Raw genomic sequence first — 127,735 nt, forward strand, 5'->3', positions numbered from 1 at the left:
GAGCCAGCTCAGGGTCTTCCTGGGGAATCATCCTTATGCAACTTCTCAGAGTTCAAACTGGCCCAACGGAAGCTTTAAAAGACCTGAAATATAGCAACTTGTTTTACTTTTTCTTTTTCTCTGTTGTTTTGTTTGCTCTTGGTTATTTTATTTCCCATCTTCCTTCCTCTCCAATCCCCCTCTTTCCTTCAGATACCTTTTTTGGTTGGTTTGTGTGTGGGGGGTTTAATGCCTGCTAAAATTGCTGGAAATTGCTCCCTCTGCAGGGAGACTTAAGCTTTTCTCTTTCTTAAACTGGGTCTTCAGACCTCCCTACCTAAGGACCACAGGGCTCCCCTTGTTGGGACAGCAGAAAGGGAGAGACTCCATAACTCCAAGAGCAAACTCTCCACATAGCAAAAGAAACACCTCTCTAGGTGCTTGGCTTACATGGGAGGTGTGAGGATGCAGGTTACAAACTCCTCAGAGGACTGAGTTTCCCCCAGAAAATGTATTATCGGCCTTTGCAGACCAGGAAGGATGCCCGTTGGCCTGATTGGAAAAGGCTGTCACCAACTACCACTGTGACACGAAGGGCAGGCATTGTAGCCTGGAGGGGCCCAGTTTTCACCCTCGGATGTCAGCTCTCCTCACCATAAATGGCTGACAGTCCTAAGACATGGGGCAGTTTTCACTAACTGTGGGGGGAGTTTGTTACTTTCAGGAGCTACATTCTCAGGAAACAAAGTTGCTGTTTTAATAGAGAGAATGCTCCCCACCAGCTGCTCATTTGCATAATTAATTCACCCAGCAAGTCTTCTTTGAGAATCACCTCTACCTTCCATCTCTCCACCTTCTCTTCCTAGCCCCCCTCCCCCTCTTCCTCCTAATCTCTCCCAGGCACCAGCAATGGGGCCTGCGTTCCCCAGGCACCAGGAAAGGTGGCAGCCACAGAGCTGGACCTTGAGACACTGGATGTTCCTGGCTCTGGGGCATATTTTCACACCTCCTGCCTGGTTATTTTTGTGGCCTCATGGGCAGCAGTGGGAGGAAGGGAGGAGAGAGAGGAAAAGGCCTCACCCTCAGATACAGGTTTGACACAAACAGAATTGCAGGGTGTTAAGTTTTGAACTTCCCAGTCGTCCCCCCAAACCCATCCCCTGAGAATCCGCAGCCCAAGTGGGAGGGGTGGGGCCCTCCAGCATTCTTCTGCAGCCGTAATTGCCTTGGTCTACGCAGCATCCTGGGATGTGTCTTTCAATACACGAACTAACCCCCTCCTGATGTATGTCTGGATTTCCGTGGACTCCGTCTTCCAATAATACTGTGGCTCTGTACTTTATTCATCATTCTGTAGGGGAAGCTGCACTCCAGTTTTCTGTTTGACTTGATTTCATTCATCCTGTCTTTTTGCAAAATAGATGGTTGACTGCATCCGATAATGTATGGTTTAATTTGGAGCACTATGGGTTTGAATTACCATTTCCATAATGTGCTGTGCATTAATGTGTTACATCATTTATAAAGAGGAATGTGCTGGGTTTCAAACTTTCTCCTGAAAGCCAAAGTCACCTCACGGAAACAAAGGCAAATCACACGGACCCATCTCCTTCCCTAGCTGCCCAGGAAACTCTTGCCTCCTCCCCAGCCCAGGTGAAACCTGCAAGCCCCCCTAAAACTCCCCATGAGGCTTTTGTGTTCACACAATGCAGGTGGGTGTCAAGGTTTGGGGGGAACGTGCCCATGGCTGCCCGGGAGCCATCAATGGCAGCACAAAGCTCCCCCTCATTCCTGCATGGCAACACCCCCCCTTTGCGGAGACCTCCAGTGGATGGCTCCCCCTCGACCCTAATCCCAGCACTCCCTCCCCGATGGCTGTAATAACACCAGCTGTCTGTTACTCAAACTCTGAGGAGGAAAAAGCACTGATTATCCAAATACAGTCATTAAAGGGGAAATGTGTTTTTAGGACTGTCAGAGTGATTAATGAGGGCTAGCCGTCTTTGCAAATGCACTTGTTTAGTCTAACTGGCAGCCTCTACTTTCCTATTGATTTATTGCAGCCGTTGCCGGGCCTCGGTGTGTGCAGTCAGGGCACTTCACAACTGTGCCCTGTTTAAACAGGAAAAGCACGCACCGTTTTGTCCAGGAGGGAGGGAACAGCCTAAAGTCTCTCCCCTCAGTTCAGTCTCCAGGGCCCCAGACCAACAAAGAAGACATTAAAAACCTGCAGCCCAGAGAGCGAGAAGGAAACTGCCTCCCCTTGGTCGTCCCCAGTTCCAAGGTCAGCGGAGGTGCACCCTGGCACCTGGACAAAGCCCGCCCTATTGTCACACTCAGCATGCCCGCATCCTCTCCTCCGGTCCCCCCAAACCAGCTGTCAGCCACCAGGTCCAAGGACAGGAAAGGCACCCAGCAGAGAGGGAGGCCAGGGAGGGGGCCAATGGGCTCAGCCAAGCTAAAAACAGAACCGAAGCAACCCCGCGGTCCGGGGGCGGGAACAAGGTCAGGAGTTTGTGGGAAATTGATGGAGCCGCGTGGTTGATTTCAACATTTAAAAAGGGGCGGGGGGGGGGGGGCGATACAAGAGCGATATCGACTTCGTTCCACTTGTACAGTTTCTGTTTTGACAAATGATGTACCTAATGACCAAGATAGAGAAATGGCAGCTTGAAAATAGAGACCCAGTATTGGGGAATTAAGACTTCCAGGAGGTCGATCACCAAAGCAAACAGAGTTTACAGGATTCCTGGTCCGTGCCCAGCGCAATGCGGGGTGTCGGGAGACACAGGAGAAAACTCAGACCACGTTCCTGCCCAATTTGGTTGGACGAGACAAGATATACCCATGAGATCGGGAACAAGACAGTATTCTATATCACTGCCTTCATGCCAGTCTAATAAGTGCTGAATTGCACGGTGCAGACAGTGGAGAACAGGACAGAATATAATAAGGGGCTAGCTGTGCAGATTGACAGTCAGGCTACAGAAGCTGGAGGGAGAGCTCACTGGGGCTGACACTGGGGACCTTCCCATGGGAGCTCCATTCTGTTGGGAGGCTCCCCAATTCCTCGTAGGCCCATCCTCTTCTGAAGGCTGGAAGATGGGTGAGGCCTTCATTCCATAGTGGTGAGAGGGCTGAGCCAGAGCCCAGCGATTTCCACTCTCAAGCAGATCAAGGAATAGGCCTGCCTAACCAGCTTGCACTTTCCATGGAGAATTCCAGACCTGGAAATGGTTTGTGCTTCTTCCTAGATGAAGTACCTTTACAAGTTTTCCCAGGGGTGGTGGCATATCACCAGCTTTATTAACACTTCCCAAGACAGGAAAGGCTGTCAGTGGATTTGGATCACAGAAGAGCTAGGAAAGCATTCTCTTAAGAGAAGAGAAATTGAACCTGCTGACTGAGAGGAAATGAAGTGACGGTATTGTTCAAAATGGAGACCAAGAGTGTGAGTGTATTTTGGTAGCTTGAGGACTGTCCTGAAAAGTCCAGAAAGTGTAGTCATCATACATATAGTAGAAAGAGCATTGAAACAGGAGTCAGAAAACCTGGATTTTGCTCTCTTTCTGAAACTTAATTTCTGTGCGACCTTGAATAAGTCACTTTATCTCTCTGAGTCTCTTTTTTTCCCATTTCTGAAATGAAGTTGTGGCACCTTGTAATTTTTAAGCCCCTTTTTTTTCACGTGAAGCATTTTATTTTTTTTTAACTGAAGTATAGTTGATTTACAATATTAGTTTCTGGTATACAACATAGCAATTCAATATTTTATAGATTATACTCCATTTAAAGTTATTAAAAATATTGGCTATATTTCCCCGTATTGTACAATATATCCTTGTACCTTATCTATTTTATACATAGCAGTTTGTATTCCTTAATCCTCTACCCCTATCTTGCCCCCCTTCCCTCTCCCCACTGGTAATCACTAGTTTGTTCTCTATGTCTGTGAGTCTGTTTCTGTTTTGTTATATACATTCATTTGTTTTATTTTTTTAGACTCCACATGTAAGTGACAACACAGAGTATTTGTCTTTCTCTGACTTATTTCACTAAGCGTAATACCATCCAGGTCCATCCGCATTGTTGCAAGTGACAGAATTTTGTTCTTTTTATGGCTGAGTAGTATTGTATTTTATATGTGTGTGTATATATATATATATATATATATATATATATATACCACATCTTCTTTATCCATTTGTCTGTTGATGGACACTTAGGTTGTTTCCATATCTTGACTGCTGTAAATAATGCTGCTACAAACATTGGGATGCATGTATCTTTTTGAATCAGTGTTTTCATCTTCTTTGACTATATGCCCAAGAGTGGAATTGCTGGGTCATATGGTAGTTCTATTTTTAGTTTTATGACCAGCCTCCATACTGTGTTCCATAGTGGCTGCACCAATTTAATTCCCACTAGAAGTGTACAGGTGTTCCCTTTTCTTCACATCTAAGCCCTTTCTAACTGGAATATTCTATGAGTTTATAAAATGTTTAAAGGGTGAAGCATGGTGGTCAGAGTTGGGCAGGTTGCTGTGACACTGGTTCCCAGTCTAATGCAATACTGAAGTTCCCATCAGGACAGTAGAAGTGGAAGACCCAGAAAAAGAAACCTCGTGACTTTACCTCAGTGATGGAGGGTAGATGGAAGGTCCACAAGAAGAATGTTGTAATGTGGACTTTCCGTCCAGGGAACTGGGCCCAAAAGAATGAAGCATTAAAATATTTTTTCAGGGCTTCCCTGGTGGCGCAGTGGTTGAGGGTCCGCCTGCCGATGCGGGGGACGTGGGTTCGTGCCCCGGTCCGGGAAGGTCCCACATGCCGCGGAGCGGCTGGGCCCGTGAGCCATGGCCGCTGAGGCTGCATGTCCGGAGCCTGTGCTCCGCAACGGGAGAGGCCACAGCAGTGAGAGGCCCGCATACCGCAAAAATATATATATATTTTTTTCATTTGATGAAATGCTGAGAATAGGGTGATGCCGGTATTTCAGCGACTGCTTGGTAATTAAGTGGGTCAGACATTATTATTTTAAATAATATGAGGTTAAACCAAGGTCTACAAAAATTCCATTTTTCACAGCCTCCATCCAATTGCTTTTGGAAAATGGAACTGGCGAGGGAAGAAATGAAAGGCAGATAAAAATCAAACCACAGTGGGGGGACCTTTGCTCTGAGTGGGCAGTGGCGATCTCCATAGCTCTTTGGAACATAAAATAAAATGATCCTCCTGGAGTTTAAATCAGAGCCAGATTTTAGAATGGAAACAGTCATTTGGAAAATGTCACTGCACGTTCCCCACATCCTATTTGTTTTCCTGGGTATGTGGATGTGTGAATTCTTGTGGAGGGGTGGGGGGCTGGGCGGGGGGGGGAGTTATATACAGGTTTGTCCATAAAAGGAACTGCATGACTACGCCGCCATGCTTATCCTTCTTACTTACAGCTTACAACTTCAAATACAGGCAGCACCAAACAAGTATACAGTAAGCCAGGCATCCCCTAGAGCATCTCTAGGAGAATCATTTTGTGTGCGCCACGGCACAGTTAAATATAATAATATGTGCTGGGCATTTAATATTTACAGCAAACCTCCAGTTCACGCTGATGAGAAAACTGGAACTTGGAGAGGTTAGGGAAATTGCTCACGATTTCACAGTTAAAGAGCTGTGGAACCAGGATTCCAACACAGTCCTGACTATAAAATTCTTTGCACTGAGTCAGTAGCTTCCGACTTTGTATCCAGGTGGGTTTAGATGCTGCAAATGGATAGAATCAGGGGAACTGTCCCATCAGAATGTCTTGGCCAGTGTGCCTACATGTGTTGGGACCTTGCTGGACACCATGCAGTTGAAGGTACCTAGGTCCTTCCTTCCAAGAGCTGAGATGCCACTGAGTACAGTGGGTTTGACTCATTTGTTAAACATTACAGAATGTCCCCTGCATACCAGGTACAATTGTCTCCTCTGGGCACTAAAAAGGTGAGAGTGACCCTGGCCCTTGCCTCAAGGAGCTTCAGTCTACTGGGAGATAGATGTATAAGCTAATTAAGATATGATGGACTAAGGGCTTACTAATGCTGTTGCAATAGTCAGTATAGGCTAGATTATGCTACAGTAACAAATTAACCCTGAAATCTCAGAAGCTTAACACAACAAAATCTTGTTTTTCACTTACACTACATCTCCATCGTGGGCTGACAGGGATCTCTGTATCAATCCGGATTTGACCAGAGAAGCAGAACCAATAATATAGTAAGGCGTTTATTGTAAGGTGTTGGCTTACACAATCGTGGTGGCTAGCTAAGCAAGTTGGAAGTCCGTAAGGAGACAGGCAAGAAGAGAAGACCACAGCAGGCTGAAACTCTACTGGCATGAGCCCTTTGGAGTCTCTGAGCTCAGGGAAGCCTCTTTGAAAGGGCTCACCTGATTAGGTCAGGCCCACCCTGGATCATCTCCCTTTTGAGCCACTTAAAGCCAACTGATTAAGGACTTCAATCACATCCACAAAGTTCCTTCCCAGAAGCAGAGTTTGATTAAATACCCTGGACTCTCGTTCAGTCTAACCAAGGTGACACCTCAGAAAGCATCACGGTGTTGCACATAACTAATCAGGACTCCTGACATCCTCAGTGGTCACAGCAGGGGGAGAGCTGGAGGTCTTGCATGAACACAGCTCAGGCCAAAAGTGATACATGTCACCTATGCTCATAATCCTCTGGCTGGAACTGGTCACACGGCCCCTCCTAAGTGCAAGATGTTGACCCTCCCTTGTGCACACAAGGAGAGGGGAGCTGGAGGGTGGTCCCCCACAGGCATTGTCTGGGTGCTCTGACGGCTTCCATCTTGCCCTCCCCATGCTCAGGGCGAAACTGAGTTTGTAGCAAGATGAAGGCATGTGGTGACTACCAAGGGCCACACGGTAGGTCGGAGAGAAGCCAGGACAGAACCCAGCTCTCCTTCACTCCAGCCCACCTCCATCCTGCTTCCTCGGACCTTCCCAAACAGAAGCCCTTCCAAACCCACAGAGCCCTGTTCACCTGGAGGAAGTTTACATTTGAAATCGTAGGAAACAGGCACAGGGATGGAACCCTTTAGCCAGACACAGCTGACCTCACTCCTGTTGGGACAGACATCCCAGGGCTCTGAGACCCTGAAGTTCAAAGAGGTTCGTGACCTTCCGCATAGCTTGTAGTCCTGAGGCAGCATATTAACACCTCCTCCTTATAGGAAGGGTAGGGACCTTCTATGTATTGGACTCTAGCAAAGCTTCCATCTGTGAAACTTACAAAAAGCTAAGGATTGATTCAACGATAATGATCAATGGTCACCAACAAACAGGTACCATCAACAGGATGTCCGCTTACGTTCAAAGGAAAAGGTCTGGGCAACAGGACCAGACGTGGCCTTCTTCCTTCTCTAACATTTACTGAGTGCTTGCTGTATGCTAGACACTGCGCTAAGTACTTCCATACAAGGTTTTATTTAATCCTGGCATCCATTCCCTGCAGTAAGTCTACTCTTGAACACATTTTGCCCAATGTCACAAAGTCAGTAAGCATTAGAGGCAAGATCCCTACCAAATCTATCCGATTCCAAAAACCTATATTCCTGCCACCAGAGCCATCCGGCCAAGGGAGCATGAGGGAGCTCCACGGCCACCCATGACACCTGGCCTGGGCTGCATTAGCTGGGAAGGGGGCCCCAGGTGGGTGGGGGCAGGATAGGCAGAGCCTTGCTGACCTCTGACCCTCTCCTCTAAAGACCACGGGTCAGAAAGGGACATTAAATCCCCTGATCCCAGACTCACTTCCTGAAGTCACGACTGAGCCTTGTAGAATCTCCTGTGGAGATATTTCTGGAGAACCTAAGAAGTTCTCTAAATGCTATCAGAGGACAGAAGATGCATAAGACATGAGCCCGCACATCCAACTGTTTGCAATCTAGTAGGAGAACCAGGACAAACACATATCAATAACATGAAATAACGTATGACATTAACAAATGAACGGGAGCTGCAAAGAGTGCCAGGCGTTTGGAGCAGCCCAGGAGCTGGGAGGACTCACTTGTTCACTCAGCCCCCGGAAGAAGAAGGAGGGGCCTTCCAGGCCAGTGGGGCGGCCTGAGCAAAGCCAAAGCTGGAGTTTGCAAGGTGTATTGAGGACGTCGTCCAGCCCACGCCAACCAGCTGCCATCTGCTGGGAACGGGAAGGCACTTACAAACGTAATTTAAGGGAGTCTTTGCTTGGGGCCACTAGCATAAGTGTGGTCACCCAGCAGCCTACTCCAAGGGGCGATGGCCTCAGTACAGACACAGTCCAGTGAAGCGGCTGCAGCAGAAGGAAAGGAAGGCTCTTTGCAAACTTCAGCTCGGACTCAGAACTGAGACATGCCTCCCACTTGCTGGCCCGGGTCACCTTTTTGACAGCCACCCACCCCAGGCCCTCCTGCTCCAGGCCCACCTTCCTGGATCCACTTACAGCCTCGGGGCCCAGAGCACACAGAGGGGCTGGGGAGCCTCTTGACGATGACCCTGACCGGTGGGGTCACCCGCGCCATCCCCAAGCTGAGCCTCACCTGTCTCCCCTGACCCCGCACCCTTCTCTGGGGGCACTGGAGGAGAAACTGTTCTTGGAAGCATCCTCCTTGGCACCCCTTGGCCCCAACCATCACCCCCCCACCCCATCCCTCCCCGATGCCATTCCTCCCCCACCACACACACACACACACGCGCACACACACACACACACACACGTGCGCGTGCGCCCTGCCCCCTTCCCCTCTCGTCCTCCCCACCCCTCCCCCTCCATTTGTGTCAATGAACAGCCCCTTTTATCTATTCTGTAGGTACAAATGGAGCTGTCAAATCTGATGAGGCGCTTGATATGACAGGCTTTAGGAGTCAGGACCCCTGGAACAGAGTACGCCTTGTCCGTCATGGCCCGCCCGCCACTTTCCATAATGCCCAGACTGATGAGATTCTGAGTAGGGCCCAGCACATTTTCAACTCTATTTTGGGTGAAAACCTTTCTTGAAAGATCTTGAAAGGAGCTGGCAGTCCAGCCGCCCAGATGATTAATGAGGGTTGGCTCCACTGGATGGATTTCTCCGGGTGCCAACAGCCGTCCTCCCGACAGGCCAGAGCCTGTGGCCGTCGACTTCCCCCAGCACTGCTCCCTTCCAGCAACACCCCCCGAAAAGCCTTTCCCCGAACCCTCAGACATCCCCCCCACCACGCCTCACCTCCGCCCACACCCACCTCCGGCCCCGCATCTCTCCGGCCCATGCTGAAGCAGCCCGGCAGATGGAAAAAAGTTAGAGCTCGCAGCTCGGTGAGGCCTGGCTGGGCGCGCAGGGCCCGCTGGGGAGCTTTGCAGGCCTGTGGGGCGCGGAGGGGGCACCGAGAGGGGGTGAAGAGGCAGTGACCCAAGTTCTCCTTGAGCGCCGTGTCACACGCCCCCATGGTCAAGCGTGGGCCTGTCTACTTTTTTCCCATGGATCTCAGGAGCTCTGGGGACAGAAGCCATGGGGCATCTTACACCCCAGAGAGTCGAGCATCAAAGGCCTTATTTTTCTCTCATTTCAGTGTTGCACGGAGGGGACATTTGGAACAAGACAATTCTTTATTGGGCAGGACTCTCCCACGCAGGGCAGAAGGTTTAGCATCCTTGGTCTCAAGGCACTACTTGCTGGTAGCTCCTCCCCAGTCGTGGAGACGACCCCAAAATATCCTCTACAATCGCAGCGCCCCTGGGGGTGGTATCAGCCCTGGTACCTGGTGGTTGAGGACCACCATTGAGGTCAAGAGCCTCCCCTCCATCCATCGTGCCTCGAGGGCCTCGTCCGCTCCACTGTCTCCTCCAGCTCTCACATCCTCAAGCCCACTCAGAGAGGAGACCCCTTGAAAGTCAGGAAAGAGGAGGTGGGGTGTGCTCTCACTCCCCATAACACTAGTGCTCCCCCTTTGCCGCTCACCTCAGGCCAGCCCCGCTCTAAACTCTATTTTCTTCCCTCTTCTTCTGCTCTCCTGTCTCCCCAGCAGACTCTGGCTCCTCCACGCGTCAGGGAAGAGAAGGGTCCCCGAAACTTCTGTGGGATTTCCAAGCGCAGAATCCTTCAGGAACAGGCTGGTGGTGGGCAGCTGGGATTGGGAATGGGCTGTTTGGTTCTTTCTGGAACATCCATTTATTTCTTTTTCAAACAGGCTCCTAGGTCTGGGGACTCCATCAGAGGAGAAGCTGGTCCCTGGAACCAGGGCTGTCACTCAGGATCTCTTGTGGGGCAGGCTAAGCACCTTCCACAGGGCCAGACCATGAGGGAGGGCGCCCAAGAATGCCACGCCATGCCTACTCTCCTCACTCCCTCCCTTTTTTTTTTTTTTTGCCGTACGCGGGCCTCTCACTGTTGTGGCCTCTCCCGTTGTGGAGCACAGGCTCCGGATGCGCAGGCGCAGCGGCCATGGCTCACGGGCCCAGCCGCTCCACGGCATGTGGGATCTTCCCGGACCGGGGCACGAACCCGTGTCCCCTGCATCGGCAGGCGGACTCTCAACTACTGCGCCACCAGGGAAGCCCACTCCCCATTTTTTTAATTGAAATATAGTTGCTTTACAATGTTGTGCTAGCTTCAGGTGTACAGCAAAGTGATTCAGAATATACAGATTCTTTTTCAGATTCTTTTTCATTACAGGTTATTACAAGATATTGAATATAGTTCCCTGTGCTATACAGTAGGTCCTAGTAGTTTATCTATTTTATATATAGTAGTTTGTATCTGTTAATCCCAAACTTCCAATTTACCCTTTCCCTCCTTCCCCTTTGGTAACCATAAGTTTGTTTTCCAGGTCTGTGAGTCTGTTTCTGTTTTGTAAATAAGTTGACTTGTATTATTTTTTTTTAGATTCCTCAGATATTTGTCTTTCTCTGTCTGACTTACTTCACTCAGTACGATCATCTCTAAGTCCTCCCATGTCGCTGCAAATGGCATCATTTCATTCTTTTTCATGGCTACTCACTCCCCATTTTCTGCTTTCCCTTTCCTTCTGAAAAAGAGAGAGAAGTCCCATAGTCTACCTATCCCCAGGCCACCGGGTAAATGCCCAACCAGCTCTGAGATCATCCAGCCACCAGATGGACACAGCTCACGCATTCCACAACATCTCCTGAGCAGCTACTGCACACCAGGCATGGGGCTAGACTCCAGGCATACGATCGTGGGCAAAAAGACACTCAGCGCCTGCCTTCATAAAGCTTGCAGACTAATACGGAGGGAAAAACTAAACAAACCAATATATAATTAAAAACTGCGGTAGCAGCAATGACAGAAATTGTTTCACAGCGCGTACACGGCGGGGAACAAGGAACCATCGTTTAGAACTAAGGTCAGGGAGAATCTCTGGTTACGTGACCTTTGCAGCCAAGCCTGAAGGATGAGTGGGATCAAGCAGGTGAGGGGGGGACTGTGTCTCAGGCTGGGAAATCCACACCCGAACGGCGGCCGGATTCTCCCGTCATGAAGGAACTTTCCCTTGGAGCTGTGCCTCCAGAGAAGGACAAAAATTCAGCCTGAGCCCTGGAAGGACCCGGAGCGGGACGAGCTGGGAGGAGAAGGGATGCCACTGAGGGTGCGGAGAGAGAGCATCACCATCCAGGGACCGCCAGCCACAGAAGCAAGGCAGGGCTACAAACCAGCACGAGCCAGAGGGAGATGAAGGAAGATCCGGTGCTGCCGGGACCTGTCCAGGGAGTCACAGGGACACCCTGGGACAGAGCTTGGAGGTTCTTCCAGCTCCCGGAGCTGTGGCGAGGACAGCTGCTGATGGAGACAAAAATTAAACTGGTGATCACTCAAATCAACCTATAATTCCAGGGTTCTTGCCGGGAGTGTGAAGCTTGAGGGCAACCTCAGCCTTCTCTCTTCCTGAAAGATACATTTTTAATGAAATACGCAAGGGTGTGTTTCTAACTCTTGGAAACTCATAGGCCTTATGTACCCAAGGTCAAACCTGTAACCCCACGTTCAAGTCCATCACTAAGTGGTCCACAGAGACCAGTCCGTCAAGTTCTTCCTTCTCACTCCTCACAAGTTCACTGGTCTTTTTACCATGACCACTTGTGGTTTTCCCTCTCTCTGAATCCCTTGAGCCCCTTATTTTATCTTCTGTCTAGTCCTTCTCTATGTGAGGACCCCTTGTTGCCCTTCACCCGCCCATAAATTCCTTAAAGGCGAGAAGGATCTTTTATTCATCTTCGTGTCCCCTGCGTGCCTGGGACAGCGCCAGGTACGTGGTGGACAGTCAGTGGAAGTTTGCTGAATTCTACTTAATTGGAAAACAGCGAAAGGGCTAAAATATGTCAATGTCTTTGAACTGAAGTCCTTAGTTGGGTGAGAGAAAAGACCCGGGGGTGAAACTCAGAGGAGGGACAAAAGACAGAGCCACCAGGGAAGAGAGAAAGAAGGCATGCCCTCCAGCGATGCCCAGTGACCAGCTGTTCCAGAAGCCTTTCCTTCTCATCAGTGCAGAGCAGGAGGGGTGGTCCCGGGGGTGAGGCGGTCACCCTGGGGACTCTGGCTGGAGTGGCAAACTCTTGAGGTAGGCAGAGGAGATGCACTTGGGGACGGAGCTGTCAGTGGCCTGTGTCCTCTACCAACTCACAGGAGTGGCTGAAATCCCCCCACTCAACTCATTCCTTGGAGTTAAAGGACAAAGTCCTGTAAAAACATTATAAAATGTGCGCGTGAAAGGGATGGAGGGAGAAGTCAACCCTCTGGAGACAGACAGCAGTGCTCACCTGTTCGGGGACAGCCTCCACCCGGGTAGGCAGAGGGCAGGGTCTGCAGGGCATGAGACATCAGAGGGGTGAAGGAGTCAGGTCAGGAAAGCTTCTGGAAATGACTGTTCTCCCACATGCTCGTGCCCCTTGGAAGAGCTGGCAGCTGGGCAGCACACGTACCAAGGGTGCAGAGGAAGAGGACTCCCCTTCAGAGAGCAAGCCTGGGGCAACACAGCTTCTCTCTCTGACCCTCGTCCCACCCACTCAAAGCCACCACCACGAGGGAGGGACCTGGGCCTGTGTCCATCGCTGCAGCCCCAGTGTCCAGTCCAACGGGCCCTCAGGAGATAGTTCTGGAATAAATGAATGAATTAATACGGCTATAGAGAGGTGCTGAGATTGGACCCCAAGGAGAAATAGTCCTTCCTCTCTGTTCGGCAAAGGGACCCAGAAGACCAGTGGAAGTTCAGACCCACATTCCTGGAAGCGATCCCTGAAATTAGTCAAGTCCCCCAGCTAGCAGACACAGGTCCACACCTGAGGACGCACTTGACAAACTTACCCCACCAGCTTCTGAAACAGAACCGAGCTCCCTGCTGTCTTGCAGAATTTCTTCAGGGAGAAAAAGAATTTTCCTGGCCATTGGGCCAGAATAGAAAAACAAGGCTACATAAAACAGCCCTAGGAGGGAAAGGGTAGGCCAAAAAAAATACGCTCCTCTTTCCCCTATTTTTTTAGACCTGGGCTTCTTTCTGCAGCACAGGGGAGGAGGGACTCAGCCTGAGGACCCCCGCCCCCTCACCAGGACAGAGGCCCTCACAGGCAGGGAGTCGAAGAAAAGTTTTCCGAGACTGATTACCGAGAGGGTAACTGGGCACACGGAGCACATGTGAACAGGCTCCTCGTTTCCAATTCAGGACTGTCAGATGGTGATTAATGACCAACAGCCACAGAGCGGCCGTGATTGCCAAGTGCCGTATTGTTAATGCTGACATTTAATGATGCCGGACACGACTCCAGCACAATTCCACACCACCATCCTCAAATAGCACTCGACGGACTTAATTGGTTAAGTGTTTGTGTGTGTGTGTGTGTGTGTGTGTGTGTGTGCGAAAGAGAGAGGGAGGTATAAAGGGCAGAAGAAAGAGGTGAGATGTCTATGTGTGAATTCGCCCTACGCACACGTCTATATTTTAACATGTGTCACCGTGTTGTCCCACGAGTTGGGGAGAGAGTCCATGTAACCGTATCTGCAGACCCGCAATATCAACCCCAACGGAAAGGTCTCGGACACAGCGATACCCTCCAGCCCGCCCTCCGCACTGGCCACACCATCTGACCCCTGCTGTGGTCACCACCACCACCGCTGTCTCTCAGGGGCAGCTGGGAAACCGGCATGTTTGTGAAGTTAAAGCACATGAGAGTGCATTGAAAGAAGAAGTTGTCTAGAAGTGGGCCAGGATCCAGGGCTCCTGAGAAGCCACTTTTTCACTGAACTCAGATCAATGGTCCCTTGGCCGCCTGACTGGGCCAGCCGTCCGCTGCCAAGAGAGAACTCTGCCCCCCATTGCGGAACTCAACCCTCTCTTAGGAGAGGAACAGAATCCAGCCTATTGTTCTAGAAACAGAGTCCCGGGCAACAGGGACAGAAAGACGGTGCCCAGCAAGGACTCTCGGGGCCCACTGAGCAAGGTGTCAGAGGGCACAGGAGAGGAGATCAATTCAAGGAATCCGTATCCACGGAATCCCGGCCTTACCGGGACAGAGGGAGGGAGGGGAAACCCAGGTAGCTGGCAATCAAGTTGGGGAAACAACAAGTAGATAGAGAAGGACAGCCTGGACAGCAATGCTGAGGCCAGGTGAGCAGCACTGATACTCAGTGCCACCGTCATTCAGAGCAGAGGTGGGTTCAGAGGAGGGGCTGGAAATGTCTAGAAAAGGCAGGGAATAGGCAAAGCGGTCTGAAAGATGGCAGCCCTCAGGTGGAAAGAGCTGGGAAGGCCGTTCTCCAGGTGAGGGTTTCGAAAAGTTGAATTCCCCTTTAAAGCCTCGTTCCTCCAAGTGTGGGCATAAGACCAGAAGCATCGCCATGGGCTGCGAGCCTGTTAGAAATGCAGAATCTCAGGCCCCAGCCCAGACCTGTGGCTCTAAGTCCTCATTTGAACTAGATCCCTAGGGCTCTGCTGCACCGTCAAGTTTGAGAAGCACTGCTCTAAATGCCCTGCCCAGGAAACCACAGGCAGAAGCAGGCTTGACCCAAGGGCCTGGTGTCTGCACGTCCCCTGACATTTGCCCACAGGGCTGCTCACCACAAAGGAGACACGGGCTCCCCACATAGTCCCCGTCTCACTCCCTGGGGCCCTGTGAACCACGGCCTGAACGCTGCAGAGAATCATCAGTGTGGGGGCTGTTGCTTTCTTCCATGTGGAGCACGGACCCAGCTGGACGGCCGGCCCGACTCGGTTTTGCTTTGCTACAACGGGAAGGCCCCGGCCAGGTGGCTTTGCAGGGTTCACTTCCGGCTGATCCCCCCTGGGGACTAAAGGGAGTGGGTCACAGGAGCAGGGGACTCTCCTGTGAGTGTCCCGGGTCTGGGGTCTTTGCTCCAGCCCAGGGGTTGGGACAGAAATGCCCCATGCTGAGGAATTCCGTTCATCACTGAGGCCACCTGGCCGGCCTTCACTCCGTCAGGCATTCCTAACCTCCCCGACCGCCCTGCTCCAGCCACCCTAGCAGTGGGAGGGTCAGCCTCAGAAAATAATAATCAAAAGCTAATGTTTTTTTTTCTTGTGACTATGGGCCTAGGGGTCCCCCTGCTGTGACCCCACCTTCCAAACCCCTTAGATGAACAAGCACATCTGCCCTGCCTTGGTCCCTCCTCTTTTTTTTTTTTTTTTTTTTTTGCTATATGCGCCTCTCACTGCTGTGGCCCCTCCCGTTGCGGAGCACAGGCTCCGGATGCGCAGGCGCAGCGGCCATGGCTCACGGGCCCAGCCGCTCCGCGGCATGTGGGATCTTCCCGGACCGGGGCACGAACCCGCGTCCCCTGCATCGGCAGGCGGACTCTCAACCACTGCTCCACCAGGGAAGCCCGGTCCCTCCTCTTTGAAACGACAGACGGGTATATGGACTTTTTCCCCTAGATGCCCTGTTCTTTCTCCTCCTGCCAAATCAGGCTTCCCCCAGCCTCACTAAATGCTCCTGTGACCTTGATCCTGGAGGCTGACCCCACTCTGAACTTGTAGGAAAGAACTGGGAGCCCAGAGACCTAGTTCTAGCTCCCCTGCTCCCTGAGTGGCCCGGGGTGAAGCACTTCAGATACCTGTGCCTCGATTTCCTGCTCACAGAGGGAGGGGACTGGATACAATGGATAATCTCAAGGGTTCTTTTCAGTGTAACACTGATTTTATTTCAGAGGATTATCGTGGGAACAAGCATCACCCATGTTACACTACATTGAGGAGTTTACAATGATACACACGCATTTGGCAATAAGGAATCTCCCTTCCTGGAATGGCCCACCAGCCTGTGTCTTTGTAAATGTCCCGTTGTCTTCATGGTTCGTGGTTTCCTGGACAGATTGGGAGAAACATGAGGGCAAAGTTGACGGTTTTTATTTCTTTTGTACCCTTTCTCGGTGACTAACCCTCAGAGAAGCCACTCAACGACGTTGCTGACTAGGTGACAGCCTGATTACCCTCCTAGCTGCGTGTTCATTTAAATGGACCTGTAAGAAACTGAACAAAAACTGGTCACCTTTGCTTCTCAGCGGGGGAAGGTAAAGAACCTCTTTTAAATATGCATGTCTCACTTCTCTTAAGGGGAAAAAAATAGTTTGCCCCCTTAAAATTAGCTGGATTTGGAAATTCAAATGGAATTTTTAATACTGCCTTGCAAACGAGCACATACCAGCATGCCCAAAGCTTAACTCCATTCCCCAAGTACTGACTGAGCGTACGGTGTGCTGAGAGCCAAGCCTCTGCTCAGGAGAAGGGGGAATACAGAAGAAATACTATAAAGTAACAGAATTTTTTAACAGACATAGGACTTAGACATCAAAATAAATCCTATCGCAAAATACTATAAAGTAACAGAATTTTTTAACAGACTTAGGACTTAGACATCAAAATAAACCCTGACCCACTCAAAATGGTTAATTTGGAATGACATACATTTATTCTATTCTCTTACCTTACTCGAAACTCTTTGGAACTCTTTAAAAACCATCGTCAAAGCCCGTCACATACTTTATTGGCAATGACGAAGCTGTGTGTTGATTAGGGGACAGAAATGTCTCTTGAAGCCGAGCTGGATGGTCAGGCTTATTCAGTCAGGTCAAGAATCTAAATAATGGGCATCTTATAATGATGCTGTTAATCGCACATAGGAATAATGTGCCCCCTTCCCATGTGAACGCTTTGAATGTCCTCTTTCACTGACTTGCATGAGCTCAGCTGTGTCTGTAAAACCTGATCTCATGATGGACTTCCTGGCTTCTACCCCCAACCCCCATCGGCTGTTCTCAATCCAGCAGCCCAAGAGGTCTTTTAAAACCATCACTCAGATCATGTCACTCATCTGCTTGAAACTCTGCAAGGGCTCCTGTCTTACTAAGAGTAGAGGCCAAAGTCCATAGGGTGGCTCTGAGACCCGACGTGGTCCAGCTCCCTGCTCCCTCTCTGGCCTCCTCTTGCACCGCTGTCTCCTCTGTCACTGGGCTCCATCCACATGGCCTCCTTGCCGCTCCTCAAAATGCCAGGCATGCTGCAACGTAGCAGCTTTGTTCTAGAAATCTTTTCTCTGTCTAAAGATCTTTTCTCCCAGAGATCCACTTGGGCAAATGCCTCATTTCCTTCAAGTCTTTTTTCAGTGCTCACCTTCTCAATGAGACCTCATTTCGCCTTGTATTTAATACCTCTATTAATAATGCCTTGGGGATTTCCCTGGTGGCACAGTGGTTAAGAATCCGCCTGCCAATTCAGGGGACACAGTTTCGAGCCCTGGTCCAGGGAGCTCCCACATGCCGCGGAGCAACTAAGCCAGTGCGCCACAACTACTGAGCCTGCTCTCTAGAGCCCACGAGCCACAACTACTGAGCCCGCGTGCCTAGAGACCGTGCTCCGCAACAAGAGAAGCCACCGCAGTGAGAAGCCCGTGCACCTCAATGAAGAGTAGCCCCCGCTCACCTCAGCTAGAGAAAGCCCGCACGCAGCATTGAAGACCCAGGGCCACCAAAAATAAATAAATAAATAAAATTATTTTAAAAAAATAATAATAATGCCTTGTATTTAATATCTTCCATTCAATAACTCTATATGCACACACAGACACACATGCACACTCACCTACACACACTCACTCCTGATACCCCTTACCCCGTTCTCCTTTTTCTTTTATCTGTGGTACTTTTACTAGACTATATAATTTATCGATATATTATTTATAGTGTTTTTTGTTGTCTGTATCCCCTGGCTAGAATCCAGGCTCAGAAGGGCTAGTGTCTTTGTCTGTTTGATTGAATCCCAAAAGCCTAGAACTGACACAGAGCTGGCACTCGGTAAATAGATGTTGAATTGAACTGAATTGAATTGAATTGAATGATAGGTCCCAACTTATATAAAGTATAGTCCCTGTGTCCAGTTGTTTACAAATCTGATGGTGAGACCTGGAGACACACACATGAAAGTGACCGACAGTACAAAACCACTGACGACGGTGTGGAATCCATAGTGAAGCTGTAGGAAGTGTGGCAGGGATGTGTGCAAGGCTGAAGGAGGGGGAAGGGCTGAGCTTTCTATCTAGCCAAGCAAATCTTCTTCTTGTCCCCAGCACATACCCCAATCATTTCAGCCTCTACTCATATGCTCATGTCATCCCTCTGCCTGAAGTCCTCTATCCTCCCTGCCCCCTTCCCCAAACCCCACCACCTATCAACACTCAGCCCAGCCCCCTCCTCCACACAACTTTCCGCAATTGCTCCAGCCCTCCCTGACTTCTCTCTCTTCTGAGCTCCGATAGCACCTACATCAGGTATCAGACCATTTAGTCTTTAAATAGAAACACTATGTTCTAAAAATGTCCCCAGTTCAGGACCACATCTTCTGCTTCTTCCCTCTTTTTAATAAGACTGTACTGTGCAGTAGAAGCAATTGACATGAGTGGCACAGTTGGTCCGTCAACAGGCAGACAGAACAGAGGGGGGCATTCCAGGCAGAGAAAACTCAAAAGCAAAGATACCGTGGTGGGAATTGACGTGATGGGTGTAAAGATATTACACCCATAGTTCTCAGCCCACCCGAGATTTGAATCACCTGAAGGTATCACCATGTGGGGACCCCTACCCGAGACCAATCTTATTGATAAGAGTATCAGGGAATGTGGCTTAAGCATCACTATTTTTTAAAAGCTCCCCAAGTGTTTCTAATGTGTAGGTAGAGGTAAGAACAACCATAGTATTAGAAAAAAACAGAAGGAAGTAAAAGAAAAAGGAATGTAAAGAAAATTACAAAACAGACCTAAAAAGCTGTCCTTTTCCATTTTGTTCCTACGAGTCGGTCATGGGAATTCATCTTGGTCAGAGGAGTCTGGATGGATCAGCTGGAGACAGACGCTCCTATTCTCTGCCATGGGGAGAACAGACAGCACCAGCTAACGCGGGCCAGGCTACGGTCAATCTGCACCCGCGGGATTCAGAAAAGTTCGGGGAAACTAGAGGATCCGTTTAGACCACTCGAAATTTTATGTTACAATTTCTCCCCGTGCTAGGTTTTAGCATTCGGTTGACTCTCTCTTATGCCTGCCCATCCAAAGAGCCAAAAGAAGTATGCAAATTACAGTCAGGCTACCATTTCCGAAATTCCTGGCTAATTCTAAGCGCCGCTCTTCTCTCCACATCCTCTGAAATGGAGCAGAAGTTAAGTTGCACCTTCTCGCTCTAAAAGGTCACATGGCTCAAGTGCATTGAAGAGCAGGCCAGTAACTTGAAGAGCCAGCGAGATCTCGCCTGGACTGGTGCGTCACCTTTCTCCGCTGGTCCCTCCTTGCCTCTGCGGACCAGGAGACCCAGCTGCACTTCCCGCGAGCTGCCTTCAGGGGGCGCCAGTGCAGACCGGCCCGCCCTCCCACTCTACCCACTGCCTGCGCCTCCCACACGCAAACTACCACTGTCACCCAAAGTCGCCTGTCGCCAAATGTTACGGTTAGGGATGAGGCTGACAGTACATGTGCCTGTGGGAAAGGATACGGGGCTTACATTCGGAGCAGGGAGTAAAGGATTGAGATGAAAGCTTTTCCCGAGCTGAGATCTGCTTAGGAGAGATGTGGGGGCGGGAGGGGGGGCTCCGGTAGGGGATGGGAAGAGTAGGAGAGGAACAGAAAGGGAAATATGTTGGCACTTGGTAGCTGAAGGAGGGAGAGATGGGGTGCAGAGTGAGGGGGAGGGTGTATAAAGACGAGGCTGGGGCGCTGACAAGTCTCCCCAACCCCACGCTCGCGCTGGCCAAGTCCCAGCCTGGATCCCAGGGGGCCGACCTCGGGGGCGCCTCCTGGCACCTTCTCGCCCCCTGGTCCCTGTGCTGGAATCTGCTCTGGCCAACCTGTGGCCTGTCCACGCTGAACGCGGCCTCTTGAAAAGTGAAGGGGGAAGAGACTAGCCCCCAGCAGCGAACCCCATATATACCGAGAGGTAACTCGAAACCCCAGAGCTGGGCCAGGGGAGGAGGGGGAGGGGGGGGAGAGGTTTTTCCACTTCCATTCGCAACTGTCAGGCGGGTGATTAATGACCAACAGGTTTGGAATCGCCTTTATTGCCAGATCAGTATTGTTGCCCGTGACAGCTAATGAGGTTGGACAGGCTTCTCCTCGCTGAGCCTTATGGGGCCGGCTCCCTCCCCTGCAGAGCTCACAAGCCCTGCCAGCTTTTGTGCGCTGGAATGTTCCAGCCCCACCAGCCCCACTTCATTCTTCCAATACCACCTCCCCCCAAGGCCCTGAAGCACCATCTCACCCAGAACCTGCCCCATCCACAAAGGAAGCTGGTACCAGGGGTTTCCCATCCCCAGCCTGCTCAGAGAGACCCATCTGTTACACCCACTCCCCTAAGAGCCCTCTCCCCACCCCTGCAGGAGCTGGAGCTGTGGCATTGGGGGCACTGGTGGAAAAAAAGGAAGGGAAAGGAACAAAAGCAAACCTTAGGGAGTTTAGGCTGAAGACAAGGGGAAGAGGCTTCTGATGCCTGCTCTAGATAATCTGAACAGCGACCTTCACAAGCCATTCCCCCAACAGCTGTAAAACCCGAGAAGTGTGTTTGTTCCACACTCACCACTTGAGTCCAGCAAATATGTTGAGGGGGTGAGGGTGGAGGAGTGAGGGAATTTAGGAAGGGAGGTTTAATAACAGTTACTAATGATTTTTAACCAACCACCTTAAGCCTAGTTACACAAAGCCAGATTTCAGTGCAAAAACCAACTTGGTCCAAGGTCTCTGGGTCAGGAAATACCGGCTTTGTTTTCTGCTCTCTTCCAAATAATCTTTACCTTCGTGCGGGTTCGTATCTTGATACGGTTTAGCACGTGTTTGCCTGGGGTTTAATATTTGAAGGAGTCGGACCAATGTAATAAGCAAACAGCTTAAAAGGCCCAGAAAGACCCCCCTCAGCTTAAAAATCTATTATTTTTCGATGTGATGTAAATGTATTTTGCTTCTGCTCAGAGCAATTTTCCAGTTTACTCTTATTAAACCAGGAGATGGCTTAGCAGAGTTCTTGATTTATGAAACGCATACTAGATTCATTAAAACCTTAAAAGATTTAATACATTTTATCAGGACATTAAATCTGGGCAGGCTTTTTAAATCAAGTACCTGCCATATTTCATCCCCCACACCCTGCACACTTACTCAAGAACACTAAAATGTGAACTGACAAACATTATGGGTGTTTCAGGCCTGATTTCTAAGCGGCATTAAAGTTCTCCCCTCCAGGATTTACAGCCCGGCCTCTCCCCATGTCTGATCTTCTCAAGAACAAGTCATTGGAGGTCATTTCAGGAGGATGAGCTGAGATCTACATTCCAAACATATACACAAATGTTTCTGCCTCTCCTGTCCCACAGCCAGGGGTTTTTATCCACAAAGCTTCTCCAGGACCCACCAGCAATAACCTCCCCCCCATCTTCCATCTTCCTCCAGAACCCCTCCTGGGCTCTGCTTTCATTCATCCACACTCACAGCATCTATCCCATTCTCTACTCCCCTGGTTCTCTCAGCCTGAACAGCACATCCTGGATACAACATCCATCACACTTTGGGTTGCCTGGAGAGCTTGCTGTCTCGTTCTCAATCCCCCCCCCCTTTTTTAAGTCTTGCTATACAACAGTGGTTCTCAGCTGGGGACAACTTTGTCACCACACACACACACACACACACACACACACACACCCCAGGGGACATTTGGCAACGTCTGGAGATATATTTAGTTCTGACAACTGGCAGGGGAGGGGAAAGGATTGCCACTGGCGTCAAGGGATAAAGGCCAGAGACGCTGCTAAACATCCTGCAAAATGCACAGGACCGCCCGCAACAGCAGAGCAACAAACGAACAAAAACAAAGAATTATCCAGCCTAAAACGTCCTAGTGGAAAGGTTAAGAAACCCAGCTGTGGAACCTTAACAGGTGTAAGTGGTCTCCCCCTTCTTCTGTGCTTTCATCACTTAGGATTGTGACGTACAGCTAGTAGATGGTCAATAAAATGTTTGTTGAATTGAACTAAATTTCTCTCCTGATACACTGACATTTTCCAAATTCACAAATAGAGGGAGGAAGTACGTTGCGTTGACCATCATAGGGATCTGCCCATGACCTTGAGGAAGTGACTTAACCCTCTAACCTGCATGCCCTCATCTGTAAAATGGGGTGATTGTGAAACTATCCTCATGGATATTACGAGGATCAAATGAGCTAATGTAACTTATTATGTTATTCAACAAACACTTAGAGAGTGCTGATTATGTGCTAGGAATAATTTAGCACCCCTGGGGTGGGCGACACAAAGGTAAATAAAATGAAACCCCTGCCCTCCAGGAGCATACATTCTTAGGAGAAGTACTGACATACAACCAGCCTATTTCAGTATGTTAGAGTGAGTGCCACACAGGAAGAAGGCTCAGGATACTATGGAGACAGAGAGGAGAAGCACTTAGGAGGGTCTTGAAGGATGAGTAAGAGTTGGTCTATTAAAACCCAAAAAGCAGAATGAAAGCTGGAGGGGTGGGTTTCCCTAGTGGCGCAATGGTTGAGGGTCCGCCTGCCAATGCAGGGGACACGGGTTCGTGCCCTGGTCCGGGAAAATCCCACATGCTGCGGAGCGGCTGGGCCCGTAAGCCATGGCCGCTGAGCCTGCATGTCCGGAGGCTGTGTTCCACAACGGGAGAGGCCACAGCAGTGAGAGGCCCGAGTATCACAACAACAAAAAAAAAAGCTGGAGGGGTAGGTAGGGGATCACATCATTAAGAGATTTGAATCTTTTTTCTCTAGGAAACCTATGATTGGGTTTTTAAGAACACATGGGGCACTGATTTAAGCTAAAAGGTGGAGTAAGAAGGTCACGAACATTAGATTCTTACAACAATCCAAGTGAGAAGTGATGAAGCCGGAACGAGGGCAATGCACAGAGAAGAGGGCACAGGGTCAAGGAGTAACCAGAACTTCATAGCTAAATGGATGGGGCAGATCAAGATAGAGGCAGAGCGTCTGGCTTGGTTGGTTGAGTGCATGGTGATACCTTTAATGAAGGAGCATGTTGGAGGGAAACCTCGAGTTCAGGCTGAGATACAATTGGTTTCCCTCCATCCGACATCTAATGAGATGGCGTGCTAGTGTGTAACTCACGGCTATCAATATGCATTTGGGGGAGTCATCAACAACCCCATAATTAGAAGACTGAGAACACAAGAGACCCTCCAGAAGGAGAAGGGAAGAGCAGGGGTTCAAGGAGAGAGTTCTGGGGAATCAGTGAGGATGCACTCACGATGGAGACTACAGAAGGAACATTCTGACATGGAGGAGGAAAACCAGGCGGGTATGGCAGAAAGGAGTCTATCAATGATATAGAGAGATGTATGGATAGATACACACAGACAAAATGCCATACAATCTTTTTTATAATTCCTAATATTGTTATGGATTCAAGTGAAGGGGCATCCCAGGCAAACCAAACCAAGCCACACCTCACACCACCAGGCCCCCTGGCATAGCTTCTCAGGGTAGCTGGCTGCTTCCTCATCACTCCCCAAATGCAGTGTGGACCTTGACCAAGCCCCCTCTCTGAAGACTTCCTCCCCTTTGCCCTCTGTTTTTGCATGAGTGAAATAAAAGGGTTGGATTAAAATCACAGCCAACAGTGTATATGTCCATCAACAGCTGAGCAGGTGAAACAAATTGTTGTACAGCTGTACAACGGAATATTACACAGCAATGAAAAGGAATGAACTCTATTCAACAACATAGATGACTTGCCAAATAATCATTCTGGGTAAAAAAATAAAAGTCAGACAACCCCCTCCCCCCAAAAGAGTAAATACTGCATGATTCCATTTATATAAAATTCTACAAATGCAAAGTAAGCTAGAATGACAAGCAGACAAGTTGTTGCTTGGGAATTAGGGAGTGGGGGTCACAGAGAGGACTTGGAGGGAAAGATTACACAGGGGCATGAGGAAGTTTGGGGGCACGATGCATGTGTTCGTTATCTCGACTGTGGTCATGGTTTCACAGATATATATGGATGGCAAAACTTATCAACTTGTGCACTTTATGTGCTTTTTATTGTATGTCAATTATTCCTCAACAAAGCTGTACAAACATATAATCACAAAATGATCTCTAGGGACTTCCAACTGATTTCCAACTCAATTTTGTTTTCATGATCCCTCTTTGATCCCTTTACAGAACTCTCTTCAAGAAACATCATTAGCCCCAAGTAAATATCCTTGTGTTGTTACAAGGCACCAGTCCTAGGTTTGCCAGCTGGAAAAATTCTGAGTAACCCTCAATAATTAAGGATACAGTTCTTCACTTCTCTTCCCCCCCAAGCTCACCAAAATCTTACTGGGATCAAATGTCCTAAAAGATGACCTCTATTCTCTGTGTAGGGCATTAAGTAAAGAAGAAAAATCAAAATCAAACAAAAACTTTTTCCACCATCTTCCACTCTTGTGATACAAATGAACTGAAGCCAAAGATTTTAAGAGTTGCCTGACTCCTTTGGGGCTAACATGGTTGTTGATGAAAAGGGCTCTAAATGTGAAAGAAGGGGTCTCTTTCAGCATTGGAGTGACACCCTCACCAACAATTAGTTTGTTGGAGGACTAAACAGCAATCCAGAGATTGGGAGATGCGGATGGCTGTGGCGGGAATATTTTTTTTAAATACTGTTTCAACTTCCAACTGCAAAATGAACCAGCCCAATTTAAAGTTTCACAACTTCTGACCACTGATCTACATTCCTGAAAGGTTACATATGAAATAAATGTGGTAAGTGTGTGTGTGTATGTGTTTTAAGTTGCATCATCATTCTCTAATTCATTTACTATAATGAAGAAAGAGACTTGGGGTCATTTGAATTCTGCCTTAGCAACTTACAAGCTTTGTGATCTTGGACAATCCCTTAACTTCTGTAAGCTTCAATTTCCTCCCTAAAATGGAGCTGAACTCAAAGAGCTGAGCTGAAAATTCTACAAAATGAGAAAGGCACAGGGCCTGGTACATGGAAAACATTCAGTAACGCTTTATGAAATCTGTATTGTAAATATCTATGGGGGTGTCGTTTTGGAGTCTCACATCTCTTCCTCTGATAAGCCTTCATCTGGTTACGACTCAAAACCATGCAACTTACAGCTCATCGTTCTCTCACCTTCCGTCACATTAATAACTGGAATCCACAAAAGGGCAAGAACACATTAATGGAATTCCCTATTTAAAACAGCAACAGCTAAAGCTTATTGAACACTTAAAATGTGCCAAAGATTGGGCTTCCCTGGTGGCGCAGTGGTTGAGAGTCCACCTGCCAATGCAGGGGATGCGAGTTCGTGCCCTGGTCCTGGAGGATCCCACATGCCGCGGAGCGGCTGGGCCCGTGGGCCATGGCCACTGAGCCTGCGCGTCTGGAGCCTGTGCTCCGCAACAGGAGAGGCCACAACGGTGAGAGGCCTGCGTACCGCAAAATAAAAAAAAATGTGCCAAACATTGTTGTACATCATTTTCTTGGTTTGTCATTTAATCCTCACAACAGTCCTATAAAGTTCATACCACGATCCCCATTTTACAGAAGAAGAAACTGAGGCACAGATAAAGTCTTTTTCCCAAGGTCACACAGCTAATTAGAGGCTGGGGGGCCCAGGTGATGGCCCAGGATTTAAATCCATGCAATCTGACCATGGGGTATCTGCACTTAACCACTACTCTCTACTGCAAGCTTTTTATAAATTTATTTATTTTATTTGTTTTATTTTTGGCTGTGTTGGGTCTTCGTTGCTGCGCGCGGGCTTTCTCTAGTTACGGTGAGCGAGGGCTACTCTTCGTTGCGGTGCACGGGCTTCTCATTGCCGTGGCTTCTCTTGCTGCAGAGCACGGGCTCTATGTGCACAGGCTTCAGTAGTTGTGGCGCACGGGCTTAGCTGCTCCGCGGCATGTGGGATCTTCCCAGACCAGGGCTCGAACCCGTGTCCCCTGAATTGGCAGGTGGATTCCTAACCACTTCGCCACCAGGGAAGCCCTGCAAGTTTTTTTTAAAATGGATTTTTTTTTTTTTTTTTTTTTCGGTACGCGGGCCTCTCACTGTTGTGGCCTCTCGCGCTGTGGAGCACAGGCTCTGGATGCGCAGGCTCAGTGGCCATGGCTCACAGGCCCAGCCGCTCCGCGGCATGTGGGATCCTCCCGGACCGGGGCACGAACCCGCGTCCCCTGCATCGGCAGGCGGACTCTCAACCACTGCGCCACCAGGGAAGCCCTAAAATGGATTTTTAAACACATTTGTTTGACTTTTGTTAAACAAATCATCACAGACTTACCTCCGGGGTAATTTTGGATATTGAGTCATGACAATCACGGGTCTCTTAAGGAAAGAGTTTTCAGAAATGTTAGATTATCATTTAGTTATGGCTCTAGGCAGGGCCATAACTAAACAACAGACACCTGGTAAAAAGCCTCCTGAGAACGAAATCCCACCACTTCCGTTCATAGTTTATTTCAAAGTTTAATAGTCAGGAAATTCTTAAATGACAACTAATTTAATTCCTTTATCTGCACGCTAAGCCCCATTCCTTGGGCTGATAAACCCCAATATTTCCATTTCTCTTATTCATTCACTCTATTGAGTAAACATTTACTAAGTGTGAACTATTAAAGAAACCTTTATTAAGTGTGTCGGGCCCAGTTCTATCACTGAACATGCGGAGAAAAAGCTCTCAGGTTCTGATAGGATCAATCAGGAAATGGGTCAAGTTTGTGCGCACAATGCGTGTGTTGGGGGAGGGGGAGATTTGCAGTGACAGGGTGGGGAGAGGAGAAACCCTCTTTTATGGAGGTGGGCACAGAGCTCCCCGGCAGCGCCCACTTGTGGGCTTAACATATAATGAACTATCTCAACACAAACTCACCCAGAGCAAACCCCCAGGAGATGGGGAGGGGGTTGGAAATGGGCCAGTTCCATGCCTGGAAAACCTACACTTTCCTTTTCCAGTGTCCTCAGTCTGTCCAGCACCACCAGCTTGCCATCTTCCCCGTGTAAACGCTTTCCAAGTACCGAAGGCTGTAATTAAGTGGACTCTCTTCTGCGAACACAGTAACTTCAGTGGCTGAATTAGAAATGCCCTAGTGTGATGCTGCGGACCAGTGAAGGCTGCGGACTGGGAGACACAAGGTCTGGATGCTGGTTCTCGGCCACCGTGCTGCGGTCTGTTTTTACTGGGCACTTAAGGGCCCGGGATGCTGAGGAAGACGCAGTCCCCACCCTCAGGGAACTTACAGTCTAGCGGGGAGACACTGACAAGCACGAGCCCCTGTGCGGAGTGGCATCAGTTACGAGGCAGTTAAACTCCTGACGTTAAGGAAGAGCAAAGCAGGCTTTCATCCACTGCTACCCTCGCACCTCACTGAACCTAGATTTCGTTCACTAAAATTGAGATAATTCCTTCTTAATCTACTTTACGGTGCTGTAGGGACCTCAAAGGCCAAAGCTCGTAGAAAAGCATAAAGGGCAATTCAAAGTAGAAACTGTTGATTAGTTACGTAATGGTGCTAATCTGCACATTTAAAGGATGTTTCATTCAGCGGTGCTACAGGAAAGCGGAACAGAGGGCTAGAAGGCTTGCAAGTCGCTGGTACCTGCCCCGAAAAAAAGCAAAACAAAACAAAACAACAGGCTTGACCTAACGTGGAGGGGAATCCGGAGCAAACTCCAAAGTCAAATCCTCGGACAGTGACACGTCAGTCTGAGCACCCGCCGCCACTCGCCTCGTCCCCGGGGTCACTCTCCAGGCGCCCGCACCACCCCCATCCCGGAAATCCCAGACCGCGGTCCTGACCGCCCGGACCGCGTCGCGGGCGCCTCCTGGCGGCCACCCGCGGCCACCCCCCCCCACCCCCCCCCCCCGCTCGGGGCGCGGGAGAGGCACTGGCGAACTAGGGAGAGAAGGGGCGTGGTCTTCTCGCGTGAACTAATGGCGTCATCGAAGCGACGGGCCCGGAAGGAAGTAGCGTGCGGAGAGGTGTGGCGGTTTCTGCGGTTGCACAGGGGTTCGGACGAGTACGGAGCGCCTGGAGGGACAGCCTGGTACGCGGCCCCCGCCCCTTAGCGCGCGCGTTTGGGCCTCGGTGAGGCTCCCGGCAGGAGCTGATCGACGGTTCCCCCCGGCCCCCAGCACAGCATCCTTTCTCCCTCGGGAGCGGGAAAGCAACCCCTTTCTGTCCCGTCCCTTCCCCGCGAGCCTCTAGGCGGGACGGAGCGGAGGCTCTTGGAGCCTCCAGCCCCGAACCAGGGCTCCTGGGACTCGCGACCCTCTCTCAGAAGAGGGCAGGGAAGGAGCGCGAGGTGGGGCGGGGGTGACTTCGGGGAGGAAAGGGTTTTTGCACATAGGACGCAGCTGCAGATCGGTAGCTGGAGGCCGCACGGTGAAATAAGCGCCTCGCAGACGTCTGCGCCCAAGTTAAGTTAGACCCGGAAGACAGAAATCCACGCGCTGGACGCGTGGGCCCAGGCGCGCCCGATTGGGAACCTCGCTGACAGTTACCGTAGTTTTTCCAGATCATTCAGTGTTCAGGAAATGAGTCTCTGGATGCCAACTCCTTCGCGTCCTGGTGCCCGAATACAGTTGAACCCAGGAGCCCCAGAGTCTACCCAGCCTGGGGAACCCCCTTTCCCCTCTAACCATGGGCTTGGGGAACCTGTCAGTTGCAAAGTGCTAGTCAAGCATATGGGAGGGAGTGTGGCTTCAGTGCTGCTTAGATACCTATATTGTTTAGGGCCAAAGGAATAACGGGGAAGGTGGATGAAAGGCCAGAGAATCCCGCCATGGAACTCGGCTCGCATGCTGTCTGTGTCGCTCCAGCCTCTGAAAGGAGTAAATAATGGTTTCCTTTGAAGTGGCAGGCAATTAAGGACTGGGAGGCTCTGACCAGAATTACACAGCCACAACTGCCTGTCATCTGACATCCTCTGTAATTTGGGCCAACGTACTGCAGCTGCCTCGCTTCCCTTTTACTAATATGAGTGGCTCCGGTGACAGGCCGTTCGTGTTCACAGGAAGGGAAGGCTGTGTCCTGAACGCTGCCCAATTGGCACTGGTTCTCCCTTGGGCCACGGCTGTATCTGGAGCCAGTTAAGGAATGGTGGCGCCAAGTGAGAGCAAGGAGGAAGAGAGTTGTAGATCTAGCCTTGTGTTCATACTACTACAGGCTGGACGTGAGCCACTTTCTGGAGCTCGGCTTGGGGAGGTGCTCTCGCTGTCAGAGCTTTTCTCCCGCAAGTCAGAGCGCACACGTCTTGCTGTATCTTTTCCCCCAGGGTGAACGCTCACTGATGGCTCAGTTGGGAGCAGTTTTGGCTGTGGCTGCCAGTTTCTTGTGTGCATCTCTCTTCTCAGCTGTGCACAAGATAGAAGAGGGACATATTGGGGTGTATTACAGGTAAGGCAGTGACACGGCGTAGCTTGCAACTTCCTGTTCAACGACTGGCTTTCCTAGTCAATGTTTAACAGATTCTGCTGACCAACTGTGTTTACATTTTGTTGAATAGGGGAGTCTTTTAGATTGAGCTTTCGTGTCAGTGACCGTGGGGAGGGGAATACACACACGTAAATACATATATAAATGTAAATATAAAACCTAGTAGTCTGATGCCATGGATGATAATCGATAAACGTGTAGAGAGATTTAGAGAGAAAACCTAAAGGCAATCATGCTCCTTGAAGATCATCTCTGAAACACTGTTTTCTCCTACTTGCCTCTGGGCGTCTCGGTGCCACAAGCTTGCCTCTGACGAGTACCGGTTCTTGATGGCAACCTGAGGAGATGTCATGTGGACCTACTCTTTAAAATTAACATTTCAGGAGGAATGGAAGAGCCTGCAGGTTGACTTGTATCCATCAAGGCAAGCTCTAGGATAGTGGTTCTTACAATAACCCATTATGTCACTTTATTTTTATTGCTCTTTTTTAAAAAAATGTATCTGTGACTTAATATAAAGCAAAAAAGCATTTAATATAAATCTTGGGTTGCTTTCCTTTGAGTCACCTCCATAACCAAGTTATGTGCTGTAAGTCTTTATGAGCCCCTTCTTATATGTACCCCGTAATGCTTTTTCTCTGGATGCCAGTAGCGAGTTCTAGAAGTCTGACTGGGTTCCCCTCTCCCTTTAATTATTTCTTCCCACCATCTGTTTCTATGTCCCCCAAAATGGCTTTTAATTTTATTACCATTTACATATAACTTGATTAGAAAAGTAACTGTACTGCCAAAAAAATATTTAGATGGTTTATCAAGTGTACTTAAAATTATCCTTTTGGTTCTTTGTGTCACTGGACTCCAACACTAGTACCATTAATTGGTCACTATATTCCCGGATTTAACTGCCCTTGTGGATCGCCACAAGCCCGACAGATACAACAAAACAGCTCTCCTCTCTTATCTCAAGTATAGCCAAGGATTCTGCTGTCTTTATTCCACTTTGTCTGTGTGCCCGTTTTTCTCACTGCAAAAGCGTGAATAGCGGTTGTAGGTTTTAGCATCAGGCTTCCTAGAATATTAGGGTCAAGCTGAGAGGAAGACAGGGATCTGTGGGCATGGCTCTGGCACATGTCACTCTATATTAAATGTTTATGGGGCTGCAGAGAAAGTGGGCCCAAACAGTATTGATGTAACAGACACCCCTTTGCTAAACCAAGCCTGCCTCTCTCTCCCTCCTCTGCAGAGGCGGTGCCCTGCTGACTTCCACCAGCGGCCCTGGCTTCCATCTCATGCTCCCATTCATCACATCCTATAAGTCTGTGCAGGTATACTCGGCTTGTGGGGCAGGGTTGGACGACTGCAGACTTGGGTGGTGATTAGTGCGTGATTTGGAATGACTTAGCCATTGGATGAGTGGATGAGTATAATGCCTTTTCAAGGAATCACTTAAGAATAAGTCCTATATATAATATAAAGTATGAGGCTCCATGAGCCACTTACTTCTGGAGTTTTACTTGATTGTTGAAATAGCTGAACGGGGTCATTGCCTTGGCCTGTCATTCCCAGCTGGGAACTATGGCTTCACTTCAAGACAAAACCAGAGAAGAATCTCTTCTGAATACGCAGAAGGAAAAATAGGATGTTTGTGCATCTGTGTGTTTTAAACCACAGGCTACCAAGATAGATGGAAATAAAACATGGTAATTTTGCTGGTTCTTTTTTGAATTTCAGAGATGTGAATATAATTGGGGGGGGGGTGAACTTGGAGAAGGGAAACGACATCTAAAATAGGTGTAGGATTAGTTATGACAGACCCAAAGCCAGGCTAAGTTAGTCTAGTCATCTTTGAAGTATGTCCAGCTAAGAGGAATAAGGAGATTCAGAGAATGACTTTTAAACTAACCCAGGGAAATATCCTGGGATGCCTCATCAGCATCTGCCCTGTAGGTTTCTTCTGCCATTTACTGTGCTTGATGGTTTTCAAAGTGCATTCCGTGCACAGTATCTCATTTGAGTCTCACAGTAATCCTGAGAATGGGCCGAGCAGGTTTTAGAGGCTATGAGGTTAAATAAAGAATCTGCTGTTTCAAGACTAGTAAATGGAAGAAACGGAAGTAAGCACGGGTCTTAGGACTCCTAACCAGGGTCTTTTTCACTAAACCATCATTGCTCAGCTTGTGCATGTGGTGGTTCATTTACAGGGAAGCGGGGTGGGTACCTTTGCTAGGTTTAGTCTCGCACTCTGTAAGTGAGGAGCATTCATGGGGGTATTCACATTTCACAGAGGCCAAGTGTAACCCAAATAAGTATTCAAGGCAAAGGCTGTTTGGGTTTCCCAAAAGAACTCACTTTGTTTGTCACTGCTCACCTTACAGCATCTTATGTCTCCCCTAATTCCAGACCACACTCCAGACAGATGAGGTGAAGAACGTACCTTGTGGGACAAGGTAAGGTGCCCAGAATAAAGCTGTGAAGCCCAAATAAGAGGCAAGGCCATCTGGCTGGCTACAGTAAGAGACAGTGAAAAGGGACGTACCACTCGGTGGTTTCACCAAGTTCTCTGCCCCCAAGCTCCCTATGTTCTGAGTTGAGTAGGTGGTGGAGTGCAGTAGAGAAAATCACAGAAGGGAGACAAGTTTGGAAGGGCCTCGAATGCCATGATAAAGGCTTTTAGCACACAAATAACTTGCTAGAGGAAGATAACTTCAGCAGAACTAGCTATGGAGAATGTTGGAAAGGTGGTAGGGGGAGAACTCAGGGGCCGGAAATTCAAAGAGAAAACCAATATGGTGGTCCGGTTGAAAAGTCAGGAAGGTCTGAACAGGGACAGAGTAACAAAGTAAACCACACTATAAGGAAACACTCGGACAAACACAGAATCAGAACATCCCACAGAATGACTGGCCCTATTTCATCACAAAGTCATTGTATTTGGAGGGGCCTTGGGTCAAAAAGGAGACGTAAAGATATAAGCAAATGTAATGGTGAACCTTGCTTAGAACTTGGTTCCAAAATAACAGCTATTAAAGACGTTACAGAAACTGCGTTAGTCATTTTGGGCTGCCGTAACAGAATGCCGCAGACTGGGTGGCTTAAACAACAGCCACTTATTTTCTCACGGTTCTAGAAGCTCAAAGTCCAAGGTCAAGGTGGCAGCAAGGTTGGTTCCTGGCCTGCAAGTGGCTGCTTTGCTGTGTCCTCACGTGGCCTTTCCTCTATGCACGTGTGGAGAGAGAGAAAGATCTCTGGTGTCTTTTTCTTCTTTCCTTTACCAGTCCAGTCAGATCAGGGCCCCACCATTATAACCTCATTTAACCTTAATTACCCGTGTAAAGGCCCTGCTTCCAAATACAGTCGCATTGGGGATTAGAGTTTCAGCATATGGATTTTGGAGAGCACACAATTCAGTCCATGACAGGAACTTCTGGGGAAATCTGGAGAAAGACTGGGTATTAGATGGTAAGGAATTATTGCTAATTTCCTTAGGTTTGGGAATGGTATTGTGACTCTGTAGGAGACTGTCATTATTCTTAGGAGATTGATGCTTGACAGGTGTTAAGGGCTAAGGTATCCTGGCCGCAGCTTGCTTTGAAATGTTCAGCAAAAAAAAAAAAAAGTAGATCAATCGATAGGTAAAATGTTAACAATTGTTAAATTTAGGTGTTGATATATGAGTGTTAGTTGTACTATTCTTTCAGCTTTTCTGTATGTTTGAAATTGTTTTCTAATGAATGTCGGGGCGGGGAGGGCTGAACTAAAGTGATGGTGAAAACAAAGTGAGAAACAGTGACCATAAAACCCCACATTTTTAAGTTCTGAGAACTCCGTTACCTTCTTTAGTCTCTTCCTTTCGATTGATTGCTTTAATCAAAAGGCACTGCAGATTAAAAGGAGATGAACTACTCTTGTCTTACCGCCAAAGTTTCGTTTTTTTCTTCGCGGAGGTATTTTTAGGAGGTGTGATTTCTCACGAGATTGCGTTCTCGCTAGCAGCTCGGAAGGACTCCTGCCTGGAGAGCCTCCTGCCTCTGACCTCTCACCGCCCCCCCACCCCACCCCACCCCCGTAAACTCTCCTCTTTTCCTGTCAAGTCACACACCTCCCGCCACCCCCTAGGAGAGGCACCATAATCCAGAGCTTAGCCTTGACTGCTGTGTCCGTCCCTCTTCCGACAGCGGTGGCGTGATGATCTACTTCGACAGAATCGAGGTGGTGAACTTCCTGGTCCCACACGCAGGTGTGTGCTTGCCGTGCCCCTCCCCCAGCCCAGCCCCTCCCCTGCAGCCCACTCCCCCCGCCCCACCACCGGCCCCACGCCTGCCCTGTGTTTGCAGCAGCGCCCCGGGAAGGGACAGCCGCTGTGTCCGGGGATGTGGTGAGTCCCGCCTGTCCTCATCCTGAATCTCTCCTTCCTCCCAGTGTATGATATAGTGAAGAACTACACTGCCGACTACGACAAGGCGCTCATCTTCAACAAGATCCACCACGAGCTGAACCAGTTCTGCAGTGTCCACACGCTTCAGGAGGTCTACATCGAGCTCTTCGGTAAGAAAGCCTCTTGGGATGATCACCTGCTCAAGCAGCCCTGCTTCCCCGCTGCCTACTTCTGAGCTGCCCACAGGGCGGGATGGGTACCAAAGGCCCGGAAGTGTTGAAGATCCAGTGCCCGGGAAGCGGGCGGTCACACAGGGCACTCCTGGGAAATGCGGATGCCGGTGGAAGAAGCTCGTGAGAGTGGTTGAGCGTTGGGCACAGGAGTAATAGTGGATGCGAGGACTCGCTCCTGCGCTGAATCAGAGGCCTGGGATGGAAGTGTGTTCCCACTGTCCCTAAGCATCGTTTTGTAATGAAGAGGGGTCAGTTCTAGTAGAACCTTAGAGATTACCCAGCATCCTCCTTTCAAGATAAGGGTACTAAGGCCCAAAGGGAGAAAGTGCCAGAGCTGGCTAGTAGCAGAGCTGAAGCTCAGACCTCCCTCCCCTGGCTTCTGGCTTCATCCATGCCACCCTGGATGAAGGGCACCAGGACCAAGTGATGAGAACAGCAAGGGTCACGTTTAATTCTAGAAGTGGGACAAGGACCATAGCTACTTACAGTTCCTAGAACCTCTGTGAGTTTTGGTTGTTGTTTTTACCCTATACCTGTAGAGAGGAATAGGGAAACGCTTAGAACAGAAAGGACCCACGTGGGACTTCCCTGGTGGCGCAGTGGTTAAGAATCCGCCTGCCAATGCAGGGGACACGGGTTTGAGCCCTGGGCCGGGAAAATCCCATATGCCGCGGAGCACCTAAGCCCGTGCTCCACAACTACTGAGCCTGCGCTCTAGAGCCCGCGAGCCACAACTCCTGAGCCCACGTGCCACAGCTACTGGGCGCACACATCGCAACTACTGAAGCCCGCGCGCCCAGAGCCCGTCCTCTGCAACAAGAGAAGCCACTGCAATGAGAAGCCCGCGCACCACGACAAAGAGTAGCCCCCGGGCTTCCCTGGTGGTGCAGTGGTTGAGAGTCCACCTGCTAATGCAGGGGACACGGGTTTGTGCCCCGGTCCGGGAAGATCCCACATGCCGCGGAGTGGCTGGGCCCGTGAGCCATGGCTGCTGAGCCTGCGCGTCCGGAGCCTGTGCTCCGCAACGAGAGAGACCACAACAGTGAGAGGCCCGTGTATTGCAAAAAAAAAAAAAAAAAAAAAACGAGTAGCCCCCGCTCACCGCAACTAGAGAAAGCCCGCGCGCAGCAACGAAGACCCAACACAGCCAAAAATAAAATAAATAAATGTATTAAAAAATAAAAGCAAATGAACTTTGCAGTCAGTGGCAACAGCTATTCTTGACATCAGGACTGGACAGTGATTTTTCCCAGGAATCTTCATTAAAAGGACCCTGAGTGAGAACATTCTGTAGAGTAGACAGAGGCGGAATCGTTGGCGACACCAGTCGTCTTAATTAAGCAAACAGCCTTTTGCACTGTGTTTCAGATTTGGGAAATCATCAGAAGCACTTTTGACTTTTCTGCAGAAGAAAATGAATCTAAATTCACTTTATAGGCTTTGGATTCTCTTGTGGAGTTTGGATTCAGTGTGCTGTTAAGAACAGTTCAGTAAATCTGCTGTTGATTTTTTTTTAACCTCAAACTGATATAATTTCATAAAATATCTTAGTTTTCTCTCTAGCCATTGTTTTAGAACTTGTGCCATTAAATGAACGTTCCAAAGCATTTGAAACAACAAAAGACAGAAGAGCTCTAATTTCCATGTAGAGGGAATTAAAATGTGAAATTATTCTGCATTAGAGAACTCCTCACTATCTTGCAGATGAACTTGGCGTCCTAGTAAAGTAAAACTTCTTGTACAGAGGAGCTAGGGAAGTGTGTTTGCTTTGAAATATCTTTTAACATCATTCTTGCCAGCAAGCACTGTTTTGTTTAGAATCCATTTGCATCTGCAAAGGAGAAACTCAAGTCTCTAATCCTGTTCCTTGAAGTTGGAAAGTTTTTCTCTGGTCCCCTCCTCTCAGGACGCATAGCCCAGACTTTCAGCTTGACTGCAGTTTTTATCACTGCTTGCTCTGATGCATCCTCTTTGCCTGTTTTATTAAAATGTTATCCAGTACTTGTTAAGCAGTTTGTCTGAAGACCCTCTTTGTGTTCACGTAATAACATAACTTAATCTGCATCTGTCAGCATAACCATCACCTATAAACAACTTAGTACTGGTGTTACTTTGGTAGTAAACCACCATGCAAAACATTTCTTCCAGATTTTCCTAGAGAATTACTAGCCCTGGGTCACAATTTTCTGCCTTGACTCAGACAGAATTTAATCTGATAAACAACTGTGTTATTAACTTATGGAGGGTATAGGGCATCTCCCTTAAAGTTTGGTCGGTCTCCTGTTTAAAATAGAAAATGTGCAATGTAATGTTTATCTCTAGCCGTCAAATTGTTAGACCCATGTCAGGTGGGAGGTGCTGCCCTTATGGGCATTTCTCTCTCAGTGCTGAGAGGCTGCTGGGAACGTATCTGATATGTAGAAGTATTAAAACCCCTTGCTTAGCGATATGACAGTTGAAGAAAGTACTGTTCTCAACCCTAACAACCAAAGCATAATAATTAAACAAGTTCTTTATTTTGGGTCCTGACTAGCTTGAGCACATCACTGAACCTCTGTGGGCTTCAGTTTGAGCATCTATAACAGGAAAGGAGTTAGACTTACTGTTCCTCAAAGGCTCCTGGATCACGAATGGCCACTTAAAGCAGATGGCAGCTGACAGTAGGGAGATGGTTCCGTGAAGATGTCCCAGCCTGGTTTCGTGGGTCCTTTTCTCAGTGCTCTTCCAGGATCTTACTGAGGATCTCATGGGCGGGGGGCAGGGCAGGGAAGGCCCAGGTCAGAGCAGGCAGCCTGGGCGCCGCTGTTCTAGGGCCACAGCTAGAGGGACAGTCGGTTACAGCTCTTCCAACCCTTGTCCGTGAAGTGACTCACGTGTCATGTTTCAGACAGAGAATCAGGACCAAAGCAAACAACACATCAGACCAGTTGGGCTCGTTTCCAGAGCTGTAAATTGTCATTCTTCTCCTTGTGTTATTTGATGGAGTTCCTAATGGAATTAGTCTTCCTTGGGGCTTTCCTTGACATCAGAGTCTGTTTTTCTTTTAGAAACCTCTAAAATTACTAGATTTAATGTGCTTGGCTTTTTCAAAATACCTAACTTGGCCATTCCACCTTCCTTCTTCGTGAAAGCCAGGCGGCCACCTTCTGTTGCTGCTGTTTCTAGGGAAAGGCTGCTGCCTGACTCAAAAACTGTGCTCGAGTTGTTTGTCCTTTTAAAGCTTAGCTCCCTTCTGGGCGAGGCTGATGTCTTCTTGAGGCCCCAGGGAAAGGACACGCTCACGGCTGGCTCACATAGAGGACCGAGTGGGCCTCCCGCTGTGAGAGCCTTGCAGGGCGTCTTTAGACATCCGGGCCCTGATGAGCACTCTGCCTTGGGAAGACCTTTTGCCTGTCGGGTGCATTCGTGAGCCGGTGTCTTGCCTTGCACTCTACCACCGTACTTCCCTCCTCCCCGCCTGAAAAGTGTAACAGCTCCCTTTTCTATCTGTCTTGATTCCAGATCAGATTGATGAAAATCTCAAACTGGCTCTGCAACAGGACCTGACCTCCATGGCCCCCGGGCTCGTCATCCAAGTAAGCACCGCCCTGGTGGGAGCCCTGCCATCGCCCCCCGACCCCCAAGGAAGGTGCATCCCCTCTTCCAGAGGCTGTCCTGTCTGTGCAGGAAGATCAAGGACCGGTGGGAGCTGGTCCCTCAGCCCCTCACCTCCCCATCAGGTGCTGTTTTTATCCCTCTCCAGGCTGTGCGGGTGACAAAGCCCAACATACCTGAAGCCATCCGCAGGAACTACGAGCTGATGTGAGTGTGCCCGGTGCCCCAGCTGTAACCACCGCTCTCCCCTGCCTCCCGTTCATCCCATCCCGGGGTTGATCGACGCCGGGCCAGGCATCCCCTCTTGAGTATTTGTTACAGCGCACCACCCTGGAAGATGGGGCAGGCATGTCAGGACGCTCACCTGGGCTCCGCAATGACAGAGCAGGGATGCTCTTCAGAGGGCCGGGGCGGGGGCGGGGGGAGGCGTGTGGCATTTCACGGCTCGTTCCAAAGAAGACGGGGAGCGGCGATTGCGTGGGCAGGCAGGTGCCTTTTACTGAAGTCAGTTATGCTTTATTTCCTACCAATGAGTTTTGGAGGAGAAGGCAAGCCATGTTACTGCCTGCAGCAGAGCCGCTTTCACCTGGGACGTTACAGAGCCTGCCAGGAGAGAGGAAGGAATGACAGCTTGCGTCCCCCGGGGCGGGGGCGGCTTGTCTTCTCCAGGGCGCAGTGAATCTCCGCAGAAGCTGGTCCCCAGCGGCCTCACAGCTGTGCATTTTTCTCCCCTTCAGGGAAAGCGAGAAGACGAAGCTTCTGATTGCAGCCCAGAAGCAGAAGGTGGTGGAGAAGGAAGCCGAGACAGAGCGGAAGAAGGCCCTCATTGGTCTGACTGTGCTTGTGGGGTCCCCTTTCAGAGCAGACAGGCTGGGGAGGGTGGAGAGATTCAGGAACCCTGGGGCTCGGTCCTCCGAAGCCCTGCCACACGCGGGGTCGGCCTGCATCCCCCGGAGACAGCTGAAATTGTCAGATCACAGCCAGGGATCCTGAGTTCTGAGTTTCCACACATCTCTTAAATGAAAGGAGCCCTGCCAGTTCATTCCTCATTCACAATAATAATAACACCGATTGGGCCCTTACTACGAGCCGTGGGCTTTTCTAAATGCTCGCGGGTGAATCATCTCGCTCCTCACACACCCACCCCTGCCGGGTGAGGAAGGCAGCATCCTTAACCTCCTCTCACTGAGCTGAAGCACACGGAGGCTAGATTGCTGCCCACAGTCACATGGCAGAGAAGTGATGGAAACGGGGTTCAAATCCAGGGACTCTGCCCCTGAACCCGGCTTCTTTACCACTGCACCAGACGACCAGCCACAGCCCTGGCCACTTCCTAAAGTGCAGTGGCAGGAGGAAACCTGTACCTCAACCCTTAAAACATTCCTTTGGGAGAAATATCCTGTGACTTGGGAGAGGGAGCCTGCCATGGCTGCCTCTGGGCCAGTGGCCCTTCACCCGAGCCCACCCGCTGCCCTGCATCAGGGCCTCAGATCAGGTGAAAGGTGCAATGCCGTCAAACTCTGGACGTGTCGGGGCTCTAAGCCTTTCTCAACTTCATTAATACAGAGGCAGAGAAAGTGGCTCAGGTGGCAGAAATCACCTATGGGCAGAAGGTGATGGAGAAGGAGACGGAGAAGAGAATTTCGGAAATCGAAGGTGAGCGAGAGATTCCCGCCTGCCTTTTCCTCAAACCCCGCTCTGTGGCCGGGTCGGGGGGGGGGGGTCATTTCCTCTGCTCTGTAATCTCTGTGCTCAGATGTTATGGTTTCTTTGGAACATCCCTTGTTCTCTATGCTCTGACTTGAGTTTTGGGGAGATTCGGTCCAGGCTGGCATTAATTTTCCACTTCAGAGAGTTTCAGTCATTCATCAGATTTTAGTTGGGTGCCACCAGGACTCTTCTGCCAGGCTTAAGAAGAAGGGAGGTCACGTGGTCCCTGCTGTCTTGGGCTCACAGTCTGGCATTGGAAGTAAACCAAGAAGCTAGGTCCAGACAGCAGCTTTCTCCCCCCTGCCTTACCCGCCCCCCTCCTCAGAAGCCCGTGAACACCATCGTTTTGGCCTCTCAGGGTCCCTGTGGATGTTAAGCTGGGTGTGAAGAAGACACCTTTCAATACCGACACCACGAGCTGGAGAGAGGTGTTGTCTTTGCCAGCTTCTCTGAATCTCACTCACCTTCAGTCCCCTGCCCCTCAGCTCTCACCTCATTCCCACCACCCACCTTCTCCTCCGTGTGGTGCCTTTATATCAAGCAAATTCTAGGCCAAAAACAAGACCTCAGGGCCCAGCTTCAGGCTGCACAGTGCTGTGTCCAGTAGTACCCACGATGGGGCCTCTCGGGCTTTGCAGGTGCCCGTGGAGGAGCCAGTTAGGCCTTTACGGATCAGCGGCTCCTCACTGGGGAGCTCTTAGCCGAACAGCACATTTTTATTATAAACGCAGGTCACCAGGCGCTAAGGCCAGTCGAGTTGGCCGCATGCACCCCAGCCAGCCTGCAGGCTTCCACCACCCAGGGCCTTGCTGAGGCTGTGCAGTAAGAACCCACCCCCAGTCCCCGCTTGCTTCCCAGGCTTTTGCTACAGCTGTTGGTCGTGCAAGGCTGGCCTCATTCCCAAGGCCAGGGAGTAAATATCAAAAATTTTGCATCAGCTTGACCGAAAGCTGGTCTGAGCAGATTAAGGAAGCAGATTGCAAAGTAGAAGTTTAAATGTGTCTTAGTCCAAACAGGTGTTAGTCTAGACCATGGCATGTCATGCCCTTCAAGTTGTGCCAGCTTAAGCGCTGCTAATTGGAGCCTTTCTGAAATGATTGATGGAAATGAAAAGGGAGCTGAAGTTGGAGAGGGGCTGAGCTGTTTTGTTTATGGTAGTCGGTTTCAGGGCAGATCCACCTCGGGCCGTATCCAGAGCCTTCTTCGGGCTTCCCTTGGTCTTGCTGTGTACTAGGAGGGAAGAGCGCCGGGGTGGAGAGCTCGGAGACAGGAGGTTGAGGCGGGTCCCGTCCCTCTCCTCACAGGCCACAGAAGGAGTAAGCGGCTAGAAAGAGGATGTGTCTCCACGATGCTGTCAGAAAAGACACTGTCGGGCACAGCGGCAGACTTACTCAGAGTTAGCTAGGCCCCACCACCGGGAGATGCTGTCAGAGCACTCCTTCATCTTGGTCGATTTTCACAACCACTTGTGAAACAGGAGAAAAATGCCTTTTTCCCAGTTTCATAAATGAGGAAATCAGAGCACAGAGAAGCCAGAGCAGTGTGCCCAGGGTCACGGAGGCAGTCGGGGAAAGTGGCGGGGACTAGCCTTCTGATAGCCTCTGCCCTTCACTTCACTGCGTTCTTCTCTTAAGATGCTGCGTTTCTGGCCCGGGAGAAGGCCAAGGCGGACGCCGAGTGCTACACTGCCATGAAAATAGCCGAAGCAAATAAGGTAAAGGCCCAGCGCCGCCTGGCCGCCAGAGGGCGTGTGCCCGGCTTGAGAGTAGCCGGGTGGTTGTAAGAACATGGCGCCTGCCCCAGCCCCTCGTGGTCGCGAGCGAGGACTCCTGGGCCGTGTGGGCCAGCGCCTTCCCTTTCCCTTAGCTGGACCCTGAGAGAAGTTTGATTTTGCTGGTAAACAGAGAAACTCCTGAAACTCTCGCAGTTCTCATCTTGAGGACCTGAGATTACTCTCTCCCAGAGAAGGGGTTTCGCGGTTACTAACGTAACATTGAGACCAGGAAGAGGCGCAGGGGGCGTGGTTCTCACGGAGACCCTCTCCTCGCGAAAGTAAAGGGATGCCGCCCAGACTTCCCCTAATCTGGCCCCATCAGAGTCTTCCTTCCTCATTTTTCTTCCAGCTGAAGCTGACCCCTGAGTATTTGCAGCTGATGAAGTACAAGGCCATCGCTTCCAACAGCAAGATTTACTTTGGCAAAGACATCCCTGACATGTTCGTGGACTCTGCGGGCAGCCTGGGCAAGCACTTGGAGGCGCTAGCTGACAAGCCGAGCTTTGGCTTAGAAGAGGAGCCCTCGGAGGCAGACGCGGAGGAGAACTGAATGTTTCTGTCCCCAGCCGCACATGACCCTCAAAGAGATCTTTATTTTTTAATGATGAACCAGCCCTCCCTTCCACACTACCTTCTTTGACTCTCTTCCACGTACTGTGGTGAAAAAAGAAGAAACGGACTTAAACCTATTCCCCTTCCTGGGAAGCGGGGGTAGGGACTGATGAATTGGGGTTTTCTTCAGGTAAGTAGGTTACGTGGCTTCTGTTAAGATTTGGAAACCATGGGCTAGCCCTTTGAGCTCCAGGCACTGATTTTCGCCCTTTGAAGCTGACTTAATTAGGGATGCTATTAATAAGGAGTGGGAGGAATGCAGGGTGTCGCCTCCGATCGGACTGCCCTTATTTGGGGAAAGGCAGTCCAGTGTTCTCTACCTGCCTCCAAGGTGGGAGATGCCCGTGGGTGAGGCCCAGCTACCGAGCAAATACGTGCTTGTAAGTTTGCCAGCAGAGCTGTGGAGAAACGGCTGCGGTGGATGTTGGCTTTCCCGGCGCTCCTGGCCGTGAGCCCGTGGGTTACTGCCGAGGCCCGCTCTCTGGAGCCCTGGTAAGGAAGAGCTGGTGCTATAGGTTTTGCAGGCTTTTCTACACACCACCCTCCTTGCCCCAGGGCTGAAAGCGTGGTGGCTTCCGACTACATTTCCAGGGTCAGGGTTTGGCCGCCACCACACAATTCTTTTTAAAACTTTTCACCTATTCTGTGATTTGGTTTTTTTCTCCTCTTAACCTGTTCGTTGGTTCCACTCAGCATCAAGAAGACAGGAATGAAGAACTCAGGTGTCTTCAGAGCTGCTGAAGTGGGCCCGTGCTATCTGTTAGCCGCTGTGGTACCTGCTTGGCAAACTGCGCGTTCCTTGAGGTCAAGTGTCTTTTCATTGCTGTGGGGATCCTACGGTTGAAGGCCTCCTCTGGGGGAGGAAGAAGGGCTCGTCCCAAAGATTCCCCAATCTCAGTGCCTGTGACTTGTGCTGGGGTCTGTCTGATGCAGTGATAAGGGGGAGCCCGTTCGCTAAGCGGCCGGTGTCTTTAAATCCAGGGCTCCAGGGGTCACACCGAGTGTTAAATCTCCAGAGACAGCTGTGTGGGTACGAGTTCATGCCCTAGTCCCTGGGTCAGGACTGCATCAGAATCCACTCAAATGTTTTTTCATTACTAATTGGGAGATTTGGGTGGGGGGAACACAAACATGAAAAAAAGGTTTTCTTGTGTCCAGAAGTTGGAGTTGGGGGCAGGAGTGTGTACCAGGTGGCTAAGTGGAGGGCAGCTGTCTGGAGTGAACTTGCAAGCCTGTTGCTATCGTCCACGACAAGCCCTGGCTGAGGATTTGTTATTAGCTGCCCCCCTCCAAGAATAACTCCCACTGTACCCTTCTTTTCTCGGTGAAACTACAAATGATACTTTCTGGCACAGATTTCCATCTCATTTTTGATCCCACACCCAGACTTCTGATTAATCGAATGGCCCCAAAAGTCGGGCTACCTTGCTTCTAAGTAGCACCAGGCTCTTCGGGAGTTGGGGGAGCGTTCAGCCGGCCTAGGAATACACAAAGGGTTAATCCCTCTTAATTTAAATGTTGCCCTTCTCTGTTCTAATTTGTGGGACTTAGAATTCTCAAACCACCATTCCTGGTCACACTTTGTGCAGGCAGCCAAATGTTCCTGGGAGTGATGGATTTTAATGTGCTCAGAAGGCCTTGCAGAAGGCAGTTAGTCTAAGACCAACATAAGGTATCCATCATTAAGATACACTCACCCTCCTCCCACTTCAGTGCCATTAATCACTTGTTAGGAGTACCATGTCACATCCAGCATCCCTGATTTACATATTTGTCGGCTCCTCTGCTCTGAGACCGGCTGCCTAAGCCTCAGAAAACACTACTTCTCTCCAGTGGAATACGCAGCAAGGACATCTCAGCCTCTCTGAATAGCAAGCTTGCTCAGATTCTTAACCGGAACTTCTCTCTAATACTAGCATCCTGTGATGGCTTGTCCCTTGCACTAGATCACAAAGGAGCCTCGGTGAAGTCCTGCTACACCTGCCCCCCTTCAATGTCAATGTCACTTCTTCTTTAAGCAAAAAATATAACTGTTGTAGTACCCATTCGTTTAACTCCAATGTTGTCTGTACCTGCCTGAATAGGAAAATCATGGAAATGGGCTGTTTTCTTAGCTTGGGACAACTAACCAGTCTGTCTGTGTGACTTCGTTTCTGTAACACTTACTAGAAAACCTGATCTGAAAACATTTGAATTCTAAACATGTAAACTGTGACCGCCTGCAATTCTGTAGGCAGTAAAGTCATGGCTGCTATTGATAAATGGAACCTCTATCAAAATAAGGAACTGTTTATAAAAGTCAGTTTTTGTAGGACTTTCCAAGGAAAAATCACCTTGGTTGAATGTTTCTCACTCATTAAACTTTGCAGAAGTGATCCATATTCAGTACTGTTTTTAATCACTTTTTTTAATATCAGGACAGCATATTTGAAAGGAAGCCACAGTTTGTTAATTTTTATATGACTAAAATAAATTCGGAGGGATCTGCGATCATATTAAGTTGAGAGAGGGAAAAAAATCACTGAAAGAATTTTAGCAATATAGTCATCCCTCGGCATCTGCAGGGGACTGGTTCCAGGACACTCCCCCCGACCCCGTACCAAAATCCGTGGATGCTCAAGTCCCTTATATAAAATGGCCTAGTGTAGCTGCCCCTGTATCCGCGGGTTCCACATCCACAGATACAAAGGGCCGACTATATTGATCTGAAAAAAGTAGATGTTTTATAAATGATCTGTTGCAGTTTCTATGAGTCTCTATCTTTCAACACAGATAACGTCACCATTTATAAACAGTGAAAGTAAGAGCTTCGTATTTACTGACTACCTATTTAAGTCTGACTGAGGATAAGTTGTATCCTGACTAGGGGTCACTCTGCCTCTATGGACTTAACCACTGCTTCTTTAGTTCTATTCAGTAGGGTTCTAGCCACTATTTCTGGTGTTTCCTTTTAAAAGAGGTAATAGCCAATCATTTTGTGTTTGTATTTCCATTCCTATTTCTGCTTTTGTGCAAGCTGGTGATTGAATAGTCAAAACTAATTCTACTTGCAAAGAGCCCCGAGGACTGAATGGCCCCCTTTGAAACTGAGAAATGATTGTTGTTATATTAATCACTCTACAAATGATATGCTGGATTAATTGCCTTGGGCTGATAGATGGAAGAACTGTTTTAGACAACTCTAAAGGTGTGATTTGATGTCTTAGTTTTATTTTCAGTCTTGCTAAATAAAATGAGTCTTTGTATTTTTTTTATTACAGTGAAATTTAGCAATAGCTAATATTAGATTAGGTGATATAAAGAGATAAAACATTTCTGCCTAGTGAGTTAAGTCGAGCCCCAAAAATATATTCAGATGAATATCTCTTCCCATTATCAATGTAGAAATAATAAACAGCTTATTTGTGAAAATGGCATAATTCTTGGTAGGTGCTACGGAGATTTATCGTAAAATACTCCAAACACTGCTGCAATTCTGCTCCAAAAGAGCAGAGGTACTTTCAACTGACCCAAAATATATTTTGATATCAATTCGGTAAGAAAGTCGCAGTCTCTGTCTGGGAAATATGCCCAGCCTAGAGTTGCCGAATAAAATACAGGATGCCCAGTTAAATGTGATTTTCATATAAATAACGAGTAATTTTTAGTATAAGTATGTCCCAAATATTGCATGAGACATACTAAAAAAGTATTCGTTGTTTATATGAAATTCACATTTAACTGAGCATCCTGAACAGTTGACCCTTGAACAACACGGGTCCGCTCTTACACGGATTTTTTTCAATAAACGCACACTACAGGACTATTCAATCTGCGGTTGGTTGCCTTCGCAGGTGCAGAACCACAGATACGAGGGCCTGCTATAAAGTTATAGGCAGATTTTCGTTGATGCCAGCCGGGGTCAGTGCCTCTAACACCTGCATTGTTCAAGGATCAACTGTATTTTTATTTGCTAAATCTGGCAACCCTAGCCCATGCTTTCTCAGGTTTTTCAGTGGTGCTCCCAAACTTTCTCTGTTGGTTGGAGAGCCCAACACAAATACTATGGATTTACAATTGAATAGGTAAATTAAGAATGTAGTTTCTAGAGTTAGACTGCCAAGATTCAAATCCCTTCTCTACCACTTCTTAGATGTATGGTCTTGAATAAATTCTTTAACCTGTCTGAGCCTCAGTTTCTTCATCTATAAAATGGGTTGAGTGGATGAAATGAAAACGCATTGTGAAATGAAACGCATGTGAAGGGGTTAGCACGGTGCATAAGTGTTCAAAAATAACTTATTTTCAGTCATCTGGAAAAACAGGCTAGAAAACACAGGTAACTAAGTGGGAAATCAAACAGATGTGATAACGTGGAATAAGATTACAGGTAGGATAGCACGTAGAGGAAGAAAGGAACAACACTGCAATTCAGCAAACGCAGTATTGAGAATTCGTACTTCCAGCAATGCAGTAGACAGGTAGAAAATTAGCCAGTTTGGCCCTGTTGAAATTAATTGCCCACTTCTGGGCTCCAATTAAAATTAAAAAAGACTTGTAGAGGCTAGAAAGAAAAAATGTTAAAACCAAAAGAAAAAAAGTAGTTAAAAGCTAAATCTCATGGGTTGACCCCAGAAAAGGCAGAAGGGGAGTTCAGCAACTTCATTTTTATAAAACTTGCATGATTGTACAACACAGGGAATATATCCAATATTTTAAAATAGCCATAAATGGAGCATAACCTTTAAAAACTGTGAATCACTATATTGTGCACCTGTAACGTATAATATTGTCCATCAACTATACTTCAATTTTTTTAAAAAGTTGCGGGTTTTTCCTGGTGGTCCAGTGCTTAAGACTCCACACTTCCACTGCAGCGGGCACGGGTTTGATCCCTGGACAGGGAACCAAGATCCTGCTCGCCTCATGGCACAGCCAAAAAAAAAAAAGGTTGCATCATGGTCAGCTAGATAGTCTAGCTCCTCAGAGACCAATGAAGAGGAAATGGGCTCGCAGAATAGAGCATTTTGAAAGATTTTACTTTAAGACTGGCTAAAATTTGAAATAGGGAGAAGTGGTTATCTGCAAATAGAAAATAAATCCAGGGATTATCACAGATAACATTTTCTTCTCTGATGGTCTTGGGGAGATTCTGTGCTGTTTGGGATGGTTTAAATGTCATCCTCTCTATATGAAGTATCAAATGATCTCTAAAGGTCCTCACCAGGTCTAGGGTTCTAGAATCTATATTGACATTTCAAAAGCCAAATGTGACAGTATGTTTGCTGAGGGATTGCTGACATGGCTTCTCTACCTGAATTCATTTAAACTGGAACATGGGCATTATTTTTCCATTTCTCTTCAGAGCCAAGTAACCAGGCAACAGTAATTTTTTATTATTTTATCTTTTTTTTTTTTTAATCCCCCTGAAAGAATCACAGTAAACTCAAAAGGAAACTTTTATTTTTGGCCACACCGCGCAGCATGTGGGATCTTAATCCCGACAGGGATGAAACCCACGCCCTTGGCAGTGAAAGTGCAGAGTCCTAACCACTGGACGGCCAGGGGATTCCCTAAAGGAAATAATTTTTAAATCCATAAATGTTTTTCTCATAATTCAGGGCCTTAGACTACAGAGGTGTATATTTTAAAAGTTTGATGGCATTTATGGTAAGTATACTAGATATTTATAAAATTGTTTGTGAAACCGGTTCCTCTGGGTATTTGGCTTTCTAATCTCTTTTCTTCTTTGTCCTTGCAAACTGTTGGAGCAATTGAAAGACAATTACTAGGGATGAGGTGATTTCAGACTTGCATTTTTCAAGGATTAAGTAGTATGGAAGGATGAAAGGTTAAATTAGATGGTTGATGTCCCAGGAAGAGGAAGAAACTAAAAATGAAAATAAGGAGGAAAAAGTGGAATAAAATTCATTCAAAAGTACAGCTAAGACGCTAAAAAAAAAAATTGGAAAATGGGAAATCATAATGAGACTGGGGTCCCCATGATCTTTTTGCCTTTATTTCCGTTTTTATAAGGTCATAGAATGTTAGAGATGAAAAGTATCTTAGAAGTGAATCCACAATAAATCCTGTCCTACTCATCTTGGTCTCCCCTGGTTCCTTTACAGAGAAAACGTCTCAATAAATGTTGACTAATGGAGGGACTAGTGTTCACTGAACACTTGCTTTGGGGAGCACTCTGCTTAGTGTGTGTCACATGCTACCTTGATTGATCCTTACTGCAAGTCTGAAGGAGATGTTGACGGACTCCATTTTATAAATGAAAAACTGAGAAGTTCAGTTACTTGTCCAAGATCACAGTTTAGTGATGAAACCAAGATTCAACTTGTGTCAGTCCTATGCGCACCACCACCCAATCTTGCCACCACTATCCTTATTAACTTGAAAGCTTAAATCACTCTTCTGATACTTTTTGGGGAGCCACACTCACACCATTGGGGTGGGGAGGTTGACCTTGTAATTCAAAGAAATGACCTGACTTATTAAATGAAGTTACTTCTACTTATTGTCATAGTGAGCTATCACCTGGATTATACATCCCTTAGTTCTGTTAAGTATTTATGGTCTTTAAAATGTTTTCTATATAGCATATCCGTTTAAGTATGTCATGCTCACCCAATCCTTCCGCTATACAGCCCTTCACCATGATCCCTTTGTTCCTTCCACCACTGACTGCCGGCTAGCACCTTCCAACCTTGCACCTCTACCACAAGCATCTATTAGTATATTCACACCATGAAGGGCTAGTCTAGTCATTTTTTAATCTTTATCACTTTGGCAGGAGTAGAAATTATCAAGTCCAGAGACATTTTACTTGAACACAATTACTGCAACCCTAGTTTACAGATAACCCAGTTTTGTGTTCGTGGTAGATGGAAACTTCCCCAAAAGAAGTCCTTCATGACAAAGACCCTAGGTTCTGCTCAAAGTGATTTTCCCAGGGCAGACATGTGAAATTCTGTCTCAGTTCCCAGGGTCTGGGAAGACGGTGAGAGAAGAAAGTACGAACGTTGCCCTTTCCAGAAGGCTCGAAGCCCAGTCACCTCAAGACAACATGGAGAGCAAACTTTAGCCCTTTCTCCAACGTCATAGCATCTCATTCCTGAAGCTGAATTAATGCTTGAGAGTCTTTCAACAGCACAGCAGTACAGCCAAGAATGTTCTCTGCAACAAAATCCATCTCTACTTGCCTCAGCACCTACCATTTCACCATCCGACTATTAAACTTAGTATTTTACTGCGCTAATCTTTTTTTTACATTTATTTATTTGTTTATTTATTTATGGCTGTCTTGGGTCTTCGTTTCAGCGCGAGGGCTTTCTCTAGTTGCGGCAAGCAGGGGCCACTCTTCATCGCGGTGCGCGGGCCTCCCTAATTGCCGAGCACAGGCTCCAGACGCACAGGCTCAGTAGTTGTGGTTCACGGGCCTAATTGCTCCGCGGCATGTGGGATCTTCCCAGACCAGGGCTCGAACCCGTGTCCCCTGCATTGGCAGGCAGATTCCCAACCACTGCGCCACTAGGGAAGCTCCTACTGCGCCCCTCATCCTGTTTGTGATCTTCATATGGCCCAGAGCTACACACATAGGAGACTCAAGAACTGGGCTGGATGTGTGCGGAGCCCAGGCTGGACTGTCTAAAGCTCTCCTCCCAGAAGGCGGCACCTGCCACCGGGGGGACTGCGGCGTGGACAGTCTGAGTTGAGGCTTGTCGTCCAAACTACACACCGGGTTTTGTAAATTAAGTATCAATACAATAAGAATTCAAAGATCTCATTAAGTTTTTCTATTGGTTACATATTGAAACCTTACTCTGGATATATTGGGCTATATAAAATGTATTTTTTTAATGTGCCTATTAGAAAACTTTAAATTACATATGTGTCTTACACTGGGCAGTACTGGGCTAAAGGATGACCAGAGGAAAATAACCGTACATTTGAATCCTGCCATGTTCTTTGCAGTTTTCTTTTATATCTCTTAACGGTTCCTCCCGAGAATCATCTGAGATAAAAGGCATGTCTCCCGCCCCAGCAGCTTCTCCTGCTGATCCGCTAGCAAAGGACACCGGGAAGAGGACCTCGGGCATAGGCCACGTTTTCTGCGTCCCTTCGGTTCCGCGGGGGCGGCAGAGACGGCGGACGCAGAAGGCCCGCCCCTCGTTTTTCCCCGCGGCCCGGGAACGACGCCAGCAGCAGCTCCGCACCCAGGAGCCCCGCCAGGCTTCCTCGGCGACCTTCCCAAGATGGCGCCGCCGAGGGGCCGGGGCCGGGGCCGGGGCCGCCAGCCGCACCGTCCCCGTCCCGCCCCGTGCTGACGATTGGCTGAGACGACTCGGTGGTGAGCGGTGATTGGGCACAAGAAGACGTGAGCTGGGCGGGACCGGAAGGGGTCTCAGCCTGAGGAGCGGGGGTCGGGCTGGACGTTAGGCCCTGGGGGATGTGGAGAGCTGGCGGCATGTCCGCAGAGCTGGGGGTCGGCTTCGCCCTGAGGGCGGTGAACGAGCGCGTGCAGCAGGCGGTGACGCGGCGGCCGCGGGTGAGGAAGGGGACCGCGCGGTGACGGTGGGCGGCCGCTTTGAGGCGGGGTGGGGGGGAAACACCTGCGTGTGAATGGGTCGTCACAGTGACGCAGAGGGGTCTCCCGGAGGGGCGGGACCTGCCCGCCGCCTTGGCATTGGCGCGGGTTGCAGAGCCCCCAAAAGGCTAGCGAAGGGGTTCCTCAGCTTACGTCAGGTTTTCTGGAGGTTGGCTTGGTCGGAGCAGAAGGTGTCGGTATCCCGGGAAAATGACCAGTCTCCAGGCAGCGCGATCATTCTCCATCCCGCTTCGTGTTAGGGGTCAGCAGCCTTGGCGGATGGGAGAGGGGCCAGGCCTGTGCCCAGAGGCCGCAGGAGAAGACGACCACTACCAGAGCAGCCAAAGGAGGCCAGGTCTGCCGGAGATCACGTGTGTGGCAGTGTCTCAGCTAGTAGATATGCTCAGTAAATGTCAGTCCCCCCACCCCCCTCGCTGGCGCAGGACAGGGTGGATTGGTCCGACTTGGGAGGGAGGCACCAGAGCTGCACTTGCGCGTTTGGGGCAGGAGGAAATTGACCTCCAATCCGAAGCAGTTTACGGGGAGATTTTTTTTTTTTTCCTTATATATATTTCCTCTCCTGTTGGAAGTTCACTAAACCAAAGGTCAGTATTTTCCCCCCTCAGTGCAAGTTTAAGCTGAATTGTGTGGAGTAAGACCGGCTTGAATAGAGAGGTCAAAGTTTTCCCTGATCAAGCATTTATGGTGTTAGAGCTGAGAATGCTGGCCTGGAGACAGAAGACCCGTATTAGTGTAGCCTTTACTTGGCTGTTACTTAGACGTTACCTTGAACAAGTCACTTAACTGCTCGGGCTGTCAGTTTCCTCATATGTACAGGCAATGGAAAGCTCTAAGCTCCCTTCCAGCATTAATTTTCTTGTGATTCTCCAAGAAAAAGCTAGAGATTCCCCTAATAAATAATCACGCTAGGGGGTGCTCCCAGTATAACTCTCAGGCAGATGGGCTGCCTATTCCACTTTTTTCTCTAGAAACTGTCAATTCATCCGCATAATCCTAGGAGTTATGACATGGTCTCCAAAGGTTGGCAGTGCAGCCCTCAGAAGGAAGGGAAAACTCTTTGCTAATCATTGTAACTTTTCAGGCCCTTTGAGAACTCTGTGATTCTGTAAAAATTCCAGAGGGTGATGGGGTACCTGAAAACTGAGCCATATGGGGATAGGTGAATCTCTTCCCTGTGTGGATTTGGTTATAGCGGAGTCCAGGGAAGCCGCTTTTTAGGTAATGGCCATGACAGGGGGGTCAGCTAGGTCTAATCCTGAGTCCAGAGCCTTCTGTGTCCTTGGCTCAGTTCTGCCGCTGGTTCCTGATTAGATTGTACAATAAGTTACAGAGTTGCCCTAAGCAGGCTGCTTTTGAGAGTGCCTGTGGGCAATACTGATAATTACACCAGGACCCAGATGAGTTTCCAAGACTGTTGACCTCGGGGTTTCAGAAGCCAGAAGTGGCCTCCCTTCTAGTCAGAGAGCAATGCCTTCTCTTGGCAAAGTGATTCTTAAACCTCCAACCTTGGCATGCAAGAGACTCATCCGGAGAGCTTGATTTAAAGGAGATTCGCAGACTCCAGACTGAGGTTCAGATCCAGTGGGTCTGGAGCAGGACCCAGGTGATGCTGATACTGTCGGTCAAAGACCAGGCTCTACGGAAATCCTGCTCTTAGTTACCTGCCCAGCTCTCCTGAGAGAGAAAGGTCTTCTGCTAGATGGTAAGGTAGCTAGCGTATTTAGAGTTAGATGCCACGCATACAAAAGACATTTGATCAACATCATTTGACACTGATCTCCCTGCAGTATTGGAAAAATGGATCTTCCAGAATGCCAAGTTAAAGATCTCTGCCAGTCTCTTCTACAGGATGTCCTACAGGGCTTATTGGGATAATATTCCCAACCTTTGATTCATCTGGGTCTTTTCCTCTTGGCAGGAACTCCCAGCCATCCAGCCCCGGCTAGTAGCGGTCAGCAAAACCAAACCTGCAGACATGGTGATCGAGGCCTACAGTCACGGGCAGCGCACTTTCGGGGAGAACTATGTAAGAACCCTTTTCCACACTGCCCTCGGAAGAGTCACGTATGCCAGGCTTCTGACTTGCTCTGTTTTTACCCTCTAGGTTCAGGAACTGCTTGAAAAAGCATCAAATCCTAAAGTAAGTGGAATCTGAATTCTTTAGTTTGTATCTCAGTCTTGGCTGTTCAGTTGAAAATTAGACCCACGTCGGTGGTTGAGTTTTAGAGCTGGAGGTCGGGCTGGCGGTAGAAATGTCTGTGTTCACCTTGAGCCCTAAACATTTCTCATCTAGATTTTCTTTCTTTCTTAAGATCATAGTTTTCTCCTTTGTGACTTTTTGAAAATGGTGATTTTTAGGAGCTTGCTGTAATCTTGGATCCTTTTGAGATTTGAAAGCTTTAATCAGTTCATTCTTAATGGGCAATATCTGAAAGAAGGAGAGAGTGGATGGGAACAAGGAAGAGAAATAGAACAGAAGCCTTCAGGTTTTCTCTAAGTATCCTTAGGAGCCTGACGGAAGATGACAGTAGTGGTTTATTGCATAGAGGGGAAAGGTCAGAAGGCAGCGTGCAAGGTATGTGGGCGGGCAAGGCCTCCGCACAGTCTAAGTCAAACACGGTCACCTCTTTCTCTTCAGATTCTGTCTTCGTGTCCTGAGATCAAATGGCACTTCATTGGCCATCTACAGAAACAAAATGTCAACAAGTTGATGGGTAAGATAAAACTCTAAATAGGAAGACACAATTTTTTCATCATTGTATCACTTACGGTACCTTCTGTGGAAGAGAGAAGATTTTAGAGTATTCCTGATTCACCATTTGTGCTTTGGAGTTTCTTTTGGGAAAGAAATCTTAGTTCTTTTTTCAATTTTTTTTTTCAATTGAAGTATAGCTGATTTACAATGTTGTGCCCATCTCTGCTGTGCAGCAAAGTGACTCAGTTATACACATATATGCATTCTCTTTTTATATTCTTTTCCATTATGGTTTATTACAGGATGTTGAATATAGTTCCCTGTGCTCTACAGTAGGACCTTGTTGCTTATCCATTCTATATATAATAGTTTGCATCTACTAATCCCAGCCTCCCAGTCTGTCCCTCTCCCTCCCCCACCCCCCTTGGCAACCACAAGTCTGTTCTCTGTGTCTGTGAGTCTGTTTCTGTTTTATAGATAGGTTCATTTGTGCCATATTTTAGATTCCACACATAAGTGATATCATATGGTATTTGTCTTTCTGACTTACTTCACTCAGTATAATCATCTCTAGTTGCATCTGTGTTGCTGCAGATGGCATTAGGAAATCTTCGTTCTTAATATAAGGGAAAACGTGTAAGAAAAGAATGAACTCACAATTGACTGGGTAATATATACTTGGAAACCTACCCTACCTCACATTAGGTATTTTTTGGTGGTCTTTGAAATAAATTATAAGGAATTAAAGCCCATAAAATTTTTCAGCTGGCAAAGGAGACACTTTTGTCCTTTTCCCTTTAAATGAAAGGCTACAGTAAATAAAGTGCAATAATGTACAATACTACAAGTAAAGTATATAATAATAAAATACAATATACAGTAACATACAGTAAATAAAGTAAAATTAAGAATTAACTATAGAAAGACTTAACTGTGTGAAAATGACAGGTGGAAATCTTCCTGAATAACTGAATACTTACTTCTCTCAAGGTGTCAAAATTAAAGTAACCTGTACTTATTTTTTAAAACAGCCTTATTGAAGTATAATTGACATACAATAAATTGCACATATTTAATTTGATAAGTTTTGACATATGTTTGCACTTATGAAACCATCACAAGAATCATGGTCTTAAACATATTCAGAATGGCCATCATCAAAAATTATACAAATAATAAATGCTGGAGAGGGTGTGGAGAAAAGGGAACCCTCCTACACTGTTGATGGGAATGTAAATTGATATAGCTACTACGGAGAACAGGATGGAGGTTCCTTAAACTAAAAATAGAACTGACATATGATCCAGCAATCCCACTCCTGCACATATATGCAGAAAAGATGAAAACTCTAATTCGAAAAGATACAAGCACCCCAGTATTCATAGCAGCACTGTTTACAATAGCCAGAACATGGAAGCATCCTGAGTGTCCATCAACAGATGAATGGATAAAGAAGATGTGGTACATATACACAATGGAATATTACTCAGCCATAAAAATGAATGAAATTCTGCCATTTGCAGCAGCATAGATGGACCTAGAGATTATCATACTAAGTGAAGTAAGGCTGAGAAAGACAAATATATGCTATCACTTATATGTGGAATCTAAAAAAAAAAGGTACAAAATGAACTTATTTACAAAACAGCATCAGACTCACAGGAAACAAACTTATGGTTACCAAAGGGGAAAGGGGTGGGGGGAGGGATAAATCAGGAGTGTGGGATTAACAGATACACACCACTATGTATAAAATAGATAAACAACAAGGTCCTACTGCGTAGCACAGGGAACTATATTCAGTGTCTTGTAATAACTTTTATGGGAAAAAAATCAGAATATATGTAGCTGAATCACTTTGCTCTATACCTGAAACTAACACAATATTGTAAATCAACTATACTTCAATTTAAAAAAAAGAATGCAGATAAGGTTATTAGTATATTACCTGGAGGATTTCAGTGTTTAATAAACGTAAGCTGCTGATGTTGCTTCTGTCTTGTTGTTTTTTATCTGAGGCAAGACTAAATGCATCTTTGGGAAAGAAGTTGGTTTTGATGACAGCTAAGTATCTCCCTTAGCTGTCAGTGGTCATTCTGATGTCCTTGTTGAATAAGAGCATCCCCATCCCAGGAAGTTTAAAGACATGGAGATATCAGGCCCAGGGAGCACTTTAGCTTTCACTGTTTAACCTTTCCTTATTGTCATCTTGGCCTGTTTCTCTCAGTTTGAACTGAGATTTAATCAGATCAAGCCTGCCATTCAGAATCTCTACAATTATCAGCTTCTTTTTTTTTTTCACTGTTTATTGTTTTTTTTAATTTTTATTTTTTTTATTGAAGTATAGTTTATTTTCTTTTTTTTAATATTTATTTATTTTTGGCTGCATCAGGTCTTAGTTGCAGTGTGTGGGCTTCTCTCTAGTTGTGGCATGCAGGCTCTCTAGTTGTGGCACGTGGGCTCTGTAGTTGTGACGTGCAGGCTCCAGAGCACGTGGGCTCTGTAGTTGCAGCACACGAGCTCTCTGGTTGTGGCGCACGGGCTCAATAGTTGCGGCGTGTGGGCTTAGTTGCCCCACGGCATGTGGTATCTTAGTTCCCTAACCAGGGATCGAACTCACGTCCCCTGCATTGGAAGGTGGATTCTTAACCACTGGACCACGAGGGAAGTCCCTAAGTATAGTTGATTTTCAATGTTGTGTTAGTTTCAGATGTAAAGCAAAGTGATTAAGATAGATAGATAGATAGATAAATTCTTTTTCAGATTCTTTTCCCATATAGGTTTTTGCAAAATGTTGAGTATAGTTCCCTGTGCTATACAGTAGGTCCTTGTTGGTTATCTGTTTTATACATAGTAGTGTGTATATGTTACTCCCAAACTCCTAATTTATAAACTATTAGCTTCTTGAAGCTTATGGATGGATACATGTGCCGCCTGATTGTAGCACGTCATCACCTCCCTTTCCTTATTCGTGTTTTCCGATTAGACAGCAATGGGCTGACATTCAAACTTAATATCTAGTAAACTGTCGCGTAAGTCTTAGCAGAACTGAGACTTAACTGTCCTTTTCCTGGGAAATTATTTTCCTGTCTACCAAGAAAAGCTTTGTGGTGTGTTGCTTGCTGCGGTCAGGTGAGTGAAGAATGACCTGGCCTCTTTCTCGTTACAGCTGTCCCCAATCTCTTCATGCTGGAAACAGTGGATTCTGTGAAGCTGGCAGACAAAGTGAACAGTGCGTGGCAGAAAAAAGGTTCTCCCGAAAGGTTAAAGGTTATGGTCCAGATTAACACCAGCGGAGAGGAGAGTAAGTGACCAGACCTGGACTGCAGACTTTTCTCCCCTTAGGATGGTTGTACCTCAGGAAGAATGGCAGGCCTAAGCATCTGATACCTAAGGTTACAGAAAGAAGTCACAGGCCTTTAAGGAAACTGTAGGGTCTTGGCACAGTGACATCCAAACCTGTCCACGTGTAATTCTTTAATACATCATGGTTTGTTATTTCCTAATTTTTGAGGAGGTGGGCAAGGGGAATCGAGAAGGGCATTGTGACTTTGATCCTGAAAATTCTCAGAAGTCACCATCCCTCCTGAAAGAGATTGCAGTTTTACATGTATAATACTTCTCAGGACCTAACAAAACTATTTAATGTTACATTAGGAGAAAATCGAAGAAATATCACTGAGTACCAATCAGTGAATATGTTTATGGGGCTTGGGTTAACAATGTAAAATAGTAAACAGAACCTGGGCTCTGAAATCAGACAGACCTGGAGTCTGAGCTCCACCACTTGCAGCGTTGTAACCTTGAGTAACGTACCTAACCTCTCCGCACTTCACTGCCTTATCTGGCAGTGCAAGCAGGGCAGTACTCCCAAGGGTGTTGTGAGGCTTGAACGTGGAAATGGAGGTAAAGCTGTTGCTATAGAGCCCTGAGCGTCTTACCTGTTAGCTCTTCATTAAGAATAAGTGTTTACAGACCAGTCATTTGCCTGCAAAGCTTAGGCTGAAGGAACAAGCATGGGGCTACCTGGAGTCAGGCTACCTGGATCCACATCCCAGTTCCACATTTCCTGGTTGTGTGACCTTGGGAAAGGTACTTGGTTTCCCGGTGCCTCAGTCTCCCCCTCTTTAGAACGGAGAAAGTAAGAGTACTTACTTCATCCAGTTACTGCATTAAATGAAAATCTCTAAGGACTTGGCACATGTGCCTGGCACAGAAGTGTTCAGTAAATTTTAACAATTATCGTTATATGTACATGTACCTAGATTCTACAATACATTATCAATATAGGTAAATCTGAAATTGACTCCAGGTCAAGTCTGTTACGTCATTTCCTGATCAGTGGCTGTCCTTTGCCCCAAGTAAAGACTGGTGGATGTTAGCATGTCCATTTGTTAAATTAGAGAAGGACAGTGTCCATCCTCATAGCTGTGTAACAAATAATCATTTGCTGCAGACTCCTCCTATGCTTGTTAATTAGCGAGTTCAGTTAAATTTTGCAAGTTATAGTCAAAACTATGTAATATATACTTCATTTTTTATTTTTTTACAATTCTAATAAATTAATAAAACAGTAGAAATACCAGATTTGGAAAAATAATTCTCGGGTTAATCTGGCATTTTGGCGATGTGAATCTTCTTGGTGTCTCAAGAAAAGCAGTGTTCTTTCTTTTCCTTCTACTGTAGCTGTTCTCAGATGCTGAGATAGAATAAAGAGAATCCAGTTTAGAGCTCTTCCCTTGAGAAACTCAGAACCAGGTCAGAAGGGGAGTAACACACACGGAGACCTCAATGTAAAGTCACTCTTTTGGTCTTGAGGACAAGTTCTTCCAAGAAGTCCTCTTGTCTGAGAGCCACCTCCTCCGTCATAAGGAAGGGGTGAGAAGGGGGCTCTCCTCTGGCTTCCTGGAACATCTTGGTATGTTCTATGTGTCTTCTGTTTCTTTTTGTGAAGGCAAACACGGCCTGCCCCCTGCAGAGATGGTGGCCATGGTGGAACACATAAGCACCAAGTGCCCCAGCCTGGAGTTCGTGGGGCTGATGACCATCGGGAGCTTAGGGCACGATCTTAGTCGAGGACCGAACCCAGACTTCCAGGTACTCGGGGCCCGGGGTGGGGCGCTGCTCACGTGCCAATCAAGCATCCGGTGAGGTGCTGGAGCAGGGCTGGCTGCTGCCGTCAACTCCACAGACATCCCGGGCGTTGCCTGTCATGTTATATGATTACCCTCTTCTGGAACTCTCCTCATACGGGACACAGAACAGGTCCCCAAACCTCCAGAGACCCTTCTCGGCTCAGTGTGAACCTGCCTGACACGGTCTTTAGAGAAAATGAGCTCTGACTTCCTCCCCAACGACTGACAGCTTTCTTGAAAAGGAGGAGAATTTGCTAAAAAAAAAAAACCTTTCAGTAACTTCTGGCAATTTTTTTAAAACATTTTTTTCTATCTTTTTAAAAAATTTTATTTTATTTATTTATTTTTGGCTGCATGGGGCCTTCATTGCTGCGTGCGGGCTTTCCCTAGTTGTGGTGAGCGGGGGCTACTCTTCGTTGCGGTGCGCGGGCTGCTCATTGCCGTGGCTTCTCTTGTTGCGGAGCATGGGCTCTAGGCGCACGGGCTTCAGTAGTTGTGGTGCGCCGGCTTAGTTGCTCCGCAGCACATGGGATCCTCCCGGACCAGGGATCGAACCCGTGTCCCCTGCATTGGCAGGCGGTTGCTTAACCTATGCGCCACCAGGGAAGTCCACTTCCAGCAATTTTAACAGGCCTTGAAACCATGAGGAATAAAGAATCTCTGTCAGAGATGTTGAGATTCAGCCGCTTTCAGGCATCCTCGGAGAAGGCAGGGATAAATGGATGTCACACTCGTCTCTCTGTCAGGTGTTACTGTCCCTCCGGGAGGAGCTGTGCAGGAAGCTGAGCATTCCTGCCGACCAGGTGGAGCTGAGCATGGGCATGTCCATGGACTTCCAGCATGCGGTGAGTGTCCTCCCCGGCGCCCTCAGTGCCTCAAGTTCGGGTCCAAAGGCCCCCAGCAACAATGTGTTTTTGCTACAGAAAAACCTCGTTGTAGCGTTAGGTGCCCAGGAGTGCTGGCTCTCACCTATACTAGCATCCCCAGCCGCTTCTTTTTTGAAATGAAGTGTATAGGAATTATAGCCCCACACATAATTTTTTAAATTAATTCCCTAAGTGGAATCTAAAGGAAAATAAGAAGAAATTAAACTACAGCTTCTTAAAAAGGCGTTTCACTGTGTTCATGCTTGGGCGTGGCTACATGACAGTAAGTCATGACGAAGTAGTCTGATGCCTCGTCGTGCGTGTAGATTCACCACGATGGCAGCAGCTCTAAGTATGTTCTGACAGGTGTGCTGTATTAACAGCTCACATACGTGATCTTCTGGGGCAGTGAATAACTTGATAAGTGTTCCAAAAATCACACTATAAACTTCCCTCCAGGTATACAGTAGGAGCTCGTGTGGAAAATAGAATAACTAAAGCAATGCAAAAATACTTTGTGTTTATAAGTAAAATGGAATTAGATCCTGTGCTCAGGAGGATCTAAGCCGTGCCACGTAGCTTGCAACATCTTAGGCCCCTGAGCAGGGATCGAACCCGGCCCCCTGCAGTGGAAGCACGGAGTCCTAACCGCTGGACCACCAGGGAAGTCCCCTTACTTATTTCTTAAACATCCTCTCCTGGTGAGCCACTGCCCCATAGTCCTCTGCAGCTGCGTCATCGTTGTCCTTCCGAGAAGCCCCTCAGATGAGGCGCAGCTTCAGCGTCTGCTGCGTTTCATTACGTTAAACTCAGCCCTCGGTACTCCTTTCCCACAGATTGAAGTGGGATCTACGAATGTCCGAATAGGAAGCACCATTTTTGGAGAGCGAGATTACTCCAAGAAAGCTGCCCCCGACAAGGCTGCAGCAGAGCTGAAGGCCCCGGCGGCGGAGGTGGCCCGGGCACACTGAGCAGCGGCCCAGCCCAAGGGCCGGGTCCAGGAAGACTGACTACACACTACTCTGGGCTTTCGCTTCCACGTGCCCCACGTCACAGCACGACCACACCCTCCTCGGGACCTGGAAAGAGCACGCCGACCATTATGTGCGTCGATGGAAACCATCTGACTTAGTGTCTGACGCAGGAAGCTCACTTCAAGCAGTGACTTTGGATTGGATTTGAGGAATCCAGACTTTTCTGCAGAACAGGTACCTGGGCACTAGTCAGGAGTTGAGTTCAGGCTTGAACATTGCCCAGGAGCACCAACCAACCCATGAATGCCTTTCCCAGGTTCAAACTTGCTGACTGTCGATGCCTATAATCACCGAAGTCAGAGGGATTCTCACTTGTCGTCCACTTCAATAGAAAGTTCCCTGTTACCAACTCCGTACAGACCCCACTGAGTAGCCATCTCTGCTGCTCTGGAGCAGCGTGGTTTCTGCCCCCAGTCTCCACCCCAGCCAGTAAGCGTCGGTCTCCACTCTGGAATGGCAGTACAGGTAACTTCAGGACCTGCCTTGAGTTAGTCCTCCAGACCCACATTGTGGCTGATGAGAGCTGTGTCCTCAGCCACCGTGTGGTGCTGACCCTGAAAATTACAGGGCAACTAACATAAGCGGTCCTTGGGCCTTTCTAACGTCCTCCTCCAGAGACAGGACTTTGAGCTTTTGCCCTGGGCCCTACGGTGATGACCATCAAATGATACGATTTTTCCGCCACCATAGTCCCCGTTATGATGATTTCTTATCTCATAGCTCCCCAGATATGAAAGATTCCCTCAAAGCCAGTTCAGGCTCACAGTTTCAACAAAGCCTGGCTTTGAGGTTCCTGTTCCTGGGAGCACTTTTTAGGCATATTTACAGCCTCCCCTCCCAACCATGTTTATAAGGCAGAATTTTGCAAGTCTTGACGTTAATGGACTAGCTAGCTCTTCAAAACCCAGAAAGCACAATTCTCGGATAGTCACAACAGACAACTGTAGTCTGGGTCGTTGTTTGTTTTCTAGGTGGGTTTTTCTTACTTATTCAAGCCCCAGTCTCTAATTCTATGAAACAACTTCCATTAAGCTCCTGCCGAAATGAAATTTTGTAAAACTTAAACCATTATGATTCCTGTACTGTTTCAATCAAAGCTATAGTGTGATATTTCAGTCTATTAAATAAAAATGTGAGTTTGAATTATGCCATCTATGCCAATTACAAAGCGATTAAAAGATTTATTTTCTCCATCTGGTGTAGTGAGTGAGTATAACAGGAGGGGGGCCTTGGACCCGATAGGAAGCCACTGTGCCCGTCACTGGCATCGTACAGCTTTGGAGAAGGGCTTCCTGTGGGTCACAGATACAGCCAAAGCCAGACTGCGGATGAAAGAGGGATTCTGAACTTCTAAGAGCAAGAAAGTGAAATGTTGGCATTTCAGGAACTGCAAGAATAAAGAGGTTGCCTCTTGCTGTAAGAAAATCTTAAAACTGCCTCTAGGTGGCGACATTGGCTAACCTGAGGGGCGAGCTTTGGCGCGCCACTGTCCCCAGACTACTCTAGAAGAGGCTGTCATCCGAAGTCTCACCCCTTATTTTTTTTTTCAAATTTGCCTGGGAGTGGGTACAGGGTAGGGGGCCCGGGAGCCCAAGAGTGCGCCCCGCCCACTGCTCACAGCATCCGCCACCTCCTCCAGGCTGCCCTCCCGGTTCTCCAGTCAGACGCTGCCCCCTGTCACCCCTTCTTTTAAGGCAGAAACAGAAGGCAGGGAGGACACGATTCTCCCAAGTGATATGGCCGACTCTTGCAGAGTCACAGGTTCTTCCAGATACAGCGTTTCTTTTCGAATTCGGCTGAGGGTCCTGAGGGTGGCTGTGGAACCTTTGGGTGAGAAACGGGTCTGAGCAAGACAGCCCTCTGGCTTGTGCCTGGAAATCAAGAACAATGAAGCAGGGGAGCCCGGAGAGACGGACTCAAACCCAGATCAGGAAAGGAAACCAAAGTATGTCTGTCCGGTATGCCCACCACAGGCCGGGACCTTTTGCGGAGAGAAAACAGCAAAGTTGTGACTTTGTCTTTTGTTACACGGGCCGGGCATGAGTACTCACAGATTTGCATCAAAGCCGTGACAGTATCCACAGCAGGTTTCCGGAGTGACAACAGCACGCTGTCCTGGGTCGGACCCACCCAGGCAGCCTGTCTCTGTGACGATACTGTCGACCTCCTGGGCCCCGCTCTGCTTGGTGCCACTCAGAGCCTCCCAGTAACCCATCAAGGCTCTGTCCTCTGGAAGTTCCTCCCAGACTCATTGCACCTCTTAATAAAGCAACCTCTTTATAGTCCAACTGTACTCCTCGCCCCGCTTTTTTAATCATTCATGGCACATGAAGCACCATCCCCTACATCCGCTTGTTTTGCCCTCACGGCAGCAGGTAGGGTGATTTAGGCTGTTGGGCGGTGTCCCTTCGCAGACGGCTCGGAGGCCCAGAGAAGGTTCAGTGTGCTCCTTGCCTGAGGTCAGAGTGGGTTGGTGGCAGGACAAGGAATAAACCCAAGACCTTTGATTCCCGTTCCAGAGCTTGGTCACCACACCACGCCACATTGGTCTCCTCTGTTGGCTCAGGCTTTAATAGTTAGTAAGCGGCATATTCTTAGATTTACAAGCTTCATTTAGTTTAGGGTTTTTTTGGTTTTTGGTTTTGGTTTTGGTTTTAGTTTTTTTTGCTTTTTTTTTCCGGCAGTGCCACACAGCTCGCGGGATCTTAGTTCCCTGACCAGGGATCGAACCCGGGCCACCACTGGATTGCCAGGGAACTCCCTGTAAGCTTCATTTAAGAGAACCTTCTTAAAAAAAAAAAAAGAGAGAAACTTCTTACCATGATAGAAATGTATGTTTTCCAGCCTGCAGTCATTGTTGAGAACTGACACATCTTGATGCAGAACAAACTTTGAAACCACAAGTAGAGGGGATGAGAAGGAAGGAGAGAATTAAACGCAGCCTGAGTGAAATCAGCCTTCCCCTTCTTTTACCCTGTTTCCCCCCAAACAGATTCAAACTGTGCCACAGGCTGCAGGGCTCAGGGTGTGCCGGACTGTGTCCTCCTGCCCCCAGAGCTAGATGGGCAGTGAATTCTGTTCCCCAAGGCTGGGCCGGGAGGAAGGAGGTCAAATGGGACATTCTGAAAATCCAAGACATCCTAGTTCTTCAGACAAGAAATGGCCCTGGGCTTCCCACCAAAGCACTGGAGGAGGAAGGCCTCGCCCCCAGTCCCTGGAGGGCTTCTATGAGGATGGATGTGCAGTGGTGCAATTGAACTGATTTGCTCCGGGAACTGTGGCTGTCTTTACCATGAAATCAGTTGAATGCTATTACATCAGCCTCGTGACTAAGAGCGAAAGAATCCAGCCGTCCACGAGATGTTTTACTAATCTGCTCCCCCCTCAAGAAGCTTGTTTGAGGTAAAGAGAGGGTCCTTCTTTCCCACCCGCGTTGCTCCCACCACACCCAGCAGCACCCAACTCGCACCCAGTTTGTAGATACTCGGGCTGCGTGTGGCTGAGCAGCTATTCACAAGGTAGAGTTCTAGAAGCACCTCAAGGTCCCAGGGGACCTCAGAACTAACACTCTTTTTTTCTATCAACTGCAGCACAGTGAGCTGACATGGCACGCAGTGGGGACAGAGGTGAGGGGTGTTTTCGGCAACACTCTTGTATTTAAAATGAACACAAGCTTCGGCTCCTGATTTGAGACCACAAAGGAGCAGAAGGCACCCTTGGAGTGCCGACGGCCTTCTCGAAGGTTCTTTCCGTGAGCTGGCTTACTGCGCTCCTGCTGGGACTCCCCTACCCCTGCACCAGCAGAGGCACGCCGCTCCCCAGCTTCAGAGCTAAGCTTGACCCAGCTGCCAATCTCCAAAATAAAATCAATGTGTGACCTTATTCACCAGCTGTACCGAGGAAACTAACTCAAACTAGGGCCAACTTTGAAGCCAAAAAGGGAAGATGAGAAGTTGGGAGAGAGAGAGAGAAAGAGGAGGGGGGAAGAAAAAACTTGGCTGGACATGAAAGGTGTCTTGTCTGTCTGTTCCCCATTAGGCGCAATTCTCTTGCAATCTGCAGCCTCGACATAATTCTCTTGACCAGAAACTCTCCAGAGAGATAGTGTCAGAAGGAAGAACAAACAGAATAGCATCTCTGACAGCAAAGTCACTTAAAAACCTATTTGGGGGTGGGGATGGGGGAGAGATGTCAGCTCTTAGGAGAGGGCGCTCCTCAGCAGGCCACATGCGGAGGACCACTCGCCCTGGGACAGACAGGCATGGGAGGGAGTGCCCAGGAGCGAGCTGGTGGGGAAGCAAAACCCCAAGCCCTCTGCCCTCCCAGCCCCTCTGATGCCACACAACCCCCCTTGCCTGGATTTCTCAACTGTGCACTCAACACAAAACCCCACGGTGCTGGGCTTTGCACAGCCTGCGTTGCATTGAGGGGACTTCAGAAGGATTACCTTAGGAAAAAGTGGGCCCAATTTGTCCTAACTCCACTTCTCGTTCCCGACTGCCACCAGCAGCCAAAGGCCGAGAACCCAGCTCTCCCTGTAAGCTGGCAGCCAGCTACCCAGGCTGCAAGGCCTGTCCCCCCAACCCCCTTTGACCTGCCTTTGAGCAAAGCCTTCAAGTGTTCAAAGCCCCGCCCTTGCCTGCAGGAGCCTGGGGGTTAGGATTCTGGAGTCGGGGGTGCAGAGCAGGAGAGAGCACAGTTCTGCACTCAAGTTTCTGGGGCAGGCATCCTGTTATAGGAGAGGGCTTTTTTTTTTTTTTTTTTATAAGGAAGAAAAACTAATAAGAAGAAAAAAATAAGAGCTTTCCCCTGCCTTTCGGACTTGTTTATTGCTGGGATATCTGATTTCAGCAGAGGAAGCCGGCACTGGAGCAAGGTTTTTATTGGCCGCGAGCAAGAGGCATTCAGGCTTTGCCTTTGATTTGGCTTCTCCAGAACTGGAGGCACAGAAGAGCCCTTGCTGCTTTGGTGGAGCTGCTCCGTACTTCGGGGTCCCCCGAACTCCCTGCTTCTGCAGTAGCAACAAAAATGCCCTTTGGAGGACGAGGGTGGAGTGAGGGGGACCCAGAGTGGAAGGTGGCCTCGTGGACATTTCAGAAGAGAGAGCAAAATAGGGGACAAAGGTTTAAAAAGTTCTGAAATTGGCTCCAGGGCTGTGCTCTCTGCCCCCCTTCCCCCAAGTGGGGACCTGGAGGAGGGAAGGTCTGGTTTGGATGAAAGCTCAGTGTCTCTAGCTGACGGGGCTAGGCAGGCTGCTCGGAGGGCCAGGCCTGATGGTTTCAATGTGTGGGGAAGATACAGCCAGATCTGCAGAGGGGGCCCTGCCAACGGCACTCCTCAGCTGGGCTGGCAGGCTCTGGGGAGGGGCTGGCCAGCTGGGCCACAGGCCCTCGGGGCTGCTGCCGATCCCCCAGGGCTCTCCACAGACACCTTTGTGCCCAGACAGCAGCCGTTTGGTGTCTGGAGCGCCAGCCACATTGATCTACCCTCCAGTGCTGGCTTCCTGCCTCCCGCTGCCTTCCAAAGGGGGCACCTCCGCCCTCGCAGAAAGAGAGGGTGTTCCTCCACTGGGGGGCCTCTGGGTGAGCCCAGCCAGTTCACGCTCTCCCTTTTTTCCTCCCTGCATCCTACATCTATCTTTCCCTCGGATCCCCCTGCCCACCTTTCCCCCACAAACCACTGGTGATGGGAAGGACCCTGAGACTGAGGACTCTTGAGTGTCTTTGCTTTACTGCTATAGCCATCCATGGGCAGGAGCCTGCTGCTGCGGGTGCCGGGACTTTGGGGCCCGCGCGGATGGTGGAGGGCAGCCCCTCTGGCGGGAAGAGGCTTCTGCCCGGGTACGGCCCGCTTCCCGTTCCAGATTTGCGACCAGAAGGTCCACAGGAGAGCCACGTTCTTCCCCTCCCCGGGCCTCACAGCATCTGTGTGTGCCTGTGTGACGGGTCGAGGGCCTGTCTCCATCACTGAGCACGTGGCCCAGCCGAGGTGGGCGCCGTCCCCGGCGTGCTCCGCTCACCTGTGAGGTCCAGGCCCGCTTTGGCAGCCACTGTGCCGTTTGGCGCTCTGAACTGAGGCCCAGAGCCTCCCTCTGGCAGGCGTTGGGAAGCGGGAACAGGGCTCTCACTGTGTCCGCTGCAAGGAACCCGGGCATCAAAAGGATTTTATGCAGTGAGTTTGGGAACATACTCCCAGGGAGAGGAGCTGCGGGAAGACGTGCAGAGGAACCACGCTGGGGCCGGGGAGCTGTGGGCGCACACACACGCGCGCGTGCGCGCAGGCACGCACACGCACACGCACGCACACGCATGGCCACGAGGCTTGCTCCAAGACTGACACCCGTCTGTCTGTGTCTGAATCCCAAATCTGGTCCTCGCCAGCCAAATTCCCGTGGGCCAAACACTAACCCCCTTGGTGCCTTGGTTCCCTCATCTGTAAATAGGGCCTCACGGTGTCCTTGTGACCGAACCTGGCACATCGTAGGCGCTCAGGAAGCATCAGGGACCAGCACTGGACCCAGCCGGCTGGGCTTTGCAGTCTGTTGCAATCTCCACGGAGCATCGGGGCAGAGCGCTGATGGACGGAGCAGATAAGGACTGTCGGGAAAACTGCCTCCTTCCTTCAGAAATGAAACACGAGCCTCTGAGGCCGAGGAGGAAGGGGACCCTCCGACAGGCAATTAAAGCTCGGAGTGCCCGGCAAGCTTCCCTCGTGGGTCTCTCACCAAGTCCTGCTGACATAGGAGGCTGGATGGGGGCAGTGGAAAGGGCAGCTTCCCCTTCACAGGCTGGCCGAGCACGGAAACCCAAGCCTCCCTTCCAGTCCCCCTAGCTTGAAAGGAAAGGCCCAGCTGGAGACTGGGGCACAAAAACAGCAAAATCAGCCCAGAGTGAAACCAAAACTAGACACTGGCTCACACACTCTGGGCGTCAAGGCTGTAGCCACACACCCTTGCTCTCTGAGTGCAGCCCCTGGACAGGAGGCCCAGAGCGAGGGTCCTGCTACTGCATTTCTCCCCTCCACCCCTCCCATGGGCCTTGCGGGGCCCCAAGGCAGCCTGACAGGTCTTAGGGAATAGAGCCCACCTCCCGCAAAGAAGCCTGACCTTGGCCTTCCAGAGAGAAAGAGAGATTGGATGTACAAGAGGACAGGAGAGGAAAGGAGAAAGAAAAGCACAGAGAGGGGGAAAGAAGCAGAGGGAGGTGACAAGCAAACGGCAAAGGGCCAGCTCCAGAACCCCCAGCCCCTGCCCCACCACGGGCCAGCCACGTGCCAAGAGGACAGCTGCCGCAGGGAACTGGGGTTCCACGCAAAGACTGACTTTTCCAGCAAGCTGGAAATCCACTCTGCCAGGCTGTGTGTGAGTAACGTTTCTCTGAGGCTCCCCTGTGACTGGAGGGGCTTCCCACGTGCTGCAAGCGGTGGGGAGTGACCCATGGGAAGGGAGCAGTAGTTTTGGGAGAGGGCAACAGTGGCCCAGAGCATCAGACGTGGGAATCTAAGGACAGACACTGGGTGGGGAAGCTCCTGAAAGCTGGATTTGCAAACCCACGGTCACGCAAGGATGCTCTCCCAGGTCTGAGGCCTCCTGCCCCAGCTGCTCCTACAAAGAGCAGAGAACTAAAAGCAGGACTGGGTAACAGCTGCCTCTGGCAGCAGGACTGGAAAGAGGCCCTTGCTTTTCATTATAAGCTCTTCCGTGCTATTTCATTTTTTCACCATATGTGTGTATCCCTTTGATAAAAATAATTTTTGTAAATAGTGGTGAGGGCTGGAAGCAGGCTCAGCTCTCGACAAATGCTTGAGGTTTGCCTTGACCTCAGGCTCCCTGCCTCATGCTTTGCAGAGGGAGAGCCTCCACCTGGCCTAGTGCCCCAGGGTGACCCCAAACACTCCACGCTAGTCTGGGTCGTCCTCCACCTCTCCAGCCACCCAGAATAATGCCCGCGACCTCCTCCAGCAGCTTTTGGCTCCTCTTCTGTTTTCTTCAGCGCCGCTTCAGGCCTCCCTGGGGTGTGATGGGCACAGGTGTGTGAGCCTCGGTGCTGGGGCAGGGAGACCAGAGACTGACATCCATGCAACTCATCCACCACAGTGCACGGGGGCAGGTGCGGCAGGTGCAGTGAGAGGGGCGTCCGGAGAGCTGGGGCCCAGCCAGGCTGCTCCAGTGAGCACCCCTGTTACAGCACAGAAAGGAAGAAGACCAGAGAGCCCTCCCGCCACACACACACACACACACACACACACACACACACACACACACACACACACACACACACAAACTCTTCTTTTGGCCAGAGCTGCTTCTCCTCCCTCCAGGGCCTGAATACTCTGACCACAGTGGGGCTCAGGGAGAGGGGTGCTGGCCTGCATCTGGGCCCTATCCTCTCGGCTGCCTCTGGAAACAAAAGGCTATGGATGGAGCAGAGCAGAAGCAAGAATATCTACAATTCTGCAGCCCATGAAAGGACAACCACATTCACAGAAAGAGAGACAAAATGAAAAGGCAGAGGACTATGTACCAGATGAAGGAACAAGATAAAACCCCAGAAAAACAACTAAATGAAGTGGAGATAGGAAACCTTCCGAAAAAGAATTCAGAATAATGATGGTGAAGATGATCCAGGACCTCAGAAAAAGAATGGAGGCAAAGATTGAGAAGATGCAAGAAATGTTTAACAAACACCTAGAAGAATTAAAGAACAAACACCTAGAAGAATTAAAGAACAAACAAACAGGTGAGCAATACAGTAACTGAAATGAAAAATATACTAGAAGGAATCAATAGCAGAATAACTGAGGCAGAAGAACAGATAAGTGACCTGGAAGACAGAATGGTGGAATTTACTGCTGCAGAACAGAATAAAGAAAAAAGAATGAAAAGAAATGAAGACAGCCTAAGAGACCTCTGGGACAACATTAAACGCAACAACATTTGCATTATAGGGGTCCCAGAAGGAGTAGAGAGAGAGAAAGGACCCGAGAAAATATTTGAAGAGATTATAGTTGAAAACTTCCCTAACATGGGAAAGGAAATAGCCACCCAAATCCAGGAAGTGCAGAGCCCCAGGCAGGATAAACCCAAGGAGAAACACACTGAGACACATAGTAATCAAACTGACAACAATTAAAGACAAAGAAAAATTATTGAAAGCCACAAGAGAAAAACAACAAATAACATAAAAGAGAACTCCCATAAGGTTAACAGCTGATTTCTCAGCAGAAACTCTACAAGCCAGAAGGGAGTGACATGATATACTTAAAGTGATGAAAGGGAAGAACCTACAACCAAGATTACCCGACAACGATCTCATTCAGATTTGATGGACAAATCAAAAGCTTTACAGACAAGCAAAAGCTAAGAGAATTCAGCACCACCAAACCAGCTCTACAACAAATGCTAAAGGAACTTCTCTAAGTGGGAAACACAAGAGAAGAAAAGGACATACAAAAACAAACCCATAACAATTAAGAAAATGGTAATAGGAACATACATATCGATAATTACCTTAAACATGAATGGATTAAATGCTCCAACCAAAAGACACAGGCTCGCTGAATGGATACAAAAACAAGACCCATATATATGCTGTCTACAAGAGACCCACTTCAGACCTACGGACACATGCAGACTGAAAGTGAGGGGATGGAAAAAGATATCCCATGCAAATGGAAATCAAAAGAAAGCTGGAGTAGCAATACTCATATCAGGTAAAATAGACTTTAAACTAAAGAATGTTACAAGAGACAAGGAAGGACACTACATAATGATCAAGGGATCAATCCAAGAAGAAGATAAAACAATTATAAATACATATGCACCCAACAAAGGAGCACCTGAGTACATAAGGCAACTGCTAACAGCTATAAAAGAGGAAATCCACAGTAACACAATAATAGTGGAGGACTTTAACACCTCACTTACACCAATGGACAGATCATCCAAACAGAAAATTAATAGGAAACACAAGCTTTAAATGACACAATAGACCAGATAGATTTAATTGATATTTATAGGACATTCCATCCAAAAACAACAGATTACACTTTCTTCTCAAGTGCACATGGAACATTCTCCAGGATAGATCACATCTTGGGTCACAAATCAAGCCTCAGTAAATTTAAGAAAATTGAAATCATATCAAGCATCTTTTCCAACTATGACGCTATGAGATAAGAAATCAATTACAGGGAAAAAAACGTAAAAAATACAAACACATGGAGGCTAGACAATACATTACTAAATAACCAAGAGATAACTGAAGAAATCAAAGAGGAAATCAAAAAATACCTAGAGACAAATAGATAACAAAAACACGACGATCCAAAACCTATGGGATGCAGCAGAAGCAGTTCTAAGAGGGAAGTTTATATCAATACAAGCCTACCTCAAGAAACAAGAAAAATCTCAAGTAGACAATCTAACCTTACACCTAAAGGAAATAGAGAAAGAAGAAGAAACAAAACCCAAAGTTAGTAGAAGGAAAGAAATCATAAATATCAGAGCAAAAATAAATGAAATAGAAACAAAGAAAACAATAGCAAAGATCAATAAAACTAAAAGCTGCTTCTTTGAGAAGATAAACAAAATTGATAAAACTTTAGCCAGGCTCATCAAGAAAAAGAGGGAGAGGACTCAAATCAATAAAATTAGAAATGAGAAAGGAGAAGTTACAACAGACACCGCAAAAATACAAAGCGTCCTAAGAGACTACTACAAGCAACTCTATGCCAATAAAATAGACAACCTGGAAGAAATGGACAAATGCTAAAAAAGGCATAACTTTCCAAGACTGAACCAGGAAGAAACAGAAAATATGAACTGACAAATCACAAGTAATGAAATTGAAACTAATTAAAAATCTTCCAGGGCTTCCTGGTGGCGCAGTGGTTAAATATCCGCCTGCCAATGCAGGGGACACGGGTTCAAGCCCTGGTCCTGGAAGATCCCACATGCCGCAGAGCAACTAAGCCTGTGTGCCACAACTACTGAGCCTGTGCTCTAGAGCCCTTGAGCCACAACTACTGAGCCCATGTGCTGCAATTACTGAAGCCTGCATGCCTAGAGCCCGTGCTCCAAAACAAGGGAAGCCACCACAATGAGAAGCCCATGCACTGCAATGAAGAGTAGACCCTGCCCACCACAACTAGAGAAAGCTCGCAAGCAGCAGCGAAGACCCAACACACCCAAAAATAATTAATTAATTAATTAATTAATTAATTTAAAAAAAAAACTTCCAACAAACAAAAGTCCAGGACCACATGGCTTCACAGGTGAATTCTATCAAACATTTAGAGAAGAGATAACACCCATCCTTCCCAAACTCTTCCAAAAAATTGCAGAGGAAGGAACACTCCCAAACTCATTCTATGAGACCACCATCACCCTGATACCAAAACCAGAGAAAGATACTACAAAAAAAGATGACAGACCAATATCACTGATGAATATAGATGCAAAAATCCTCAACCAAATACTAGCAAACAGAATCCAACAACATATTAAAAGGATCATACACCGTGATCAAGTGAGATTTATCCCAGGGATGCAAGGATTCTTCAATATACGCAAATCAATCAATGTGATACACCATATTAACAAATTGAAGAATAAAAACCATATGATCTTCTCAATAGATACAGAAAAATCTTTTGACAAAATTCAACACCCATTTATGATAAAAACTCTATAGAAAGTGGGCATAAAGGGAACCTACCTCAACATAATAAAGGCCATATATGACAAACCCACAGCAAACATCATTCTCAATGGTGGAAAACTGAAAGCATTTCCTCTAAGATCAGGAACAAGACAAGGGTGTCCACTCTTGCCACTATTATTCAACATAGTTTTGGAAGTCCTAGCCACGGCAATCAGAGAAGAAAAAGAAATAAAAGAAATACAAATTGGAAAAGAAGAAGTAAAACTGTCACTGTTTGCAGATAACATTATACTATACATAGAGAATCCTAAAGATGCCACCAGAAAACTACTAGAGCTAATCAATGAATTTGGTAAAGTTGCGGGATACAAAATTAATGCACAGAAATCTCTTGCATTCCTATATACTAACACCAAAAATCAGAAAGAGAAATTAAGGAAACAATCCCATTCACCATTGCAACAAAAAGAATAAAATACCTAGGAATAAACCTACCTAGGGAGACAAAAGACCTGTACTCAGAAAACTATAAGACACTGATGAAAGAAATCAAAGATGACACAAACAGATGGAGAGACATACCATGTTCTTTGATTGGAAGAATCAATATTGTGAAAATAACTATACTACCCAAAGCAATCTACAGATTCAGTGCAATCCCTATCAAATTACCAGTGGCATCTTTTACAGAACTAGAACAAAAAATCTTAAAATTTATATGGAGACACAAAAGACCCCGAATAGCCAAAGCAGTCTTGAGGGAAAAAAACGGAGCTGGAGGAATCAGACTCCCTGACTTCAGACTATACTACAAAGCTACAGTAATCAAGACAATATGATACTTGCACAAAAACAGAAATATAGATCAGTGGAACAGGATAGAAACTCCAGAGATAAACCCATTCACCTATGGTCAACTAAACTATGACAAAGGAGGCAAGGATGTACAATGGAGAAAAGACAGCCTCTTCAATAAGTGGTGCTGGGAAAACTGGACAGCTACATGTAAAAGAATGAAATTAGAACACTCCCTAAATTGGGCGATTGGGATTGACATGTATACACTGATGTGTATAAAATTGATGACTAATAAGAACATGCTGTATAAAAAAGTTAATAAAATTAAATTTAAAAAAAACATTCCCTAACACCATACACAAAAATAAACTCAAAATGGATTAGAGACCGAAATGTAAGATTGGACACTATAAAACTCTTAGAGGAAAATATAGGAAGAACACTCTTTGACATAAATCACAGCAAGATCTTTTTTGATCCACCTCCTAGAGTAATGGAAATAAAAACAAAAATTAAAAAATGGGACCTAATGAAACTTAGAAGCTTTTGCAAAGCAAAGGAAACTACAAACAAGACGAAAAGACAACCCTCAGAATGGGAGAAAATATTTGCAAACGAATCAACAGACAAAAAATTAATCTCCAAAATATATAAACAGCTCATGCAGCTCAATATTTAAAAAAACAACCCAATCCAAAAATGGGCAGAAGACCTAAATAGACATTTCTCCAAAGAAGACATACAGATGGCCAAGAAGCACATGAAAAGCTTCTCAACATCACTAATTATTAGAGAAATGCAAATCAAAACTACAATGAGGTATCACCTCACACCAGTTAGAATGGACATCATCAGAAAATCTACAAACAACAAATGTTGTTTGAGGGTGTGGAGAAAAGGGAACCCTCTTGCACTGTTGATGGGAATGTAAATTGATACAGCCACTATGGAGAACAGTATGGAGGTTCCTTAAAAAACTAAAAATAGAATTACCATAAGACCCAGCAATTCCACTATTGGGCACATACCCTGAGAAAACCATAACTCAAATAGAGTCATGTACTACAATGTTCATTGAAGCTCTATTTACAATAGCCAGGACATGGAAGCAACCTAAGTGTCCATTGACAGATGAATGGATAAAGAAGATGTGGCACATATATACAAAGGAATATTACTTAGCCATAAAAAGGAATGAAATTGGGGCATTTGTAGAGACATGGATGGATCTAGAGACTGTCATACAGACTGAACTAAGTCAGAAACAGAAAAAGAAACATCGTATATTAACGCATATATGTGGTGCCTAGAAAAATGGTACAGATGAATCGGTTTACAGGGCAGAAATAGAGACACAGATGTAGAGAACAAACACATGGACACCAAGGGGGGAAAGTGGAGAGGGGGTTGGTGGTGCTGGGATGAATTGGGAGATTGGGATTGACATGTATGCACTGATATGTATATAATAGATAACTAGTAAGAACCTGCTATATAAAAAAATAAATAAAATTCAAAGCAAAAAAAAGATTACTTAGAGATAATGGAGATAAATCTAAAATACAGTCAGCTAAAAGAGTTGAAAGTAGATGCCTCTGCGAAAGCGGAAATGGGGGAAAAGGTAGTGGACTGCCTTCTGTTTTCATAAAAACCTTACAATACTTGTTATTTCTTTAAGCCATGCATATGTATAACTTCTGTTTTTAAAAGAATATAAGTTTCCTGATGGCAGGGACAAAAAAAGAAAAAAGGATGGAGCAGCCCCTGGGTCGCGGGGGGAGGTCCTAGAAGAACAGATCACAGACCCCAAGGAGCCCCAGAGCCAGATGGGAAGCCAGGCCATGATGGGCACGGCCGCCCCAGCCCAACAGAAGAGCCCCTCCCTCCGTGCCCTGACGAGAGGCCTCCTGGGTCCTGATTCACCTGGGAGACCCGGAGCAAGAGAGACGCAACCGTCCTGAGCTCTGAGCAGCCAGGCAGCTCACCGCGGCGCTTCAGGGGCTGGCCAGGGAGAGGCAGGGGCAGAAGGCGTGCCCTCACCCCTCCCAGCCTCCCCCCGACTCCCTCCAGTGACAGAGGCCTGTCGTCTCCCAGCCTCCCTCCTGGCCTGGCCGAGGCCTGATTATCCTCTGGGCAGCTTAGCCACTGCCTCCTCAGAGGCCTGTCCTGATCGCCAGTGGACACTAAGGGCCTTCCACCTCCATTATTCCCCCTAGCGGCCCCCTTGCCTTCACGGCTCTCATCACGGTGTGTCATTATAGACTCATCTGTGTCCTGCTTTGTTCCATCCCGGCCTCTCCTGCTGGACTATCAACTCCATGACGCAGCAAGCTGGACCCCCAGCTCCGAGCACAGTGATGGGCCGAACTCTTGATTCGTTCCCCAGATCTGATCCTTCCTGAGTCCTCTCCAGCTTCCCTAGTGGGGATTCCATTCCCACAGCCTAAGCCACACACCTAGGGGTCATTCTGGACAAATTTTTCTCACCCCGCTCTCTGTGTCAGGGATCCCGCCAGACTCACTTTCCACCACATCCAGGACCCAGCCTCCCCCTCTCCTCTCTCACCTCCTCGTCCACTGCACTGTCGTGCTGGCCTCGGATGTGGTCTCCCAATCGCCGTGGTCTCCCAATCGCCGTGCTCCTCCCGCCAGAATCATCCTCCGCCCAGGAGGCAGAGAGGAGATGTAGGAGTCCAATTCAGATCGGACCACTTCTCTTTTCAAACCCTCTAGGCTTCTCTTCTCATTCAGAATAAAATCCACATCCTTCCTGTGGTCTTCAGTACCCAACATGATCTGGACACGAGGTCAGGGGTACTGTGGGGACACCGCCCTCTTTCTCTCCCTCTCGCTCCCTGTGCTGCAGCCACGCTGGTCCCTGACTCTTCCTTGACTGACCACAGGTGGCGCTCTCCCACGGTGCTGCCACTTGCCATGGTCTCAGCGTGGAGTGCTCTGTCCCCCAAAATCCATGGGCCTGTTCCCTCATTCCTTCAGAATTCTTCTCCAAGAGCCCCTGCTCACAGAGGTCTTCCCCATCATTCTTTTGTTTTTTATTGAAGTATAATTGATGTACAATATTATATAAGTTACAGGGGTACAATATAGTAATTCGCAATTTTTAAAGATTATGCTCCATTTAGAGTTATTATAAAATAGTGGCTATATTCCCTATGTTGTACAATATATCCTTGTAGGTTATTTTATACATAATTGTACCTCTTACTCCCCTACCCCTTTTTGTCCCTCCCCCCTTCCCTCTCCCCACTGGTAACCACTAGTTTGTTCTTTATATCTGTGAGTCTGCGTCTTTTTTGTTATATTCACTAGTTTGTTTAATTTTTTAGGTTCCACATATAAGTGATATCACACAGTATTTGTCTTTCTCTGACTTATTTCACTTAGTGTACTACCCTCCAAGCCCATCTATGCTGTTGCAAATGGCAAAACTTTATTCTTTTTTATGGCTGAGTAGTATTCCATTGTGTGTGTGTGTGTGTGTGTGTGTGTGTGTGTGTGTGTCTGTGTGTGTCTGTGTGTGTATACAACAGCTTCTTCATCCATTCATCTGTTGATGGACACTTAGGTTGCTTCCATCCTCCCATCATTCTTTGTTCCCTTACCCTGTTTAATTTTGCTTCATTTGTCTTATCCCCACCCACTAGATTATACATATTTATTGATTTATTTACATATTATCTGGTTCCCTCTGCTATAACGTTAGCTCCATGAGACCACAAACTTTACCTTCTATGCACTGACTTCTGTATCTTCAGTGCCCGAAACAGTATCGGGCACGTAGTAGATGCCCAATAAATGTTGTTTAAATAAGTAAGATCTCAGGAACACTTTGTTGAACAAATTAATTAAATGTCTCTTCTATTTGTTGGGCACTAAAACTGGCTGGGAATCATAGAAATAAGGAAAATAACAGCCTCTTCTGGGATCTTCCATCCTAGTGGAAGACTCAAATATGTAAACAGTGAACTATAACACAGGACAAAACTAAGCAGGTATCAATAACAAAACAGCAGCAGGCCCTACTAACATTTACTGAGTATGTGACTGTGTCAGGCTGGAGTGTTTTCTGACTCCAATCAACTCTCCAATTCTCCAGCACCTACTGGGTGTCCTATAATTTAATTTGATTTTGACACCGACTGCCCGGCACAGACCGTGCAAGCTAAGGGCTCAGTCCCACAAGACTGCCTCCACTTCAGATGCCATTTACAAGTCCGGGGTCACCGTCCTGGCTTTAAATCAGAGATTTCCATGACCCCCTCTTCAAGTTTGATAATTTGCTAGAACGGTTCACAGAACTCAGGAAAACACTTTATTCACATTTGCTGGTTCGTTATAAAGGACACAACTAAGGAACAGCCAGATAGAAGTGATGCATAGGACAGGCTATGGGGAGAAGGGGCGTGGAGCGCCCGTGCCCATTCTGGGTGCGCCACTGTCCCAGCACCGTGACTGTTCAGCACCCCAGAAGCTCTCTGAATCTCAGCGTTCAAGAGTTTTTATGAAGTTGAATCTCCAGTTCCCCCATCCTGTTCCCAGAGGCCAGCGGGTGGGGCTGAGACTGCCAACCCTGGAATCACTAGGTCTTTCTGGTGACCAGCCCCCATCCTGAGGCTAAGAGTACCACCCTCATGAGCAGAAACTCCGGTGTGTCCCAGAGAGGCTCCAGATGAAGAACAGAAGATACTCCTGTCATTCAGGAATTGCAAAGGGTTTTAGGAGCTGGGGGTCAGGAACAAAGACCAAATATATTTTTATAGTATACCACACAGGCACCATTGCCATATAACTGACATCATCATCACAGTCCTCTGAAGTAAATATTCTTTTTTTATCCCCATTTCACAGATGAGAAAACTGAGGCCTGGGTAAATTAAGTGAGTTGCCCAGAGTCACGTGATCCATAAAATGGAGAGCCCAGGATTTGAAACTTCAGAGTCTCATGCTCTTAGGCACAGCACTCCTAGTGCAGGAGGTTGTCCATCATCTGGGCGAATGTGAGCAGATGTCACTTAAAGGGGAAGTCATATTTTCATGGAGACAGAGATTATGACGCCCTCCTATGAGAGCGTCTAAAGTATACACAGGTACCCTGTATGGGGTGGAGTCTGATCTCCAAAGGGAAGCCCTTGCAGGTCCAAATATTTTTCTCGGTAGCTTCCCACAATTCCTATTCATTCCTTCCGGTTAAGGCATGAGCATTTCTCTGCCCTGAACGCCCAGTGTGACTGTTCCAACAGGACAGGCAGCTTAGCATAGTCCCCACAGGGAGGAGAGGACAGAGAGCTCAGAGGACCGCCCGGGAGAGCCATGGGGGTGGGGGGAGGTGGGAGAAAGGGGTGGGGTTCACAGGTTCTGTGCCTCCGTGTCCTTCTAATGTAAAAGAGCTCTGGAGGGCTGTCACGTTTGCATGATCGATCCAATTATGAGCCATGAGCTCATCCACTGTTACCCTGGGTCTGTGTTAGGATCCTGCCTCTGGAAGATGAGAAGGCACAGAGGGAGGCGGGAAACCTGATAATTAAATGTGAACATCCCCGGGATGGGGGGCACCCTGACAGCCAAGAGAAGAGACCAGGGCCTGGAGCCGGGCAGCGTTAGCTACTGCCGGCTCTGATTCTATACGTGTTTACAGTCTCTCATAGTCTTTCGAGAGAGACTGTTTTCTTCTATAGCCGAGGAATGGAACTCCTTGGAAAGCTTTTGCCTTCCTTGACTCTGCTAGAAGAATTAGGGCTGGGGGTCCTGTTTCTACCACCAGCTATGGTTCGGGGGTGGACGTCTGTAAAGGTTCAGCTCAGAGAGGGCCAGGGAATCAAAATGAGAAAACCTCAAGGGGAAGTGAGGGAATTTCTCGGGGTGATTATTGAGAGACCCCTCCTCCCCTAGAAATTATAGAGCACGGCAGTTAAAACCGGACTCTGGAATCCGGAATTCCTGGTTCAAATCCTGGTGCCACCACTTCTGAGCTGTGTATCCTTGGGCAAATTACTCTTAAGGTGCTTCTTCCCCTCTTGTCTGTTAAAACAGCCATCCTCACCCTGTTGTGAGGACAAAATGAGCTAATTCTTGTAAAACATAGTCACAAGTGCCCAGCAGGCAACAAGCGCTCAGTAGACGCTAGCTGTCCTGTTGTGCAGGCTGTCCTGTGCTAACTCTGCTCTGCTCTGGGAGCAGAGGGAGGGGACACCAACCGTGGCCCCATTTTCCACTCTCAGCTGTCCCCAGTGGAGGGTCTGGTCGATCGTGGGATAAGAGGCCGCAGCCACTCCTTGACAAAGGGGAATGGATCAACTTTGAAGTTGGAGGCGAGACAGACATTGGCAGCTAACACCCAGCAAAGGCCAACTTCTTTAGAGACAGCATAACGGATGTGAGTCCCCCCGGGCCCTTAAGGGGACAATTATGGTCTAGTAGAGTCAGGTCGGTTACACTTCTGTGCGAGATTGGACTAAAGCTTTTGGGAAGCCCCCCTCCCTTGCTTCAGGCAGGATTAATTCAGCCCGTCCCTATATCGTGGTACCTTATCCATAATTCAACGAAGAGTTTATCACAGGCGATCAGGGCCAGGGTCAAGCTTCCTAACCAGATGTCGTGAGGGTGGGAATTAAGCCTGAGTCATCCTTCTATTGCAAACAAACTTCAAAACGTGTAGCCACTTATTCATTCCACCCTGCACCTCTGAGAACAGATAACCAGGAAGGATTTTTATGCGAAAAGTTTTGAGTGGCTCAGACAAGAGAGCATTTTAAAAGGAGTCGGAGGAAAAGTTCCCAGCCCTGTCTCTTTATCTCTCAGCGATTTGGTTTCCTCATCCATGTTTGTAAAATGGGGAAGTAACCCCTGCTCCACTCACCTTCCTGGATGGGTATAGAGACCAAAAGTGACGACCAGCAGGACAGGACAGTGTTTTGTAAATTTCTCCACCACGCACCTCGTTCCCACCTGTGGGGAAGCATCGCCTCATTAAATGTCATTTGGCCTTGACTCAGCCTCAGAGAGCCGGTGTTTCAGTGGAATTCCTTTCCGTACTTAGAGTGTCTTCGTTTAGCAAAAAAGAAATGACGGGGAAGCTGTGTGACCCAGGCCAGAGGCCTCCTCTTCTCTTGTCTTTGAGAACTTCCCTGGCCTGTGAACAGGATGGTTGGGTGGCAGACTGGCCTGTGGGCCGCAGCTCTGTGAGGACCCTTCCTAGGAATGCAGGCCCAGCCCCTGTGCCCGCCCTGAGGAGGGCTGCTGCTGGGGGAGGCCGGTCCCCTTCTTCCTTCTTCCATTTGCAATCACTATTTATTTATCTTTGAAAAGTGAAGGAACCAGAGCCTGCAACTGGGAGAGACTTGTGGAGCCAGGAGAAGCCAGCGTCTGGGCTCAGTGTCTGCCGCCCACACAAGGGAAAGAAGTATTCCCAGAAAAGGGGGGTGGGGACCCGGCTGAAAGGCCACCGCGCTGGAAAAGGTGCCACACACCCCAGCAGGGCCAAAGGCACAGAAAGAAGGTGTCAGTCACCGGAGGGACGACTTTGGTGGCCCAGTGAAGGATGGAGAACAAGAGCCCTGCCCAGGGATCCCTCAACCCGGGCAGCCTGCGTCTCCACAGCAAACGTGCTGTGGCATTAAGCAGCAGAAAAGGTCGCCTTCATGGGCAAACTGGGGAAGCAGATACACTGGGCTGCACTTCACTGTTCCCTCTGTCCCCAGCCCGGTTCCCAACTTGCACTGCAGCCCATCTAAGACCCAAGGCAGTTTTCATCCCCATCCGAGTGCCCCCCATCACTCACTCATTCTCAGGCCACAACTTGCAGGCAGGCAGGGCCTCATTTTGACCCCCGAGATTAGATACCCCAGGATGTTAGGGGCTGTGTCCTTTGTCAGTGCTGCCGAGAACGGGCCCTCCTGACTCAGCGCTGTGCTCCTTCCACACCCAGTGGGAATCCCTGCTTTTCCCTCTGTGTTCCCCTCATTCCCACCTACCATCAAACACACACACACACACACACACACACACACACACACACACACGGATGTGGAAAAGGTAGGCGGCCAGATCTGGAAGGCCTGCCTCGGCCTTTGACCCCTCCTTGGCCGAATGACACGCTTCCCCCGCTGGGCGAGGTCACCCAGAGGGTCTGAGCCTCCTTAGCCTCCGCCTTGTCTCCTGCAGTGGCTGGAGCAGGGCTGTGAGAGTGAGCCCCGGCTTCCAGACTGGCCCATCAGGTCAGGGGGTCAAGGGAAGCCGAGTCTCAGCAGCCTCAGAGCGGTGAACGAAGTTCAATACAAAACATGGGCATCTCTGGCCAAGCCCGCGGGTCAATGAAAGCCCCAGAAGCATCGGGAGGTGCAGGCTGGACGGCACGAGTGAGGGAGGGTTTTGTGGAAAGTGATGGCGGTTGGCCTTGAGGTCTGAGGTGGGTTATGGAGAGGAAGATTCCTGGGTGGGGGGAGAGAGGCGCGAGGGAGAAGTCTAGGCTCAGGGCGGGTGCAGGGGACACGCGGGGCCTCCAGCCGGCTGGCCCGCTCTTACTCCGAGGAGGGCAGCGGCCTGGCTGCGCATCGGGAGGCGCTAGGGCCTCGCGGACGGACGAGCTGGAGAGGGGAGGGCGCCCTCTCGGGAGGGCGGGCGGGGGCTGGCGGCGGCGGGAGCGGCGCCGAGCCGAGTTGCCTCCATCCATGGCACGGAGCGGCGGCGGCGGCAGGAGCCCGGCTCGATCCGCTAGGTCACAGCCCCGCGCAGAGCGAGCAGACGACGAGGAGCGGCCCGGCCTCAACCGGCCCGGGAGCACCACGCAGACAGTCGGGCCGCGCCGCCGGGGCCCGCCCGCGCTGCGCTGACAGCCGCGCCCGCGTCCTCCCCGCCGGGGCGCTCGCCGGACATGCCCCCGGGGCGCGGCGGCGGGGACCCCGGGGCTTGCCTCCGCCCAGGGCCCCCCGCTCCGCCCTCGAGCGCCCCGGGCCCCCGCTGAGCACGCCTCTCGCACGCCCGGATCCCTCCGGCCGGCGCGCAGACGGGCCCCAGCGCTGTCGGTCCCCGCGGGGCGATGGGCTGATGGGCGCCGCGGGACGCAGGATGCGGTGGGCGCCCGCGCGCCTGCTGCTGCCGCTGCTGCAGTGGCTGCTGCTTTTGGCGCCCGAGATCCGCGGCGCGCCCGGCTGCCCGGTCCCTATCCGCAGCTGCAAGTGCTCAGGGGAGCGGCCCAAGGGGCTAACCGGCGGCGCCCCCAGCCCGGCGCGCAGGAGGGTGGTGTGCGGCGGCGGGGACCTCCCGGAGCCTCCGGAGCCAGGCCTTCTGCCTAACAGCACCGTTACCCTGTAAGTATCCTACTTGGCCGGCCCGGCTCGAGCCCCGACGAGGGGACGAAAGGAGACCAGACGGGAGGGGTGGGAAATGGGGGACAGAGTCGATGTGCCACTTCAGACTCTAGGACAGGCCCGAGTCCAGAAGCCGAAAAGGGAGGCTTGAAGAGAAGTAAGGGAAAGATTAGGGCTCCAGGGGTGTGGAGGGAGGAAGGAGCATTGGGGGGCGGGGGCGCCCCAAAGTGAGGCACCGCGGGCGCCCACTCACCTGCACAGGTGACAGGGAATGCGCGCTGGCGGGACGCCCGCGCCCCTTGGGTTTCTAGCCAGGGCTGGTGTTGCGGACCTGCGGGGGGTGGGATCGGGGGAAGGCTCAGGGAAGACCGACGCCCGCGGCCCAGTAGATGGCTGTGGTCGTTACCACCGCGGACGCGTCCCTGGCCGCACTGGAGGAGTCTCCCGGCTTCATCCCGCCGGCCTGGCTCCTCCAGGTGGGGGCGCCCCATCGGGGCCGGGAGCCTGCCAGCCCCGCTTGCAGCCCGTCTCTCTAGCGCTGGCGGGAGGGTGGGCTCGAAAAAGTCTGTCCTTGGGGTGCAGGCACTTCTGGTGTGAATGAGACCCCGGCGTCCCGATTCCCACTAGGACCCCTCTCCCGCCGTGCGCATCTGTGAATTGAGCTCTGCTCTGGATCCTGCATCCCTCCCTCTTCCTCCCCTCCTCGGATATAAAGACGAACTTTGGCTGTTTCTCGATTGACTTCTTCGCGAAAAGAGTGCGGAGAAAGAAACCTGGCTGAGGGGAAGGAGGCTGCCTCGCAGCCTCCTTCCGTCATACCCTTTCCCTCCTCGAGCCCGGGCCTTATTAAGTCCTAACTTCGCTGGCAACCAGCGCGGCCCGTTGCGCCCGCATCCCGACCCCAAGCCTCCTCGATGGGGGTCCGAAGTCCCCGCAACTGCAGGAGAATTAGCGACCCCTCCCCACCGCAGAGATTTCCTGCGCAGACCACGTGCTTGGAGCTCCACGCACGCCGTGGACTGGAGGGTCGGGCCCTGGCGGCAGCCCCTTCCTTTCCTGTCCTGGATCCAGCCTCCAAGCCGCTTCCCCTTCCCTGTCCTCCTGACCCCAGCGGCGAACGTTTCCCCACGGCCCCTTGCCCAGAGTTGGAGCTGGCTCACAGTCTATCCGATTGTGTCCAGAACAATACAGTAACGCCTCTGGTTGGGTGAGTTCAGAGGCTGCCCGCTTCCTGACAGGACACGACTGGTCAGCCTCTGACGTTGTCCGCCTGGCCTGCATTTTCCCCAGCTGGGGTGGGTGTGTGCATGTGTGCATTAGGGGGGTGGAAGCGTTGTCTCTGCTCTCTCCCACGTCCCAGCAGCTCAGGGATACAGCCATGGCCTGGGAAGGCAGCTGTGGCAGCTGCTTCAGGTCCCTCTGAGTGTCCACTGGGGTTGAAGTGTCCAGACAGGCCTGGGCATTCCCCAGCCCACTCAGTTCTGGAGGAGAAAAATGCCTGCTGTGTGGGATGGCTGGGCTGGTGTCTGTGTGAGTCCCCGCTGGGCCACAGTCATTCAGTTCTGAGAGGAGCGTGTGTGCCCTGGATCCTGCAGCAGAGCTCACACTCCCGTGCTGGGGTTAGGGAATCCTAACATACTGACGGCAGAAAGAAGGGAAAACATTAAAAGGTGGTTTTGCAGTACATTTTAGAATGATTTGGTAACTAATGCTTTCCAGCCACAGCTAATTCCCATCGACGCCACTCCAGGGAGAGAGCGGGGCCAACTCTTGGCGAGAATATATCAGGACAGGGTGGCAGCCAGCAGGACTGCTAGCTCACCTTCCCATCCCAAACCATCCCCAGAGGAAGGGCCCTTCTTTTGTCCCAGGCCACTGACCTACCTGGCTTAAGATACCTTCCAAAAGAACCCCCCCCCCACCGCCCCGCAGCCTGGCTGGACATCTCCGCAGGAACAACGGACAGGGCAGGGCAGGCCGGAGCAACCCCCGAGAGCCCGCCGGCCCATCAGCCGGGGGTGTGACTAAAAGCAGCCACAGACATATGCCTTAGGCACCCCCCACAGGCTCCACCTAATCCCCATCCTGACTACAACCCCTCCCCCAAGCTGGCTTCTGAAGGAAGAAGAGCGCAAGTTCTTCTTCAGCAGAAGTTTGGCAGGGATCCTCTTCTGGGGGCTCAGTTCCCCCAGCAAACCCACCCCTACCCAGCAAGCATCTCGAGGGAGGAAGGAAAAGATGGGCTGGGAAGGGGCTTCTGCCGCTCCAGCCCAGCAGCAAAGAGGCTATGAGCACAAAAACCTTCACACTCTCCCAAACTCCTCCTCCTTCCTCGTTTATTTATTTATTCTTTTTCCAAATGTCCCCTTTCCCCTTTCTGCCCATCACCTGGTGCAAACAACAGGACTTGAGCCAATAGTCTTTGCGTTATTGCTTTCCCCTCCCTCCGCCTCCCCTGTTTTCCTCCAGAATGGACCACCATCTCCCAGTCCCCTCCACACACCACCCGGCCCACATGGGTCCTGGGGGAGTAGGGGGAGAGTCAGGCCTCTGCTTTGGGAAGCCCGGCTGACTGTTCAGGCAGGGAAAGTGCTAGATAAGGTGCCTGTCTGCAGAGAGCCTCCGTCTCTGCTCAGAAAGCCTCCAAGCCGTTGAGGGCAATCCTGTGGACAGCCCTGTGCACCTCACGGAAAACCCTTCCACCTCCACTCGGTTATCTCGGCTTCCGCCCTCTGGTTTTGTAGACTGCAGGCCCCCTCTCCCCACGCTTGGCTTTTTTTCTTTTCTTTCTTTCTTTCCTCTAATGGATTTTCATTCGCAGTTTTCCAGGAAAGCTGAACTCTTGGCTTCCTTCCTGATCCGCCTGCCCCACCCCAGCCCCCATTCTCAAGGCCTAGTGCACAGGGCAGCTGTGGGCACGTCCTGTCCAGAGCAGGAGCCTTTATGGGCCTTCCCTGAGGGACAGGGTCTCATGGGCAGCGGGGTGGAGGTGGCTTAGCACAGGGAGAACCCGGCTGGAGGAGGGAGACGCAGACCACTGTCAATGGCCCCACCCCCCTGCCCACCCTGGCAGCAGCTGACGGGCCTGCCCTCTGGTTCTGGGCTCTGGGAGTTCAAGTGAGGGGGATACTAAGGAATTCCAGGAAAGGGCTGATAATGGATGACTCTAGAAGGAAACCTCCTATGAGGACCTCCCAGGACATCTGAGCAGGCCCTCGGAGGATACCAGGCAGTGTCATAAATTCCTGGGCCCCTGGGCCGAAAGGGGCCTTAGAGATGCCCCTAAATCAGCGTCTGACAGCTGAGCAAACTGAGGCCAGCTGGGGAGAGGGCCACGTCTTGCCAAGAGTCACACAGCTTAGCTGACGCCAGCGTCAGGATTAGCTGGTTGGATTCGTTTAGTTTTCCTCTCAGGTGAGAGACTCACTGTTCACCTAGCTGGACTTGGGACCCAATGGCCACAAAGCCTGCTTTAAAAAAAACCCGGTTCCTTCCCAGCAGGACCCAGGCCCTTTTGACCTGGGAACATTCCAAGGCTGGGTGGAGAGAGGGGCGGGCATGGGACGGTCCCTCGGTCCAGATTCTCCCAGGGCCCGCAAACCCTCATCCCCTCAGCCTCCCATCTGGGGGAGCTGCCCACCACGTAGGCTGCCCCCATAGGGGAGAAGGGGCAGTTTCCACACAGATGTGCCTAGCGGCGGCCGGGGCCCTTTGCTCGGAGTGTGGTGGTCTTTGGGAGCCCTGGGGGAGGGGGAGGGGAGGGGAGGCCCCTTCCCAGCCCCATCCCCCGTGCTTGGCCCAGCAGTTCTTGAGCACAGACGTCCCTCTGGACCTCCAGCTCTGGACTGGGCCCACCTCTCAGTGCCCCACATCCCAGCCCCCGGGGTCCACTTAGGGGGAGTTTGGGGCAAAGTGTGCCAACCGCCTGCACAGAGCGCTAGCGGAGGGAGATGGTGGCTGGAGGGGCGGGCCGCGCGGCCTCCCCACCCCCTTCCCTTCCACCCTCTTTCCCCCATATGGTTCTCATAAGGTCTGGGCTCAGAGACAGCAGCCAGAGGAAGTGGCAGTGTACAGAGAGCTTTTGTGCCTGAGCGGAGGGGGAGGGGGAGGGAGCGAGGAGAAAGAAGGAAAGGAGGGAAGAGGCTGGAGACTCCAACACACTCTCCCTTACCCTCCCCATGGTGCCGGGGGAGGGGCGGAGGGGGGGGTCTCAGCTGCAGCGCCCCCATGTGGGCTCCCGGCCCCCGCTGGTCTGAAGGGAGGGACTCAGAAGGAATCTCCCAGACTACCTACTGGAGGAGTTGGAGGCCACCAGCCCAGGTTCCAGGATTCATCAGCCCCTTCCTGGAGGTGTTAGGGACCCTGCCCTGAGGGCTGCCCCTTGTGCAGGACGTCGGGGCCCAGGGTCCCAGCTCAGGAGAGCACCGGGAGGAGAGCAGAGCCCTTCGTGCTTCACTGGTTGAGTCCTTCTTGCACCAGAGAGCCTGGACCTATAATTCAGGCCCCCAGTGGGACCAGGACCCAGAATGGGTTATTTGGCCTGAATTTTTCAGAACCCATGCAAGAACCCAGCCACTCCTGACCCCTAAGGAAGTCCCTTCCTGCCGCCTACTGTGATCACCCCTCTGGGTTAGGGTTGGGAGGGATGCAATCCCTAGTCCTGGTGAGTCTGCGAATTTCCTCCAAAGGCACGGGCAAACCGGTGTAATTTGAACCTCACCGTAAATTGACCCTTAAATTTGGGGTCATGTTTTTAAAGGGAGCGAGGGTTCCTAAGTTTATGTCACATGGGAGTCATTGGGATAAGAACTCTTTCCTGAAGGAGAAAGAGTTCCAGCCACCTCTGAGTTGCTCTCTGCCCTTCCATTCAGTGAGCTTTCCTTGCCAAAGCCCAGAGAGGGGAGGTGAGTTCCCCCGTGCCACGCAGCTTGGACCAGGACCCCTCACTCCCCCATCACCCTGAGGTAGAGCCTTCACCCTCGTGGGACCAGACAGAGAAGAGGGGAGGGGAGAGGAGGGAAATGGCCCTGGGCTGAGGAACCAGAAGGAAAATCCGGTTAACTGCTAGGAAGGGGCTGTTCAGAGGGGCTGTTTATTTTCATTCCCCCAGCCCAGCCGCTCCGTTCTATTTAGAGCTCAGACACTGACAGGACAAAGCTGCCTCCTCCCCTTCCTCCCTCCTCCGGGGGGCCCCCCATCCTTCCCAAACTCCAGAACATTCCTTTGCTTTTAGAACTGGGTGATGGGGGTGGGAGAGCTGAGACACTGTGGAGTGTAGCTAACGCGGCAGCCTCCCAGGACCCAGCTTTCCCAGCCCTGGGAGTGGGGAGAGGTGGGCTTGGGGAGCCGGGCTGGGGGAGCAAAGGGTGTGTAAAATGGATGGGACCAGGTGAGGGGCAGGGGACCAATCTGTCACGGAGTAGCAGGGAACCGGCCTCAGAGAGCGGCCCAGGAGGGAGTTCCAGCCTGAGCTTGAGGGGCCAGACGTCTCCCAGCTGGAAAGCAAAGGGGAGGTCGAAGCTCCCTCCTCCCTGTGTCCTCTCCCGGCCCCCCCTCCCCCAGGGCGCTTTGCCTGCTGGGAACTGTGTGTTGGAGCAGAAACTCTAGACTTCAGGAGACTCGGCATCCAGGATGGGAAAAGCCATCAAACGTACGGAGTGGGAATCTTCGGTCCAGACCCTTCTTTTACCGAGAAGAAAACCCCCAGAGAGGGGCTGACTTGCTCAAGGTCACACAGCTCCTAGCCAGACCCGAGGGCTCCTGCTCCGGGTCAGCCCGGTCCCACACTGACCAATCAGAGCCGTCCTCCCTGGGGACAGGGCAGGGACATAACCAATCCGCTTCCCCCACGTGGATAGTGAGCCGGGGAAAGGGGCGCCACCCGCGACGATACGTGTGTACTTAGGGGACCACTAAGTACAAAATCACTTCACAGAGGATTTGGTGGGAAGTGGAGGCAGGAAAAAATGCCTCCCGACTTGGGAAAAGCGTGGGTCCTGGACCAACCCCACCTTCCCTGGAGCTCTGCCCCTTCAGACAGCCACCCACCCATTCCGCCAGTGCCTGTTGTGAGGTGAGAGAGCTGGCCTTGGACCTCAGGGGCCTTGCAGTCTCACCATGGAGACTGGATACAGGCTCACCAAGCAGGACAGGAGCCTCCAGGCTCCCAAGGAAAACGTCTGGGCTGGAAGGATTAAAGGACTAATTTATACTTAGGTGTAAATGACTGATGACAGACAGATCCTTTCAGGTTTATGTGTATGTTTAAAGAAACCTACTTTCTTCACCTGAAAGCTTGGCTCCCCAGTGGTGAGATTTTAGGCTGTGAGTGCACGAAGTGCTTAAGGTGGATTGCAAGTAATTTCCCAGCTTCCTCAAGCCCCGGGGACACACACACGCAAACAGTCCACCCAGTGTGACACATCTCCCTTCACCTTCCACGAGTGGGAGATGGTAAACACCAGGTCTCATTTGTGTTTGTAGTACTGATGTGTTCCATAAGGCCGAGCACACAGGTGTTCACGTAGGATTGAAGACCAAATGAATGGATGCCCAGGGTGAACGATTAAAGCAGAATCAGTTCCAGTGCTGGGGGCCCTCAAATCCCCACCAAGCCCACCGACCACCCACCGTGAACACCAGTAGGTTACTCCTCCCCATCCCCGCCCCAATTTCTTGGTTTCTGCCTAGTGACCATCAGGACGCTGTGACCTTGCAGAGAGGGTAGAGAAAAGGACCGAAGGAAGGCCCATGTGTAGGAGCCCTTGCAAAATAGTTTTCCCTCTTGACCTTGACCTCAGGCCCTGCATGGACAGCCCGTCTTCAAGACTGAGGTCAGAGGCTGTCTCAGGATATGGCTCTCTAAAGTCTGGGGAAAAGATGTCCCACATGGGTGCCCTCCTAACCAGAGGGAGGCTGACAGACAGGCTTCCAGCCAAGGGAGGGATGGCAGGAGGTGTGGAGGTGCTGTGTGTCCTCTCCAGCATCTGTGTCCCCTGCAGTCAGGCTCGGTACACATGAAGGGCAACCTTTACCTGAGGTGTGTGTCAAAGCAGGGCCTGTGGCCCAGAGGTACACATGAAGGGCAACCTTTAGCCTGAGGTGTGTGTCAAAGCAGGGCCTGTGGCCCAGAGGAAGTCTCCTGTTTGGAGGTCCCACTGTCCTATCAGTCAGGCCAAACTGCATCCACGAGCTTTATGAAGCAGAACAGTTATTGCTAACTGGCATAACATGACATTTGGTAGTTCTATAGCTAAGTCTTCATTAATTTATGTTTGTAGCATTTATATTTCAGTGGTGATTTTTTTTTTTTTTTAGGTTTCAGAGGCCCTTGTGGGCCCTGGAAATGCTCCAAGGCCCCGCGTACTGTGCCTGCAGGCGGGGCTGGGAGTACAGTTTCACCTTGACGGTGCAGCTGGTAATGGGCCTGAGGCCCTTTTGGTGTTAGCAAGCAGACCCCCCTCCTCCCCTCACTGATGGTCTCCCGAAGACACTGCCAAGGTGCCAGCAGCAGGTGCTGGAGACGGGTCCCTCCCAGCCCAGAGGGCCCTGGCAGTGGCCTAAATTCCAGGCTCAGAATTCCTGGAGAGCACGGGGCCATAGTGTCCAGGCCTGTGGTCCTTGCCTCTCTGTGTTGGGGTGGGCTGGGGGGTCGGTGAGGGGCTGACATGTATGACTCTCCCCGCACATGTGAGAACCCTTTTGTTCGGGCAGGTGCTGGCCCCGTGCCCAATGGGGCGGTGCCCACGTGACCCCTATAGGGTCAGCTTTGATGTCGGACTGGGATCTGGCGAGCGTCTGTGGCTGCCCAGAGGCCACAGGGCCTCTGCAGACGCCAGCCACTCGCTCCCGTGGCCTCCAGCCTCATTAGTGGTAACTGTTTGCTGCTCTTCCCTAAAATAGGACCCGAGCCGGGAGAGAGTTCTGGAATGGACTCAGTGTGCCCCCTCTCCTTGGCCAGATTTCAGATTCTGGGGTAGAGAACAGGGGCCCCCAGGGACTGGCCCCCCTTCCTGTGAAAATGTGATGTTGGGTGGTAGACGCGGGAGGGAGGGAGAAGCCGAGGATGCTGGGTTGGGCGGGCCTGGGGTCTGAGGGATGGGAGGCATGGCTGGGAAGCAAACCCACCTGGCAGACGCCCTGTGCTGGTGCTGGGGGGAGGCCGGTGGGGCTGAGGCTCTCTGGGCGGGCTTGGGAGGCGATTAGGAGGGGGCAGAGACTGGCGTTGTGTCTGCGACTCTGGACAGAAGCATGGGGCTGCCCTGCCTGTTTTCCTCCCATGAGAGCCTAGCATGGCGGGAACATTTTTCTTCCTGTTGGATGTGTGTGTGTGTGTGTGTGTGTGTGTGTGTGTGTGTGTGTGTGTGTGTGTTTCATCTACCCCATTAGCGGCCCCGTAACTGCCAGCTTCCTACCTGCCCCAAACACTCTCCCAAATCCCTGCCTTCACCTCCAGAGGACTGAACCTACCAGCATAATTGAGGCCATTCTCCCCCTAATCTAGGTCTGAAGTAAAATTCCCTCAGCCCGATCTAGATTGTTAAGACCAAAAGATCCATTTCTGGGTATCTGGGGACTAAACCATACCGATACCTGCTGAAGTCTGTCCAGGAACTGGAGACGTGGCAAGAAGGGGCCCATTGGAGGAGAAGGAAGCAGCACTGTTTGCCTGGTGTCCCCGCTTTAGTGAGTGGCTTAGAGGGTGGGCGATCAGGAATGTGTTCTCGCAGTGAGAAAAAAATCTCATTTCAAGACTCTCCAGGATGGAGTTTACACTGGGCTGGCCAAGCCTGCAGCATGGGCAGCAGCTGACCCCAGCGTCACCCTGCTGTACCCTCTCCTCCCCAGCCCAACAGAGGCTGCCTCAGAGAAGGCGGGCCTTGGGGTGCCAGCCAGGAGATGAGCTGCTCTGGACCAGAGGCTTGTCCTCACCTGCCTTGGGGGCTGGTCCCCATCCTTTGCTCTGTTCCCAGGCCCCCCCCCCCACACACACCCCACTCCGGGCCACCTGAGTATCCCCCCGGCAGCCCAGACTTCTTCCTGGGAAGGTGCTGGCTACAAGGAGACTAAATCAGGGATAAGACTTAAAGCAACCAGCCCCATGTGGCCCTGAGTACTTGCGATGTGGCTGGTCTGAATTAAGTAAGTTGTGCTGGAAGAGGAGAATCCACACCAGATTCCGAGACTTAGTACCAAAAAAGGGAAAATATCTCATTACTAATTTTTGTTATTTATATAATGTATAATATATGTATATTTATAATATATAATAATATATTTATTATGTGTTGAAATGATAACATTTTGGGTGCATTGGGGTAAATAAAGTATATTATTAAGATTAATTTAATTTTTAACTTTTAAACAATGTGGCTGCTAGAACGTTCTAAATTACGTATGCAGCTGGCATTGTACTTCTGTTGGCCAGTTCTGGGTTAAATTTGGGGTATGTGAAAGGTGTTCCAGGGTTAAAGGACAAAGAGTCTGGAGAACGTGGGGTACCTATACCACCAACACTACCACTAGACTTGTCTGGATAGGGTTCTCCAATTAGGATCCCGGGTTTTAATATCAGGGATTTGGGAGTTGGAGAATTTGTTTAATTTTCTGTTTTCAATTCAATGATCTCTGAGCAAAACATTTTTTGCCCATAATTTTTTTTTTATTTCTATTTATTTTATTTATTTATTTTTGGCTGCGTTGGGTCTTTGTTGCTGCGCACGGACTTTCTCTAGTTGTGGTGAACGGGAGCTACTCTTCGTTGCAGTGCATGGGCTTCTCATTGCAGTGGCTTCTCTTGTTGCAGAGCACGGGCTCTAGGCGCGCGGGCTTCAGTAGATGTGGCGCACGGGCTCAGTAGTTGTGGCTCGCAGGCTCTGGAGTGCAGGCTCAGTAGTTGTGGCGCACGGGCTTAGTTGCTCCGCGGCATGTGGGATCTTCCCAGACCAGGGCTCAAACCCATGTCTCCTGTATTGGCAGGCGGATTCTTAAGCACTGCGCCACCAGTGAAGCCCCTTTGCCTATAATTTTGAGATACTTTTTTACTAGAAGGTATTTTCATAGTGTAAGATTTTCAATTCTAAAATCAGTGTTTCTCAAACTGGGATCCTCAGACATATTTGCAGGAAATAAGATACTTTTCCCCTCCCTTTAACAGGTCCATACTCCACTCAAGTTTGGGAATGTTCTCAGGCTTCCCCCTTCGTGCACGGGGCTGTGATAACCTGGCTCCCCCTGTGTCTCTAACCTTCCATACCCCCTACCTCTCCCCTGTGCCCCCCCATCAGCGTCCCCATCCTTCCCCCTCCCCAAGATCCAGGGAGGGGCAGTCCCTGGGAGAGACCCTTGGGGTTTGGGGAGGCTAAAACAGATGCCCTTTCTAACCCCTCTTCCTGACGTTTCAGGACCCCTCCCGACATTACTAAGGATACTGAGGGGTCCTCTCGCCTTCTCCAACATTTAATGCAACCTCTGAACCTCAGGCTCTGAGGGTGTATGAGGGAATGAGCAACAGATGAGGTGGGATGGGCTTCGATTTAAAACTCACACCATCAAGAGCCTGTCCCCACCCAGGGGGCCACCGCAGCCCCACCAGGGCCTGAATGAGGCCATTCAAGGCCCTAAGAACTGACAAGATTATTTATAATTGGCCACCACAGGTAACATGAAATAAAACTATCCTAACCCATAAAATGAGAATAAAGAGGTTTGAGAAAGTTCCAATTATTCATATGATGACTACTGTGATGTGCTTTTTGAATTATCAAGACAATATGTGTGTGTGTGCGTGTGTGCGTGCGCGTGTGTGCACGTGTGTGCGCGTGTGTGTGCGTGTGTGTGTGTGTAGCACTTTGGAAACCCAGCACTCCCTTGAAACCCTCCACACAGTCACCCTTGAGACCTTGCTGGGAAATGTCACCATTGGAAGGATAGTGAGGGGGGGACCCGAAGGGGAGGAGGGGCCTCTCTGGAGAGGGGAGAAGGGAGGAAGGAGATGAGGTGTCCACGTCTTCCCATTGACCCACAAAGCCCCCTTCCACCCTTGCCTCCGCCCCGGCCATGGTCTGTTTTCCATGTGCCCTTGAACGTGGTGTAGCATGGACGTCTGAGGTCCTCTCACTGCCAGTCTGGCTTGTGCACCCACCCACTGCCATTAAGCTTTGCGGCAGAGCTCTGACAGCCCCTCCCGGGCCCCGTCCCCGCCCCCTGCCCTCTCCCTTACTATCCAGCCCAGAGGCTGCTCACTGGAGGGGAGCACCTCTGGCCTTCCCAGGTCCGTTCTCCACCATTCAGAGCAAAGATGGGAAAACCTTTGCCTCAGCGCAGGGCAGGCGAGAGCTGGAGCTGAGAGGCTCATTAAAGCTTTTTAATAAGCAATTAACTCAAGGGATGAGCCCTCTGGCTGGCCTGGAACTCTCTCCTCCCAGCAGGGAGCCTGACAGAGAAAGGCTGAGTGGGTGGGCAGAGTGGGTTGGGTCAGGAGCTTGGGGCCCCTTTCTGCTTCCACAAATACAAACGAGTAAATAAACAAGACTCCGAGTGGGCAGAGGCAGAGGCTGAGGCCTGGGCTCCCCCGGGGCCGAGGAATCCATCAGTTTCCGGTCAAGGCTATAGACAGGCTTGGGGACGCGTGGGCACTCCGTCCCTCTGAGCTGGGGGCCCTTGAGGGGAGGGAGGGCTCCCCTTCTGGTGGTCCTCAGCTCCCGGAGTGATGGAGACCCCGAGGAAGGGCAGGTCCTCGCACCTGCCTGACTTCCTCTTCTACCTGCCAGACCTTTCTCCCCAGCACTGTCCTCAGATAACTGGGCCAATGGCTTGAGCGAGACAGAGCTGTGGCGGGCAGAAAGGGGGTGCCGTGGGCTCGGCCCTGTGGTTCCAAGGTTAAAACGGGTCATCACAACTTCACACCTGCTCAGCTCACCTGCGTACAGAGCCTAAGTCAGATCCAGGCTGTGGGGAGACCCAGAGCAGGTGACACATCTGACCTGGCATTCAGTGGGCTGACCAGTCTGCCCGAACCATTCGCTGGCCCCTCCCCGTGGTCTCCCGGAGCCCAGGGTGGGACTGCTCCTCGCCCGGCTTCAGGGGGCGCCGCTTACACAGAAGGCAACACTCTCCCCTCTGTGTTCTCCCCTGTCCTCCAGGCTCTTGAGTAACAACAAGATCACGGGGCTCCGGAACGGCTCCTTCCTGGGACTGCCGCTGCTGGAGAAACTGTAAGTGCTCGGGCAAGAGGTCGGGGCAGGGAGGGTGAGGAATCCCGGCTGCTGAGGGGCCCGGGACCTGCTGGCCCAGCAGGGCCCACGGTCGGACTCGACCACGAAGTGGAGGGCGGAGGGACTGGTCTGGGAGCGAGAGACCAGTTCCCTCACCAGCCACAGCACAGAGAAGTGGGGACACGGCGCTGGTCCAGGCAGGGATGGGGCTGTGGGAAGCTCATTAACACTCTTTAATGAGCAATTAGCTATGAGGGCTGAGCCCCTTAACTGTCCAGAAGCTGCCTCCCCGTCCCAGCTGGGGGCCCAGCATAAAGGGCCGAGGGAGCGTTTAGTGTGACTGAGGCCTCTTTCCTCCTTCCCTAAACACAGTCGACAAACAAAGCTCCAAGGGGCCAGAGCCCTGGGCTGAGAGTGGGGACAGTGGGTCACATCCACTTGTCCCCCTCCCTCCATTCCCACTGCCCTGGATTACAGCTGCATCAGCAACAGCACCCTCGGCTGCCCTGTGGACGGACGGCAAGGGCCCTGCTAGCCCGAGAGAAGCTCCTTCCCAGAATTGGGGACCTGCCTCGGTCACGGGCAAGTCCGTGCCAAAGGAGGGGGTTGAGTCAACCCCTCTCTCGATTCCCGCTTCAGTTGGCAACTCTCGATCTACAGCCTGTACAACAGCTTTGGGTCCTGTCTCCTCCACGGGACCCCTGGGCCTCCCGTCCCTCCTGGAGCCGGATCCTTGCCATCTCCCTCACGTCCAAGCCCCTGTCTCCTAGCTCTGCTCCCACCTGCTGGGCATTCCCAAGGCCTCCAACAGGGTCCTGCCCCCTCTAGTACCGTTTTGCCTGAAAGGCTTGGATCAGAGCGATGGGGGATACGAACGAATAAGGCAGACGCCTGCTCTCAAACAGCCAAAGGGATCACCGTCCAGTGAGACCAGAGACCTTGCCATATATATAGGAATGAAGTAGGTCGGGGTTTCTGTAAAGGCCAAAGGAGGGATCAGCGAAGGCTAGAAAGTTCAAGGGTAATAGAGATGCAGTACCGACATGATGGAGTGTAGATCTTTAACCAGGACAACAACTTACGAGGTTGTCTCTATTACACCCACTTCACGAGGGAAGGGCAAGGCTCTCCCCCAAGCCGCCTGTGGGGAAAGCTTGGTGGCCTGGCTGGGTTGGGGGCGAGTGGAAAGGGACACAGCCACGTTTGGCGTGGAAAGGTGGAGCACGTTCTGTGGGATCAGGGCATGTTGGGGGTGGGAGGGCTCCTGCGATGTCAGCCACGGTGCGCACAGTCAGCCGTGACCAGGTCCCGCTGACTCTGCTCCGAAGGGAGGAAGGGCTGCCCCCGAGCTGCTGTTCAGAAGACTCGTTAGGTACCAACATTCTCCTCCTCGAGCGGCTAAGCACTCAGGAGCTGTCTCAGCCCAGGCTTGGTCTTAGAGGGCTGCATTGCCAGAAAGCAGACGCTCCCTCCTGGGATCTTTTGGAGAAAAACTAACCGCAGCTGCCCACAGTCCTTTGGCCCGGCCAAACCAGGGCCAGTCACTGCCCAGCGTCCGTCTCTGTTCTCCTTAGCACAAGCGAGAGCTGCCCAGAGTCTCCTGAGGCCTCTGGGACATCTTCCCATCTTTACCCTCTCGCCTCATCTGCCAAAAATCTGCTGGGTCTGCCCCCTCGCTGGGTCTGCTGGGTGGTCCTTCAATCTCATGAGGGTAGATTGTCTGGTGAAGATGAGACGATGGGCTTCTCCTTCCCCCCACGCAAGCCTACCCAACTGGACCCCTCCCCACGGCACCGGGAGCCAGATCAGCACCCTGCAGGTGCACTCAAACCACGGGAGGCAAGCAGAGCAAAGTGGGAGAGGAGACGGGAACAACGACCTATGCTGAGGGAGGAGAAAGGGCACTGGAGTGAGAATTCTAGGTCCTGAGCTGGAGCCCCTGCCCCGTTAGGAATCCTCTAATCGTTCACTCTCGAGATGTTTCTTGAGCCCCCTCCGTGTGCCAGGCTGCGTGCTGGGCATCCAGAGTGAACGCGGTAGGCCAGGTGCCCGCCCTGATGGGACCCAGAACGTAGCAAAGAAATGTATAGTAGGTCAGGAGCCCATAAACACTGCAGAGGAAAACAAAGCAGCAGGGGAAGGGGGGCAGAAAGCACTGGAATGGGGGCCGCTATTTTATGTAATGAGGTTAAGGCCTCGCTGGAGGTGATGGAGGGAGGGACCTGGCGGGCAGGTAGTTGTCTAGAGGCACAGGCAGTAGCAGTGGGGGAGGCCCTGGGGTCCAGCCTGCCTGGTGAGCTTGAGGTGCAGAAGAAGGGCAGCGTGACTGGGGAGTGGTGGGAGGTGGGGTCAGAGGGCTGCCTCACTTTGGGACCTCAGTTTCCTCATCTGTTAAAAGTGGGGGGGGGGGCGAGTCCCTGGCGGTCCAATGGTTAGGACTCCACGCTTCCCTTGCAGGGGGCACGGGTTCGACCCCTGGCCGGGGAACTAAGACCAAAAAAAAAGTGGAGGGACAGGGCAGTTTGTAAAGTGCACTCTGGATTTAAAACTCTATGATCCTTGGGTGTGTGTAATACCCACAGAGCTGCAGAAGGAAAAGATCAAAAAGCCCAGTGACACGGCCGCACTTTCAGAGGAGGGGAGGCTTCTGGGCAGAGGGGTGCTGGGTTCAGCATCCTGGCCTCGCTTCCCTGGGATGGAGAGGCAGTGCAGGGGCTGGAGGAGCCCAGGGTCTCCAGCCTGGCTGGTCACCAGTGTATCAGTCAAGCTTCTCCAAAGAGACAGAACCAATAGGAGATGTACGTGGCTGTGTCCTTATATAAATATACAAAGAAATTCTTTCTTTATTATTATTATTATTATTTTTGGCCTCATCACGCGGCTTGCGGGATCTTAGTTCCCCGACCAGGGATCAAACCCGGGCCATGGCAGTGAAAGTGCTGAATCCTAACCACTGGACCACCAGGGAGTTCCAAGAAATTATTTCTTTACAGCGAAATTTATTTTAAGGAAATGGCTCATGTGATTGTGGGGACTGGCAAATTCAAAATCTGTAGGACCAGCCAGCAGGCTGGAGAGTCAGGCAGGAACTGATGCTGCAGTCTTAAGGCAGAACTTCTCTGGGAAACCTCGGGTTTTGCTCTCCGGGCCTTCAACTGATTGGGTGAGGCCCACCCATGTTAGCAGAGGTTGTCTCCTTTATTTAAAGTCAACTGACTGTAGACAGTAACCACATCTACAAGATACCTCTGCAGCAGCACCTAGATTAGTGATTGATTAAGTCACCGAGGGCTATATTCTGACACATAAAACTAATCATCACAGTCACTACCCACTACCCCAGAGGTAGGGAGAGGTCCTGGCCCCCGTCCTGAAGATGCTAATTCATCAGGTCAGCAGGGGCCTGGGAATTGTTTACAAGGTATGCGGGCAATTCTCATGCTCATTGGGATTGGGAACCAGTGGACCAGATGACCCCTGCACTGTGGGCCTATTCATTGCAAACGAGACGCCGTGGCTTGGCGTGCAGTTGGTGCCAGGAAACACTGATCTCTCTGTCCTCTTGGACTCAGCCATCCAGGCTGGGGCGGCTGAGCCTGTGGCAGCTTCACATCCCACAGTCCATGCAGCAAGTCCCATGGGAGTTAGCGGCCTGTCTGATAACTGAGTAGATGTGGGCTGCTCCAGAAAGTGCCGGCATTGCCCGCCCTGCTGAGTGCCCCTCTGGCCTCTGCAAACAGGTGGGGTGTAAGTGGGGGGCTCCCCTGTTGTGCAGTGCAGGGCCCCGAGGCCAGGAAGGGGACACAGAGAGGGCCCTGAGAGGGAATGTGCCTGAGATGATCCCACTGGAGGACCCGCGCTCCAGAGAACTGGGGGGTGAGGTGGGATGGGGGAGACACACCTTTATCAGGCAGGCAGGCTGAACTCGGGAATCTCAAACAGTCCAGCAGAGTTCAAAGCCAGCCCAGGAGTGTGCAGAAGGGCCCAGAGGTGTGTGAGGCCCTGCCTCTGAGCCCTCCTTTGTGTCCCGCCTCCCTCAGCAGACTAGCCAGAGGAAAGGCTTTGGGAGTGAAGGGGCAGGCGATGAAAGGGCACAGGACTTCACCCTGGAGTGAAAAGAGACTGGGATTGAATTCCACCTCCATATGCCTTCTGGGTGCCTGTTCAGGCTCTCACCTGGACCAAGGGGCAAGGCACGGCTCCCTGACAGGTGGCCACGGAGGTAGATGAGTTCACCCAGGAAGAGAGCAGGGGACACCTCGGCCTCTCAGTAAATGGCCGTCCCCTTCTCCTCGGAAGAGCTGCAAGTGGCAAGATGTCACACAGACCGCCCCAGACCGCTTAGATTCGTCCAGAGCCCCCAGCCCTGGGCAGGCGGTCGTGTAGGTGAAGTCTACGGGCGGAAAGGACTCGCGGATGGATCATTCCTCGGGTCCCTTGCGTCTCTGCCCGGATCCTTCCCACGCATTTAGCAGAGGGCTGGCCACCTGAAGACGTTCCTGGACTCCAGGGTGACCCAGTCACAGTGAGAAGCCCCCAGACCGTGGATCGAGCCGGCCACAGGGCAGCCAGCCCCCAGGAGGGGTCAAGGGAGCCCGGGACTGGGCGTGCAGGCCTGCGTGTGGATCTGTGTGGACACACGCCTCCAGAGGCCTGTGCACGCCTGGAGGAGAGGGCCCGGGGCGGGAGCCTGGGCAGCCCCAGGATGATTTGTCATTGCCTAATGAGATTAATGAGCCCCGGGGGCTGGTATGCCGCAGTGCTGCGGCACTCATTAGACGCAGATGCTCACGGGAACGATGCGGGGGCCTGGGGGCGGGGGCGGTGCGTGCGGCTCACCCGCCAGGTGGTTTTCATTAATCTGGGGGCGGGGCCGAGGGTAAGGCGGCCGGGTTCTGCCCCCCCCTCCCCCGCCCCTAGGCGCTGGAAAGGAATGCCGCGCCGAGGCAGAGGGCGCGGGAAGGGAGGCCGGTGGGTCCGGGGACAGCCCTCCGGCTCGCTGTTGTAGGCCCAATGCCTGGCACCGGGTATGTGCTCCATAAATACCTCCTGGATGAGATCAGAGACAAGAGGGGCCCGGGGCGTGGCGCTGCGAGGGAGCCTAGGACCGCCTGGGGTTTCCTTCTGGTCGCCACAGTCTCTCCGTTTCCCTTCCCCCCAGGCAACCCCTGGACCTGCGGCGGGGGATTCTGCCCACTCCTCAGCCAGCCCCCCCCCACTTTCTAAGGAACCCTGAAAGTCCTAGAGGGCCCAGGGGAGCTGCTGTGCGGCCTCCAAACCTATAATTCGGTTTTCAAACCCACAAGCAGGGAGGTCTTTGGGGGCCAGAGGGAGCCAACTTCGTGCCGCCCCACCCTGTCCAAGCGTGGGTACACACACACACACACACACACACACACACACACACACACACACACACACGCTGTCATACAAACACACACTCACTCTTAACAGCTTTAATGAGACATAATTTACATACCGTTAAGTTCACCCGTTTAAAACGTAGGATCCAATGGTTTTGAGTGTATTTACAGTTGTGCAATCATCATCATAATCTAATTTTAGAACATTTTCATCATCCCCCGAAGAAATCTTGAATCATTAGCAATCACTCCCCGTTCCTCCCCCCCCGCCCCCCCCCCCGGCCCATTTCCCAGCCCTAAGCCAACCACTCATCTACTTTCTGTCTCTATAGACTTGCCTATTCTGGACATTTCATATAAATAGGAAGCACACCGTATGTAATCTTTCGTAACTGGATTCTTTCAGCAAGCGTAGTGTTTTCAGAGCTCACCCATATTAGAGCATGTATCGGCAAGTCATTCTTTTTTATGGCCAAATAATGTTCCATTGTATGAAGGTACCATATTTTGTTCACTCGTTCATTAGTTGATGGACATTTGGGGTGTTCCACTTTGGGGCTTATGAATAATGCTGCTATGAATATTCCTATATGTGTTCTTGTGTTCATGTATGTTCACTTCTCTTGGATTTGTACCAAGGAGTGGAATTGCTGGGTCATATGGTAACTTTAACTGCCAAGCTGTTTTCCAAAGTGGCTGCACTATTTTACACTCCCATCTATAATATACAAGGATTGCAATCTCTGTTTTTTAAATCATAGCCATCTTAGTGGACGTGAAGTGGTCTCTCATTGTGGGTTTGATTTGCATTTCCCTAATGGTGTTGAGCACCTCTTCATGCATTAATTGGTCATTTGTATATCCTCTTTGAAGAAAACGTCTATTCAAATCCCTTGCCCATTTTTTTTCCAGCTGGGCTATTTGTCTTTTTATTATTGAGTTGTAAGAGTTCTTTATGTATTCTGGATAGAAGTCCCTTATCAGGTATATGATTTGCAAATATTTTCTCTCATCCCAGGGGTTGTCTTTCAACTTTCTTGGTGGCATCCTTTCAAGAGCAAAACTTTAACATTTTCAAGTGTAACGTATCAATCTGCTCTTTTTTTTTGGCTCCGTTGGGTCTTCGTTGTTGCACCCGGGCTTTTTCTAGTTGCGGCGAGCGGGGGCTACTCTTCGTTGCGGTGTGCAGGCTTCTCATTGCGGTGGCTTCTCCTGTTGCGGAGCACGGGCTCTAGGCACGCGGGCTTCAGTAGTTGCGGCATGCGGGCTCAGTAGTTGTGGTTTGTGGGCTTAGTTGCTCTGCAGCATGTGGGATCTTCCTGGACCAGGGATCGAACCCGCGTCCCCTGCATTGGCAGGCAGATTCTTAACCACTGCGCCGCCAGGGAAGTGTTCAATCTGCTCTTTTATTGCTTGTGCTTATACACTCAGTCTTACACATTCAGCTTCCTGAGCTGCTTTTTGCCCAAGAAGGACATAGGGCAAGATTTGCTCCCAGGTATCCCCCCCCAACTTCTGCCATAGGGTGTCCTTCCCCTCCATGTGGACATAGGTACAGGGAGAGGGGTCTATCTTGATCCAGGAGCCTGGTCTGGATTAGGCAAGGGGGTGTAGGGAGGGAGGCTCCACCCATAAGCTGCATTCTCTCCAGGTTCCAAGACCAGAGGTCTGTGGAAGCAGACAGAGGGCAGGAGATGCCACATCATACAAGCATCTCTGCGTCCTTGCGACCTCACCTAAGGAATGAAGGAATCCAATGAGCAAGTCCAGAGCAGGAGGTTGTAACCTAGGTTCCACGAGCCCCTGGAATCAGATGCACAATATTGGGGGTAGTGCATTCTTCTAGGGCAGGACTCCATAGCCCTCATCAGATATTCAAAAGGACGTGCTAAGCAAGAAATGTGCAGAACCACCAACCTATAGGGGCCTCGCGGGCCCACAGAAACATCCAAGTTCTACGGTAGCATTTCCTCCTGCCACTAGGGAGGGTACAGCCCCAGAGCTGCGGCCCCCACCCTAGGGACCAGGAGGCCTCAGCTGCCCAGGGGCCAGCCCCCATCGGGCTAGCAGCTCAGCCAGGAGCCGCCCCTGGCCTGTGCCCCTCCGGAGAGGACCCAAGACTGGTTGGTTCCAGGCCAGCAGGCCGTCTCTGAGGGCATTCCTTCTGAGGGCTGCCTTGGTCACCCCGGAAGCCTCTCTGCGGGCGTGAGACAAGAGGTCGGGACCGCCGACACTTGCTGGAAGCTCCCCTTTCAGAAGGCCCTGGCTGGCCCGGGCTGCAGGAAACCCAGGGCAGGAAGGGGCTGGGCCCGAGCGGGCTGCCGTGCTCCCATCTGTAGAGCATCAGTGGGGCAGCTGGGCGGGGGGTTCTCGAGGGGGGCCAGGGAGGAAATGAGAATAAACATAGTGAGCGGAGAGGGAAGGGGCGGGGGGCTGCAGCCTGGGCCCCTTGGCAGCCCATGAAGGGAAGTGACACAATGAGGAATGTGTTTCCCTCTGCTCGTCCCCCACACGGGTGGGAGGCGGAGCCCTGAGAATGGCCAGAACCCAAGAGGGGCCGGGGGCACGGGCTGCCGCAGCATCGGAGGACCGGGCTGTGGGGTGGGGGGCAACCCTGGGCGGGCGGGCGCTCTCCCAGCCATCTCCAGCCTCCTCTCTGCAGGAGCCTTCTGGGGGCTGCCTTCTCGCACATCCCCTGCCTGCACGAAGCGGCCCTTCCGGGGCTTCCTCTTCTTTCTCAGCGGGGCGCAGGGTTATGCAGCCCAAGTCCTTGGCATGAGAGGGTGCTGAGGTGTGAGGAGCCGCGGCCAGGGGCAGGGCTGGGCAGGGGATTTGTTGCATTTCTCTCTGTCTCTGTCTCTCTCTGGGTGTTTCTGTCCCCAGCGGGGACTGTCTGTGTGAAAACAGGCCCCCTGCTGGGACGGCACCTCCCCATCCTGGACACCCATTTCCTCTCCCCCCAGAAGGGAGCTGGCTCAGTTAACCCCTGCTGCCCATAATCCGGAGCTGCCCCTGAGACTCTGGCCTGCAGAGCCAAGAAGGCGGGTCTGGGCCGGGGGGGTGGGGGTGGGGGTGGTGGCAGGGCCTTGGAGAGCAGGCTGACCCCACAGGCCAACCTAAGTTGATTATTCCAGGAACCCCCCACCCTCGCCCTCCGCCTCATGATCTCCTGGGTGCTTGGGTGGGCCCGAGAGGATGTTGGAACGTAGGGAGCTAGCCAGGAGGCTGCAGCCCTCCCCGCCCCCAGGTGGGCAGTGAGGCCTCCTGGTAAGGTCTCTGTGGGCCGCAAGCCTGTTCTGGTTTGGCTCGGGACAGACCCAGGTAGGCCTTGGGTAGGTGGGCAAGGGTTGGGTCAGCCTGGCGCCTCTCCCCATGGCTGTGCCCGAGAGGACAGGGTGCTGGGGCAGGCCAGGGGGCCAGCCATCGCCTTGGGCCTCAGTGGTCCCAGAGGGCTGCCGGGTCTGGTGGGGGGCTGGGGCCATGTGGGCACCGGCCGGTCCCCAGTGGGCCGGGACTGTCCCTTCGGCCCGCCCCTGCTGCCCCGGGAGGATGTGACAAAGTGGAGGGAGGGTGGCACTCTGACCGTGTGATGGAGTTTGAGCCACCAGAGCCTGGGACGGAAGCTACTCTGAAAACTTCCCTGCAGTTCGTCCCTCCTGGTGGGTGACCCTTGGCCCTGTGGTGCCTGGGGGCCAACTGCCATCTTCTGTCCAGTCTGTGACCCGAGGTGGCCCTTGCCCTGCCACCCTGTCTCTGCACTAGGGGCTCGAGGAAGCCTGGGGGGAGGGCGGCAGGTGACCCCCTCGGCCTCAGCTTCCTCATCTGAGGGCTGAGGGGCGGGGCCAGGTGATGGACAACCCCCCGGGGCAGCATCCACAGGGTCACCAGCCAGCCCGGGACCTTTCCTCACCTGCCAGGTGGAGCATCCGCCCGATGGCTCTAAAGTACCTCCCCGCGGCCAGGCTCAAGATGACCTTACCTTTGTGTAGCAGTTGACAAAGAAAGGGCCGTTACACCCATTTTCAAACGATTCTACAGCAGCCCTGAGAGACTGAGAAACTCAGGGCAGCTCGTGGGAACCGGGAACCGAGGCCTCCCGACTCCCGGTTCAGGGCCAGCTCCTCTCCCGTCTCCGCCGCGCCGGCCTCCTCATCCGAGGCCTTCCCCCCGGATCTCTCGGTGTCTCCATCCTCCCTGACCCAGGGAGGCGGAGGGGGACCCGTCTGAGCGGCCAGGTCCTTCATCCGGCCTCCCAGCCGCGCTGAGGCGAGCAGGGACTTAGAGGGAAACCGAGAGCCCGGCACTGGCGGCGGTGAGGCCGCCCGCCCCGGGCAGCCGCGTGGCCCCGGAGCGGGCGAGGTGTGAGGCCCCCGCTTGCTTCCCACAGGGACCTGAAGAACAACGTCATCAGCACAGTGCAGGCGGGCGCCTTCCTGGGTCTGGGGGAGCTGAAGCGCCTGTGAGTGGCCTGTCCTGACCCCACGCCCCAGCCCCCTCGTCCCTGGAGGCGGTCCCATGGGTGCCGCCACCCTCCCACTCACCCTCCCTCACTGCCTCTCCTCCCCGCACGCAACAGGCTGGGGGCAGACATCTCATGCCCCAGCACCGTGTCTTTCTCCGCTCCCGCCCACAAGCCCCGCCCACACGCGTGTGTCCCTCACAAGCGGATCCGTGCGCTACCACGTGGCCGACTTGCTGAGGTCGTGTGTGTCTCTCCAGAGATCTCTCCAACAACCGGATTGGCTGTCTCACCTCTGAGACCTTCCAAGGCCTCCCCAGGCTTCTCCGGCTGTGAGTGAGGGGCGGGGAGGGGGGCAGCGGGAAGGCTCCCCAAAGCCTCACGGGTCCCCGCATTCTCATCACTCACCACCCACCTCCTGTGGCCCAGGGGGAGCCTAAGATCCCCTCTCCCTGTTCCCTGCAGAAACATATCTGGAAACATCTTCTCCAGTCTGCCACCGGGGGTCTTTGATGAGCTGCCAGCCCTTAAGGTTGTGTGAGTATCCTTCCCCAGCCCCAGCAGTCAGGCCCTGCTTCCTTCCACTTCCCAGGAGGGAGACGCATAAGCACCGTGCCCACGTGGCCAGCCTTCTGAGGAGGTGCGGCAGACGATGGCTGAAGCTCCACCATACGCGCCTCCCCGTGCTTGCCGTGGCGGCCATGGTGGCGGCCATGGTGGCGGCCGGGCACACGTGCACAATTTTGCTCTCCCGGCCCTCTCCAGCCTCAGTCTCTCCCTGGGGCTCCATCCCCACCCCGGGGAGCCCACGCTCCCTCTGCTCTACCCTGTGGCCCCTCCACCCCCCTGCAGGGACTTGGGCACCGAGTTCCTGACGTGTGACTGCCGCCTGCGCTGGCTGCTGTCCTGGGCCCGGAATCGCTCCGTGCAGCTGTCGGAGCGCACGCTCTGTGCCTACCCCAGCGCCCTGCACGCCCAGACCCTGGGCGGCCTCCAGGAGGCCCAGCTGCGCTGCGGTGAGCAAACCCGCACCCTCAGGCTCCCTCCTGAGGGGCCCCTGCTGGCTCAAGGCTCCCTGTGTGCTGGGCTTGGCCTCCAGGGCGTCCTCTCCCTCAGATCCCACTGGGGGCTGGTCCTCCATCTGCTTTTGTAAACTTCCTTTGGGGCCGCTGCTTTGTTTATGTTTTCCGTCTGGTCCCACCTCTTGGGGTGACAAGTGTGCAGTGGAAAGAAGCATCTTTATTTGTTCGAAACCTGCCTGCTCCTCTCCTGCGCTCTTATCTCCGGAGACTCTCCAGCCCCCCTTCTCCTTCCGAGTTGGGGCGGGCTCCAGACCAGACAGAGGGGCCTGGCTCTGCCCCCACTGGACCCTCACCCGTCACTCAGCCTCACTGCCAGTGTCCCCTCCCACAGAGGGGGCCCTGGAGCTGCACACACATCACCTCATCCCATCCCTCCGCCAAGTGGTCTTCCAGGGTGACCGGCTGCCCTTCCAGTGCTCGGCCAGCTACCTGGGCAATGACACCCACGTCCGCTGGTACCACAACCGGGCCCCTGTGGAGGGCGACGAGCAGGCGGGCATCCTCCTGGGCGACAGCCTCATCCACGACTGCACCTTCATCACCAGGTACAGGCCCTGCGGCCCCTTCTGGGCCCATGGCGCGGGCGGGGGTGGCCACAGTACCCTCATGCACCCCGCGAAGGAGATGGCCTGATCTGGGGATACGTGCGGGTGTGCTGATGCACATCCAGGACTAAGTCAGAAATGGTCTGGATGAGGGACAGATTGAACACCTGATAGAAGAAAACGATTATATCTGACATTTCTTCAGTGCTTTCACAATGATATAGCGGCTCTCACCTGTATTATTGGACTTGATCTCTCCAGTAGATTTGCAAGAGAGGTAATATTATCTCTGTGATAAAAGATGGGGAAATTGGGGAATTCCCTGGCGGTCCGGGGGTTAGGACTCAGCGCTTTCACTACCAGGGCCGGGGTTCATGCTGGTCGAGGAACTAAGATCCTGCAAGCCGCACGGCACAGCCAAAAAAAAGACAGGCACTAACGGAAGGCCAATCAGAGTTAAAGAAGTGTGTACGTGCTTCCCTGGCTCAGTTAAAGAAATGAGCCTGGAGCTGATGCCCTGCGTGCCCCAGGGTGGCCCCCGGGCGCTTGGGGAGGGTGGCTGGCCGCCGGGAGCGCCTCCAGCCAGCCCTCGCCCGCCCGCCCGCCCACAGTGAGCTGACCCTGTCTCACATCGGCGTGTGGGCCTCAGGCGAATGGGAGTGCTCCGTGTCTACGGTCCAGGGAAACGCCAGCAAGAAGGTGGAGATCGTGGTGCTGGAGACCTCGGCCTCCTACTGCCCCGCAGAGCGAGTCGCCAACAACCGCGGGGACTTCAGGTTCGAGACCCAGGCCCCGGCCCACACCCCGCTCCTGCCCCTGGGACCACCGGTGACCGGTCCCCCACCCACTCCAAGCTGGAGAATACGCTGCCTTTTGTCATTCAGCTCCAGGTCCCGCTGGCACATTTACAGAGACCGTATCCTTTTGTATAAAATCACCCTCCGAATGTGCTGTGCAGAACAAAAAGGGTTTTTTTTCCTTTTTCTTCCTTCCATGCGTAGCTGACAAGGCTCTCCCACTGCGGATGCCACACTTTCACATCCCAGTGGCCTCTCACTCAGGCAGGGGAGGAGTTATTCTCCCCATCGTACAGCCAAGAAGACTAAGGCCCAGAAAGCATAAGTGACTTGAACTCAGGACTTCAAGTCCAGCCTCGCAGCACCAGTGACAGCACTGTCCCAACAAACACAGCTTTAGAAAGGAGGTGGAGCTTGGGAAGCCCTTGAAGTGCCGTCCAAACACACACCCTCTTCTGGGCCCGTCCTGCAGCTCCCAAGGAGTCTGGCCTCACAGTTCTCAGGGCAGGGGAGGGACTCTTGGCCTGAGGAGCCTAGGTCATCGGCAACTTCCCACCTCTGCCCCCAGGTGGCCTCGAACTCTGGCTGGCATCACAGCCTACCAGTCCTGCCTGCAGTACCCCTTCACCTCGGTGCCCCTGAGCGGGGGTGCCCCTGGCACCCGAGCCTCCCGCCGGTGTGACCGAGCTGGCCGCTGGGAGCCGGGGGACTACTCCCACTGTCTGTACACCAACGACATCACCCGGGTGCTCTACACCTTCGTGCTGGTGAGGCCAGGAGAGGGGAGGGGTGCGGGAAAGGGGGAGGGGAGAAGCCTGCTGGCCTCTTGGGCTGTGCTGCCTCCTTGGGATGCATGGTGAGGGGCCGTGGTCACCGTGTCTCATGCTCTTCTCCTCTAGCTCTCCCTTTCCCAGGGGACTCAGAACCCCAGGGCCACAGTTGGGACATGTGGGCCACCCCCAAGGTCCCCAGTACAGCAAGGACAGCCTTAAGCAGAAAGCAGGGACAGCGTGAGGTCATCCCGTTGTCCTCAAGCAGTGGCATAACCAGTGGACGGCCCCGAGTTAGGAAGGGCTCACTCCTTACCTTCGCCTCCTGTCTGGACCAGACCCAGCTGTGGGCTAGACCCTGTTCCCTAGGCCCCGTTGCTCTGAGCATCAGCACAGGGGAGGGGGCCCCCACGCTGTTTTGGGGGAGAAGGAGCCAGATTAGACGGTGCCCTTTCCTCCCCACACCCCCAGATGCCCATCAATGCCTCCAACGCACTGACCCTGGCCCACCAGCTTCGAGTATACACGGCCGAGGCCGCCAGCTTCTCCGACATGATGGACGTTGTCTACGTGGCTCAGATGATCCAGAAGTTTCTGGGTTACGTCGACCAGATCAAAGAGGTGAGATTCGATCGGGCCCCTGGGGCCCCTGGAAATCACCTGCCCCCCACCTGCTGAAGCAGGTCTCGCCCCAGCCTCTGGGTCCCCAGCCCCGCCTCCTGCCCTCAGTGACTCCGCCCCCGCCTCCAGCTGGTGGAGGTGATGGTGGATATGGCCAGCAACCTGATGCTGGTGGACGAGCACCTGCTGTGGCTGGCCCAGCGCGAAGACAAGGCCTGCAGCGGCATCGTGGGCGCCCTGGAGCGCATTGGGGGGGCCGCCCTGAGCGCCCATGCCCAGCACATCTCTGTGGTACGGTGGGCCGGCTGGGAGGGTGCCCTGCCCAGGGAGGGACAGGGAGGGACTCAGAGGTGACGGGGGCCAGCCCTTGTCATCCAGGAGCAAGTCCTCCGAGTGTGCACCAGCCGTGCGCCCAGTTAGCGAGAACACCGAACGTGACTAGGGTTCCGTTTGTGTGGCATCAAATTCCAACTTGTCAGGAGCAGGGCAGAGGAGAGGGAGGCCGGCGACATCGGAGAAGTTACACAGGGCTTCGTGCGGGGACCGAGTTGAAGGGCTAGCCGGATGGAAGCACGTGGGGGGTGGGGTGGGGAAGGGGTGACGGAGACTTCTGTTCCCTGAGAAGAGGGGGAGTTTCCAGCGGTGGGTGGTGAACCAGCTAACAAGCAGCGCACAGCATCTCCTCTGCGTGAGACGGTGCTGGGTGCCGGGGGAGATCCGAGGGGGGCGAGGACCCTGCTCCCCGTAATAGCTGGGGCAGCAGGACTGGGACGTGGCAAGAGCTGGGCCAGCTCCAGGACGGGGTGTGAGCGAGCGGGAGGACGGGCCGAAGAGCAGGGGTTCGGGGGATTCCACGGCAGACGCAAGGCTGCCAGGCCCTGAGTGATGAGCAAGGACGGCGGGTTGGCCTGAGCAGGTCTGCGGTCTCCAGCAGGAGAAGGCCAGGAGAGGGGTGACAAGGTCCCTGTCCCTAGAACTCGAGGAACGTGGCCTTGGAGGCCTACCTCATCAAGCCGCACAGCTACGTGGGCCTGACCTGCACGGCCTTCCAGAGGAGGGAGGCCGGTGCGCCGGGCACCCGGCCCTTGGGTCCCGGCCAGATCCCCTCCCCGGAGCCGGAGCCCCTGGCCGACCAGCAGCTCCGCTTCCGCTGTACCACGGGGAGGCCCAACGTTTCTCTGTCGTCCTTCCACATCAAGGTGGGCGCCGGGGGAGGGAGGATGCTGAGAGGGCAGGTACGGGGTGCAGGCGCCTGGTCAGGTGGATGGTGTGAGGGGACGCAGGACTCAGACAGGGGGTGAGGGGATGGAGGAGGAGGGGCTGGAGGACAGCGGAGCCCCAGGGACCCCGGGTGTGTCTGAGGAACTCCTGTTTCCCCCCAGAACAGCGTGGCCCTGGCCTCCATCCAGCTGCCGCCCAGTCTATTCTCGTCCCTCCCGGCTGCCCTGGCCCCCCCGGCCCCCCCAGACTGCACCCTGCAGCTGCTTGTCTTCCGAAACGGCCGTCTCTTCCGCAGCCACGGCAACACCTCCCGCCCTGGAGCCGCTGGGCTTGGCAAGAGGCGCGGCGTGGCCACCCCCGTCATCTCTGCGGGAACCAGTAAGGGCCTGCACCCCGCCCGCCCTCCCCTGCGCCCCCCGCGCCCTGCTGGAGGTGGCCGGGGGCGGTGGCCCTGCACCATTTCCTCGGGCGGTGCGGGGCAGGGATGTCCCGTGAAGGAATGGACTGGTGGAGAAAAGGCTCAAGAGACCCTGGGTTTCACAGCCCAGATTCGTCAGATTTCCAAAGGGCTATAACACGAATCCTCCACCCGCCTGGGCCTCCTTCCGTCCCCCTTCGTCACCTGGTGCCAACTTCCCCCTCAGGGTGCCCTCCTGAATCCTCCCTTCATCCGGGCTTCCACTCCCTCCGCGTCACCTTCCACCTTCTCGTCCCGGACCCCAGAGTCCTCCCTTCCTGGGCATGTCGCCACGACTCATTTGGCACTTAGGTGGGCCACCACCTCCAGGTGCCTTTATTTTGATTCATCCTTGTGTCTCCCAGTTAGGCTGAGGCCCTGGGGGGCAGGCCCGCACTTGGCATCTAACTCTATTCCCCAAGCCCAGCGCACGCCCTGACCGAGCCTGAGTGGACCCCCTCCCCTGTAGGTGGCTGCAGCGTGGGAAACCTGACTGAGCCGGTGGCCGTTTCGCTGCGGCATTGGGCTGAGGGGGCCGAGCCCGTGGCCGCTTGGTGGAGCCAGGAGGGGCCGGGGGGGCCCGGGGGCTGGAGCTCTGAGGGCTGCCAGCTCCACTCCAGCCAGCCCCACGTCAGCTCCCTGCAGTGCCAGCACCTGGGCAACGTGGCCGTGCTCATGGTGAGGGTAGCGGGCACGGGGGTGGAGGGCAGGGGAAGGCAGAAGGGGCGCCGGCGGGGGGTGACCAGGGGCACTCTGAGCGCCTGGGGCCACAGAAATCCTGAAAAAACAGGCCTTATCGGGCCTCGTGACGGTCAGTACTCGCAGGGAAATAAATGGCCCTCTGGTCTACCCCATACCTCTTCATCTTTCAGAAGACAGGCAGGTCCTCAGGCCCTCTATCAGGTCATCCCCATAATAGCAGCCCCAGAGCAAAAAAAAGAAAAGAGAGGTCCTGCCTCTACTCCCATATTGAGAGAGATGGATCAGAGACCACCCAGCCTGGTCTCCACATCCTGCACTCTCTGACACCCAGATCGTTAAAGTGAAAAAAAATCTGGGAACGTTTCTCCATCCCGGTCACCCTCCTCACTCACCCCTGTCCAGCCCCCGTGCTCGCACCACACTTCACAGCCCACTTTTCCAGATCCTGAGCAGGCGTGCAGCTGTATGATAGACAGACCCTGCCCCTCTTCCCTCCTCTCTGATTCTCGGGCTGGGAACCTGAAAAGTTCCCAGAAAGGCAGATCATTAACGCCACCTAGACCGACTTTCTAAGAGAGGGTGTCATGGTGCCTACATCTTTGCTACCCAGATGGACCAAAGGCCAAAGCTGGGGCCCAAAGCTGACTGGGCTTGGGAAGAGGAAAACTGGCCTGGGGGACCGGCCAGGACTCCACAGGGCGGCCGCTCAGCTTCCGGCTTCCCCTTACTCATTTGTCTCTGCTCTTTCCAGGAGCTGCGCGCCTTCCCCAGGGAGGTGGAGGGCTCAGGGGCAGGCCTGCACCCTGTCGTGTACCCCTGCACGGCCCTGCTGCTGCTCTGCCTCTTCTCCACCATCATCACCTACATCCTCCACCACAGGTGAGAGCTCCTGCGGGAAGGGAGGGCATGCTGGGTGTTACTAAGTACTGGCAAGGCGGCAGTGAGTGTTCCTTTCCCAGGCTCTTGCCTAGCCTTTCCTTCAAAGGTTCTGCAGCTGGAAAATGCGTTTGGGGGTTAAGGTGTCCATCCCATTCACGCCCACGCGTGCATACAGATATCTGCCTTCTCCTCGTTGACTTTCCCAGTGACCTTGAGACCCCCGTAGGCCTGACCTTGGGTTGGGCGGCCTGTTTGTTAAAGACTGTTTCTGCGGCAGCTCCATCCATGTGTCCCGGAAGGGCTGGCACATGCTGCTGAACCTGTGCTTCCACATGGCCATGACCTCCGCCGTCTTTGCGGGAGGCATCACACTCACCAACTACCAGATGGTCTGCCAGGCGGTAAGCAGAAGGGCTGGGGTGGGGGGTCTCCAGGATCGGAGACGGCAGCCTGGGGTACAGGAGGGAGGCGCGCGGGAGGAAGGGGGCTCCGCTCTTCGTGTCCAGCCTCATGGGCAAGGTGGGCATGAGAGTAGGGGAGGTAAGAAGCAGAGCAACTAAGAGACAGGACAAAGTGGAGAGTGGGATCCTGCGATGGAAGAGAGGTCGGGGATGAGCCAGGCAGCAATGACAGGGTCATGGAGAGTCCCTGACACGGGGGAGAACCCTGGGCTGGAAGTAGAGAGGGTACTGGCAGGGACAGAACCCTGGGGAGGTTCTGGGTGGAGCTGGAGGCTGGGCACAAGGGAGGCACGGGAGAGCACTGCGGGGCTGAGGCTCTGGGACGGCCAGTCTCCCAGCCTCAGTGCCTTGACCCTATAGGTGGGCATCACCCTGCACTACTCTTCACTGTCCACACTGCTCTGGATGGGGGTGAAGGCCCGTGTCCTCCACAAGGAGCTTACCTGGAGGGCACCACCTCCACAAGAAGGGGATGCTGCCCTGCCTGCCCCCCGACCCATGCTCCGGTATGTCAGCTCTGCAGGGGGGAAGGGCTCAGGTGTCAGGGGAGGACACCAAAAGCTGTTCTCCCAGGGTGGATGCTGTCCCAGGGGTCCAAGGTCCTGGGAGATCACACTCCCAAGACAGAAGAGGTGGGGAGTTCCCCGGGGGTCCAGTGGTGAGGACTCAGTGCTTCCACTGCAGTGGGCCCGGGGTTCAATCCCTGGTCAGGGAACTAAGATCCCTCAGCCAAAAAAAAAATAAAAGGCAGAAGAGGCAAGGCCCTGGGTGGCACTAGGTTGCCCAGTGCCATGGAGGGGGGGCATCCTCGGGGTTTTCAGGCATGACAAGGCCAGGAAGGGAGCGACCTCAAAGGGCATTGGGCAGGGATCCTGGGAACCCAAGTGGCACCCCTGGCTTCTGCACTGTTTAGGGTGACAGAAAGCAATTCTGGCCACTGTCCCTTAGAACAGTCTTGGCCAAATCCCTTAGGGACCTACTGACCTGCCCTGGAGAGGCATTGCATCCCTGGCAAACAAACTCTGACATAATTTCTAGGGGAAAGAGGATAGGACAGAGACCCCAAGGTGAGGGTTCTGAGCACCTGGCCCCCTCCTTGTTCCCCAACTCTCTGACCCCCAAACCCATTCCTCTCCAGGTTCTATTTGATCGCAGGAGGGATCCCACTCATTATCTGTGGCATCACAGCCGCTGTCAACATCCACAACTACCGGGACCACAGCCCCTAGTGAGTGCACGGCCCGCCTGCCCCAAACCTCCCCGCCCTGCCCCGGATGCCTCGCCCTGCCCCGGAGGCCTCCTACTCCGATGCGCCCAGCCCGTCACCCAGCCCCAAGCTCTGCATGCTGACTGAGCCGCTTCCGCCTCTCCACTCACCATAGCCTCCCTTCCCGCCCACCCAGCCTCCGCGCCCCACCTCACGCGTGCCGCCTGTGTCTCCCCTCAGCTGCTGGCTAGTGTGGCGCCCAAGCCTAGGAGCCTTCTACATCCCCGTGGCTTTGATTCTGCTCATCACCTGGATCTATTTCCTGTGCGCGGCGCTGCGCTTACGGGGTCCTCTGGCACAGAGCCCAAAGGGGGGCACCAGCAGGGTCTCCCTGGAGCCAGGGGAGGAGCTGAGGGGTTCCACCAGGCTCAGGAGCAGCGGCCCCCTCCTGAGTGACTCGGGTTCCCTTCTGGCCGCTGGGAGCGCAGGGGTGGTGACGCCCGGGCCCCCGGAGGAGGGTGACGGTCTCTATTCTCCAGGAGCCCAGCTGGGGGCGCTGGTGACCACGCATTTCCTCTACCTGGCCATGTGGGCCTGCGGGGCTCTGAGCGTGTCCCAGCGCTGGCTGCCCCGGGTGGTGTGCAGCTGTCTGTACGGCGTGGCGGCCTCCGCCCTGGGCCTCTTCGTCTTCACCCATCACTGTGCCAGGCGCAGGGACGTCAGGGCCTCCTGGCGCGCGTGCCGTCCCCCCGCCTCGGCCTCCCGAGCCTCCCCGCGGGCCGTGCCCGCCGCCCCAGAGGACGGGTCCCCGGCGTTCGGAGAGGGGCCCGCGTCCCTCAAGTCGTCCCCGAGCGGCAGCAGTGGCCCCGCCCCGCCCCCGGGCCCCTGCAAGCTCACCAACCTGCAGCTGGCGCAGAGCCAGGCGTGCGAGGCGGGGGTGGCGGCCCGCGGGGAGGCGGAGCCCGAGACGCCGGGCCCCCGGGGGAGCCTCGGCCCGCGCCACCCGAACAACTCGCACCACGGCCGCCGGGGCCACAAGAGCCGGGCCAAGGGGCATCGCGCGGGCGAGGCCGGCGGCAGGAACCGGCTCAGGGCGCCGCGCGGGGGCGCGGCCGGGGTGGCCGAGTTGCCGTCGGGCGAGAGCGGCAGCCCGCACAACAGCCCGTCCGACAGCTACCCGGGCAGCAGCCGCAACAGCCCGGGCGCCGGACCCCGGCTCGAGGGCGAGAGCACGCTCACGCCGTCGGAGGGCAGCGACACGAGCGCCGCCCCGCTCCCCGAGGCCGGCCGGCCGGGCCAGCGCCGCAGCGCCGGCCGCGACCACCTCAAGGGCGGCGCGCTGGAGAAGGAGAGCCAGCGCCGCTCGTACCCGCTCAACGCTGCCAGCCTGAACGGCGCCCCCAAGGGCGGCAAGTACGACGACGTCACCTTGAGCGGCGCCGAGGCTGCCGGCGGCGGCTGCATGAAGACGGGGCTCTGGAAGAGCGAGACCACCGTCTAGGCTGGGGGCGGGCGCCGCTTCAGGACGGGCGGGCCGCGTGCGCAGGAGACCCCGCTTCTTGGGGGCCCTCAGAGACGTCGATCGGTACGTCCCCAGGATTAAGATAGAGGTGCCTCGCTGCGCCCGGGCTCGCCAGCTTTAGTCCCGGAGGATGGGGAAAGGACAGGCACAGGCCCGCCAACGCGAAGAGGGCCATCCCTCTGGGGTAGCGACAGACAATCCCCGAACCGCAGACGGGATACGTTTCCGTCCCAGCGCAGGCTGGTTTCGGCAGCCCCTGCCGTCCAGGCTCGGGGGAAAGGTCCTGTGGGGCTGCGGAGTGAGCAAGGGCGGCAGGGACAGCACAGCTCAGGCGGGCTTCTCCTAAGGTACTCCCCGCACCTCCCGCCCCGCTCACGGGCGGCCATCAGCCTTACCCGAAACACACGGGCGATGGGGGCCTGAGTAAGGTGTTCTCTCCTCACTGCTCTCCTCTGAATCAGTCACCCACCTGTGCCCAGATCCTAGGGCCTCTCCCCCACCCAGTTCTGGCTAACTAGGGAGCCAGCCTAGCAGATGAGCCAGGTGACCAGGACCAGTGGGAGGAAACAAGGCGCTGCTTTTCGGATCAGCTATGCAAAAGGAGAAGGTGGGGCGGGGTGAAAGGCAGCTGCAGGGATCAACCAGCCCTCTGGGAGGAGGGCAGGGGGAAAGGTGCACCATCAGGGCTGGAGGCCATTACCAGGACTGGGACACACACCACACGGCAGGGCTCAGAGGTGGCGCTTCAGGACAAAGCCCAGGCCCTACACCTAAGAAGCTGCCTGACAGATACCTGGAGGTGATGTGAGGGAAGCAGAGTTAGTGCTTAGATCTGGGGCTGAAGCGAGTCCTGCCTTAAACCTAATCCTATAAAAAAACAAAAACAACAAAACGCTCTGAAGAGGGGCGCCACCGCCAGGCTGCAGGTGGTGCTGGAGAAGCACTTACTGTCCAGTCACAGGCCCATATCCCCAGTCTCGGCCCTCCACACCGAGGGACTGACAAAGCGCACTCCCTGCCACGTGAGGCCATAGAGGAGAACCGTTCCAATGATCTGATCTCCAGCTCCATATTAGGGAGAAACCTCCAAAACATCAAACCAGGTTCCTGCCTCCCATAAGCCCAAGCCAAGTCCCCAGGGCAGTGGGGGGGGGGGGGGCTGCAGCTCACCTGGGGCCTGTACCTTCACTGCTTTTAAACACCAGCACGCATATTTCTCCCAACCTAAAAAGCAACCACCAGCCTTTGGTTACAGGATGCAGTGCGAGTGCAGGGAACCCTGGGCCTCATGAAGAGCCACAGGGAAACCCGGCCCAGTCTCCATATCACCCCAGCCTGATCACCAAGGCAAGAGAAGACAGGGGGGCAGGGAGAAAACCCACGCGCCTTGGGATGCATCCTGTTATTTATGCTTGCTGCACAGACAATATTAGACAGAAAAAAAAAAGGCAAAAAAAAAAAGCTTCGTATTATTCTTCCACTTACGCTGGCTGCTGTTTACATACCCCGCCAATGCCTTAGCACTGGAGAGCTTTTTGCAATACGCTGGGGAAAGGGGAGGGAGGGGATGAAAAGTGCCAAAGAAAACATGTTTTTAAAAGCTCGGGTTTTATACAATAGAATGTTTTCTAGCAGATGCCTCTTGTTTTAATATATTAAAATTTTGCAAAGCCCTTTGAGCTATGAGCTTACTCCAGCCCCGGTCCTTTTGTGAGGAGGGAGAGGATCTCTGACACTGTACACACGAACCCACTAAGGCCTGTGAATGGACGCAGGGCCAAGGGCTGCCCAGTTCCAACCTCTGAGGGCTGATACCATCCGGAATGTGCACTGCTCCACACCAGCAGGGAGGCCCCGCCAGCCCTGCAGCTGCGGTGTGTCCAATCTGAACCGAGAGCAGGAGAGCGCCTGGCACCTTCCCAACAGTCCAAGAGAAAGCCAGCCCACAGAACAGGAGTATGTGCGACCACTGTCTGGGACGAGGGATGGGACTCTCCAACCCAGGTGTCCCCGTGTTCCTTCTGACTTCGACTCTGGGACCTGGGGTCCAATAACTGCAGAGCCCCTCTTGGGTCCCTTAAATGAGAAGGGAGATACCTAAAGACTTGTATACACTGATTTCTCTGGCTACATCAGGCCTGTTAGCAAGCCGCCGTCAGGTGGGGTTAAGCGCCCGCGCCCCCCCACCCCGCAGACCCCGGCTGTGCATCAGGGAGGGTTAGGGACACTCGTGGCAGCCTGTCTAGCGGCCTGGGCTCTCTGGAAGTCCCTAACTTCCTGAGGGGTACGCAAATACTGCTCGATCTCACTATCAGAAATGTTCTCATCTCCAGTGACTGTGGAGACAGGGGGTGTGGGACAGATCCGCTTTGGAGGCTTCAACATGCAGGGTGGGAGGAGGAGGGTGGGGCTCGCTGGCCGCTTCCCTGCGGGCAAATCTACGGAGCCATCGCCCCGGTCCTCTTTTCCCCATCCTTGCCCCTGGCCCGGCCCCTGCAATTCCTTCTCCCGGGCGTCCAGTGCGTCTGGCTCTGCTGTTCCGTCTCGAAAGGCCTTGCGGACCAACATGTGGCGGTGCTGGAGAAGGTCGCCGATGTGCGCGACCACAGACCGCTTGTCAAGCTTCAGGACCTGCAACCAGGCCAGCTGCTCGGCCAGCCGCAGCAGCACAGCCAGCAGCTCCTGCAGGCGGGAGGAAGCGGGGTACGGCAGGTCCACGCTCGCCAATTTACAAAATCGGGCAAGGGAACACGTCAGCCGATCTGAAGGCCGCAGCGACTGCCAAGCCAGGAAAGTGGCAGCGGTGATGACAGGCAAGGGATGCCGCCCGGTCACCAGCCACGTCTCATCTGCCAGCTCCACCAACTGCAGCGTTCGCGATAGCATCTTCTCCTTGTCTTCCACGTACTTGGCTGGCACAGACGGGGAGGCTTCAAACAGTTTGAAGCTGAAATAACCAAAATGAGGGTCTGATCTCAATACCTCTGGGGGACCGCTCTTTCAAAGCGCGAAAGATGGGCAAGCTATGCTATCCTCCCGGGAACACTCAAGCCTGCTGGGCAGCAAGTTTATCCAGGTACCGAGAGAAGACAGGGTGAGTCTCCTGCTGAAGAGGTAAAGGGCAGGAGAATGCAGAAGGGAGCTAACATTTCTTGACAATGCCCCTCCCCCCACCCCATCAGCCATCATTCTGAGGGCTTCACAAATGTTCTCCTTTAATCTACTCCACAGCCTGTCACGTACATTCAGAGTCACAAAACTTGCCCACAGTCATCCAGCTTGGACGTCACCAAGCTTCACACCCAAGACTGTTTCACACCGATAGTCTTTGCTTTCTACCATATTTGTCAGAAAAAAAGAACACAGCTACTCATTTTAAAAAAAAAACAAAAAAACTGGCTTCTAACTCCAGCTCCCTCAGTTACTAATATCCTTTCAGCTCTAATCACACATGATCCTGTCGAGGCAGGGCTGCTCCATCTAGCCAAGTAGGCCACACACAACATGAGTGGTGGAACCCAGGAGCCCCGTGCCAAGGCCAACACCTTCCTTCCTACATCATTAGGTTGCTATAAGGGCAAAGGGATTTGAAAATTATAAGATTCCAGAAATGTAAAACAGGATTAACCTGATTAGTGAGTGCTAGGCACAGGAAAGGGAGAAGACTTTTTTCTCCCACATCCTTGTAGATGGGCTTTGGTCAAAAACAGCCAGCCAGGGGCTTCCCTGGTGGCGCAGTGGTTGAGGGTCCGCCTGCCGATGCAGGGAACGCGGGTTCGTGCCCCGGTCCGGGAGGATCCCACGTGCCGCGGAGCGGCTGGGCCCGTAAGCCATGGCCGCTGAGCCTGCGCGTCCGGAGCCTGTGCTCCGCGACGGGAGAGGCCACAGCAGTGAGGCCCGCGTACCGCAAAAAAAAAAAAAAAAAAAAAAAAAAACATCCAGCCAGAGGTAAAAGGATTCAGGTCTAAACCCATCCCATCCCCGTGTCTCCCACTAGGCAGGTACCTGCTACAGTAGGTCTTCACCAGGTCCACCAAGCACAGAGATGGCACATCCAGCCCCAGGAGCTTCACCATCTGCAGGTAGGTGCCAGAAAACACATCCAAATCTGCATACAGCAGGGTGCAGATGGTTCCCATGGTCAGGGGCCAGTTACGCTGCCGGCAGGTGATTAAGACACAGCACCCGACCAACACCTCCTTCTTCTGCAGCCTGGCAGCACGGATGCCAGAGTGCTGGTATGCCTGTTGGTAGTAGGCAACTGCCGTGTCCTCAAACGTTGGTGGCAGCTGCAGAACTCGACAGAGGTCTCTCACTCGGCAGAGACCTAAGAAACCCACAGCAGGAGTTAGAGGGGCCCCAACAGCACCTTAAAAGGACCATACACCACGATCAAGTGGGATTTACCCCAGGGATGCAAGGATTTTTCAATATCTGCAAATCAATCGGTGTGATACACCACATCAACAAATTGAAAAATAAAAACCGTATGATCATCTCAATAGATGCAGAAAAAGCTTTTGATAAAATTCAACATCCATTTATGAGAAAAGCTCTCCAGAAAGTGGGCATAGAGAGAACATACCTCAACATAATAAAGGCCATATATGACAAACCCACAGCTAACATCATACTCAATGGTGAAAAGCTGAAAGCATTTCCTCCAAGATCAGGAACAGGACAAGGATGCCCACTCTCGCCATTTTTACTCTACAAAGTTTTGGAAGTCCTAGCCATAGCAATCAGAGACAAAAAAGAAATAAAAGGAATCTAAATTGGAAAGGAAGAAGTAAAACTGTCACTGTTTGCAGATGACACGATACTGTACATAGAGGGGACAAAGAAGCCACCATGCAGCTCCTAGCAATTTCTGTTCAACTCGCCTCAGATACCAGAGGCACAAATAATGGACCTTTCTACAATGACAAGAGAGACACTTGGTGAGGTCATTCAAAAGGCACAAAGACATTTATGAAAGGAAGTCACGCTTCAGTGCCCCATCTTCTGGAGGCTGGTTTGATTTGTGGCCAAGCCAAAGTGTGATCTGGGTTCCTTGAGTCTACCTCAGACATACCCCCCAAGCAAACCTAAACCTTCCACCTAACTGCCACCTGTCTTAGAACCATCTCCATCCTTTATTTCTAATTACCATTCTCTTCCTCTCTACCTTACCCAGTAATGCTGAAAACAGAAAAGACAAGCAGATGGGCTAGACAGGGGTCCCCAACCCCCGGAGCAACCACTACCGGTCCTCGGCCTGTTAGGACCCGGGTGGCACAGCAGGAAGTGAGCGGCAGGCGAGCCAGCGAAGCTTCATCTGCCACTCCCAATCACTCGCATTACTACCTAAACCATCCCCCCGCGACCCAGTCCGTGGAAAAACTGTCTTCCACGAAACCGGTCCCTGGTGCCAAAAAGGTTGGGGACCACTGGGCTAGACCATCAGGAGAACTTTCTTTAAAGCCACTGTGTCATAAAAGGTTGATACTCACCTCGCTGCTGACTGCGACTAACTTGTTCGTTTTCCCCTGTGCTTCGGGAATATGTTACTTCTGTAAGATAATGAACAAATAGCTTGTTTAGCCTCTATTCACCAAATCCCTGCCCTCCCACCACACAAAACCGGGAAGCAGAAACCCAATCATCATGCACCCACTCCTCGTCTCACAGAAGGTGCCCATCTGTGCAAGTTAAAGGTCCACCTGGTTTTCCATGACCACAAGCAATACCAAATACACAGAGACTAAAGAGGACTAGGACTGCCCTAAAGCAGCTCCAAGTGTTCCAAATTTCCAGCTGTCCCTCCTGTACATCCAGTTCAGGCAATTCTCCTGCCTGCAGATTCTGAGCGCTGCATTGCGTAGGGACTTGGAAAACAAAGTAAAGAAAAAAAAAAAAAGATGCTTTTGCCAATTAGTGCTCAAAACTACTTCGGGATAACAGTATTTTCTGTATTCGTAAAGAACTGATCTATCAATACAATTCTTCGACCATGCCCAGACTAGGTAAACTGAGTGGAACTTTGTTTCTGTTTCATTTATTCAACATCTGTTAATACCTACTACATATACCAGATACGGTGCTAGAAAAACACAGATGAATGGCAGTCCCTGACCTTCTGCAGCTCGCTCGTCCACTTTAGGCTGTTTTCTCTCATATTTAAGGGTGCACGTGACAGGGAGAGGGCAGGAGATAAGAAGAATCTGACGTCAATCCCTCCACAGCCCCAGGCTGTACCCACGGCCCCGGAAAAGCCCGCAGAGGTACCTCGGAGGTTGCCCTCGTCAGTGAAGGTGGTAGTAAGGACTCCCTCGGTGACCACACAGCCGCAGTCGGAGCACACCAGCTGGTTCTGCGAATAGTGCGAGTCTTCCACGAGCTCAGTGGAGCCGCAATCGGGACACCGGCCTCCGCCCGGCATCTCACAACCCGTCCAAAGCCGATGAACCTTTCCAACACCCGCCCCTAACGTCGACAACAGCAACTGTGCAGAAACAGGAAGTAGGAGCGGACCCTTGTAAGGTCTGCACCTGCCTCTTCCGTCCAGCGTAACTGGGGTATTATAGGTATTTCCTCCGCGGCTGCGCGGAACTTCCGGTCCGTTCCTCTTTGGCTCGGGTAGAAACGTGATCTAGGAGAGGAGGTTCCTGTTCTGGACTGTGTCTTCGGGTTCCCCGCAATCTGTAGTTACTTTGAGGTGGGCCCGACTGGAGATTGCATTTGAGTGAGCGTTATACCTGCATGGACACGGATAACAGACAAGATATTGTTGCCATCCGCAAACAACTCTTCTTTCTAAAGCGCTAGGGGAATCGCAGATTCTCCATTTCTCTTTGGTGACGGATGTTGATTTTGGCCATAGTACAAAATCTGTGTCTAAAAGGGAGAGTAGTGTATCAAGAGAGCAGGAAATCGTGCTCTTTCCAGAGTGGCTTCCCCTCCAGCAAGTTGTTTCCTCTCTTTGCAGTCTATTTCCCTCCACTGTAGAATGAAGGAGTTGAATTAAAATCCAGAGTGGCAACCTCGGATGCTTTCAGAGGCTAGGCAAGGAATGTCTAAGGGAGTTGGAGAGAAAGAATATGCGGTGGTGAGACTCTTGGCAATCTGAAGGATTCAAGCAGATTCGGATGTTTTTAAACCTGACCTTTAAGATGCTCCAAGATTCTAGCTCCAAAGTTCCTAGCATGGGATAGTATAGATAAAAGAATCTTGAGCAAAAGAGTGCCTCTAGCAAGCTTACACATGAGAGATTTTGTATGTCATGTTTGAATATAAATTAAACATGACCAAAGAGAGTGTGCTTTCTCATAAGTAAATCCTAATTGCACTCATCAAGAATACAGGTTTTGGGAATTCCCTCGTGGTCCAGTGGTTAGGACTCCATGCTTTCACTGCCGAGGGCCTGGGTTCAATCCCTGGTTGGGGAAGTAAGATTCCACAAGCTGCATGGTGTGGCAAAACAAAACAAAACAAAAGGTTTTAACACTTGAAAGTTTTAGAATCAGTTGTGTCTGAAAAATAAGAAAAGTGAGTTAAATGACAGAGAAACAAAGGCCAGTCCCTTCTGACTCCAAGACAACAGATGGAAGTCATCATAGCCAGTACTGAAATTAGGTGGGGAATTTCTGTTTCTCAGTCTGGTGGTGGAGAATTTCAGGCAGGTCCGGCATTAGCAGATCTTGGGAGCTGTTGTGGGCTCAATTTCAACTGTGCACAGGGACTTGGGGGTGAACGGTGAGCACTTCCCACTGAGAACAGAAAATGACTGGACAGCTCCTGCCCAGACTGAATTGAGGAAAAAGGGTGTCTTATCAGCCCCTTAACAGATAGTGATGCTCCCTTGAGGATTAAGACACAGGTCACAGCTGTCTTCTTTAGAAGACCAATAAAGTATGCATGCTAGAGCTGAAAAGTTTTCAACAGAAAAACGGTACTTATTAGTATGAAGAGATGAGGCAACATAATGACCATGTGCCCAGTGAGTCCTCAAACAGAGGATCTGAGCCTCAAAAATAAAGGGCTCTGAGCAGGCAGAGCTATAGGTTCTTTTGAAAGAGCTACAACCAGTGGTCAGGTACAGAGGACTCTATGCCTTAAGAGACTGTGAGTTCTCTGGACCACAGTGCAGAACAAGAGCATCTCTGACCAAAATAAGATTGCCTCTTGTCTGTAATCCACGCAGCAGCCTTCTCTGCTTCAAATGCCACTTCCCTCTAATATAAATTGGGGGAGAGGTGCTGTACCTTTCAAGAATTGTCCGTTCAGGCCCTCTGGCTCATAAGTCCCTCCCCTCTGCTCACGGCTACTCCAAAGCCTCCCCTCCCTTCCTACTGCACAACAGAACTTCTGGCACCCTGGACCTCAGTGAACTGTCAGGATTCCAGGTATTAGCTGACCAGTGAACACAGAGCAGCTAGACTTCCATTTTTTCATTTTCCACATCAGCATCACATGAGATGGTTAATGGGCTATACTGAAGGGTTGAAGAACTGAATGTGATTATAATATAAATGAAAACATATTAGTGAGATGGGAACTTTCATAAGATTCCCCTCACAGTCAAGAGGAAAGCATTAAAAACCAATCAAACCAAACAAAAACACCTTCAAAAGGTGTCAGCGCCTTCTTTCCCACACTCTCCTCAAGCCTCTCTCCTCAGTAGCCACATCTAAGGGTCCCATCCGGTCCCCCAGAGACTGCTTTCTCAGAGCAAGAGAACCGCTCTCCTAGAGAAATCCCAACCGCTACCACAGGGCTTGGTCCCACTGGAGGGATCCACCCCCTCCCCCAACCAAGGGATGCAATACTCTCTAACAGTCCATTCCCCGAGGTGTGAATTACTCACTTTAGCCCCACGCCATGCGAGGGCTTGAGTGGGCTTTGGTGCCCCAAGTTCCCCTCTTTCCTAGACTTCCCCACTACTGTGAGGTATGACAGGATTTATTTCTGGTTGTCCAGCAGATCAATACTGGGGACACACTTGTGTGCTCATGTGTGCACACACAGCTCTCAGAGACATCTGTTAGTTTCAGACAGTGCAGTCGACATCCTTACTGGGGACGGGAAACAGGTCCCTAAAAGCCACATAACTGGCACTGGGAGTAGGTGTTTTTTGTTTTTAATTAATTTATTTTTTGGCTGCGTTGGGTCTTCGTTGCTGTGCGTGGGCTTTCTCTAGTTGCGGCGAGCGGGGGCTACTCTTCGTTGCGGTGCATGGGCTTCTCACTGCGGTGGCTTCTCTTGTTGCGAAGCACGGGTTCTAGGTGCGCAGGCTTCAGCAGTTGTGGCTCACGGGCTCAGTAGTTGTGGCTCGTGGGCTCCAGAGCGCAGGCTCAGTAGTTGTGGCACGTGGGCTTAGTTGTCCGCGGCATGTGGGATCTTCCCGGACCAGGGCTCGAACCCATGTCCCCTGCGTTGTCAGGTGGATTCTTAACCACTGCGCCACCAGGGAAGGCCAGGAGTAGGTTTCTTTTTTTTTTTTAAGTTTTTATTTTATATTGGAGTATAGGTGATTAACAACGTTGTGTGAGTTTCAGGTGTACAGCAAAGTGATTCAGTTATACATATACATGTGTCTCTTTGGGAGTAGTTCTTTACATTACCATACAGAACAGCATCAGACTCCTCTCATCCCCAATTTTGCACAGATCTTGAACTGAACTGCACTTTTTTAAAGTGGGATTTTACTACAGAGTCATCTACCTATGACAGAAGCCCTGGAATTCTGCTTTCCCCAACACTACTCACAGTAAAGTGGAAGAGCAGGTTTATGATTCTCCTACCAGCAACTCTAGGGGTGGAGGGGTGATTCTCTTCCAGCCACAGGTATGTGATAGTGTAAGAGAGCCTCGCCCTCAGACACAGACAGGCTAGGAGGTGGGCAGGACTCAGGCCAGAAGATGGCGCACTCCACTAAGACATGCGAGTCTGGGGTTCACGGTCTCAGGAAGAAATCTGTTTATTTAGGAAATTTATTTGCCTTCCTCTGAGAAATCAGGACAGATACATCAGCCTTGGTGCCTTTCCTGCTGCTCCAGACTCTACCAAGAGTTACCATCATTCAGTGATAGTGATGATCTTTTCTTTTTGGTTTTTTTTAAGGGATATTTATTTATTTATTTTTGGCTGCATTGGGTCTTCGGTGCTGCGCGTGGGCTTTCTCTATTTGCGGTGAGAGGGGGCTACTCTTCGTTGCGGTGCGCAGGCTTCTCACTGCGGTGGCTTCTCTTGTTGCAGAGCACAGGCTCTAGGCACACGTGCTTCAGTAGTTGTGGCACGAGGGCTCAGTAGTTGTGGCGCACGGGCTTAGTTGCTCCGCAGCATGTGGGATCTTCCCGGACCAGGGCTCGAACCCGTGTCTCCTGCATTGGCAGGCAGATTCTTAACCACTGCACCACCAGGGAAGCCCATGATGATCTGTTTAACAGCTGTTCCTCCAACCTCTCTCCCCTACTCCTCCCTGAGCCTGTGAAGCTGGAGCCATGCTTCTTGTCTGTAAGGCTGGAGCCCACATGGTTCCTGGCACGTAGGCTTTTGGAATGCTGAGTGCCCAGGATGGGCTGGATTAGAGCAGAAAGCTACTGGGGAGGGGCGGCCATTGGAAAGGATGCCTCAGACGTGGTCCAGATGTGAAATACTGACCTTAAGGCCAGAGTTCTTTCTAGAGAAGAGGCCAGAGAGGAGGGCACTGAGGGCCTGAAGGAAGCCCCAGGCCAGCCGTCCCTTGGTGACATGTGCGAATGTGTTAGGGATCTACCTGTCTTTGTTACAATCTCCCTGGGAATGACCTGGCTTTCTCATCCCCGTGTCCTGGGAGTGCCTGCTACGCTCCGGAAAGGCTGTCCAGCTCTGGTGGACACCTGTCCTGGGAGGGCCGGTCAGAAGCAACATATAGACGGGATTCCTCAGAGATGGGATCATTTCTAATCTGGAGTGAGCAACCAGTGGGAGTTGGGCTGCCCTCAGGGCCTCCCCCTGGGCTCCTTCCAGCTCCGATGACTCTAACCCAGTTTCACTCTGAGCCCAGAGGACCCCCTTCTCCTCGTCACAATGAGTCTTGGAGCCTTTCTGACTGGGTCCCCATCACCTCAGCTCTTCAGTAGACAATGATTCTTCTCTGACACACAAGGGTGACACAGCCTCAGTACAGGGCACGGCCAGTACTTCCTAAACCCTTGTGCCAAGTCCCTGCCCTCATTCATATCCACTTTCCCCTTTCCTGTTGTTTATCGTGTGACCCCAATACACGTTCCCTCCCCTGCGCTGAGGATCGCTGTGTTCGGTTTCCTGATCTCCCAGGAACGAAGGCACATGGTAACTCGGAGAAGGAGGTCACAGGCCTAGAGCACGAACACAGCCGCCTCAGAGGGACCTTCCCTCCTCGGAGCCATGGCTCATCGGGCCTTGTCTTGAGGCCCTCCGTTTTCCCTGCCCATCCTCGAGGATGTCAAGTCACTCAGAATATTATCTCCTCCGCCCCCAAGGCTAGAGGAGACTGGGGCCTCCTAGTCTGGGGGCCTAGACTGGGGGTCGGCAAACTCTTCCTGTGAAGGGCCAGAGAGCAAATATTTAGATTTGGTAGGCGAGAAGGTCTTTGTTTTAAGCACTCAAGTCTGCTGTTGCAACGTGGAAACAGCCGTAGACAATTACCTAAATAAGCACTGCTGTATTCCAATAAAGTTGTGGAGACAATGAAATTTGAATCTCATGTAATTTCCATATGTCATGAAATATTATTTTGATTCTTTAACTGTAAAAATCTCCAGTGTTCAGTGAGGTGTTGTTGACTGTGGTCATCATTCCGGCCACTTGTTCATCCCACATTTAAAAAAAAAAAGGAAAACTCATCGTGTTTTTTTTTTTGTTTTGGCCGTACCGCACATGGCTTGTGGGAGGCTTGTGAGGCCTTAGTTCCCTGACCAGGGATTGAACCCGGTGCCGCAGCAGTGAAAGCGCAGAGTCCTAACTCCTGGACCACCAGGGAACTCCCAGGAGAAATTCCTTGGCTTGAGGGTTACATGAACAAAAGCGAAGCCATAGTTTGTTGACGCTTGTTCTAGAACCCCAGGTCGCACAGGTGAGGAGTTCAAATCCTTTCTTTACCTGCTGTGGGACCCCAGGCAAACTTAAGTTCTGATGCCTCTGAAAGTCTCCATTTCCTCATCTGCGTAATGGAGATATTATCTACCTTGAGAATTGGAAATAATACTCAGCGGCGCTTAGTGAATAAGCAGGAACTCAATAAACAGGCCTTCCTTTTGCGACCAAGTTTCAGCCTGAAGTGAGCAGCTGATAATGCAAGAATGAAGCAGCTTTCTCGCAGCTCTGAGGGCTTGTCAGTGTCACCAGGGTGACTAGTTCCAGGGCTTGGGATACAGGTGTGTAAGAGTCAAACGTGGAAAGGCTAAATGAGGACATCCTCCCTCAGGAGACTCTGTGGCTTTGGGATCCGCTGGTCCCACAGAGGTCAGCTAAGCCAGCTTTGAACTTAAATGGGAAGTGATCGCACCTGCCTCCCCAGGAGGGGAAGCCTGCAGAAGGCAAAAGATGACACCCCCAAAGAGAAGGCCAGGGCACGGGCTCCATCGGCTTCGAGATGGGGTCCAAGGGCTAGGGGAGCGCGTGCTGCCAGCGCTTTGGCCATGGTCACGGTGGTAACTGTACCCTGTAAATGACACTTTCCATGGGGAGGTGGGCAGGGTGCCCCCTCCAAATGCAAGGGAAATGAATCTTGGGGGAGGGTTGGGGGTCATTTGCGTAAACATTCCTTCCTTAGAGACTCTCCTTGGAGGACTTTTTATTTGTTTGAAGCAAACCTGGGAGGCTGTTGTGTCAAGAGAAGCCGCTTTTGTATCACTGTACGCGGTGGCCCCGCCATCCACATCTGCCTGGGTAACCAGGCCCCTCACCCAAACCAGGGAGGCCTTCAGGTAGCTCCCCCCAGCCCACCCAGGGGCTTCCCGGGTGCTGCCTGCCTCTGTGCCTCTACAGTGTGACTTTCATCTCTAAGAAAGAGCATCTCCTCCCTTCTGAGAGGTGGGGACCCTTGGTT

The 127,735-nt window shown here is 51.6% G+C and overlaps 4 protein-coding genes across 7 annotated transcripts; 3 read left to right on the top strand and 1 right to left on the bottom strand.

Moving 5' to 3' along the window:
• The first annotated feature begins 28,502 nt into the window (after window positions 1-28,502).
• On the top strand, window positions 28,503-46,435 carry ERLIN2 (ER lipid raft associated 2). Of its 4 annotated transcripts, none has more exons than XR_014298408.1 (13): window positions 28,503-28,581; window positions 29,812-29,933; window positions 31,216-31,297; window positions 32,373-32,419; window positions 34,148-34,209; window positions 34,392-34,517; window positions 38,082-38,155; window positions 38,323-38,381; window positions 38,912-39,003; window positions 39,741-39,830; window positions 41,519-41,598; window positions 42,008-42,762; window positions 42,964-46,435. XR_014298408.1 is itself a non-coding variant. In XM_082680285.1 (12 exons), exons 2-12 carry the CDS (start codon window positions 29,827-29,829, stop codon window positions 42,206-42,208), a joined length of 1,020 nt encoding a protein of 339 aa, XP_082536411.1. In that variant the 5' UTR covers window positions 28,503-28,581; window positions 29,812-29,826; the 3' UTR covers window positions 42,209-46,435. The 4 variants fall into 4 exon arrangements, 2 of the variants coding, with proteins under 2 accessions (XP_082536411.1, XP_082536412.1); XR_014298409.1 differs by having other exon boundaries at window positions 42,008-42,400; XM_082680285.1 differs by having other exon boundaries at window positions 42,008-46,435.
• Window positions 46,436-47,632: 1,197 nt separating this feature from the next.
• Window positions 47,633-61,789, top strand: PLPBP (pyridoxal phosphate binding protein). Its single transcript, XM_082680367.1, has 8 exons — window positions 47,633-50,806; window positions 52,785-52,892; window positions 52,971-53,006; window positions 53,505-53,580; window positions 56,731-56,865; window positions 58,516-58,658; window positions 59,443-59,541; window positions 60,399-61,789. Exons 1-8 carry the CDS (start codon window positions 50,708-50,710, stop codon window positions 60,531-60,533), a joined length of 831 nt encoding a protein of 276 aa, XP_082536493.1. The 5' UTR covers window positions 47,633-50,707; the 3' UTR covers window positions 60,534-61,789.
• A 20,331-nt stretch (window positions 61,790-82,120) lies between these two features.
• On the top strand, window positions 82,121-114,666 carry ADGRA2 (adhesion G protein-coupled receptor A2; the record flags this gene model as incomplete). The annotated part of the gene is made up of 19 exons (XM_082680389.1): window positions 82,121-82,383; window positions 94,527-94,598; window positions 104,349-104,420; window positions 104,681-104,752; window positions 104,886-104,957; window positions 105,273-105,436; window positions 105,834-106,047; window positions 106,659-106,823; window positions 107,413-107,611; window positions 108,086-108,235; window positions 108,365-108,526; window positions 109,210-109,434; window positions 109,618-109,834; window positions 110,383-110,591; window positions 111,367-111,494; window positions 111,772-111,895; window positions 112,316-112,461; window positions 113,094-113,183; window positions 113,403-114,666. 19 exons carry the CDS (start codon window positions 82,121-82,123, stop codon window positions 114,661-114,663), a joined length of 4,005 nt encoding a protein of 1,334 aa, XP_082536515.1. The 3' UTR covers window positions 114,664-114,666.
• Window positions 114,667-116,892: 2,226 nt separating this feature from the next.
• Window positions 116,893-121,186, bottom strand: BRF2 (BRF2 general transcription factor IIIB subunit; the record flags this gene model as incomplete). The annotated part of the gene is made up of 4 exons (XM_082680546.1): window positions 120,952-121,186; window positions 120,177-120,236; window positions 118,690-119,011; window positions 116,893-117,631 (listed from the first exon to the last, which is right to left on the bottom strand). Exons 1-4 carry the CDS (start codon window positions 121,103-121,105, stop codon window positions 116,893-116,895), a joined length of 1,275 nt encoding a protein of 424 aa, XP_082536672.1. The 5' UTR covers window positions 121,106-121,186.
• Between the last annotated feature and the right edge of the window lie 6,549 nt (window positions 121,187-127,735).

The sequence above is a fragment of the Grampus griseus genome (assembly GCF_964374135.1).
Source record: "Grampus griseus genome assembly, chromosome: 21".
Classification (NCBI taxonomy): Eukaryota; Metazoa; Chordata; class Mammalia; order Artiodactyla; family Delphinidae; genus Grampus; species Grampus griseus.

What these genes read in the sequence shown, in the direction of transcription:
- ERLIN2 (XM_082680285.1), top strand. Translation starts at nt 29,827, where the DNA reads ATGGCTCAGTTGGGAGCAGTTTTGGCTGTGGCTGCCAGTTTCTTGTGT. An exon ending in CATATTGGGGTGTATTACAG is followed by an intron (nt 29,934 to 31,215) that starts GTAAGGCAGTGA and finishes CCTCCTCTGCAG; the next exon opens with AGGCGGTGCCCTGCTGACTT. An exon ending in GCGGAAGAAGGCCCTCATTG is followed by an intron (nt 39,004 to 39,740) that starts GTCTGACTGTGC and finishes TCATTAATACAG; the next exon opens with AGGCAGAGAAAGTGGCTCAG.
- PLPBP (XM_082680367.1), top strand. Translation starts at nt 50,708, where the DNA reads ATGTGGAGAGCTGGCGGCATGTCCGCAGAGCTGGGGGTCGGCTTCGCC. An exon ending in AAATGTCAACAAGTTGATGG is followed by an intron (nt 53,581 to 56,730) that starts GTAAGATAAAAC and finishes TTCTCGTTACAG; the next exon opens with CTGTCCCCAATCTCTTCATG. An exon ending in TAACACCAGCGGAGAGGAGA is followed by an intron (nt 56,866 to 58,515) that starts GTAAGTGACCAG and finishes CTTTTTGTGAAG; the next exon opens with GCAAACACGGCCTGCCCCCT.